The sequence below is a fragment of the Phocoena phocoena genome, chromosome 4 (genome assembly GCF_963924675.1).
Source record: "Phocoena phocoena chromosome 4, mPhoPho1.1, whole genome shotgun sequence".
In the NCBI taxonomy this organism is placed as follows: Eukaryota; Metazoa; Chordata; class Mammalia; order Artiodactyla; family Phocoenidae; genus Phocoena; species Phocoena phocoena.
The window spans coordinates 62,236,965-62,347,478 of NC_089222.1; the positions used below are offsets into that span (position 1 = coordinate 62,236,965).

Genomic DNA, 110,514 nt, shown 5'->3' on the forward strand with positions numbered 1-110,514 from the left:
TGTTCTGAGATAGACAACATGACAGAACCTACACTAACTTTGAAATTGGAAGACCTGGGTTTAGACTCTTGGTTTAGCTAACTTGTAATCTGACTGACCTGGGGCAAATCACTTAGTCGGTTTTCTCACCTGTAGAATGGGAGTAATAAAATCCAGTCACCAGGTCATTTGACGGTTAAAGGAATTGGTATACAAAAGTGCCCGGTATTGAATCTGGCATGGGACAGGTGTGTCTTGAATGTCAAGTATTATTCTTCTTTCCTCCTGAGGTAGGTCTCACAGACAGTCCTGGCTGGTCTCAAGTCCCAAAGCTGTGACTTCCAAGGAGCCGCCATGGGGAGCTGCGGTGAACCCCTGATGTATGCACAGCCTGTAACTCAAGCTCCGCTAGCTGCTTTAGAGGGACCGATGCGGGGGAGAGGGAGGAGGGCTCCCCGCGTGGCTCCGCCCTCCGCGCTCCCGCAGTCAGACCGACACAGCTCCAGGCACGATCCTCCGAATGTGGGTGTACGACTTCCTGATGGTGACACTGCCGTGGTGCGACACCCCCCGGGGCAGGACGCACTCCTCCGTCAGTTTCTGGGCCTCGGGGTCCCAGCACAACACCGTGGCGATGACCTCGTTCTTCTCGTCCCGCCCCCCAGTGATGTAGAGCCGGTTGTTGCAGGGCGCGATGCCGCAGCTGGCCCTCTCGTGGCTGAGCTGGGTCACCAGGCACCAGCTGTCCTCCAGAGGGCTGTAGGCGTACAGCGCTCGCATGGCCCCTCCTGAAGAGGAAAGGAAACACCGTGGGCATCTCACTGTTTTCTGGTTTTCTTCCCCATTAACCACTAAACTCCTACTCCTGGTTAGGTCAAGTCTACCATCTTGCCAATAGAAAGAGCAAATTCACGGCTCTGCTCTCCAGAAAGCCAGAATGGATAACTAGGGGCAGCAAGTCTCCTGCTGGAAACGCTTCATAGCCCTTTAAACTCTGCAGCCCGGTGCTAATCAGGTTCTGAAGGACGCCTGTCTTCACATGGCTGCCAAAATGTACCATAAAGACTGCTTCCTGGGAGAAATACCACCTGGTGCATCAGATAGGCCCGGCTCATAATCCCAGCTCTGCCACTTTTGGATCTGTAACCATGAGCACCAAGACCACGGTGGTGATAAGAAATCAGAAGGACCATGCACATAAAGCACCTGGCAGAAGGCCTGGTGCATAGGAGTCTTGCATTGTATTGATCTACATGGCAGTGACTAGAGGTGGTGGCATCTCTAGACTGAGCATGACCTGGGACACCAGCCCAAGTTACCCATCTTGAGATTAGACCTCTGGGGCAGAGTCACGAGTCTGACCATAAAGACACAGGAAACCTGAAGCAAGGGAGAGAAGGGGTTTTGCCTTAATCCGTTCCCATATTTTGCATTCAGGAAGCCTTCTCTGATTAGCTCTCATTTGCTGGAATTATTTATTTTTGGTATTTCCTTGATCAGTCATTCTCAATCCTGGCTGTACATTAAAATCACCTGCACATTAAAAACACCTGACACTGTGGCCAGCGTCCTCCTTCTCCTTCTGATATTATTGGTCTGCACAAGCCCCAGCTACCCATATTTTTGGGAAAAGCTCCATAGATGACTCTAATGAGTAGTCAGGGTTGAGATCCATCACCCTTAACAATTACATGCCAACTGTGGTCTGGCTAGTCAGGCTTTCCTTCCAGCTAAATGCAACTGTTCAGAGCCCCCAAAGCAAGTCGGAAGAATAAAATTCCCATGAACACAGAATAAGATATAAAGATAGCTACCATTTATTGGGCACTTATACGGTGCATATTTCAATTTCTGTGCATTGCTAACGCTTACAACAACACACTTTGCTCCCAAAGCAATTTCTTGCTCCTCCCCTGGGCACCGTTGTCCATCTGTCTTGTATGTCTCCTAAATGGGGGCTGTTTCTGTCTCCAGAACTGCAAGGTAAATTCCACCAAGGCCTGGACCAATCCCATCTTCTCTTCTTTTCAACCCCACCCACATCACCCAGGAACTCAAGAATTCCCAGGAGGGTCTCATGTGCTCTACCTGCAGGGCTGCAGGTGTAGGGGACCCTACACTTAAATAAGAAGCCATTTGCTCACTTACCAACCACATAGATACGGTCCCGGAAACTCACTGCATTGATGCATTTAGCCTCTACTGGCATGGTCGACTTTAAATTCCACTTATTGGTTGAAGGGTCGTAACACTGAGTCTTGTCCGTGGCCAGTTTCCCATTGGGCCCTCCCCCAATCACATAGAGCTTCTTCTTATGGCTGGTGGCTGCGAAGGAACTGACATGGATAAGGAGGGGTGCAGCCTGCAGAGACACAGGGCACCAGGAGAAGCTGTCAGTGACACTGCCCAGATTGCTGCAATGGCTCACAGGACACAGGCCAGGAGCCAGGGGACACAAGCCCGGGAATCCTTTGCCTGAAGTCACAAGGCCTGTGGGCCAAACTCCCCTGAGACATAGAGAGGATCAAAGCGTACATTTCCCACCCTCCCACCAGGCTCCAGATGTTTCTAGCCTGTTTCTCCCAGAGTTCAGTTCTCAGGGCAGGAGGGGTGTACAGGAATAAGTGTTTATACAGATGAAACCAGCCAATGTTGGAGGAAAATGCTTTCTCAGACATGCATATTCATATTTATTCATGTGCTCCTTCATTCAAAAAATATTTACTGAGTGCCTACTATGTGCCAGGCATTGTCGTTGGTGCTTATAGCTAGGAAGAAAAGCTGGTATAAGGGTTTCAGGTGGCCACAGGTAAGCATATTCTCCCACTCTGGGGCAACATACAGATCTGAGGGTTAAGCCAGACTTGTGTTTCCATCCTGTGAACCCCAGGGCACTAAAGGGGACTTTTAAGAGTCTCTTACCCATTAACATAACCCTCTTGGGTCATGGAGCAACTTTGTGATGGGACTTAAACTGAGAAGTTCTTGGGCACAGCCTTATAAATGTTAAGGGCTCCCTATAAAGTTCTTTTCGGGTTAACAGATCTTGGCTGGATGCCATAATGACCTGTCTACCTTTGCTTGTGCCTGTGATGACCACGTTTCACACACCCCAAAGCTGGAACATGTTCTGACATATAATCTGATAAGGAGAAAGAAAATTTGAAATTGGGAATAATCTGGAAGTACAGGAAGTGAGGTCACCTTACCTCTGTGTGTGTGTTGGGTGGGGGTAAGGATACTTAACATGAGATCTACCCTCTTAACACATTTTAAAGTGTAAAATACAGTATTGTTATCTATAGGCACAATGTTGTATGGCAGATCTCCAGAGCTGGTTCATCTTGCATAAACGGAAACTTTATGCCCATCGATGAGCAATGCTTTGCCTTTTCTTGAGTATGATATGTAACTGAGATTGCATTGCTAAAGTCTTGTTTGAAGGCACGCAAATGGTTCATCACTAATAGGTAAATAAATAAGGGCTGACTTCTAAATACTACCAAATGACTCTGGATTCAACAAACAGTGTAGTCAAGAGATCCTGGTATGCCCAGTGTGGAGAAGACAAGGGCAGATGGCATCGGAGGAGACAGAGACTCTAGGCCAAGACATGCAGACCAAGACAGGATCAAACCTCCCGTCTACATCTGGGGTTCTGGCCAGGATAGGACAGGTACCCACACAGAGCTCCCCCACCTGGAAGGAAATCATTTCCGTGACCTGATCAGCAATGCTGACTCGATGGCTCCTATGAGGAGGGAAGCTCAGAGCCACTGAAAATGTTCTCAGTGGGAGCAGGGAGATCAGAAAGCCGTATACCTACATTGGCAGATACCAATTTTTTCTTTTAAGCTTTGAAGCAATAACACAGAGTTACTCATAGAAATAATCTATACCTCTGACCAGCAGTTGTGGAAGGGGTCATAGGTCTCCACGTTGTTAATCCTCTGCAAGCCATCGAAACCTCCGATCACATAGACCTTGCCCCCGAGCACCACCATCTTATGCCTCCAGCGGCCTATGTTCAAATACTCAATTTGAATCCACTTGTTGATTGAAGAATTATATTTCCAAACATCATGCTGTGTTTCTTTGCCACCTAGGAGACATATAGAGCATTTAAGAAACCACTGATATGTCAGAAATGCAGCTTCTCCCATAATTCCCCACTGGCCCAGAGTGTTAAATCCCCAGACGAGCACCAACCCCCGCCCCATCCACCCAGACAAAAGAAATCATGAAGGTGCATGCAGTGTGGCTGCCAGGACAGAGCCTGCACAGGGTGACAGGGAGACACAGTGCAAGGCTGGGGTGGATCATGCACTGGGCTGTGCCATGTGTCACCTCTGTGCTGTGAGAATTCAGAGAAGAGGAGGCTCCGTGAGCTAGGTCCAGAGAAGGCTTCAGGGGAGTAGTACCCAAGTCTGCCTAGGCGAGTGGGGACCAACAGGAGCCTGGACTCCAGTGTTTGTGAGGCTCAGGGGCAGGAGGTCAGGCAGGACAGGTAAAGTTGGACGATTGCAGGTGGGGATAGTAGGGCCTTGACCAGCGGGCAAATGAGAAACCAGCTTAAGTTCTCTGTTTGCTTATTTATTCAAACAAATACAAACCTGGGAAAATCACCATGAAATCTTACAAAATTCTCTTGGTTCATAACTCTGATCTATATAAAAACATAAGGGAGGTTTGTCCTACTTTGAAACAATTTCTATTGGAACAGAATGAGATGCTCACACCAGATCATCTGAGAGTGAGCTGGTAAAACATTTTTTCAAGACAACTCAATAAATAGAAAATATGTAATTCAGTTAGGGAGAGAGACCAAGACAAAGGAGAGCTGACTTTTCTGGTGACTTTAATAAAATATTTTAATGACTTTGTGTTTCCATTTCCCCATCAGCACAGAGGACTACCAACTACCTAAAACAAAGGATGTACCTTTCAGACTAAAATGTGCACTAGTGTGGAAATGAATATCATTAATGATGCTCTGTGTCACGGGTAAGTGTTTCTCAAGGGTGGAGCCCAGAAGTGGGATTCCTAGGTCAATGGTGTGCCCACCTTGAATTTTTACAGGTGATACCAAAGAACCTTCCAAAGCTGTCCTGGTTGACTTTTCCCCATACCCCACCCACAGCGGATATTAGGAAGGTTTTTTTGGTTGGTTTGTTTTGTTTTACAGCCTGAGGGAGAAAAATGATGCCATAGTTTGGTTTCCCCTGGCTGCTAGGGAGACTGAGCTTCATCCTCTCCTGTTATCTTTTTGTTCATATAGTTTAACCATTCTGGGGGAGGGGTGTTGTATACCTCTTAGAGGTCTCTATTCAAAACACTGTGATATTGATCCCAGTCAGGTAGTGTCCAAAATTATAAAATAACTATACACTTTCCAAGAAATGTATGCAAACTTTATTAAAAAGGGAAAAAAATGACAGTTTTTTTTACTTCAGGATGTAAAAGAAGACCTGATTAACTGGGCAGGCATATCATGTGCACAGATGATAAGACAGGTTATTGCAAAGATGTCAACCCTCCCCAAGTTAACCTATATATTAGGTGCCTTCAGGGCTTTTCATGGATCTCAGGACATGAAGTGACCATTCTAAGCTTCATTTGGAAGAGTAGATTTGGGAACATTTCTAAGAAACTTTTGAAAAAGAAGGAGGAATGAGAGAGCTCTCCCTAGCAAAAATCAAAATATACTAAAAAGCTGTGATAATAAAAATAATGTGCTACTAGTATAAGACAAACTGATCAATTAAAAACAAGGTACAGAAACAGACTAAAAGATATAGAGATTATTAAATAAATGGCATTAGAACAATTGGCTATCTGTTTAGAGAAAAATTTAGATCCCTATTTCACACTATACTTAAAATTTAAATGTAAATGCTATAGAAGTAACTGGAGAATATATAGGAGAAGATGTTAATGATCTTGGGGTGGGGAGGGGCTTTCTAAGCATGACAAGAAACCTAGAACATATAGAAAAGAAAGTTACTATATAAAATATAAATCAAAGTTAAAAGACAACGCCACTGTCTGGGAGAAAGTATTTGTAATACAAATAGCAAAGGATATATAATAAGAACTCCAAAAAATTAATAAGGAAAAGACAACCAATAGAAAAACAAAGGGTAGGAACAGATCATTTTTAAAAAACAGATACATTTAGCTAATAAATATATGAAAATATATTCAACCTCATTAACGATCTAAGAGTGTAAATTTACACAATCAAGTCTATTAAAAATGTAATTGATAATAAAAAATGTTAACAAGGAGGTAGAAAATGGGCACTGACATTCATCATTGGTTGAACTGTAAATTGGTTACAAACTTTCTGGAGGACAATTTAGCAATATCTACAAAAACTCTAAATTTACACATCTTATGACCACATCCAGGAATCTCTCCATATATCAGCGCAAGTTCATAAATATATGTGTATGAAAATGCCTATTGCGGTATTTTTTTCAGTGGGAAAATAAAAGCTGAAAAAAATTATGATTCATCCATTCAGTAGACAGCCCTGAAGCTGGTGAAATGAGCAGTAATGACAACCCTCGCAGTAGTGATAATGACGACTAACACTGCTGAGCTCTCACCCCGTGCTCGGGATTGTGCTGTACTCTACATGTATTACCTTGCCTAACACATAGAGTAGATCAATTATACCAACATGTAATGATGTTCAGAACAGATTGTTAGTTGAGTACACATTTCTGTTGATTTAGTACAACAAGCATGCTTTCATGTGTCGCCTGTATCATTTTTATTTTTTAACATTTTTATTGGAGTATAATTGCTTTACGATGGTGTGTTAGTTTCTGCTCTATAACAAAGTGAGTCAGTTATACATATACATATATCCCCATATCTCTTCCCTCTTGTGTCTCCCTCCCTCCCACCCTCCCTATCCCACCCCTCTAGGTAGTCACAAAGCACCGAGCTGATCTCCCTGTGCTATGCGGCTGCTTCCCACTAGCTATCTATTTTACGTTTGGTAGTGTATATATGTCCATGCCACTCTCTCACTTCGTCCCAGCTTACCCTTCCCCCTCCCCATGTCCTCAAGTCCATTCTTTAGTAGGTCTGTGTCTTTATTCCCGTCTTGCCCCTAGGTTCTTCATGACCATTTTTTTTTTTTAGATTCCATATATATGCGTTAGCAGCCTATATCATTTTTTAAAAGACAACAACAAATTGAAGATGGACAAAAGACAAGTTGTAGAATAAAACACTATGTGTAGTGTATGAGGCAAAGACTGACCATGATTACCAAACCTGTCTTTTCCTCCTGGGCACACGGCTAAACTACATTTCCCAGCCCCACTGCAAGGGGGGCGGGGGTGCAGGGAGGGCATGCAGCTGGTTCTTGCCAATAGAATGTGAGCAGAACTGATGCCTCATGTCTAGGCCGAGGCTGTTGTGAGCAGGTGTGTCTTTTCAACTTGTTGGGTTTCTCTCTCTTCCCGAAATGCATCAAGCTTGAAGGTCACGTCTGGAAACAGCCTCATCATGAGATGGAAGGAGCCTAGGTCCCTGAATGACTGAGTGGAGCAGGTGCTCTCCCCCAACCCACACATACTTCTCTGGTGATTCATTGAGATTCAGGGTTTGTTACAGCAGCTGGCATTACTTACTCTAAGACAATATAAAACCATTTTTGTAAAAAAAAAAAATTAAAACATGTAGGATTGTGATGGCACAGAGAAACTGCCATATTTTACTTTACACTCCCTGTATTGCTTAAATCTTCTACAACAATTAAAAAATGTTTCTGTAAGACAAAAGAAAGCTAAACCCTAGTCTGTGGTATTAATAGACTCAAAGAAGAACTGACCTGCCCTTTATCTTGGAGGAGACCAGTTCTGGGAATAAGCTCTTTCCAAAACGAGTTCAGATTAAAGAAAACCGCCAAGAGAAGGGAAGGGATGTTTGTCTTTTCCCTTGGTGCTGCAAGAAGAGCTAGGTGGCTTTTAATGTCATGGGAGAGCATGAGACTCAGAGAACATGGATTGGAATCCTGCCTGACACTTACCAGTGTGTGACTTTAGGTAAGTTCCATACCTTTCTGAGCCTCGGTTTTCTCCATTTGTAATCCGGAGATTAAAATCACCTACCTTATAGAGTTGATGTGAGAGGCAATAATTAATTGCTACCAAAGAGTAAATTCATCTACTATGCTGTAAAGATGGTAGAGATTACATCATTTAATAAATATTTATTGAGCATTTACTATGGCCAGACACAGCGCTAGGTATTGGGAATACAGTGTTGATTCAGGGAATTTAAGGACTAATGGGAAACAGGCATAGAGCAGTTATAAACAATTAAGCAAACAACTTAGAAGTAAGAAATGAAAAAGTACTGGATGCTATTGGAGCATCTAAAAGTAAGACCTAATAAACTTGAGGGGAGAGGTCAGACTTGGGGGGAAGAGCAGACATATTTATTCATTACTGTATTTCCAGTGGCTAGCTCAGTGTCCTATGCCTATAGCAGACACCGAATAAACTCTAGTACCACTTTCCTTCTTCCTTTTCCATGAAGGAAGTCCTATCTGCCTGCTCCCCCAGTTCCTACTACAATACTGCTGAAGGATTAGGGTTCACTCAGTAATTATTCCCTCTCCACGATAAGACCATCTGAGTGCCTGGTTTCCATATCCTGACCCAGTTAGTGCTAGATCAGTGCCATCCACATTAATTCTCCTGGGATGGTTGCCTGTCTCTCACTCAGGAGAACATGTAGTGCCTTGGGGGCTGGCTTTGGCATCACGTGGCTTCTGCTTACCTGAGATGTAGACCTCATTTTTTAATGTCACGCATGCAAACTCCACCCACTTCTTATTCTCACTGTCCAGCTCGTGCTCTGTCATGGGGAGCTTGGCCACCTCCAGGCGGCTGCGCCTCAGGGGATCCAGGCAGGTTACCTCCGCCACAAACCGTTCATCCTTCGTGCAGCCACCGATGATCATGAACACCTCAGACTGGAACTCATGCATCCTGGGCTTGGTGCGCTCTGAAATGATCTGGAAAATCAATGGGAGTACAAAGAGGCAGAATGGCACAGTGGTTCAGAGCTCAGGCTATGGAGCCAGAGGAGCAGAGCCCAATTCCCAGCTCTGCCACTGTAGGACCATGTGACTTCACCTCCTTGGGCCTCAGGTTTTTCTTCTGTATAATGGAAATTTTAGTGGTAACAACCTCATAGGTTTGTCATGAGGATTAAATGAGATAATATATTTAGTGCGCTTGGCCCAGGGCCTGATGTATAGTAGGTACTCAATAAAGGTTATCGGGTGTAGATTTTGCTACTTTTTAAGAAGTTCAGGTCTGTCTACCATCAAATGCACTTTCCTGCCTCTTCCCTCTTGCTTGGTCAGAAGCACTGAATCCTGGAATTTCATTTCTGGCCACCTTCCACTCCCCACTGGTTTCAGTTTTTTGATGATATCCCAGACTTTGCTCGCTACCAGGCCTTTTCTGGAAGAGAAGTCCTGAGGGCACATAAGAGCATCCAGAGACTTAGGAGAAAAGAACCAAAAGGGAGCAAGGGTGTGTCCAAGGAGGTTGGGGAACTGGGTCCCAACATCAAGCATATGACCCTTCAGAGCCTTGAACAAGCAAAGATATCCATACCACAGATATTTGAACCCAGCTGAAAGAGCAGAGGTTTGGAGTCAAATACACCAGAGTTCCATCCTGGTTCCACCACCGATGGCCATGTGACCTTGGAGAAGCAACACAATCTCTGTAAATGCCTGTGATCATTCCTATGCTACCATGCCATTGTGAGCATCCATGAGGTTGTGATGTAGAGAGCTGAGAAGAGCACCTGGCACACGCGTGGCCCTCCATAGCTAGTCACGGCAGTAAGAGTGGTGGGAGATGTCATATTGATGTAATTAATGAAAAGGGAGAGCTGCCCTCCTCCTGGTTCCAGCCATCCCTGGGCTTGATGGGGAAGGTTCTACAGGGGTACTGACGGGAGACAGAGAGGCAGCAGCACCTATTTCCCACATGGCCAAAAGCAGCTACTCTTTCCTACAAGGTTAAGCTGACCTAATATGGATTATGGAACTTCAATCTTGCCCACAGATGGTGACAAACGGTTTACCTGAGTCCACAAGTGGTGAATCCAATCAATAGTCACATGTAATCAGATCAGCCAACATCCAATGTCTACTTTCCCAGAAGAGACTTTGTTTTTCTGTGCCAATAGTCAGATACAGTAAATTCTGCATCCTCAGTTATTGAGGCCAGACCATGGCCATAAAGTCTGTGGCAGGACTCTCCTTTATGGGTCAGCAGAAAGGAGTGGAGGTGTGTGGCAGTTTAAATCCTGGGCAATGGGCTGAGACTGAGGGCACTGACAGTGGAAAGGCCAGCTGGGATAAGGGTGGAAGGGGTGGTCCCGAGAACTTGGAGGCACTATGAGAATACCAAGCTGGTAGGAGAGGAATAAGCAATGAGTTGGCACCAAAGACAAATTGGCCAATCTGAGATTTCTCCCTCCAGCCTCTAAACCTTCCTTCCCACAGCTGAGGGACAACCTCTAGCACCAATCTGATCCTCTTGCAGGGAGGATTTAGGGATTATAGGGCGATGCTTAGAGGACAGCACTAGCTTCTCAGAACTGGTTCCCTGTGACCCTTACTCTGGTTCTGAGAGCCAAGCCTCAGCCTCCTCTCTGAAGCCCCCCCATCTTATTCACAGTGTCTGATCTCCTGCATCAACAGCCTGCTGACTAGCAGGGGACCAAACCAGCCATGATCTTACTCCTGACTCCCAGGGCTGGCATCCCGGTCCTGAGTCCTGGCCTGTGGAAGACTCTGCTCCCACTGACTGAAGCCTGCATTCCTGCCTGCTGTCTGCATCTCCCCATAATATCTGCCCTCGATTGCCCACACTACCTTCCCAACCACTTATCCTGTAAGCCACTTGACATTATTTTCAATGTCATTTTGTTCTTTCCTCCAGGAAGCCATTCTTGCCTTTCCACACCTGTTCCCACAGTCCTGAATTTCCCTATCACAGCGCTTTTCACCCTCGTGTAATTTATTCTAATGTCCCTGATGGCAGGGATAGCCCTTTTCTCCAATGGATCCTCAGCACCAAGAACAGTGCCTGGAGCTTGTGGGTTTCCATAAATGTTGGCTGAATGAGTGAATGAATGAATGGGCAAGTTAGTTAACCCAGGACCTGATAAAGACTTTTTTTTCCAGTCTAGATCATTGTGGTAACCAGCTTCCACAATGGCCCCCAGCAATCCCCACCTCCTGGTATTTACATCCTATGCTGTTCCCTCCACATTATTCCTGGGTTGATCTCTATGCCAATAGAATACAATAGTGTTGGTATACCACTTCTGAAATTAGGTTATGAAGGCACTACAGCTTCCATCTTGACAGCTCTCTCAGTCTTTCTTGGGTCATTTGCTCTAAAGAAAGACAGCTGCAATGCAGAAGCCCAAGTAGCAAGAAGCTGAGGCTTCCAGCCAACAGCCAGCAAGGAAGTGACTTCTGTCAACAATCCTGCGAGGGAACTTGCAAGTGGATCCTCCAGCCCCCTTTGAGCTTTGAGATGACTAACTGCAGCCCCAGCCAATAGATGGACTGCAACTTCAGAAGAGACCCTGCGCCAGAATCACCCAGCTGAATCACCCCCAGATTCCTGCAAACTGTGACATAATAAATGTTTGTTGTTTTAAACAGCTGTTTGGGGATAATTTGTTGCACAGCAATAGAAAACTAATACAATCATCTAGTTGATGGGACTGGCTGGGTATTGAGACCTGCCTTGTAACTCGGAACCACAGGACTGCCAGATGGTGGCACCATTACCAAATTGTAAGTTCAGCTACGTTTTGCAAAATATTAACCCCAAAGGCATGACAAACGCCAACCTGAAGTCAGAGATGGGCAAGTTTGTTGCAGACACACGGAAGTAAGTGTTTGCCAAAGAATCACACGCAACCATCAGGCCTACACAGTTTATTTTCAGATTGTTAGAAGTAGAGCAAAAAAGTTTCCCCTTACTGACTACTTATTGTCCAAAGAACCTATCTGAGAGCACCAAACAGAAGTGACCAAACTGCTTGGATAAAGCTCCTCAGGGTGAGCTTCTGCCCCGCTGCCCTCAGGAGTAGGTCCTCCTGACAGCACACATATCAGAGCAGCCTTTGGTATAGATCAAGTTGGTCCCTGGAGACTTAGGAGGCAATGAAATGAAGGGGTAACTTTCTCTGCCCCTAAAGACCTCTCCTAATGAAGGTACCAGCTACTACTCCTAAATCAAATGTAAGTTGACATTTGCTTTTAGGATTCTAAAACTTCCTTCTGTTACCACCTCCATGAGCTCAGAGGAGGGACAAGGTTAAAATGGAGAGATAATGATAGGACAAGCAGGGTTAAAGTTTGGGAAAGGAAGGTTAGGAGGAGAAATGTGTTCACAGAGTATCCTCCAGGCTTACCCTAGTGTCATTAGGAATAAAGCCAAGATCACACAAGCAGCGAGAAGGCTGGGAGTTTCAGGGAATCAACTAGCAATGAGACACAACTCAGATATCACAATGTTTGGTTGGTTCAGTTACCTAGACTATAAAATGAGGATGAGAAAATGCCCCGAGCAGGATTTGGGGCAATAAGGCAGAAAAAAACTAGGACACAATGAAAAGAGAGATTTTAGCCTCAGAGAAAGAAAATGCTTGATCGTGGGAGATAGAGTACCATAAAGAACTGAGTGAGAATAGGAACAGTCTTTATTTCTGGGGCACTTAACATATGCCAGACACTGTGCTAGCACATCTCATTCATTATCTTATCTCATTCTCAAAACAATGCTATCAGTTGGTAGATATTGTTTTTCCCATGTTGCAAGGGCTGAGCCTTACAGCAGCTAAGTAGCTTGCCCAAGGTCACACTAGGTAAATTGTGCAGGTCAAGATTAAAGCCCAGACCTGCCTGACCGGGAGCTCAAGTTCTTGACATTTTCTAGTTATCAGAATTCTCTCTCCTCCTGAATCCAAAGCTTATAATCCCACTCCCCCACCCCCACCCCATTGCAAATACAAAAGGCAGAGCAGATATTTCATGGCAGCAGTTTTGCAGAAGGCACAGCAGGGACATTTTATATAAGAGGAAAGCCTTTATCACCTGCATTTCAGGGAGTTAGGAAATGGGAAGCAGAAACAAAAATAGCAAGAATGTTGGAAGTACAGTTGATCAAGACCCTGTACTTTGGTTTTTTTTTTTTAAGTTTTTAAAAAAATTAATTTATTTTATTTACTTTTGGCTGTGTTGGGTCTTTGTTGCTGTGCATGGGCTTTCTCTAGTTGCAGTGAGCAGAGGCTACTCTTCGTTGTGGTGCGCAGGCTTCTTATTGCACTGGCTTCTCTTATTGCGGAGCATAAGCTCTAGACGCGCGGGATTCAGTCGTTGTGGCTTGCGGGGTCAGTAGATGTGGCGCATGGGCTTAGTTGCTCCACGGCATGTGGGATCTTCCCGGACCAGGGCTCGAACCCATGCCCCCTGCATTGGCAGGTGGATTCTTAACCACTGCGCCACCAGGGAAGCCCCAAGACTGTACTTTAAATGCTGAACTGAGAGCAGTTGCAGAGACTGATCTTGTATTCAGGAATATGAGGGCTTTCCTAGTGCTGAGCCAACTGCCAGCGACCCACATATCCAGCATAGGACCCTTGTGGTTATCTGGTCTTCCTCTATCAGTCTGCTTATCACCCTTCATTTGCTTACTGTCCTGTCTTCTCTGAAAGACCATAAGTTTAGTAAGGTAGAGACTGTTTTGTGGTGCTTGGTGCCATGTCTGGCATATAGTTGGTGCTCAGGATTTATTTGTGAAGAATGAAAGTATAGCATATGACATTATAGCACTAATGGCAATATTAGAAAAAAAATCTCAAATTAGTGACCTTTTTTCTACCCTAAAAAACTAGAAAAGGAAGAGAAAATTCAACCTGAAGTAAGCAGAAGAAAGTAGTCAAGATTAAGGTAGAAATAAATGGAATAGAAAATGTAAAGACTGTAGAGAAAGTCAAGTGAAACCAGAAGCTGGTTCTTTGAGAAAATCAATAAAATTGATAAACCTCTAACCAGACTGATCAGGAGAAAAAAGGAGACACAAATTACCAATATCTGGAATGAGAGCTATAACATCACTACAGATTCTACAGATATTACAAAGGATAATAAGGGACTACTGTGAACAACTTTATGCCAATAAATTCAGCAACTTCTATGAAATGGAAAATTCTTTGAAATATACAAACTACCAAAGCTCATTCTAGAAGAAATAGATAATGTGAATAGTCTCTTGTATCTATATAGCTATTAAAGAAATACAATTTGTAGTTTGAAGTTTAAAACCTTCTCACATACACAAAAAATTCCTCCTGGTTCTGATAGCATCACTGATAAATTCTACCAAATATTTAAGGATGTGTTTGCAGAGTGAATAAGTGACAATGGATCTGAGGACAACACAGAACTAGAAAAGGACAGACAGAAAAGAAGGGGCTCCCAAGGGGCCTCTGAAAGACAATTCCTAAACTATTTTGGCTAATATTTCTACCAATGGCCTAATGAAGAAGGCTTGGTAGCCAACCTCAGAACCATTGTACAGTGGTATACATGTGTGGCTGTTCATGTGTACAAACGTAACAAACTGCCCCTCTATCGTTACTTAATGATTATTTTGTTCCTCTCCACTAAGCCTATTCTTGTCTTTATAAAGTTCTGAATATAACATTTCTTCAGGAATTGTTAAGGAGAACCAGGTAGATACAAATGATATGTTTATTCACTATCTTGGTACGCATTTATTCATTCAACAAACATTAACCAATCCCTTGCTATATACCAAGGACTCTCCTAAGGTCTAGATGAAAAGTCCAATAAGACATATTTCCTACCATAACAACCTCCCTGTCTAGAGATATTTACAGATGAGGAATTCAATGGTTAACATGCAGTGGTTGGTGCTATAACAGAGCAATGCTCCAGTGCTATGAGACTGACAGAGGCCTCTGGAGAAGGTGATGCTTAAACTGAGTTTTGAAGCTGGAGCAGAAGTTAACTACATGAAGAAGAGGAAAAAGTCATTTGAGCAGCACCTGCATTAGCCTGAAGGCTGAAAAAGCGTGTCCGCTTTGGGGAATTACAAGCAGTGCACTCAGACTGTAGCAGGAGAGAGAGGTTGCAGATGACACTAGAGCAGCGAGCAAGAGACCAGGCTCAGAGAGTTTAGGCAGAAGTGTGGGCTTTATCCTGAAAGTGGTGGGGAGCCAGTGAAGAGGCTAAGACCAGGAGTGAAATGATGAGGCTTGAGTTTTAGATCATCCAGCTGATGAATGAATTGCAGGGTGGCCAGACTGGGGGCGGAAAGCTGAGTTTTGAGGAATTCTCAGAGGTTCAGGAAGGAAATAATGAGAGTCTGAACCTAGGTAATGTCAGGGGAGATATAAGAGTCTCAAGGTTTCCCCAGAGTGGACAAACTGGGAAAGCAGCAGCCCTGTGGAATGGTGACTGGACAGGGCACACTCCCTACATATGTGTGTCTCCCCTACCAAACTCCCGCCCTTACACAACCGGAAAGGGGAAGGATGTGCCAGGCATGGTGCTGGGTGATTTCCAGATCTCACCTAATTCTCTCAGTAGCTGTCTACCATGTAGTATTATCGGCATTTTACAGATCAGAAATCCAGGGCTTCTGGAACTGCCTGACTCAAACTATAAACATCTACAGCATCTACTTCTTGATACCCTAATGATTTGTGAGCCAGTCTCACCTGTATCTCTGGGAGGTCTGCTAATTCCTTCACTTTGCTGGTTATATACGGCATCTCTCATCATCAACTCACCTCATTGCCAGAAAGGTGGTACATCCTGGCTTCCTGTAGCAGCGGGAAGACCTCTGGGCATTGTCTGATGAGAGGATCCGCTTCCACCATCTCCACAAAGTACCATGGGTCCAGAAGCGGCAAGCGCACGTTCTCCAGGACATAGGGGAGCAAGCAGAGTCGTTCTGACTGTTTGTGCCTGACCCAGCTCATCACAGTCTCAAACACCTGAGACTCTTCTGTCACATAAAGGTCATCGCTCTTCAAGATGTGGTACAGGGTATCCACAGGAAGTTCAAGGAACTCTTCGGAGTTCAGAATCTGCACAAAGTTCTGGATGATGTAACTTTGAACCTGCTTCTTTAGACTGTCCAAGGAATGTGTGTCTGCCAGCCTCAGTATTCCAACACAGTTTTCTGGGTTCAAGGCTTCTGTGAGGAAGCTCGCACAGGCATCCACCATCCGCAGGAACTAAGAGAACAGAAGGGCGGCAAATCAGGCCAGAAAATGACTAGTCCACATGGAGGTTTATCAGTGAGTTGTGTGTAGTAGCAAAAATTTAGAAACAACCTAAGTGACCCACAATAGAGGACTAGCTAAATAAATGAAAATACATTCATATTTTTGACAGCTGTATGGTCATTAAGAAAGCATGTTGTAGAAGAATATTAAATGACATGGAAAATGTTCATAATGTATTGAGTTGAAAAATCCATTCACTGAATCTTGATCAAGTGTCTAGATTTAATCAGCAACGTACAGGAAACATAGGGGAAAGAGGAACATGTTAAATGACACCACGTGAATACAATTAGCAAAACCCAGACTGTGGGAAACTCTACAGAGCAACCAGTTTGGTTTCTTCAACAAATACATCAAAAGGGGAAAGAGAAAAAGGGGGGTGGGGCAGGGAGGGAGAGCCGACGCACAAAAAGAGATTTAAAAGATATATCAACCTACTACAAAGTATGCAGCTTATTTGGATCCCTGACTTAAACAAAATTTTAGAAGAGAAATGTTTACAGTGACCAACATTTGGTGATATGAAGCAATTATTATCAATTTTAAGTGTGGTAATCGTGTTGTGGTTATGCTTAAAGAAAACTCATCTTTTGGAGCTATATACTGAAATCTTTTCAGGTGAAATGAGAAGGCACTTCACAAAATCATACATACATTATGATCCTCTTTTTATAAAGAAAAATATATATTGAATGTAGGCATAAAAAAAGACTGAAGGATATAAACCAAAATATTAACAGTTGTTATCTCTGTGTATCAGGTATCTTGGGACAAATTATGCTGCAGTAACAAACAACCCTCAAATCTCACGGGCTCACAACAATAAATGTTATTTCTCACTCACATTACAGGGCTCACAGGGCTTCAGTCCAAGACCAAGGATGATGGAAAAGCTCTTGACATGCCAGTTTTGTGACAGAAGGGGAAAAAAGATGGCAAACCACACAAAGGCTCTTAAAACTTTTGCTGAGAGGTGGCACATGCCATTTCCACTCACACTTAACTGGCCAGAGTAAGTCACGGGGCAAAATTTGTTGTCAAGGCAACAATAATCCTCCCACAGAAACAGGTCCCATAGGAATAGATGGAATATACTGTATAAATAATACAAGGCACCACACTCTGTAATAACACTATGAGATTTTTTTTTCTTTTTTCCCTTTTTTCTTTTATTTATTTATTTGGCCGAGCAGTGCAGCATGCGGGATCTCAGTTCCCCGACCAGGGATTGAACCTGTGCCCCCTTCATTGGAAGCATGGAGTCTTAACCACTGGACTGCCAGGGAAGTTCCGAGATTTCTTTTTCTTATTTTGTTTATTTATATACTTTTTAAATCTTCTAAAATGAATAAGTAACACTTTTGTAATAAAAAAATTAATTTGTAAAATTGGCTTCCATGACTTAATTTTAAATTATCACCGTCTTCATAAGAATATGAGTCCCACATGCGTATCTAGCACTTTGCAGCTTACAAAGCCCTTCTGTATTCATCATATTATTTAATACTCATTTTACAGATGAGATGTCTCAAATGCACCTGTCCATTCTATTTGCTGCTCTCTGGAGCTCAGCTTTGAAAGAGTTTAACTTCCTACCTTCCCTCCTTGCCCACTGGGCCCTTTAGAGGGTCAAGTTGTCAATGTTCTTGGTTTGATCAGTTAGAAGAAGGATGCAAAGAGGGAGGCTGAGGGGACAGGGCCTGTTGGGGAGGGGTGGTCTGAAGACGGGGCCTACTGAGAGTACAGACGGGCAGGCCTGACCAAGTGGGAGGGTGCAGCCTGCAGAGGAGAAACTCTAATGACAGGAGCTGGGGGTGGTAGTGTTATGGGTCCTGAAGGGAGGGGACAGGACTGGTCTTAGGGTGGACCATATTGACTTAGGCTTTGTTCTTCACTCCAGAGCACTCTAGGGGGCACACGTCCCTAATATGGGGGGATCAATCCCAATTGCAAAATATTATCTTACCCTGTCAGACCACACTTTTCAACTGTCAATTCAGAAAACACTGACCTGATGGTCAATGTTGGAGAACACCTACATTCTGCTTCAGACCACCCTGTGAGCTGGCCCCAACGGCCTGCAGATCTGTTCCTTGCATGAGCAACTGAGGAAACAGTTGAGACTGAGAAATCTAACACCTGTTTAGTTGTTTGCAGATTTTCAGTTCAAAGAGTAAAAATATAAAACCGAGACCAAGGCTCGCTGAGCCCTCAGAAGCTGTAACCAGAGCCCTCTGCGGCTCTGCCCACAGAGACATCATGAGGGCTGAAAGGGAACTCACTTAGATGGCAGCCTCCAGAGCAGAACGGCAGGTACACCTTGCCAGCATTTGCCTGAGAAAAAGATGATATGAAAATCAAAGAGATTTTCTAAATATGTAGACTGTCCCTGGGAGGCCCCCTAAGAACCTGGTAACAAGGTTGCCTCTGGGAAATGGAACTGGTGGGCGGAGTGAGGGTAGACAGGGAGAATTACTTTTCACTGTTTACCTTTTTGTACCCCAATTGGGTGCCATGTGGAGGAATTATCTATTTAAAATAAATGACATTTCTCACAAGTAGAGAAAATACTAGAAGGGAATACATCAAAATGCTAATAGTGGTTATCTCAATAGAGTTTCGTAGATAAAGTTATTACAGTAATGTGTTTTTTAGACCTTGCTGTACAGACCAAGTTTTCTACACTGAGCAAGAAGTTGCTTTTAAAATCAGGAAAAAATAAAATAAATACTTTCTTGTGATTTTCAAGTACACAATGAGAAAATAAAATAAAATGTAAAAAAAAAAAAAAGAGCACATACTATGAGCCAGCCTAACCAGCTCATTTAATACAACAGCACTACAAAGTAGATATTTATTATCATTGCTGCTTTATAGATGAGGAACAGATTCAGAGAAGTGAGGTAATTTCCTCAGAGACTTACAATGAGAGGCAGAGCTAAAATTTGAAATAATCTTTCTCAGTCCAAAAATGCATGTTTTTACATTATTTCAAGTTGCCTCCGGTCAAATAGTGTGTGCACAGGACAAGGGCTTCGCAGATGCCGAGGGTCATTTGCACACTTCACTGGAAAACTCAGATGGTCTGATCTGTCCAGACCGAGGAAGGCCTGGCTGATAAGATGCCAGCTGCTACCCCTGTGTGATAAACACCAATGAGCAAAGAAGGGAACAAGGAAGGAGAATAAAATCAAGTACCAAAGCTCACACATGTGAACAACAGTGACCCAGACGTGTCTCTCCCCACTCAGAAACCATTCATCCACCTGTTCTTTTCCCTAATATGTATTGAACATTATTAGATCATAGGCCCTCAACCAGGGCTGGGGGTACAGAGGGGAGCAGAAAGAGACACAGTGCCTGTGCTCATCCGAGAAGGTAGACCAGTGCGGGAGGCAAGCAGGAATCAAATAATCACATGGAATGTGTAGAGTTACAGCTAGGATAAACACTATGTAACAGTTCAGTGATTCCACTGCCTGGACTGAGAAAGTCCACTCCTACCCCTCAAGCTGTGCCCAGTGTGGCTCTAAGTCAGCACTGGGACTCTCCCTGATGGAGTCACGCCTGTCTACTCACCTTCGCCAAATAGCCCTAAGCTCACCTGTCACAGTGCCTTTCTATGCTCACACCATTTCCTCAGCCAGGACCACCTTTGTCCCTCATTACTACCTGCTAAAATCTTGCTTTCCTCACCCAAGCAAGTCTGACTCTGGGGCCCCACTTTTAAAGAAAGGACTCAGGATAGCTTATCCTAATTGCAACTGAGAACTCCCCTTTTAAGTATACCTCAAAAGGAAGGAAGAGTGAGTACCATGGCCATCACTTTATCTACAGGGCTGTTTCCTTCATTCAGAGTTGTTAGATCTGGGACCAACGGATGCTCCAGAGAGTTTATGAACCTCTACATTGTATGCAAACATTTGTTTGCACATGTGACATTTTTCTGGGAATTGTGTTTGCAGGAGACACTGGGTGGCTCTTTGGTATCCAACCACCCAGAGGACAAAGCCAATACAAGAGGGAGAGCCAACCTGAAGGACCAGAAAGACACAGAGCCAGAGTCTTAATCAGACTGTGCTTTGAGCCTTCCCTGCCTCTGGACATTTAAAATTCTGGGTTGATACTTGGTTAAGAAGGAAGAAGGAGAATGGAAGAGAAGGGAAGGGAAAAGAAGTGGAGAAATCCTACCTATTCATGAAGTTCTTTCTGAAAAGCCATTTCCTCCTTCATGGTTTCTTCAACTGCCCAACATGGAATCAATTCCTCCCTCCTCTGGGCTCTACTAGGCAACTCACTTGCCCCTCTAGCAGAACACTGTACTGCCTTGTACTATGGTCAAGTATCTCAAGGGCAGGTTCTAGGTCATCTGTGTGTTTTTATTTCCAGCAGCACCTAGCACAAACTCTGGCAAAAGGAGAGAAAAAAGGGAAGGAGAGAGAGAGAAAGAAAATATTTTTCAGATACCTAGTAGGTACCAAGATCTGTACTAGAAAATTTCCCGTCCATTATTTTGTTTAACGAATAAATTTTATTTTTTAATGAATATATTTTATGTAGGTATTAATATTGCCATTTGTACAGAGGAGGAAATAGAGAATTCAGAGTTGAGTGTGTTGCCCAAGGTCACACTGGTAGGTGGTAGAAGTGATACTGGAGATCACCTGGCTAATTTTTCTCACTGAGCATCACCTTGCCTTTGTGACTGTTGCATTGTTGAGCTAACAAAATTCCAGGAGAGTCTGAAGAGGCCTTATGAGGAGAAGGGTGAGTGGGGGTTCTCCAAGTTGCCTACATTCCCTCCAAAATATGCTTCAAAAACACTTTTGAGTGTGAGGGTTGTGTAGGGCAGCATCACGGGATACCAACCAATGGCTGGGAAACTGCTGATGTGCAGGGCAGTCATGGGGACAAGAACTTGTTCTCTTTAAAAATATCTGGTTTTGGGCTTCCCTGGTGGCACAGTGGTTGGGAGTCCGCCTGCCGGTGCAGGGGACACGGGTTCGTGTCCCGGTCCGGGAAGATCCCACATGCCGCAGAGCGGCTGCGCCCGTGAGCCATGGCCGCTGAGCCTACGCGTCCGGAGCCTGTTGCTCCGCAACGGGAGAGACCACAGCAGTGAGAGGCCCGCGTATCGCAAAAAAAAAAAAAAAAAATCTGGTTTTGCTTCTTCATATTTAAGATTATTTAGGACTTTAGGGTAAGTTTTCTCTCTCAGCCTGTTCCAATGACACATGAACTTGTTTATTAAAGTTGAGTGATGATAGATAATGGCAACAGATAGTCAACTTCCTATTTGGGAGAACATGTGAGTAAAAATTTACACCCAGGCACCTGACTCTAACAGGGAGACTAAAAATACAATGAAAGAAACCACTTGAAACATGGCTGCAGTTCCCATGAGAAATGTCTGCCTCAAAGAGAGTGCACCCCTCCCTCCCCATCTCTACTGCTCCTCTTCTGCTTCCCTTTATGCTCCCCAAAACCAGGCGTCCTAAAGAACTTCACCACTGTAATTCCACATCTCACTAGAGATTCCTTCCGCTCCAGAATAACTGAAGTACTATTTTGGTCCAAATCAGGAATTCCATTGACCATAGTCCCTACGTGGCCTTGGAGTTCTTGCAAAGCATCTATAAAGACATTGATATTCTTACCTTCGAGTCCCAACAAATCAGTATACGTGAAGAGTGTGTTAGCTGTTGATGGGATGAATAAAATTCAAATTTATTTGAGAGTGTTTCTGAATTCATTGTGAACTTTCGTCACTATTTTTGTCTTCCCAGACAATAGATACTAAACGTAAAGCCATTCTCTTGTGAGGTCTGTATTGGTATTAAAGAGGGGTCTTCATACAAATTGTAAATTACCACTGATCCTAATCTTCCACCTTTGCCTCTCCCTCCCTCTCAAGCCAGACACCCGCCTCTGACTCTGTGGGAATACACTCTCCCACCCCTCGGATGGCCTCTGCTCCCTCCAGACTTGCAGTCCTTCCTCTAGACTTGACTGAAAGGTCTGCTAGATCCTGGAAGCTATACAGGGTGGGCAGGAAAGGAAGGAGCTAAGACCTGCGAAAGGCCCACTCACTAAGGGGGGCAGGTGCTGGGGGACTGGGGCACTTAGAGGTGCACCTACCTGAGAAGTGGAATCAGAGGGAAAGGGGAGGGGCAGTGCCCAAGGGTGTGGCAAGTTTGGTAGAGACTCAGCAACAGACAGCCCCTGAGTTCCCGGAGGACACAGCGGGGGCCCCAACAGGCTAGCAGGGTGCAACAGGGGACATATGTGGGCTACACTAACATTCAAGGGGATACATGTGGGTCACACTAAGATTCAAGGGGCAAGTCACAGCTGCAGCTTAGTGACTCACCCCAGGGAGAGGGTGAAGGCCAGGGAGGGACATCATTGTAAGGATTAAGTAGAATGATGGTGTCTGGGACGTGGTTGAGGCTCAGGATGTTGGGGAGTTGAGTATGTGTGCGTGTGTGTGTGTGTGTGTGTGTGTGGACACGTGTGTAGGGCACAGAAGAAAGTACCTAAGCAGGAGCCAAGTCCTGAGAAGCAGGTCTATGAATGCAGACAGCTGCAACAGGTGGGGTAGCAGGTAGAGAAGGTGAAACCTTAAGTCTTTGCTTACAAGTTCCTTCTGCCTGGAATACGTTTCTCCAAACTCAACTGCCACTTGTTGAAATCCTACCCATTCTATGAAGTCCACCTCCTTCAGAGCCAGAAATTTCTCAATTTCTACATTCTGCCTTGGGGTCTGGGAGCTCATTGGGAATCCTCGTTTTTGAGACTTCAAGGGTAGTAAATGGAGGCAGGTACAGGAGCCAGACGTTCTGGGCTTAGACCCCAGATCAAAGCTCCACCACTTGGTGAGCTGGACTCTCTCTGAGCCACAGTCTCCTCATCTGGAAAGTGTTGGGAATAATAAACCCACCTTACAGGCTCATTAGGAGGGTATTACCTGGCTTGCTCACTCGCAGAAATACTGTCAATATCAAATGGGATCATGCAGGGGAAAGAACATGATAAATTGCTACTTAAATGTGATCTATATTTACAATTTTTATCTTTATTTCCCCCTGATAGCGTCTCACAAAGTGCCTTGAACGTAGCAGATACTCAGTACTTTGTGGTAGTTAGGTAGCAGAAAAAGTCAGAATCTGGTAGCAACGTGATTGTATTACAGCTAAAATCCCACAGCCCACTTCCTTATTGCATGATCTATAAACAGCAACTAGGGCATTCCAGGCTTACTTGCTCAGGGAAGGGTGAAAGGGTAGATGAAAGAAGACAATTTTGGCTTTTGTGTTTCTAAATACACTTTTAGAACTTACACTAGAAAAATAGTTTTGAAACACCGATTAGTGGTAATAACTGGGCCCTTTGACCTTCAAAATCCAGAATCCTAAAGAGTGTGTGCAAAAGTTTATGCCAAAACAGTAGAAATAGGAGAATGGATGATAATATAAGAGTCAGCTTTTCCCACACTGGAGGAAATACCAATTCTCAGGCCTGAAAGAGAGAGGAGAAAGGGGGAGTCTAGTAATGGAGCGAGAAGCAGGTGTGGGTCCCTGGGATGATCCCTCTGTCTCAATGAAGGCCAGAACTCCAGAGTGAGGGGGATGCTGGAAGCCCTTAGAGGCTGTGGATATGAGAACAAAAGAACATGTACCCTGACTGCCGAGATGAAATCAGAAAAGCAGCAGGCCAGTAGAGCAGCAGCAGAAGAGAAACTGGAGTGTGTTGTTTCTAGACAAAGCGGGCCTAGGACAGTTGCTCCGAGTTCTCTACAGTTCCAGATTGGCACAGGAGAGGAAATGGATGCTTCTTGTGTTGCCCCTGAGAGGGACATGGAAATACTGAGAGGATTGGCAGACCTGAAGAGGCCTTGAAAACAGGACAGAGAAAATGCAAAATGACCAGCAAGGACTGATAGCCAGAACAAGGTGGGACTGGGGACTTTCAGTTGATGCCAGTGGGGAAGGGGTTGATGATCAAGAGAGAGACCGATGGGAATGTAGACACTCCAGGAGGTGCCAGCATGGACCCATGATGCAAATGACCACGGTAAGCCTGAGCCAGATGCCCCTTTCTACAATGTTCTGGCACTGTGTAAATGCACCCTTCAACTATATAAGCAACCCAAATCCTGAATTGATAAGGCTCTCCTGAAGTGGGTTGTCATTAAGTTGACTACAGCTTCTGCCACTGGTAGAATGGGAAGCTCAGAATAGAGATTAAGTTCGATGTTAGAAAAATGATAGGTTTAGAAAGACAAATATCATCTGATATCACTTATATGTGGAATCTAAAAAAATTATACAAATGACCTTATTTACAAAACAGAAATAGACTCATAGACATAGGAAACAAACTTATGGTTACCAAAGGGGATGGGGGGTGTGGGGAGAGATAAATTAGGAGTTTGGGATTAACATATACACACTTCTATATATAAAATAGGTGATCAACAAGGACCTACTGTATAGCACAGGGAACTATACTCAATATCTTGTAATAACCTATAATGGATAAGAATCTGAAAAAGAATATATAATATATAATATATATATATATACACACATATATATGTATAACTGAATCACTTTGCTGTACACTTGAAACTAACACACTATAAATTAACTGTATTTCAATAATAAATTAAAAAACACAAAAAAAGAAAAATAATAGGTTAATTCACACTTTTTTTTTTGCACACCTGAGTTTGTAGCCTAAGATTTAGACCCCTATACTAATTGGAATTCAAGAACAATATAAAATTTTAAAACAGGCAAAACTAATCCATGGTGGCATGGCTAGAGTAGTAGTTACCCCTGGGGAGGTACTTCCTGGGGAGGGCATGAGGGAGCATTTTGAGATGCCAGGAATGCCCTAGAGCTTGATCTGGGTGGTAGTTACAAGGTTCTATACATATATAAGAAAAATCATCAAGCTGTACACTTAAGATATGCACGTTTTACTGAACGTAAGTTATGCCTAAAAATTTAAAAGAGAAAACATTGAGATCAAACACAGAAATGCAAAGTTAAGAGAGATGCTCTGGGCAGCAGCAGGCTCACTGAGGAGACACCTGGTAACCCCAAGTGTCCAAGGTTCCCCAGAGGGAGTTGGGTGAAAGGGTTTGCAGCTGTGCTGGTCACAGACCACCATACTAAAGGCCCCAGCTGCCATCAGGATCATGGCTTGTTTCAGGCCTCGCTCTGAGGGGTGGATACAGTATGTGTGGTGAAGAACACACAGGCTATGCACAGGAGTTAACTCAGACTCCTCCTTTTCATTAGCCGTGAAACCCTGATCATTTCCTTAGCATTGTTGAATCTTATTTCCCTCGTCTATAAATTGGGGGTAAAAATACCTACCTCATTTTAAATGAGATAATACAGGTCAAATAGTTGTTCTGAAATACTCTGAAAATGGCAACCGTTACTGTCCTGTAGACCCAGGAAATTAACCCTGATTTCTTAACACTCACAGTAGCCACACAGTATCACTGATTGACAAGGGGAATGTGTGGGAGAGGGTGCATCAGACAGTCAACAGGTTGATTTTATCTGGATGGTGGTAAAGAAAGTGTTGGGTTGGTTTTCTTGCCTAGATCAACCGGCTATTCTGATGTTGAGTAGACATAATCTGTGGCTCCCTGTCAATAAGAACAGAAATTCATCTGTACCTTACAGTAATGGGACCTCCTTATACCTAGGTGCCTGGCTCTTAGTAGGTGCTTAAAAATGAACAAGTATCAGTATTAGCCTGTGGAATACTTCCTCCTCTACTAGCTCATGGCATTTCCAAGAGCCAGAATTGGGCTTCTTAGTGTCCTGTTATAGGAGGTCAGGCAAATATTGATGGCATCTTGAGCAGGTCCTCACATTCAGCTAGTGATGAACAAGAGCACCACATATTCACTGGCTCAACATGGTACATTTATGTACCATGTTCCAAGTACTGGGAAGCCAAGACGCCAACCCAGGCTATCAAGTCAGCCACCGACCACATGGCTACCTCATCATATAGGTCTCACCAGCATCCATCCTGTCATTAGCAAAAGATATAATAGGAAAATAAGCAATGCAAGGACTTTCACCAAAGTCCCCTCAGACTGCCACCATGATGAAAGTTACATCACCTCCCCATGGGGTGCTGTGAAGACACCACATGGGTCTTCTCAGGCTCAGCCCAGGTGATCAGGCTGCCACTCCAACATCCCTCTTTCTTTCCTCACTTCAGCCGTAGGGACTCAGCCTGACCTCCTTTTTCATCCAAGCCCCTTCTAACCAGCTGCTCTGTATCTCGGGGATCCTTCCATCTAAGACTAAATGCAGGGTGAGTATGGTCTCCCTGACCTCACATCTTCTTGCTGCCCTGAAGATAAGCTCACAAGCCCTTATTCTTTCATGAGGTTTTAATAATAAAAATGAAACTAACAGATAAGGCAAACTTCCCCAAACAAACATGGCAAAGTCCTCCAAGATTAAAAAATTGCCCAAGTTTTTATAGTCATTGTCCTCGATCTGTAGTTTCTGACCACCTGGCTTATGTAGAGCTCAGAAGCCTAGAAGTCCAGTTAAGGCAAGGGAGGGACATTTGCTTCTCTGGAGCCTCCACTGGGTGACAAGCATCTTAAAATCCCTGCCTCACATGTGAACAGGTTACTTGGGCCTTTTCTCTTAGGTGCTTCTCTTACTTTTACCTTCCCCAAAACTACTTAGAGAAAATATGTTCCTCACCAAAATTGGCTACTAAATTGTGGCCAGGTGGCAAATCTCCTCAAGTGGGCAGATCATGCAGTACCTAACACACCCAAAGTTCCTTCCAAAGAAACTGTCTGGCCCTATGCCATACCTCACTGGACGAATGCGCCCTTGACCCAAGGGCAATCAGTGTTAACAGGCTAGCCACTCGTGAAGTGGCCTCACGTGAAAACTCTTTTCAAAGAACCATAGTGGTGATTGGCTTGGTCAACTGAATTCTCCCTTCTGCCTTTCTGGACTGGGAAATCCTAAGAAGCAATCAGTGTTTAACAGGAAGAGATTAAGAGGAGGCCTGAGAAGAGAAGCAGAAAATGAGAGAGCAGCTGAGTCACATCAAAGGTGTGAAAATTAAGAAACCTTTACTACTGGATGTCACAGGGGAACCAAGATAATCTGATTCCCGCTGATTTCAGTTCCACAAAGGTGGTATTGGCTTCTGTGGAGGTTCTAAAATGACAAAATAAAATGCCAACTCTGGCACACTTTCCCTGAAAGGCAGGTATTATTGTCATCCTAATTTTACAAATGAGAAAGCTGAGTTTCAGAAAATTTAAGTAACTTGTCCACAGCTACACAGCAAATAAGTGACTGAACGGGGATATAAACCCAGGTTCTGCCTGACTCCAAAGCCCATGTTCTTTCTGTTCCACCACGCTGCCTTATAATAGACCATTACAGATAACTGTATATGTTTGACATCTAGAGAGACCCCAACGATATTATCCAGTATTGAAAAGAACAAGACAGGGCTTCCCTGGTGGTGCAGTGGTTGAGTCCACCTGCCGATGCAGGGGACACGGGTTCGTGCCCCTGTCTGGGAAGATCCCACATGCCGCGGAGCGGCTGGGCCCGTGAGCCATGGCCGCTGAGCCTGTGCTCCACAATGGGAGAGGCCACAACAGTGAGAGGCCCACATACCGCAAAAAAAAAAAAGAAGAAAAGAAAAGAACAGGACAGCTCTACACATGCTGACCTGTAACAACCTCCAAAACTTATCATGAAGCTAAATAAAGCAAGACATCAAAATAGAGTGTTTACTGTGCCAACATTTGTGTTTAAAAAATGGAGGCAATGAGTGAGTGATAGATGCACATATACACTGTACGTGCATAGAACAGGAAGGACAGCAAGACAGGAAAAAGGAAGCTAAGAGTGAAGATGGCAAATGTTTCACTGTATCTTCTTATATTTCTGAATTTAGAACGGGCATATGTCTTATCCATCCAAAAGAGTAAATAATATTTTAAAACCACAGAGTGATTTCAACAACCTACAAACATCTGTCCCTTATGGTGCCTTCAGGAATGAAAATATTCCCAGTTTTCTATGTCTGAGACTTCAAAGCAAGTAGTCCAGAAACAATATCAGTCAGAAAGCGAGTTAAACAGATGTCCAAAAGCTCACAGTACTCTTCTCTTATTTTCACAAGAATTAACACTCACAGGAAAATGAATAAAATAGCTTCAGAGAGAAACTATTTTTTGCCAAGAAAGTAAATAAGATTTGGAAAATTTTGAGGTTAGGGATTACCAGAATAGGAGAGTCAACAATAAACAAAGCTTGCTGTAGTTCTATCCTGTCTCCATCTTCCTCTTCAATCCCTCTCATTAAAGCTCATTAAACTCTCCACTGAAGCTCACCACTTGGAGAAAATGAAAAGAAGAAGAAGACGGAGAAGACAAAACCTTATGCCAAAATAATCTCCAGGTATATTAAAGATTTAGGTGTCAAATCTGTAGATGTAAAAAGATTAAATGAACTTATAAGTGAGTAAGTACATAATCAAGCAATGGGGAAGGTCTTTCTAAAAAGGCAAACCAAAGGCAAAAACCATCAAGGAAATGATCAATAAACCTGACTAAATACTAGTTTTAAGCTTTGTACATTAAAAAACTATAACTAACAATCATGAGTCATATTACCAATGGAAAATATTTGCAACAGTATTACCAAAGATTAGAGTCTTTACTCTCTAAACGGTTTTTCTAGGTCTCTTGAAAAATCACCCAAAACTGAAAGGAGAACAAGAAACAGAAACACAAACTCCATCCACAATGAAACCAAGAGACATCAGTAACCCCAAACCATACAATATAAAGACTGGTAAGTGACTTTGCTGAGAGGACAGAGGTCACACTAAGTTTTTCCCTCAGAATCCGAAAAAGTAGGAATATTAAAGTCCCCCCAAACCAGGAAGATCAGGGTAGGTGGGAGCTGACAGCAGGGAGTTGGTTTAAGAAGTTAAGCCTCCTGGTTCTCCTCCTTACTTCTTGCAGTCTAACAACTCCCACTTCCACTGGAAAAGACGATTTATCCTGTGGAGAAAGCAGACCAGAAAGGTTCTGGACTCAGGGACACCAGAAACTGAAGAAGACACATGAGGACATCTTACTTAAAATACAGGGGTTAAGCAAAGATTTGCACACACACCTACACCTATGTAACCGGCCCAAAATACATGCAGTTGACTTATAACCCCCGGCAAAAGACTGAATGATCTTTATCTGGAGAAACTAAACGGCCCTAGGAAAAGTTCAGCAACTACTGACATTTAAGGAGCCCAAATAAAAAACTGGCAGGCCACCTGATAACCCTAGTAAAACTCTCTAGTCTGCTCGCTTCCCATTCCACTCCATGTGCGCTGAGTTGAACCGAGTATATTAAGGCCTCAATATAAAATATGACTGGATAGCAAGGGGGTTTTTTTGTTTATTTTTTTTTGCGGTACGCGGGCCTCTCACTGTTGTGGCCTCTCCCGCTGGGGAGCACAGGCTCCGGACGCGCAGGCTCAGCGGCCATGGCTCACGGGCCCAGCCCCTCTGGGGCATGTGGGATCTTCCCGGACCGGGGCACGAACCCGTGTCCCCTGCATCGGCAGGCGGACTCTCAACCACTGCGCCACCAGGGAAGCCCAGCAAGGGTATTTGAAGAAACCCTCTGTAGTAGCTGAATGATGGCTCCCCAAAATATATGTCAACGTCTTAATCCCAAGAATCTGTGACCGTTACCTTATATGGCAAAAGAGTAAATGTTACTTTATATGGCACGAGGCATGACTAGGTCAAGTAGCATGAGAGGAGAAGCTTACCTGGTGGGCCCTACATGCAATCACATATATCTTTATAACACACAGGACACACAGAGGAGGAGGAGACAAGGTGACATGACTGCAGAGATTGGAGTGGAGTGAAGAGATGCCAAAAAGCCACCAGAAACTGGAAGAGGGCAAAGAACAGGTTCTCCGTTAGAGTCTCCACAGGGAGTATGGCCCTGCTGACACTTTGATTTTGGACTTCCGTCCTCCAGAACTGTGACAGAATAAATTTATGTTGCTTTGTGGTAATTTGTTATGGTTTGTGGTAATTTGTTATGGTAGCAGTTTGTGGTAATTTGTTATGGTAGCAGTCCTAGGAAACTGATACACCCTCTAAGATGAAAGTTGGAGACCTAAGCAAACACACAGAGTAAAGGAACTCAAAAGAAAGAGAAGGTAGAAGAAAACTTCAAACATATTATAATAGTCTCCAAGAAATAAGAATAGGAATCTATTAAAATAAATAGCAAGGATATGGTGGCAGAAATTAAAAACTCACAGAAGAGTTGAAATATACAGTTGAGGAAATCTCCTAGAAAGTAGAACAGAAAGGTCATTAGGAAAGAAAAGGTAAGAAAAAAATTAAATTAAATTCAGAAGGTGCGACACTTAACTAATAATAGCTCCAGAGCACAGAATAGATAAAAGAGTTGGAAGAAAAGTATCAAAGAGAAAATACAAGAAAAGTTCCCAGAATTGAAAGACATGAATCTCCCAATAGAAGAAACGAATATAATGAATGAAAAAAGACTCACAGCAATTGTAAGTGCTGTTGCAGAAATGAATCTATTGACATAAAAAAAAAATGATGATATACAACATGGATGAAATAGATGAAAAAACATGTGTCCAGTGGTAACCTATTCTTACAAAATATGTACATAATAGATAACAATATAGAGCACTGCCTTCAAAATGTCAAAGAAAATTATTTTCAACCTTGAATTTTATACCCAGGCAAAATATCAATCAAATATGAAGGGAAAACAAAAATATTTTTAGACATTTAAGTCTCAAAAAATTTCTCTCTTAAATACTCTTTCATTGTAAGATATTAAAGATTGTGATCCATAAAAATGTGGGAGTATACAAGAAAGATGATATGGGATCCAGGAAGAGAAAATCCAACTTAGAAAGGAGGTAAAAGGAACTCCCAGTATGACAGCAAAGGGAACTCCCAGGATAACAACTGTGCAACAGGCCTAGAGACTGACCAGTTAAAATTAGAGCAGGAGGAGAGAGGGAAAAGAAGTTATCTAAAACTGTTGCCTCAGAGAGGCAACAGTGTTATCAGAGAGATAACAGTGTACACAAATCATTTAGAAATCTGGAAGTAGATAAAAGAAGAAACATTTAAAAACATGTGAAAGTAATTGTTCCAGAAGAGTGAGCTGAAGGAGGGGGTGGGAATAGGAGATTACTTCTTCATTTTAAGACTTTTAGCTATAGTTTACTTTTTAAGCTTGTATTAGTTTCGTACGGCCGTCACAACAAATTACCACAAACTTGGCAATTTAACCTACCAGAAATTTATTCTCTCACAGTTTTGGTAGTCAGAGGTCTGAAATCAAGTTGTCAGTAGAGTTGGCTCTCTCTACAGGCTCTGAAGGAGATTCCTTTCCATGTCTGTCTCCTATCTTCTCTCTCCTTGGTATTCCCTGGTTTGGTTGTTTCACTGACAAGGAAACTGGAGCACAGCAAAATTATGAAATACACCCAAAGTCACACAGCCAATAAGTGGTGGAGCTGGTATTTAAATGCAGCAGTCTGGCTCCAAGCTGTGCTATTACCACCCTGCTAGATGTCTCTGTATAATCAATGCACAGAAAAGGACCCGGAAGTGTATATACTAAGGAAGCTGCCATATTGCCTCTGAATAGAAAGAGGCTGTAGGTAATTTTTATGTTCTTTTTGCTTGTATGGATTTCCAATTTTCTGAAATGAGTTTGTAATGTTATTACAATTTATAAATATTAAAACCTGCATTTTAAAAACAACATTATCTCCTCAGCCTATCATATAAGACCTACTTTCAGTTAGTGGGAAAAACAGGAGACCTTGTTACTAGATCCAACACTGTCACTCAAGGCACACAGTAAGTGCTCAATACAATTTGTATTCATTAAGCATCTACTCTGGTGTCAGACACTGTGCTTGAAGCAATAAATGCTATTACTATTATTATTGTCAGTGTTACCTGTCCATCTTTAGACAAGTCAACAACACTTTCTGGACCCCAGGAAAGGATATTAGCATGAAGGTAACAATGACAACTGTGGTTTGATTGAATTATGGTGAATGGGGTAATTCTGCTCAAGCTTATTGGTCCTTTGGGGGGAAGCAGTGAAGGGATACTTGTCTTGTAAGAGAAATTTCCCAAAAAGCTGAACTAGATAGAGTCCCTTCTGTAACACAAGGATTTCCCTGAAGTTAGACTGGTGGAATAGTGGGTAGAGGAGATGAGTTGGGGATGTTGAGCATGAGGTTGATGAGCTCCTCCCTCTACATAACAAAGGAAGTTTCCCTGCCAGTGAATAAGGCTGAGGGTTTAAGCAGATAAGGAGAGAGAAAGGACAAGGGGCTGGTTGAACAGGTGGTAACTGACTTGGCCACATTGCCAGGTAAGGCATGACCAGTCCTTTGGGAAGTAACTTGTTCTGTATCTTTAAAATGCCCTGAGGAAACTGAGACAAAATTGGCTAACACTGCAGAAACCCATTAGTCAGAATCATCAGTGCTCTTCCATGGTTGATTTTTCTCCCTCTTTACACTTTCCCTTCCTTGCTGGGCTTCCTAAATCCTGCCTAGACTCCAGCTTCACAAAGATAATCCAATTGCCCATGATCTTGACCCTAGACCCCTCTTTCCCCACCTTCCCAGACTTTGTTTTCTGTTCTTTTCAACTGCTGACCTACTGATGATCCAAGAGGATGCCAACTCCCAAACTCCCAAACCATGGACAAGATCTGATGCTTGTCTTCAGTCCCTGGGAATGACCTGGCCTGTCCCTGCACTCTGTTTATCATAAATCTCGACATCCTCAGTGGGTTAATCTCTGTCATAACCCAATGGAACTGAGCTCAAGGTGCAATCTTAGACCTAGCAAAGATGGTAACTCAAGCTGGATCTCCTGTGATAATTGTGGATGCAATTGATGTAATCTGTGGGTCTAATTATTTTATGAAGCTAACTATAATTATTATAATCAGACTGAAACACAGTTAAGTGCAAACAATAAAACTTAATTCTGAGGGTTCTCCATTCATCTTCCGTGACCCCCCTCATGAGAAGTGCTCTTCTTTCACACCCACCACAAACTGCTGAGCAGCGAAGTTCCTGCTTCCCCTGGAATCTAGACACTGCTCCCTGAGAGGCTGCATGGTATAGTGGCATACATGTGGCCCCTGGGCTCAGAAAGCCCAGGGTTCAAATCACAGCCTTGTGTCTTACTCTCTATGTGCCTTGCTTTCCCAACCCACAAAGTAGGGGAAAGTGACTATCTCCCTGGGTTGTGCTAAGGAGTAGAAGGTACATATATGAATTGGCGACTGCAGTCCCCACTCCAATTAGGCTTCTATAAATTGTAGTCATTGTTCCTGGAGTCAGGAACCAAGTGTAGGTTCTAGGCACCAAGCTCCCCTGGCTTCATCGCATTAAAGGGTCAGTGACTCAGCTCTCCACTCCCCGGGAAATTTCAAGTAAGCACAAGCCCAGCTAAGTGTGTATGTGTGTCCCAGGTACAGGCCTGGGAGCCAGGCCAGGCAGGTCTCCAGAGAATTGCTGATTTTTCTCTCCAGAGGAGAGCACTGGGCCTGTTTGTTCACACACCTGGAAAAGGTTAGCAGCTTCCAGGACCCGCTGGACGTTCTGCTTGGTGATCAGCGCCTTGCTGGTGTACGTGTAGTTCAGAAGAGTGTGCATGGTCTCCGCGTCGACCCCTTTGATGATGATCCTCTCCTCATACTTTTCCTTTAAATCATTGCAGAACATGGCCCTGGGAGAGAGACATGTGAATGTGAGTCCAACCGTGACCGTTGGTTCCAAATCTAAACAGACCCCCTTCAGACCTGTCTGCCCCCATGGGACAGTGAGGTTCCCAAGGTCGGGACCTGGGGCGATTGCTCTCCATCCTTCAGCACCCGGGACCCACCAGACGTTCCATGAGTGCTTACTGAACTAACGTGTCCTGCTCTGCTGGGCTCAAGTGTCATCCCCAAGGCAGTCCCAGATCTGAAGGGACACTAGGAGCCCTACTGGCACACCTGGTAGGATCTAGAGCTCCTTTATATTGGCCTAAAGTGTGGAATTCTTCCGGAGGCTTGTGACAGTGCCAAAGCCTTTTCCCAGAAACTGTGCTAACTGAGGCAGTATCCACCAGGGTGGAGTGCTGGTGACAGAGTGTACTTTCTAGAGCTGGGACTTCCACCCCAACACAAAAGGGATTACACCCCTAAATCCTGTTCCTACTCCCTTTGCCTCGCCACCTATTTATCTCTGGAAATCATTCCTCAGTTGCTTTCCCCTATTTCCTCATCTACAGAACAAAGGTAACTGCTATGGTTTTCCAGGAACAAACATCAAAAAGTCAGGAAGAAAGACATTGAGAAAAGAGAGAGAGAAAGAGAGGAAGAAATCATTTGACAAGCTGATTTTTTTTTTGTTTAATTTATTATTTTTGGCTGTGTTGGGTCTTTGTTGCTGTGCACAGGCTTTCTCTAGTTGGGGCGAGCGGGAGCTACTCTTCCTTGCGGTGCACAGGCTTCTCATTGAGGTGGCTTCTCTTGTTGCGGAGCACGGGCTCTAGCCGTGCGGGCTTCAGTAGCTGTGGCTCGTGGGCTCTAGAGCGCAGGCTCAGTAGTTGTGGCGCATGGGCTTCGTTGCTCTGCAGCATGTGGGATCTTCCCGGACCAGGGCTCGAACCTGTGTCTCCTGCATTGGCAGGCGGATTCTTAACCACTGCGCCACCAGGGAAGCCCCGACAAGCTGATGTTTGAACCTGTTGTTTTAGCCCATGAGATCTTCTCCCCTGGGTCTCCCTCTGTCCTTCTTCCTGTCTTTTTTTTTTTTTTTTTTTGCGGTACGCGGGCCTCTCACTGTTGTGGCCTCTCCTGTTGCGGAGCACAGGCTCCAGACGTGCAGGCTCAGCGGCCATGGCTCACGGGCCCAGCCGCTCCGCGGCATGTGGGATCTTCCCGGACCGGGGCACGAACCCGTGTCCCCTGCATCGGCAGGCGGACTCTCAACCACTGCGCCACCAGGGAAGACCCTTGTCTTTTTTTTAATCAATAATAATCTTCCTACCCTTCTCCCTCCTCTTCTCTCCTCTCTCAGCTGGCCTCTGCCCCCTCCCCAACAAGAATATGATAGCATGACACAGAGAGCAAATGTGAATTCTGCAAAGTTAACAAATGCCAGCCTGGAACCAGAGGAGCAGTGGTGTCATTTGGGCAGACGACTGATTTACAAGCCAGTTTTTTCAGCCATAAAATCTCTTGGCTAGAGGGGCACAGAGCCATCTGTGGAACCACACATGTAAAGTGAGGTCATGAAGCACTCACCTGGCTGCCTCCTGATTCCACAGCAAACCCTGCCATTACAGCAACCACACAATTTCTTCCCAGCTCAGCCTGTCTTCCTGGGAGGAGTCGGACAACCTCACTCCCTAAACCTCCCTTTGAGTCTCTAGAGCAGAGCTGCCCAATAGAAATATGATGCAAGCTGTATGTGTAATTTAAGATTTTCTAGTAACCATAATTTTTACATAAAAAATAAGAGATAAAATTAATTTTAATCGTTTATTTAACCTAATACATACAGAAATATTATCATGTCAACAGGTAGTAAATATTTTTGGTTATTAATGAGATAATTTACATTCTTTTTTTTCATACTAAGTCTTCAAAATCCCTCAGGTATACCTTACACTTAAAGCACATCTCGATCCAGACCAGCCATAATTCATACGCTCAATAGCCACATGTGGCTAGTGGCCACTGTAGTAGGCAGCGCAGCTCCAGAGCATCAGTCCTGAACTCTGCTGTTGGGTCACCCAGATCTGCAATCATCTCAGGGGGTAAAGTGAATGTTACCCACATGAATGTCGTGTACATGAATATATGAGTAACAGGACATTTAGCAGGAGAGGGTGGGCAGTGATGATGGGGTAAAATGAAGCTTCATGTAACTGAGGCAACATATCAGTGGAATCCTACCAAAGTGAAATTTAGAAGTACCCCTTCATCTAAAATGTGATTTTAAAATCAGTAAAAGGTGAATTTTGTTGAATCTGCATGATCTCAAACATTCTAATGAAAACTGAAAAAGTCTACTGTAGAGATGTTTTAATATTAAATGAGATAGGTATATAAATTGTCTCATTCAATGCCTTGCACTTCAAGGGGCTCTTCTGAAGCCTATGTATTTTGGGGGTCCCATGTGACATGATTATTGGGATCTCTGGGATCATTTGGACTCTTGATCAGGCTGTCACTGCTAGACAGCTTCTGAATTCTCTTGGAATCAGTCACTGAATAACATCCTGGCCCAGCTCAGCCAATACTTAACTGGGTGTCTGGAATCCCCTGAAGCCAACCCTCAATAGCTAGTGATGTGTTATAGGGGAATGGGGGAGCAAGATGAGGGAGGGGAGGAGGCCAAGCAAAACGAAGTCATACAGAAAGTCACTTTGGCCTAGTCCTGCAAGGGACCTCTGGAGAACACATTCCAGAATTGTCCCCAAAAGAGGCAAAGAAGCTGGGCTGTGATACTCCAGCACCTTGTGACAGTCTTAGTTACAGGCCACCCCAGAAGTAGGTAAATTCTCACGCCCTTCTGGGTTTTTTTTTTTTTTTCTGGCAATACGCGGGCCTCTCACTGTTGTGGCCTCTCCCGTTGCGGAGCACAGGCTCCAGACGCGCAGGCTCAGCGGCCATGGCTCACGGGCCCAGCCGCTCCGCGGCATGTGGGATCCTCCCAGACTGGGGCACGAACCCGCGTCCCCTGCAACGGCAGGCGGACTCCCAACCACTGCGCCACCAGGGAAGCCCACCTTCCGGGTTTTGATGTGTGTGGGTGTACATGTGCACAAGCAGCGTGATTCCAGGAGCCTAGAGGAGGGTGGGAAGAAGAGCTGCAGTGCTGGCTTTTGGAAGGTGGAGGGGCTGGGCTGTCTAGGCTCTGACGCTAACTCACCACGTGACTTTGTACAAGGGAGCAAACCTCAGTTTCCTCTTCTGTGGAATGATATAACAATGGTCCTGACCCCAGTGGGCTGCTGGGAAGAATAAGATAATTACCACTCACCAAGTGGCTGGAACAATAACCAGCACTCACTAAGGGAAGGCGTCTCAGACCAGGTCAGAAGAATCTCGGCAGGCTGTGGGAGATACTCGGAGCAGGCAGCCGACCGCACTCTGACTCACAAGCCGGGACCTGCCAGCATTGGGCTTGGTCCAGTCAGGTCCCTGCACGGCTGTGCACCACCCATTGAGCATAGAGTTAGGGCTAGGGCTGCTCACAAACTGACTTAGAGACATTAGCGTGGTGTGGGCACACAGTAGGAGCTCAGTAAATGTTCATGGGAGAGAGAGGAAAGGAAGTGCTCCAAAGACTGTCCTTCCTCTGGGGCTTTTTTGGCCTGGTTTGGGTCCCAAAGTCCCAGCATTTCTCTGCTTTCCTCTGAGACTTTTTCACTGATTTTCTGCCACCTAAATAAACTCTCCTGGGCCCCAGACACCATGCTGAACACAGATAACATGAAACTAAGGAGAAAACTACATATTTCTCATAGACCAAACTCCTAGGCCTCCTGCTGCTCTCCAGGAGATCCATGGATACACTTTAGCAAAGTTGGGACCCCCTGGGCAAAATGGGCCATCCCTAGGTTTCCACTTTAATAACAGTAATCACTCACATTTATGTGTATAGCCTTTGTAGGGCAAACAGCATCATCTCTTTTGATTATTATACCCATTTTATAGGTGATAGACTGAGGTAAAAGTTAAGTGAATTGCCTAGGACCCTACAGGTTGTCGGCAATAGAATGGGGACAAGAACCTAGGACTTTGGGCTCTTAATCTGGAGCTCACCAGTGCGCTAAAATCAAGAAAATCAGCAGTAATTCAAAGCCATTTTTAGGGGGTCAAACTAAGTGTCAGCACTGAGTGAACCAGACCACATTTTGCTCCCCAAGAGCACAGCTGGGTTAGTTACTAACCATTTCCCCCTTAGCTTTTACAGGAGGTAAATAAAATTTTTGTGTAATAACAATATTTTCTAGACAGACACTGACCAAGTCTCATGAGATTCTTGTAAAACAGAGGTGGCTATGAAGATCCTCTTTTTACAGTTAGAAATAATCTCAGAGTAGGGAGTCAGTTGCCCAATACTTCAGCAATGAGTCAGTGCCAATCCCAAAATAGAGCTCATCTCCCACAACAGCCATGAAGACAGTCATGGGCCCAATAGTCTCCTGGAATGAAGTCAGGCCACGGCCCCATCACTCTGCCTGGGCTTCGCTCCCCACCAAGCTCTGCCAACCTCACTCCCGACTTCATTCAGGTCTCTACTCAGACGTCCCCTCCTCAGGGTGACCATCCCTGACGCTCAGTCTAAGACAGTCACTCTCTAACATCATCTCTTTTGTTTTTCTTCATAACCCTGTAACAACCTGAAATTATATTACACATCTATTGTTAGCAAGTTTAATAATTGTCTCCCTGCTAGAATGTGAGCTGAGTGAGGGCAGGGGTTGTGCCACGTTCAATGCTATATCCCTGAGGCTAGAATAGTGCCTGGAACCTAGTAGAGACTCAGTAAATATCTGGAGAGAGAATGAATGAATGAGCTTGTGCTTCTAGCCCTCATATGTTTGCTTTTGACAGGAATCTGCACCTCCAAGAATTATCAAACACTCTCTGAAGGATGAGGCTGAAGAGGCTGCCCATAGAGAACCGAGTCTGGGGCCTGGAGCTTAAAGAGGACACACCCACACGAGAACTTTCCACTCACAAATTCAATGAGTTCTTGATGCTCCAACAGTTCCTAAATGTCGTCCACTCAGGATTTTTCAACAGCCCAGCTTCACTATGGCCCACCCTCCCTCCCGAGGCCTCCACACCTGCCACTGAACTTCCTGCTTCCTGAACCTCTAACCCCAATCACAGTCCTATAAACAAATATTCACCTCCACCACCCCCACTCTCTGATTCTTAGACCAGCTCCACCCATGCTGACCCCTGCTCTGTTCATCTTCTAATCCCTTCGCCATCCTGTTCATACCAGGAGCTAACTCTTCTGCATCAGTGAGGTATTCAGGGTTGGAAATAGCTCTAACACTGGTTGCAAACTGAGTTAAATTCTACTTAAGGTTATATGTCTATATGTCTACATTGGCTAAAAATATTTTTAAATTAGTAATCATGTGCTGCTCAATGAACATTATATTGTTAAGAAAGGATTATTGGATATAAACCCAACATGGCCAATCAAAGGGGTTTCCACTCCAAAGGAAGCAGGGAGTCAGCAGATGCAAGGGTGACCTAGCAAGGGATGACATCACTATAGTCCCCCAGCACCTCTAAGCTGAAGGCTCCAAACCTTCCACCTGCCATTTCCTAAACAAAGGATGTATGTAGGCATTTGGCTCAGCCAAGTTTCTGACCTCAAGCTGTTCCCTAAGCCCTACCATGTAGACCCTGTCCCAACACATGAGTCCTGCCCACATCCTTGGCCTGCAGACACTCCAACCTCAAGGACAGTGGGTCTCAAAGTATATTCCATGGGTAGCTTGCATAAGAATTCCTGGGGTGTTTGCTAAGAATGCAGAATTCTGAACCTCACCCACCCTAGACCTACCGAATCAAAATCTCTGGCAGTGGGAATATGAACGTTATCTGGCTCACCCGGCCCCGCCCATAATTGTTTTGCAAACCAAAGTTTAAGAACCAATGCCCTAGAGGGAGGTCACCTCACTTTCCAACCCAGCTCCCCTTGGCTCACCCTGAGAATGAGGAGATAGGACAAAGGTCCAGGTCGAGGAAACTGGCTGTGGTTCTGGGACAGATATGTCCTTGAAAGTCTTCCCTCCCTGTAGATGCTCATCTTCTGAGATCCAGCCCTCCTAGAATTCCATGAGGCCTAGGGCTGGCCCCCAAATTGGAAGTGGGAATGGGGGTAGTACTCCTCTTCCCCTTCCCAACCTGGTGGGGTTTTAGATGGAAGCAGGTCTTGTCCTGGCCTCTTAAGTCTTTCTCTAACTTAGCTGTTTATACAGAGCCCCTGCAGCTTATATTCAAGTAACACATCTCATCAGATCTAGTAGCTCTGAAACAGGATGTGGTGGCAAAACCATTAGTCACAAACAGTGCACAATTCCCTGTTCTTAATCTGCTGTGCACATGTAAATCTCACACACCTGGAGGGATGCCTTCAGGGGATTGGGAGGTTCATGGGCATCTCTCTTTCCACTCCAGAGACATGAGTAACAGCACTTTGTTGTCTCTCTCTGGGGCCTGGAGTCAGCTCCCTGAATTCACAGCTGCTGGCTCAGTATTTGTTCCAAGCTGACAGACGAGCTGGAACCCCAGAGCTGCCCCCACCTGACTCTAAACATCATCAGACCTCAAAAGAACTGCCTCTACTAAGCTCCTTGCCCAAGTTCACCATTCCTCAAGGATGCCGAACATGTACCCCTAGGGAACCAGAACGCCAGCCATGTTTCTATAGAATCAGAGTCCCTCTCAGCCCTACTGGACCATTGCTGAGGCCTCTGCATGCCATGGATGGCCTCAGCCCATCCAAATTTGTGACAGAAAGAAGGGCTTCTACTGACCTGCAAGGTCAGACAGGCTCAACATCAGTCACAGCAAATGCTTGCAGCCAGAATTCAGCAATGATTCAGCCACAAAGACATAACGGGAAGTTCTTGCTTTGGCTGCCCAACATCATTCCTAATCGCTTTAGGAGGAGGAACCAGATTTTCCTTTGGGGAACGACCCCTCCTGCAATACCAGTCTGGTAGGATGTCTCCCAAGCCACAGTGATTGGGTCACAGATGGGCCCAGGAAGAAGCCAGTCCAATTGAAACCAATTCCAGAACTTTCTCTGGAATTATTGGGAAAGAGAAGCTCTCTTCCCACTGCAGTTGCTGAGCTGAGAGAAATAAAAGTTCAGAGCTGCTGGAGACCTTCTTGCTTCCATGTGTGAAGACCCCCCTGAGAGAGACAGACCAACACAAAGGAGAGACAAGAGACAGACTGTGAAACTAAGCCCTGATGACATTATATGAGCACAATGGTCCAACTAACCCTGAAACCAATACCACTGGGCTTTTAAATCATGTGAGCAAATAAATTCTTTTTTTATATGCTTGAACCAATTGGAACTGAATATCTGCCATTTGCAATGCACAGTCCTGACCGACACAACTGGACAAGAGAAATCCTGAATAAAAACTGGGACCAAATGCTAAAGAAGACTAAATAAAAAGTGCCCAGAAAAAGAAACGTTAAAGTACTCTCAACATTGCTATACAAGGCTCTTCACAGTCTGATCTGTGCACCCACTTCCCCATCCCATGATGTATCAATAGCTAGCAGTTTCCAACATGTGCCTCTGTTTACATCAACACCTTTGGGCTGCAGACAGGACTCTCTATGTACACTCTGTAGGGCCTATTTTTAATGTGTCTTTTCCCTCTATTAGATTCATGAGGATCTTAATGGCAAGGGTTGGATTTTATTTCTCTCTCACTTCTTATTTACTGGCCCATAGTAGGCACTCAATATTTGTTGGATGGATGGATGGATGAAAAGGAAGCTACACGTGCATCTCAGCCCTATACTTGCTCCTGTAGGCCAGGTGGACTCCCCTTGTCTCCAAACCCACATTTCTCCTCTAACTGCCATGAGAATAAATAACAAGGACCTCCAAGACCAATTGATTGGAGCAAAGTGTGTGTGTGAAGAACTATATTTTCCAGTGATTTTCTAAATCAGAACCCCAAGCCCATGGTGTTTATCCTAAGCCTTCCTACCTGAGATTTTACATTACAAAACATGGTGGTTGTTCTTCACTTTAATTTGCTTTTGCACATCTTCCACTTCCTTGCCCAAAGGTGAAACCTGGCTTCTGCTAACGAAACACCGCTTCCCTCACAACCCCCTTCAATGAGGTCTGCTCTGATTCTCACTTCCCTTAGTCTGGGAGTCAACATTTGTGCCTACTATCCACTGTCACATCCTGACTAGGCTGTTGCCCTGGAGGCTCCTTGTCACTCTCTTTTTCCAAACATTTTCCATCTCAATACCCCCCCACCAAGTGCCCCACGTTGGTTTCCTTATGGCCTCCATGTCATGATCCGGAAATCAAGGATCAGCCTCTGCTTAGAGATTTTTCTGAGCATTCCCTGGCTCTGACCACTTAAAAACATGCGAACTGGTCCCAATCCTCACTCTAAGTTATTCAAATGTTGAGGCTTCCCCAGTCCTAAAAGTTATCCCTACTGTGACAGGGCAAAGATGATCATAAATGTGTTCCAGACTTCTCCCACCACCAGCTGCCACAGAGGAATCCGGACTGCCAGGCCTGTTCTTTGAGCTTTTATGATACAGAATCCAGAGGAAAGTGGGAGGGCGAAAGGAGATCTTCTAGCTGGGGATGGAGAGGAGTTTTGAAGCAAGAGGCAAAGGAGGAGTTACCTCAGGCTGGGCTACCCTCAGAGCTGCCCAGACGGGGCCAGAGTTGGGGCTGACATCCAATCTGCACTCACCAAGTCCTGAGCCCTGATGTGGACAGCAACAGTCCCCAGGGAAAGAAGCACATATTTCTAACTGGTCCACCCAGACAGAACTTTTTAAAATTCATACAAAGATATCCTAAAAGCCAGCAGCGATCAGAGATGTGGATAAGAGAGGGGAACAGATTTTAATAGCTGTGGTGTGTTCTCCCTCAAAGTGTTAAAAACACACACACATAAGTTCAGAGCTTGAGTTACTTTGAAATTACTTGTTCTGGGACTTCCCTGGTGGTCCAGTGGTAAAGAATCTGCCTTATAATGCAGGGGATGTGGGTTTGATCCCTGGTTGGGGAACTAAGGTCCCACATGCCTCGGGGCAACTAAGCCTGTGTGCCACAACTGCTGAGCCCATGCTCCTCAACTAGAGAGCCCACGTGCTCTGGAGCCCACGCCACAACTAGAGAGAGAAGAAACCCGCACGCCACAACTAGAGAGAAGCCCGCACACCACAACTACTGAACTCGCGTGCCTCAACTAGAGCCCAAGTGCCGCAAACTACAGAGCCCACATGCTCTGGAGCCCGCGCACCACAACTAGAGAGAGAAAACCTGCACACTGCAACTAGAGAGAAGCCCACGCACCACAACAAAGAGCCCACGCGCCGCAACGAAAGATCAGCATGCCTCAACGAAGATCCCGCGTGCCGCAACTAAGACCCACTGCAGCCAAAAAAATAAAGCAAATAAATAAATAAATAATAAACAAATCTTTAAAAAAGAAAGAAAGAAATTACTTGTTCTGTTTCCAGGTTTGGCTCTACAGTGGGGTGGCACGGGTGGGTGGAGGACTGATAAAATTACACTACCTTCTCTCTCTCTTTCCAGTCTTGAAGCTCAGAGAAGTATGGTTTGTCTTCTAGTCCCCCAGCCCTGCTTTCTTCCTCCCCTTCTCACCAGCCAGTGCTGCCCCCCTCCTTTCTGTCCGGCTCTCTGTTGTCTGGCTGCCTTGAGGGCCCTTAGAGAGGACTCAGAATGTCACTTGAGACTGTCTCCCCATCCCCACTGCCTCAGCCTTAATTCCGACCTCATTTCCTCTACCTGTAATTTCTGCAACCACCTGAGGGTCTCCCTAGATTATCAGGGCCTCCACATCACCGCCCAAAGGGTTAACAGAGAGGTTGGATCACTCTCATTAAAAACCCTTCCCCGTCTTCCCACTTCCTATAAGGTACATTTCACACTCTCCATCCTAATCCAACAAATTTTTCATGCTATCCTACCCTGCCCGTCTCTCTTGGCCTTCTTGGTCCACACATATTCTTTACTCCAACTTTCTGTGGTCCCTGTCCTTTACGCTGCATGATACTTTCCCAGATGTGGCTTTTTTTGGCCTGGAACACTGCTCCCTTTCTCCCCTTTTCTTGATCCCCTTGGCCCAATGCCTACTCATCATTTAAAACTCTGCTCAGATATCACCTCCTCCAGGAAGCCTTCGCTGGCTGCTTTTTCTCCAGTCTGACTTTGTCACTGGCAAAGCCCACTGGGGTCCCCAGGGAAAAATAAGATAGAATCTAGCTGATAAGATAAGGTCTAACGTCTTCTTTTGTGCTTAGTTTGCCTGTAGGGGGTCGTGTGCAGAGGCCTTGCACCTAACTCGTTGGATTAGAGTTCCCTGGGCAGAAGCACCGGGCTGGACACCTCAGCTCCCAGACTGTGAGCAGAAGCGCTGCGCTCAACACCGCAATTCAAGAGGTGGTGGGCCGTGTGCAGAGATGCTGTGCCCTGCACTGCAGTTCGGAGTGTGGGCAGCGCACCTGCGCCAGCCCAGTGAGAACTCGGTACCCTCCCCTCCGAGGAGAGCCTTATAAAAGCAGCCCCACCCACGGCCTCTCGGGAGAGTGTGTGCTCTAGAGTGACAGCTGGCACTTCTCCATTCTCTGATCAAAGAATAAACCTTTCCTTTGCTTCAGAACCAAACTCGGTCTCGTTCTATGGGCACGAGCGACACCAGGCAGGAGGACCCTTGTTGGGGCATGACTCTAAAGGGTCGGTAACAATTTCATGCCCCTTCCATAAGCAGAGCTCTATCATATCCCTTATTACCCAGTACTGAAACACTGATTTACCTGTCTCTCTCTTCCAACTTATTTCGAAGTCAAACAAGAACCATAACTCATTCATCTTTGTACACTCAGTGCCTGGCCTTGATAAATTTGTGCCAGTTGAATGAATACATGAATGGGTAAGTGGGTGGAATTTCACTAAACCCACTCAACACCATAGTACTGAAAGCTTAATATTTTGTGCCCCCAACCCCCAGATATTTGCACCTTAAGAGAGGTTATATGATCCGGTGTTCCTCAATTAAAGGCCTACAGATCACTAGTGGTACACGAAGAAGTGTGGGAGGAGTGCAGCTTTTCACAGCAATTACTAAGAATTCTCCCCCGCTCCTTCTTCGGGGTCATCTATAAAATGGACATCGTCTGCCAAGCCAACCTGCCATCCTGAGCTTTAAGGATACTGCCAGTCTTTTGAGAACTTTCCTTAATTTCCTGATCTCCATTCTCTTTGTCCTGTTTCTTTTGTGTGCTGTGTCCACCAACCTCACCTTCCTAGAATTATTCACCAGGCATCTGCTCCTCCCCTAATTCCCCCAACACCAGCCCCCTGCAAGCCTGAGCTCGCTCTTCATGATGTGATCTCTTGAATGCCAGTCAGCTCTTACTTGACCCAAGACCTGGGTCATTATATGCAAAGCTGCTGATCATTAATTTTTATAGATCCCTGAGTGTCTCCTCAGAAAAAGCTATGATGCAACTTTTGGTTTGATTGTGTGGTTTTTGTTGGTTTTTTCTTTTTTTTTGGCCGCATGGCATGCGGGATCTTAGCTTCCCAACAAGGACGGAACCCGTACCCCTGCAGTGGAAGCAAGGAGTCTTAACCACTGGACCGCCAGGGAAGTCCCTGACTGTGTCTTAAAGTCATCAACAGTGTCAGCGCTCCTGCAATTATTGTGGCCTTGAAGGTTTCCATAAAAGTTACATGTACTAAAAGAATAAAAGAATCCTTACAGCTGGCAGAGGACATACAGGTTGGCTAAATGATATTCTTTCATAGCAATGGGGATTTATCTTTATACAGAAATGGCTTCTCCAAAAGAACTTGAGACGGCTTATACTAAAGCAGCAGAGGTATTATAAAATAAAACAGTAACAACAGAAAAAAGATAAGAACTAAGGAATTAAAGCAGGAGGAGAATATATCACGGAAACCTAGGCTAAGGAAAGCTGACGCACTGAGCTTCCTGACAGCCAATGCAAATACAGAAGTATAACAAGTTGGCTAATTAAAAAGTAAGCCAGGATCTGTTATCTGTCTTTAATGGAAATTTATTTTTCCTTTTGTCCAGTACCCCTCCTCCTCTTTCTGGAAAATGCTCTTCTCCCCACCCAGGTCCCACTCAAACTATGTGGTTCAAGTAGGAGCTCTCACCTTTTTATAGACATCTCTCTTTCTCTCTGTGTCTCTCACACACACACACACACACACACTCACCTCTTCGTCCAACAGTAGACTCCTGAGCTAAGCTGGGCTGACCATTGTGCCCCATGTTCCTGACAGTGATTGGTCTAGGACTGGGTAATTGAATGGAGCTGAGCCAATCAGTCTTTCCTGGGGACTTTCAAACTGAAGCTAGCTTCTCAGTTTATCCCTAGAACAAAAGCTGGGAGAATTGAGTCTCAGAGCTGCCAACAGGCAAATTCCCCATCATGAGGCAGAAGTGCACCTGAGCAATCCTACCTGAGAGAGAAGCCAAATGGATGCGAAGAAATCTCCCTGACTGCATTCAAGGACTTTGTTCCTCTTCCTCCTGGGCTCTGCTACATTCCGGCCCTTCCTATGCTTTGGTTATGTGGCCAAATACCTTCCTCTTTTGCCTAAGCTGGTTTGACTCTGAGTTCCTATCCCTTGCAACCAAGAGAATGCTGACTAATACAGGAACATTGAGCAATGAGATGGATGGTGAGGTCCAAGGAGGTTTTACCAAAAACACAGATGTTCTGCATCTGGCCATCTCTTCTCAGGGACTGTTTGGCATTTACTATATTAGAATTTAGTTCTGTAAAGGCATTTTCATAAAGAGACTGTTACATATCCATGTACTTGATGCAGGGATAAAGCTCAGAACTTAAGATGTAAATGATGAAAGTATTTCTCTGTTGTGTTTTAGTTGAATGCTACACGGAACATTATTCAAAACTGGAGAAGAGAGATATGGGAACATATGTATATGTATAACTGATTCACTTTGTTATAAAGCAGAAACTAACACACCATTGTAAAGCAATTATACTCCAATAAAGATGTAAAAAAAAAACTGGAGAAGAATATTTTTTTCTGTTCTTGATTGAAAGAAGATCCACATGCCCTAGACACCAGGGTGGAGATGATAGAGCTTACATTTTATTGAAAATTCAAAGGACCTGATTGCACTTCTGCCCTAAGGCGGCAACCTCTGCCCAGCATCTTCCAATCCTAAGAAAGGTCTGCAGGAGTCACTTTGTAGGCATAGCACATCTGTGTCCAGATGGTCACATGAGTGACCTATTGAATCCACAACATTCTGAAGCATTTGGATGTTCTCACTGCTCCTTCTAATTTTTCCTATGGTGACCACACTTTATCATCCTTCCCTTTTCTAAAGTTGTGCAATGGCCTCCCAACTCTTTGAGGACTTCCTGCTCTGACCAGGATGCCACTTAGTGACAGAACCTGCAGGAGGAAGATCAAGTTTTTATTCATGTCAAACATTTACAGGGTGTGCTGAACGCCAGCTACTGCAGTGGTAGCTCACACTTTCAGCCTGATTCTAGTCCATATATGATGGATGATGCCATATACTCTCACAGGTATGCCCAGGGCTACCCACAATTTGGAGGGAGAGGAGGAAGGAAAGTGCAAGTAATTGTCCTCTTATCTTCTAGGATCTCAGAATCCTTATCTCTGATGCATACGTGACAAGAGCAGTGGAATTCCCTAATACTTGTTTATCTCATATTACTTTAAGCCCTATTCTGCCTCTGATGCAGGCCTGTCACATAGTCCCTGCATATAATGGACCCTTGGCAATTTTTGGTTGCCCAGCATCTGAAACCCTCCTGAGGTGTGGCAAATCTCCCTCCGAATGAGATGTAGTTTGTGGCAGAAGCCACTTCCCTATCTAGAAGCTGCGAAGTCCCATGCTCACTTTCCAGCTTGTCACAGTTAATACCCTAACATGTGTAACTCAGACTCGATCAATCAGCTAAACCAACACCAGGCTATGAACTGGGAGCTGGTGGTGCAAAGGCAGGAACAGAGGAAAACCTGTTCTGGTAGAGGCAACAGAAGCAGCAGCAGCCTCCAGTTTCCCGAGACTGCAGTGGCAGCAGTGCCAGGGGCCACAGCCGTGTCAGCATTGGCCTCCGAGGTCCTGCAGCAGCAAGGGAGTCCTCCCCACAAGGGTTCTAGATGGCTTTAGGTTGTGGTCCTGGCTACTGCCTGGCCTCCCTTGCTCCTGTCTGTTTTCTGAGTTTGGTACTCCAGCCTTCTGGAGGATTCTGTGAGTTACCTACCTACATCCCCTTCTCAAAAGAGCCAATTGATTTCTATTCCTTGGAACTAAGAAATATGACTTATTACCATGCATAAAATGTTTAGGCAAATAAATTTATGAGTGAATCTGTTTTATTATGTGTATTTCACAATAACTCACCAGGATAGGTAGACACAAATCATTAGCCTCACTGTACTGTTTTCCTGTTTGTTTGTTTTTTATATAAATTTATTTATTTATTTACTTATTTTTGTCTCTGTTGGGTCTTCATTGCTGCGCGCAGGCTCTCTCTAGTTGCAGCAAGCGGGGGCTACTCTTTGTTGCGGTTGTTACGGAGCTCGGGTTCTAGGTGTGCGGGCTCAGTAGTTGTGGCGCATGGGCTTAGTTGCAATGCAGCATGTGGGATCTTCCCGGACCAGGGCTCGAACCCGTGTCCCCTGCCTTGGCAGGTGGATTCTTAACCACTGCGCCAACAAGGAAGCCCAGCCTCACTGTATTGTTGATAATGATGCTGAGCCTCAGAGGAGCCAAACGATTCCTCCAACATTTGCGCAGCCAAGAAGGGGCAGGGTCTGGACTCAAATTCCAGTGACAGAACTTTAAGATCGTGTTCTTTCCACTATATCAACAGCTATTGGTTCCAGCCCCAATGATGTCCCACAGGTTTTTGAGATCCTATACTTTGAAAGCATACTGTCTCTTCACCTCACACCCTGACCTGCCTCCTGATTTCTCACTTAGCCCTTTGACCCAGGCCAGTATCCTAAGGCATGCTGGGTCTTTGCTACCAGCATCTGTCAGCTCAGCCCCCAGACACAAACTGGGTGAGTGTTCCTACTATATCCTGCCTGTGCATGTGCGTGCAAGCACACAGAGGCAATAATTTTTACATCTTCTCCTCATTTTCAGCTTATGTAGACCAAACTAGTGCACGGCAGGGAAGGGGAGTTAATGGTCTTGCACAGGAAATGTCCTAACAGCCATATTTCTGCCCAGTGGAGAGGTCTGTTTTCAGTTTGGATCCCAGTAGGGAAACCGTTCTTCCTAGCAAAGTGAATTCTCTGGAGGGTGAAATGAAGACAATGCTATCTACTTGTCGTTATTTAATTGCCAACATTGTAAAGATTAAATGAAATGAAAAAGAATCCAACCAAGTTCCTGGCATGCAATGAATGCTAAAAAAAATGTTAGCCTTTCCACTTTCCAAGCTGTGAAAAGTACTTAATACAAGGTGTTTAGTACTACGTACTTTATAAAAACAAAATTTTGGAAGCAACCTATATTCACGACGAAAGATTTTCTTATTATGCTTCTGTTAAAAATGGTAGCTATATAAATAAATAAATAGTAGTTATGAAAACTATGGAGCACTATGGGGGAAAGGTTATAAGAGAAAAGGGTGCAAAGCAAGATGCAAATTATACATAAACTATGTTTACAAGTATACTAAAATATGCAGATGAGAAAAGGTAGAAGAACAATACCAAAATGCAAATTAACTTTATCAGAAAGTTCCATAATCCCTTACCCTAAAATCTTACAGCTGGATGTGCTCTGGCATTCAGAATTGTTTGGCTATTACCGTATCATGAATACTACATAGTACCTCCAGCACTCCTTAATCGAACACGTTAGCACCTCAGCAGTGAGTATATGAATAGTTGTCCTAAGTGAAATAATAAAGACTCTAAGTAGCCTCCTCTCGGTTCAGAAGAGGAGATGAGTGGGGCTCCTGTTGGATTTGGCCATCTAATAAATTATGAAAAACTTTTCCGTTTTCAGCACTTTGGGGATTTTGAAACTGCAGATAAGAGATTATAGACCTATCTATAGTACTTAAATATTAACCACCATATTGGTTCTGCCAAAAGGACAATATTGAAGTGTAAAATACAGAACCCAGTGCCAATCAATGCCAAGTACGATCATCAGTCCATTTGAGTTCATCAGCAGTACCCACTGTGGCAGGAGCAATCCTCAATGTTTTTGCCATTAGCCAGATTTTCAAGCCAGACCCAGATGGCTGTAGCTCATCCTTGTTTATTCTATCACCTGCACTTACTGGCTCCTTTCTAGATATCTTACGTCGTTATGGAGAAAATGCAAAGGATTACATATAAACAGAAATTATGAGTAGCCTCTTGCCCCCCTTTCTGTCATCCAGTAATTGGTTAATATAGAATAATTATTCATAGGTTGTGCCCACAACACCCTTCCCATTCCTGGCCTTGTGCTTGATTTTTGTAGCTAGTGGTTAAAGTCCCCTTATCATAGCTTCAGGGAACAAGACCCAGAGACTGAGGAACTGAGGTGCAAGGCAGGGGCCAAGGAACAGCAACAAAGGAGCTTGATGTTGACAGCCTCAGCCTGGAAGCTTATATATTCATGGAGGAAGAGCCAGTCATCACGTAGGACTGAGTAGCCTGGTGACCCCTCCCTACATCAGCACTACCCCCCTCCCTCTGCCAACCCTGGGAATCACAGCATGGTTGCCCTCATGTGTCAACATCAGAATTTGCCATATTCTGCAGTGAGTTGCTCCCCTGCAAATGGACAGAACCACTGGCTTAAATGGAGATCATTTGGGAAGTGGGGCCCTGTATGCAGGATGCACAAGCCCTTCTAATGACTTTGATCTGGGGACCTGTCCAGAGACAAAACACAAATGGCAGCTTTGGAGCAATCTTATAAAAGACACTAGTAATCTTATACACTTTAAAAAAATATTATTATAAGTGTTAAATCTGTGCTTCCCTCGATTTTTCTAAGCTTTATTCCCCCTCACCCTTTTCTCAGCCTCAACTCTACGTGTTTTCCCAGATTCCTCATTCCATTGCAGGCTTTTAAATAGGCCCCCAAAGGGAACTACATTGTCTGAGTTACTAATATAGTTCCTATTTACAGCCACCATGGTTACATATGCAGCTAGCCAACAGCTGGGCGGCAGGTTCAGAGAAGCTGTATAGGGTAATGGAAGTGATAAGATAAAGAAGTGGTAGATCCTCTGATGCATTTGGACTACATGAAAGATCACTGTGGAGAGGCTGTGAGCAAAAGATACCCTGAAAACTAAGCAAATGGAAAAAAGAGTGAGTTATTAACTTCAGGAAAGACAAGAAGGTTTACAAAAAAGAAAATGTAATCATAAAACACAGTTTGGCTCAACAGGAAACAAGTTTTCATAGATATAATGTAAACTCTTAATCCAAATGTATGAAAAATGTGATAACATTATATTGAGAGAGGATAGGGAAGGGAAGGGAGTTAGGTATAAGTGCTAAATCCTTATCAGACCTACTAGAAAATTAATAAATGATGTCTAACCCTGAGAAATGAAGAAAGAGCAGTATAAGAGTATTTTGTAGAAATATAAATATAATACCAGAAGAAACAGAAACAGCTAAATTTTGAAAATGGTGGGCTCTAGTGACCAAGACTGAAGGGTGGAGGAAGTGAAGAGGAATTTTTGGTTTTCATTATAAGCCTTTAAATACTATTTGACTCTTTGTTAACTACTTGTACATAGTACTTTGATAAAAATTAATTTTGATTGAAAAAGATATAAATGAGGGGGCTTCCCTGGTGGCGCAGTGGTTGAGAGTCCGCCTGCCGATGCAGGGGACACGGGTTCGTGCCCCGGTCCGGGAAGATCCCACGTGCCGCGGAGCAGCTGGGCCCGTGAGCCATGGCTGCTGAGCCTGCGCGTCCGGAGCCTGTGCTCCGCAACGGGAGAGGCCACAACAGTGAGAGGCCCGCGTACCGCAAAAAAAAAAAGATATAAATAAAAGTTTGAAAGGCTATGAAATGAGAGTTCATAGAAATAGAACTGCAGATGACCCTTAAACATATGAAAAGATGTTTGACCTTATAAAAAATAAGAGAAATACAAATTAAAACTAACCTGAGATACTGTTTCTCATCTATCGGATTGGGAAAATCCCCAAAATTAGATGCCATCCTCTTTTGGCAAGGCCATGGGGATTGCAAAATTATTTAACCCCTATTAAGAAGAATCTGGCAATATCCATTAAAACAGCAGATACATTTCTCTTTGACGCAGCAAATCCTCTTCTAGAAATGCACCCCCAGACACTCCTGGATGCATATGAAATGACGTATAAGATTATTTATTATAACATTGTTTATAATAGCAAAAAATTCGAAACAATCCAAATGTCTATCAATAGAGGATTGGTTAAATAAACTATGGTTCACTTAGTGGAAAATATTTATGTTCTCAATGAATAAAGAAAAAAAACCCCACATAATTTTACAACCAGCTTCAGGCCCTCCAGAGCACAGAGGGCTATGTCAGAAGCTTCTCAGACAGAGCAGACTCTCTGCCCTTTCAAAGTCTGAGCATAAGAGGAACTTGGCTACCAACCCTTTTCAAAATCTTAGAAACAAAGCAAGACAGGCGGTGGGGCAACGTCAGACTTAATGTCAGTCCTAGGTCCAAATCCCACTTGGGCACTGCGTTAACTGAGACACTCCAAGTTTTGGTTCCTCATCTGGAAATGGGGAGAAAACTCCCCACCTCAGGGGGGTTGTCATGAGGATTAAGTGGGACAGTGTATGTGACACAGGCGGCACAGGGACTGGCCCACAATAAGTGTTCAACAACAGAAGTTATTTTTAATAGTAGTACCGGAAAAATGAATCCTGTCTCCAGGACTGTGGTCATTATAGGAGGACAGTCACCTTGGAAATACCAAAATAAGAATCAAAAGAGAATGGAAGGAATTTCCCTTCATAACCACGCAATTTGGGAAGAGACTCTTCACCCACAGGCAGACACGTGCACTGCATGGCCGCCTCCAACTTCTTATTGCTGGTTGCTGCCTCTGGGGCTGGCACACACTTTCCCTAAGCACCCTACATCAGCAGGGTTGGAAGGACCTGGGCCCAAACACCTTTTATTTAAACTGAGAAACCCCAGGACTGGAGAAAGCATTGATGTACTCAAGAGCACACAGCCAGCGGTCCTGTTTCATAGCCCGGTCAAGCAGCTAATGAAATCGCTAATCGGGTATGTATTTTATAATAGCAGTTTTCTAGTGACCCAAAACAAAAAGATTAAACCTGAAAGTGAGTGCTCAACACATCAGCTAAGTTGACTCTCATTCATTTCTGAAAGGGGCTGTGATCAATGTGAAATCATATGATCAATATTGGTAGAATGAATAATGTGTTTATCTATGTGAACCCAGTGTTATGGCCGTGCCTACACTTTACCTTTTATATACTTCTTGTGGAATAAAGCCTCCAATCTAGGGACAGTTTGTATTGCAATAAAAACAAAAATTTCTAGAATGTGCCCAATCCTTGCTCCAGCAATGACTAGATATGTAATGTTGGGTTTACATTTCCTCATCTGTAAAAGGGCGTATCAGCCACCTTCATCACGCTCTTGCAAAAATAAAATCAGATAACTGTCTGTCTGGCATATAGCAGGCCCTGCTTCCTACAAACCCATATATCCTCCTGCCTCATATGCATACGGTATCTAATCAGCCCCACAACAATCTGTCAGCCTTGCTTTTTGAATTCCAAAGATTTTCCCCTAAGCATATCAAAAAATGAAAAAAATAAAATACCTTCCATGATATTTACATAGGTAAATAGTTTTTAATTTCCTCAGCCAGAACAAAGAGTTAAGAAGAATCTTATTAAGAAGAATTACAAGAGTATTTCTTTTTCAAGTTCTCCAAGTACCCTTTTGCTTCCACATTTCCCTTGGGGACTGGTTCCCACCATGTCTACATCGATCTGGAGAACTCTGGATCCAGCGGAATCCAGAATCACTGGGTTCCTGATTCTCCCACATTCCTACCCCCAAGCTTTTGCCCAATACACAGCTCTTAGCTGAACTAAGCAGAATGAGGCGAAGAATTTCAAGAGATATACTGAGCATCTACGAGATGCTAGGCACTATGTGAGACTCTTTTCCCTCTCATATTTAATTATCACAATAATCCTAAGAGGTAAGCATTATTGTCCCCATCTTACAGATGACAAAACAGAAACTCAGAGCATTAAGTGATTTGCCTCAAGTCACAGGCTCAGGAAGGGGCAGAGTGGGATGGAACCCAGATCCCTTGAATTTGTTGTAACTAGTGGCCTCTCACTTCTAAAGCACCTTTGTAACTGCTTTCCCTTCCTACCCATTCACTGCGCTTAAACAGAAGCCCCTAATTTTCAGCAGATCATTGGATAACTTTGAGTCGCCACGTTGTTTTCTCTACATCTATTGGTGAACAAAGACAGCATTATGTTTCCAACACACTAGTCAGGTGGTGGGGGGAAAATCCCCATAACTTTGGTAATTTTCCACCCTCTGGAACAAAGACATATACACATTACGGTTCACCATAATGTATAAACATTACCCTTAAATGACGCAAGCTCTCTTAATATGACTTAAATTCTAAACTTTAAAGTTTAATAGCTTCCTTTTTGGAATCTTGAATAGACACACAAACAGAAATAAATATACAAACCGTAAATGCAACAGCCAACTAGTTACACTGGGCTCTCACATCAATACACATTTCCCTGATGACCTGCACCCAATTTGACTCTGGTCTAGGCGTGCTGACCTGAAATAGTTGCTGGCTGCGGCAAGCACCACGCGGTGGCAGGAGAATTCCTGAATGTCCACACACAAGATGACATCTGTCAGAGCATTTTCCACTCGGAGGGTCTCCAGGCCATTCTGCAGAATTAAGGAGAGTCCAGTGTCGTCAAATTTTACCTTATCCCCATTTAAGATTTCTACCAGGTCTCCCCTTTTCTGGGAGGGTTCATCTGTAGAATGTGCCAGGGGCCCTTCCAAACTCTTCTCTACCACGTTGTCCATGGTCCAGGTGCCCCTTTGTCCTGCCATCAACATCCAGACTGAAGAAGTGCCCAAGTTTCAGGCAGGTCACATTGCAGAAGCTGAGCGGATTTCCTGTGCAGGGCCCTCCACTTATCACCAGCTGTCACACACACATAACAGGAAGTCTTGCACTTTCTCATCCTGTTACTACAAATGCCAATAACTTCTATTCTTCTTCTTTCTGTAATCATCACAAGCTTAGAAATTACTTAGAAGGCTGTGTAGGAAGCCACTCCAGTGAAAAGGAGTGGCTTCTCAGAGTCTGCTATTAGTGCTGTGTGGCTATTTCAGTCCACCTCCCCCACCCCCCTCACATCCGTGAGCAGGAAGCCTCTGGTTCTGGTTATTACATTCATACTTCTGGTGCTTCTGTATCCCAAGGTGTCAATGATGGGATGGGCAGGGGACATTCCAAACCCTCCTCCTCCTTCCTCCCAGGAGTCTGAGACCCCATGATATGCCCCAGACCAGTCCCTTGGGAACCTTGGAAAACCCACTTAGCTCTGGCATTCTCATTTCTATCAGCTCTGCATGTCATCTGTCTTTGTCTTCCTCCCTGCTCAGGGGAAAACAATGTCATGGCAAATATTAATGTTCCCCTTCCCCCCAAAATGTCTATTGTTTTAGATATGCCTCTGGGGGCAGAGAAGAAATGGTCTCCGGAAACTCCACCCCCAGGGTCTTCTCTCTTAGAAGACCAATCAGGGTAGGTCGACACCAGATGGCCCTAGGAAGCCTCAAATTGGCCTGACCTCACCCAGCACCTATTGGTCATGCTTCTCGTAGTGGATCATGAAGTATTTTCATTGCCTCTGTAGGTCTCCATTAAATAGAAATAACTGTCTTTTATTAAACTCCTGCTATATCCTAGGAAATGTACAGGAGTTAAGGTATTTTTGAGCTTATAACAACCCAGTGGCACTAATATGACTTTCCTCATTTTATAGCTAAGGAAACTCATCAGCAGGAGCCCAATTGTCTGTCTTCGCCAGTGGTGACCGAAGCCTCTCCCAGAGTCCCAGTTCTGCCTCAGCTCTTCTTCTCTTCTACGCATGGATACTTACTCCTAAAATTGGGGCCTTTGATATTCTCCCCACACTTGTTCTTCATCCAGAGCTCTGTCAATCACGATGCTTTTGGCTTCTGGGAATTCCCTGGTGGTCCAGTGCTTAGGACTCTGCACTTCCACTGCTGGGGGCACGAGTTCAATCCTTGGTTGGGGAACTAAGATCTCACGAGCTGCGCGTGCATCCAAAAAAAAGATGCTTTTGGCTTCAATGACAGAATATCCCATCAAAAGTGGTTTAAACAATAAGAGTCTCACATTATAAGAAGCTAGCGGTGTGGAGTCCCAGGTTGATCCAGAAGCTCAGTGATGTCATCAAGGACAGAAGATTTTCCCATCTTTCACTCTGTCACCCTTGGTGTGATAAAGGTGTACCCTCATGGTCACATAATAGCTGGCACAGTACCAAACACCATGTCTTCACAGAACCCTGGTCCAAAATCGGGATGAAAAGGGGCAGGCCTCTTCTCTTCCATCTCTCTCTTTTTATCAGAGAGAAAATTATTTCCTAAAATCCCCATCACACTCTTCCTAGGTCACTTGGCCACCTCAGACCAAACACCAGGAAATATAAATTGAGTACCACAATTGCCTTGCACCAAACACGATTCATGCACTGGGACTAGTCCACCTCCCCCAAAATCAAGGAATAGCCATCTGATAGCTGAACACAATCAGGACCTGTTAACACAGAAGAGGGTGGTGGGCTGGTGTACAGTTATCCCCCTGTGCTTGCACAACCCGAACTCCTCCTGCAGGCCTGGGCAGGGAAGAGCTCAGAACTGCACCTCCGTGACTCTAACTATGCCCTCTAGTACAGCTGAGGACAACACATGACCCGATGCCTCTCATGGCATTTTGTCCTCTAGAACCTCTCAGATTATAAACAACATTGGCCATAATCCAACTCCATCCAACCACCCCCAAAACACCAAAATTAAGTATATCTCAATTCTTCATTCATGGTAGATCCTATTCACCAAGTTCCCTCATAGTGTTCCATATATTTACCTTGCAAGCCCACCCACCCCATCCCCTGACATAAGCCGATAACTGCTGTCTTCCCCCCAAACCCTCCATTTTCCTAGTAAGCAAGCACACACAGAGTTGTACCATGAGTGTGATAAGATCTATGATTAGATTTTAGCAGAAACGTTAAAAAACACAATCAGTGCATCTATGTCAACCTGGATATGTTCTGAGATTCAGCATGAACTTGTAAATATTCTCTACAGATACAAGCAAAATAAATCTGTTCTGTGGAAGCTTTAGTTTCCTACCAGGCAGCAAAATATACAAAGCACTGGCAAAAGCTTTACTACTGAGAAAACTGTCTATATCTTTCTAAGCTAGTTGGCTTTATGAAGTTTGTAAGGAACAGATTCTGTCCCCATACAAATGGGTAGCTGTACTCAAGGAAGATCTCTATTCCTAAGGCCAGGGATTGCCCTTTCTGACCCCAGTCAACCATCTTCCCTAACACAAATTATACTGATAGAAACAAGTCTTGAAGAATACTTTTTTTTTTAATTAATTTTATTTTTGGCCGCTTTGGGTCTTTGTTGCATGCAGGCTTTCTCTAGTTGTGGCGAGTGGGGGCTACTCTTCCTCGTGGTGCGCGGGCTTCTCATTACAGTGGCTTCTCGTTGCGGAGCACAGGCTCTAGGTGTGCGGGCTTCAGTAGTTGTGGCACATGGGCTTCAGCAGTTGTGGCTCGCCAGCTCTAGAACACAGTAGCTGTGGCACATGGGCTTAGTTGCTCTGCGGCATGTGAGAGCTTCCCAGCCAAGGGCTCAAACCCGTGTCCCCCGCATCGGCAGGCAGATTCTTAACCACTGTGCAACCAGGGAAGCCCTATGTGTCACTTTCTATATCTATGCTTTGTTTGACAATAAAAAAGTTAACAATAATAATAGTAACATAGTCACCATTTATTGAACACCTACCAGAAGCAAGGGCTTTGCCAACCATTATCTCTTTTAATGCTTACAGTAGTCCTCTGAAGTAGGTATTGTTGTTCCTCATCTTAAGCATGTGGAAACTGAGGCTAATAGAGGATTAATGGCTTGTTAAGAGCATACAGCTCCAGGGACTTCCCTCGTGGTGCAGTGGTTAAGAACCCGCCTGCCAGTGCGGGGGACACGGGTTCGAACCCTGGTCCGGGAAGATCCCATATGCCGCAGAGCAATTAAGCCCATGCGCCACAACTACTGAGCCTGTGCTCTAGAGCCCACGAGCCACAACTACTGAGCCTGAGTGCCACAACTACTGAAGCCTGCGCACCTAGAGCCTGTGCTCTGTAACAAGAGAAGCCACCCAATAAGAAGCCCGTGAACCGCAACGAAGAGTAGCCCCCGCTTGCCGCAACTAGAGAAAAGCCCACACGCAGAAACAAAGACCCAAGGCAGCCAAAAATAAAAATAAATTAATAAAGTTTAAAAAAGTTATTTTTAAAAAAAAGAGCATACAGCTCCTATCTCATCTTTCCTTCCCACTCACTCAGCCCCTTGACCCAAAGAGATGAAGTTAAGATTCCAATTGCATTTGCTCACTTCGAAGCCTGGGTTCTTAACCATTATGATGTATTCTGTCACTATGATTTTATAACTACATATTTTGTCTCTAAATATGCTTAGAGTTTTCTTGTCTTTTAGTTGTATTTATTCCCTTTGCCTAGACTGTCTTTCCCCTTCTCTGCCTGAAGAAATACAACACATTCAGATTAGAAAACTATACATAGATTTAGCATCACTTTTGTAAATTCAAACCAAAACCATATGTACATCCTAGGACAGAGTTCCCCAGTCATGGCACTACTAACATTTTGGACTGGATAATTCTTTGTTGGGGAAGAGGGAGCTGTCCTGTACTTTGTAGAATGTTTAGCAGCATCCCTAGCCACTATCCACTGGATGCAAGTAGCATCCTTCCACAGTTGTGAAAGTCAAAAAATGTCTGTATACACTGCCAAGTGTCGCCCCAAGTGGCAAAATCACCCTGGCTGAGACCAACTGTCCTAGATATATACCTATCAAAAATTTTAAATGAGATTATATCTTGGTGGTAAGATTGGTAATGCTTCTTATATCCTTTTTGCTTTATATTTATATTTGAAATCTACTTAAATTGTTTCTGGTTGAGGGAGATAGTGTTACTTTCTTTTTTTCTCATTACAGAAGTAAGGATGTTCACCGAAGATTTAGGAGCTACAAAGAGTCCAGAATATCATTTCCCAGAAACACCTACAATGTTTTTTGGGGTTTTTTTTAACATCTTTATTGGAGTATAATTGCTTTACAATGGTGTGTTAGTTTCTGCTTTACAACAAAATGAATCAGCTATATATATACATATGTTCCCATATCTCTGCCCTCTTGCGTCTCCCTCCCTCCCGCCCTCCCTATCCCACCCCTCCAGGTGGTCACAAAGCACCGAGCTGATCTCCCTGTGCTATGCGGCTGCTTTCCACTAGCTATCTATTTCACGTTTGGTACTGTATATATGTCCATGCCTCTCTCTCGCTTTGTCACGGCTTACCCTTCTCCCCCTCCCCATATCCTCAACTCCATTCTCTAGTAGGTCTGTGTCTTTATTCCTATTTTACCCCTAGGCTCTTCATGACCTTTTCTTTTTTCTTAAATTCCATATATATGTGTTAGCATATGGTATGTGTCTCTCTCTTTCTGAATTACTTCACTGTGTATGACAGACTCTAGGTCTATCCACCTCATTACAAATAGCTCAATTTCATTTCTCTTTATGGCTGAGTAATATTCCATTGTATATATGTGCCACAGCTTCTTTATCCATTCATCCGATGATGGACACTTAGGTTGTTTCCATCTCTGGGCTATTGTAAATAGAGTTGCAATAAACATTTTGGTACATGACTCTTTTTGAATTATAGTTTTCTCAGGGTATATGCTCAGTAGTGGGATTGCTGGGTCATATGGTAGCTCTATTTGTAGATTTTTAAGGAACCTCCATACTGTTCTCCACAGTGGCTGTATCAATTTACATTCCCACCAACAGTGCAAGAGGGTTCCCTTTTCTCCACACCCTCTCCAGCATGTATTGTTTCTAGATTTTTTGATGATGGCCATTCTGACTGGTGTGAGATGATATCTCATTGTAGTTTTGATTTGCATTTCTCTAATGATTAGTGATGTTGAGCATTCTTTCATGTGTTTGTTGGCAGTCTGTATATCTTCTTTGGAGAAATGTCTACTTAGGTTTTCTTCCCATTTCTGGATTGGGGTGTTTGTTTTTTTGTTATTAAGCTGCATGAGCTGCTTATAAATTTTGGAGATTAATCCTTTGTCAGTTGCTTCATTTGCAAATATTTTCTCCCATTCTGAGGGTTGTCTTTTGGTCTTGTTTATGGTTTCCTTTGCTGTGCAAAAGCTTTGAAGTTTCATTAGGTCCCATTTGTTTATTTTTGTTTTTATTTCCATTTCTCTAGGAGGTGGGTCAAAAAGGATCTTGCTGTGATTTATGTCATAGAGTGTTCTGCCTATGTTTTCCTCTAAGAGTTTGATAGTTTCTGGCCTTACATTTAGGTCTTTAATTCATTTTGAGCTTATTTTTCTATATGGTGTTAGGGAGTGATCTAAGCTCATACTTTTACATATACCTGTCCAGTTTTCTGAGCACCACTTATTGAAGGGGCTGTCCTTTCTCCACTGTACATTCCTGCCTCCTTTATCAAAGATAGGGTGACCATATGTGCGTGGGTTTATCTCTGGGTTTTCTATCCTGTTCCATTGAACTATCTTTCTGTTTTTGTGCCAGTACCATACTGTCTTGATTACTGTAGCTTTGTAGTATAATCTGAAGTCAGCAAGCCTGATTCCTCCAGCTCCGTTTTTCGTTCTCAAGATTGCTTTGGCTATTCGGGGTCTTTTGTGTCTCCATACAAATTGTGAAATTTTTTGTTCTACTTCTGTGAAAAATGCCAGTGGTAGTTTGATAGGGATTGCATTGAATCTGTAGATTGCTTTGGGTAGTAGAGTCATTTTCACAATGTTGATTCTTCCCATCCAAGAACATGGTATATCTCTCCATCTATTTGTATCATCTTTAATTTCTTTCATCAGTGTCTTATAATTTTCTGCATACAGGTCTTTTGTCTCCTTAGGTAGGTTTATTCCTAGATATTTTATTCTTTTTGTTGCAATGGTAAATGGGAGTGTTTTCTTGATTTCACGTTCAGATTTTTCATCATTAGTGTATAGGAATGCTAGAGATTTCTGTGCATTAATTTTGTATCCTGCTACTTTACCAAATTCATTGATTAGCTCTAGTAGTTTTTTGGTAGCATCTTTAGGATTCTCTATGTACAGTATCATGTCATCAGCAAACAGTGACAGCTTTACTTCTCTTCCAATTTGGATTCCTTTTATTTCCTTTTCTTCTCTGATTGCTGTGGCTAAAACTTCCAAAACTATGTTGAATAAGAGTGGTGAGAGTGGGCAACCTTGTCTTGTTCCTGATCTTAGTGGAAATGCTTTCAGACTTTCACCATTGAGGACGATGTTGGCTGTGGGTTTGTCATATATGGCCTTTATTATGTTGAGGAAAGTTTCCTCTATGCCTACTTTCTGCAGGGTTTTTATCATTAATGGGTTTTGAATTTTGTCAAAATCTTTCTCTGCATCTATTGAGATGATCATATGGTTTTTCTCCTTCAATTTTTTAATATGGTGTATCACGTTGATTGATTTGCGTATATTGAAGAATCCTTGCATTCCTGGAATAAACCCCACTTGATCATGGTGTATGATCCTTTTAATGTGCTGTTGGATTCTGTTTGCTAGTATTTTGTTGAGGATTTTTGCATCTTTGTTCATCAGTGATATTGGCCTGTAGTTTTCTTTCTTTGTGACATCCTTGTCTGGTTTTGGTATCAGGGTGATGGTGGCCTCATAGAATGAGTTTGGGAGTGTTCCTCCCTCTGCTATATTTTGGAAGAGTTCGAGAAGGATAGGTGCTAGCTCTTCTCTAAATGTTTAATAGAATTCGCCTGTGAAGCCATCTGGTCCTGGGCTTTTGTTTGTTGGAAGATTTTTAATCACAGTTTCAATTTCAGTGCTTGTGATTGGTCTGTTCATATTTTCTATTTCTTCATGATTCAGTCTTGGCAGGTTGTGCCTTTCTAAGAATTTGTCCATTTCTTCCAGGTTGTCCATTTTATTGGCATAGAGTTGCTTATAGTAATCTCTCATGATCTTTTGTATTTCTGCAGTGTCAGTTGTTACTTCTCCTTTTTCAGTTCTAATTCTATTGATTTGAGTCTTCTCCCTTTTTTTCTTGATGAGTCTGGCTAATGGTTTATCAATTTTGTTTATCTTCTCAAAGAACCAGCTTTTAGTTTTATTGATCTTTGCTATCGTTTCCTTCATTTCTTTTTCATTTATTTCTGATCTGATTTTTATGATTTCTTTCCTTCTGCTAACTTTGGGGGTTTTTTTCTTCTTCTTTCTCTAATTGCTTTAGGTGCAACGTTAGGATCTTTATTCGAGATTTTTCTTGTTTCTTAAGGTAGGATTGTATTGCTATAAACTTCCCTCTTAGAAGTGCTTTTGCTGCATCCCATAGATTTTGGGTCGTCCTGTCTCCATTGTCATTTGTTTCTAGGTATTTTTTTATTTCCTCTTTGATTTCTTCAGTGATCACTTAGTTATTAAGTACTATATTGTTTAGCCTCCATGTAGTTGTATTTTTTACAGATCTTTTCCTGTAATTGATATCTAGTCTCATAGCGTTGTGGTCGGAAAAGATACTTGATACAATTTCAATTTTCTTAAATTTACCAAGGCTTGATTTGTGACACAAGATATGATCTATCCTGAGAACGTTCCATGAGCACTAGAGAAAAATGTGTATTCTGTTGTTTTTGGATGGACTGTCCCATAAATATCAATTAAGTCCATCTTGTTTAATGTATCATTTAAAGCTTGTGTTTCCTTATTTATTTTCATTTTGGATGATCTGTCCATTGGTGAAAGTGGGGTGTTAAAGTCCCCTACTATGAATGTGTTACTGTCGATTTCCCCTTTTATGGCTGTTTGTTAATATTTGCCTTATGTATTGAGGTGCTCCTATGTTGGGTGCATAAATATTTACAATTGTTATATCTTCTTCTTGGATTCATCCCTTGATCATTATGTAGTGTCCTTCTTTGTCTCTTCTAATAGTCTTTATTTTAAAGTCTATTTTGTCTGATATTAGAATTGCTACTCCAGCTTTCTTTTGGTTTCCATTTGCATGACATATCTTTTTCCATCCCCTTACTTTCAGTCTGTATGTGTCTCTAGGTCTGAAGTGGGTCTCTTGTAGACAGCAAATATATAGGTTTTGTTTTTGTATCCATTCAGCCAATCTGTGTCTTTTGGTGGGAGCATTTAGTCTATTTACATTTAAGGTAATTATCGATATGTATGTTCCTATTCCCATTTTCTTAATTGTTTTAGGTTTGTTATTGTAGGCCTTTTCCTTCTCTTGTGTTTCTTGCCTAGAGAAGTTCCTTTGGCAGTTGTTGTAGAGCTGGTTTGGTGGTGCTGAACTCTCTCAGCTTTTGCTTGTCTGTAAAGGTTTTAATTTCTCCATCAAATCTGAATGAGATCCTTGCTGGGTAGAGTAATCTTGGTTGAAGGTTCTTCTCCTTCATCACTTTAAATATGTCCTGCCACTCCCTTCTGGCTTGCAGAGTTTCTGCTGAAAGATCAGCTGTTAACCTTATGCGGATTTCCTTGTGTGTTATTTGTTGTTTTTCCCTTGCTGCTTTTAATATGTTTTCTTTGTATTTAATTTTTGACAGTTTGATTAATATGTGCCTTGGTGTATTTCTCCTTGGATTTATCCTGTATGGGACTCTCTGTGCTTCCTGGACTTGATTAACTATTTCCTTTCCCATATTAGGGAAGTTTTCAACTATAATCTCTTCAAATATTTTCTCAGTCCCTTTCTTTTTCTCTTCTTCTTCTGGAACCCCTATAATTCGAATGTTGGTACATTTAATGTTGTCCCAGAAGTCTCTGAGACTGTCCTCAGTTCTTTTCATTCTTTTTTCTTTATTCTGCTCTGCAGTATTTCTACTATTTTATCTTCCGGGTCACTTATCCTTTCTTCTGCCTCAGTTATTCTGTTATTGATCCCATCTAGAGTATTTTTAATTTCATTTATTGTGTTGTTCATCATTGTTTGTTTGCTCTTTAGTTCTTCTAGGTCCTTGTTAAATGTTTCTTGCATTTTGTCTATCCTATTTCCATGATTTTGGATCATCTTTACTACCATTATTCTGAATTCTTTTTCAGGTAGACTGCCTATTCCCTCTTCACTTGTTAGGTCTGGTGGGTTTTTACCTTGCTCCTTCATCTGCTGTGTGTTTTTCTGTCTTCTCATTTTGCTTAACTTACTGTGTTTAGGGTCTCCTTTTTGCCGGCTGCAGGTTCATAGTTCCCTTATTTATTTATTTATTTATGGCTGTGTTGGGTCTTCATTTTTGTGCGAGGGCTTTCTCTAGTTGTGGCAAGTGGGGGCCACTCTTAATCGCAGTGCACAGGCCTCTCACTATTGCTGCCTCTCTTGTTCTCTGCAGAGCACAGTCTCCAGACGTGCAGGCTCAGTACTTGTGGCTCACGGGCCCAGTTGCTCCGCGGCACGTGGGATCTTCCCAGACCAGGGCTCGAACCTGTGTCCCCTACATTGGCAGGCAGACTCTCAACCACTGCACCACCAGGGAAGCCCATTCCCGTTGTTTTTGGTGTCTGTCCCCAGTGGCTAAGGTTGGTTCAGTGGGTTGTGTAGGCTTCCTGGTGGAGGGGACTAGTTCCTGTGTTCTGGTGGATGAGGCTGGATCTTGTCTTTCTGGTGGGAAGGTCCACGTCTGGTGGTGTGTTTTGGGGTGTCTGTGGACTTATTATGATTTGGGGCAGCCTCTCAGCTAATGGTTGGAGTTGTGTTCCTGTCTTGCTAGTTGTTTGGCATAGGATGTCCAGCACTGTAGCTTGCTGGTCATTGAGTGAAGCTGGGTGCTGGTGTTGAGATGGAGATCTCTGGGAGATTTTCGCCGTTTGATATTATGTGGAGCTGGGAGGTCTCTTGTGGACCAGTGTCCTGAAGTTGGCTCTCCCACCTCAGAGGCACAGCACTAACTCCTGGCTGCAGCACCAAGAGTCTTTCAGCCACACGGCTCAGAAGAAAAGGGAGAAAAAGCAGAAAGAAAGAATTAGTAGAAGAAGAAAGAAAAGAAAGAAGGGAGGGAGGAAGGAAGGAAGGAGGGAAGGAAGGAAAACAAGAAAGAAAGAAGATAAAGTAAAATAAATAAAGTTAACATAAAATATAATAAAGTTATTAAAATAAAAATATAATTATTAAGAGAAAAAACCAAAAAAACGGACGGATAGAACCCTGGGACAAATGGTGGAAGCAAAGCTATACAGACAAAATCTCACACAGAAGCATACACATACACACTCACAAAAAGAGGAAAGGGGGAAAAAATAATAAACCTTGCTCTCAAAGTCCACCTCCTTAATTTGGGATGATTCATTGTCTATTCAGGTATTCCACAGATGCAGGGCACATCAAGTTGATTGCGGAGCTTTAATCCGCTGCTTCTGAGGCTACGGGGAGAGATTTCCCTTTCTCTTCTTTGTTCTCACAGCTCCCAGAGGCTCAGCTTTGGATTTGGCCCCGCCTCTGCGTGTAGGTCGCCGGAGGGCGTCTGTTCTTCGCTCAGACAGGACGAGGTTAAAGGAGCCGCTGATTCGGGGGCCCTGGCTCACTCAGGCCGGGGGGAGGGAGGGGTACGGATGCGGGGCGAGCCTGCGGCGGCAGAGGCCAGCGTGACGTTGCACCAGCCTGAGGCGCACCGTGCGTTCTCTCGGGGAAGTTGTCCCTGAATCACGGGACCCCAGCAGTGGCGGGCTGCACAGGCTCCCCGGAAGGGGGGGGGGGGTTGTGGATAGTGACCTGTGCTCACACACAGGCTTCTTGGTGGTGGCAGCAGCAGCCTTAGCGTCTCATGCCTGTCTCTGGGGTCCGCGCTTTTAGCCGCGGTTCGTGCCTGTCTCTGGAGCTCCTTTAAGCAGCGTTCTCAATCCCCTCTCCTTGCGCACCAGGAAACAAAGAGGGAAGAAAAAGTCCCTTGCCTCTTCGGCAGGTCCAGACTTTTCCCCTGACTCCCTCCGGGCCAGCCATGGCGCACTAACCCCCTGCAGGCTGTGTTCACGCCGCCAACCCCGCTCCCTGCGCTCCTACTGAAGCCCGAGCCTCAGCTCCCAGCCCCGCCCGCCCTGGCAGGTGAGCAGAAAAGCCTCTCGGCCTGGTGAGTGCTGGTCGGCCCTGATCCTCTGTGCGGGAATCTCCCCGCTTTGCCCCCCGCACCCCTGTGGTTGCGCTCTCCTCCGCGGCTCCGAAGCTTTCCCCCTCCGCCACCCGCAGTCTCCGCCCGCGAAGGGGCTTCCTAGTGTGTGGAAGCATTTCCTCCTTCACAGCTCCCTCCCACTGGTGCAGGTCCCGTCCCTATCCTTTTGTCTCTGTTTATTCTTTTTTCTTTTTCCCTACCCAGGTACGTGAGGGGTTTCTTGCCTTTTGGGAGGTCTGAGGTCTTCTGCCAGCGTTCAGTAGGTGTTCTGTAGGAGTTGTTCCACGTGTAGATGTATTTCTGGTGTATCTGTGAGGAGGAAGGTGATTCCGCGTCTTACTCTTCGCCTTCTTCCCGGAAGTCTCCTTGGTTTTTTGTTTTTTGTTTTTTTTTTTTTTGTGGTACGCAGGCCTCTCGAGTTGCAGAGCACAGGCTCCGGATGCGCTGGCTTAGCGGCCATGGCTCACAGGCCCAGCCGCTCCGCGGCACGTGGGATCCTCCCGGACGATGCACGAACCCATGTCCCCTGCATGGCAGGCGGACCCCCAACCACTGCGCCACCAGGGAAGCCCAGTGTTGGGTTTAAAAAAAAAAAAATTATAGCCATCTTCAATGAAACTATCTCCATGAAGCCTTCCCTGATAGGTTCGGCTATATATTCTCTCTCATTTTCCTATATTTTTATTTCTCCTAAGACATGATTAAATATTTCTTGAGGATGTGGATCTGAGATCGTTTTCTAGATTATAAAATCCTTGAGAGCTGGGAGGTGTCTTCTGTTTGTAGGGTGACCAACTGTCCTGGTTTGCCTGGACTGAGGGATTTCTCAGGATACCAGACTTTCTAGTCTAAAACTGGGACAGTCCTGAGAAAACTGAATTTGGGGACTTCCCTGGTGGCACAGTGGTGAAGAATCTCTTGTCAATGCAGGGGACACGGGTTTGAGCTCTGGTCCGGCAAGATCCCACATGCTGCAGAGCAACTAAGCCCGTGAGCCACAACTACTGAGTCCGTGTGCCACAGCTACTGAAGCCCACGTGCCTAGAGCCCGTGCTCCGCAACAAGAGAAGCCACCACAATGAGAAGCCCACGCACCGCAACGAAGAGTAGCCCCTGCTCGCCGCAACTAGAGAAAGCCTGCACACAGCAACGAAGACCCAATGCAGCCAAAAAAAAGAAAAAGTAAAATAAAGCCTCCACATTAAAAACAAAACAAAACAGGGCTTCCCTGGTGGCGCAGTTGTTGAGAGTCCGCCTGCCGATGCAGGGGACGCAGGTTCATGCCCCGGTCCGGGAAGATCCCACATGCCGCGGAGCGGCTGGGCCTGTGAGCCATGGCTGCTGAATCTGCAGGTCCAGAGCCTGTGCTCCGCAACGGGAGAGGCCACAACAGTGAGAGGCCCGCGTAGCGCAAAAAACAAAAACAAACAAAACTCAATTTGGTCATCCTATTTCTATTCCCCCTCCAGCATGCCAAACACCTTGCCTATTATAGGCATTCAATAACATTTTCCCAATTAATGTTGGAAGAGAGAAAATAGTAATGTTTTCCTTTGATGGAAGTGAAAGTGGTCCCGTCTTAGTTTCTTGAGGAGCCTCCATACTGTTTTCCATAGTGGCTGCACCAATCTGTATTCTCACGACAGTGTACTAAGTTTCCCTTTTCTCCAAGTCCTCACCAACGTGGTGGTGAGGTCTTTTTGATGACAGCCATTCTGACAGGTATGAGGTAATATCTCATTTTGGTTTTGATTTGCATTTTTCTGATGATTAGTGATGTTGAGCATCTTTTCATTTGACTGTTGGCCATCTGTGTATCTTCTTTGGAAAAATGTCTATTTAGGTCTTCTGCACATTTTTTAACTGGGTTTTTTGTTTTTCTGACATTGAGTTTTATGAGCTACCTATATATTTTGGATATTAACCTCTTATATGTCATATCATTTGCAAATACTTTCTCCCACTCAGTAGGTTGTCTTTTAGTTTGGGCAATGGTTTCATTTGCTGTGCAAAAGCTTTTAAGTTTAATTAAGTCCCATTTCTTTATTTCTATTTCCTTCTTAAAAATAACTTTTGTTAGATGTTTTTCTGACTATAAAACAAAAATAAATCACCTTGTTGGAAACTTGGAAAATTTAGAAAAAAAAAGTTAAAATTTGGTGCCCTGGAATAGACTCACATTGATTCGGGAGATTGAATTGCACGCATTTCTTCCCAGCTTCAAGCTCAAAGACGACATATTGGTTGAAACTGGCCGTGACAGGAGTATTTACACAACAGAATGATAAATGCTATGAATCAGGGCTTTTTTTTTAACCAACACACAACTGATATACCGTCTTCCCCTTTACACAACTTAGGTCTCGAAGCCACCTTGAGACTGTAACACCCTCCAACCCCACTTAAGGCTGTACTATCGGATTGCAGGGGCGTTCTGCCTAAATCCCCCTTTTCTCAAAGTAACTGGATTGAGCCTCTGCTCCTTACATCTAAACAGGCTTCACTAGAACAGAGACAGAGCAGTATCAGGACACTCTTCCAGCTGACCCGTACCCTGGTCAGCACACCGCCCCTCCTCCTCGGACACTGTTGTCATCCCCACCTCCAAGTACTTGACATGGCAGCCACATCTACAGCCCAGCTTGGCACCTCCAAGCTTCTACACCTGCCCTGAAGGCAAATCCAGTTTTCCTATAAAGGGAATTTCTCAATAGACACTGATTTTTGAGCCATTTAGCCCATGTAACCTCTCACTCCTTATCCTATTATGACTTCATTGTCACAGTTTGCCGCTTAGCTAAGCTTGCTCAAGCTATTAAGGGGTTCTGTTTTTCTCTTTTTTGGCTGAAACTTCCAACTTCCAGTAATTTGCCAAAATGACCAACACAAAGGGAAAGAAGAGAGGCACCCACTATAAGTTCTCTAAGCCTTTTAGAAAACGGAATAGTTCCTTCAGCCACATCCATGTGAATTTACAACAAAGGTGATATTGTAGATGTCATGTTCAAAAAGGAATTCCCCACAAATGTTCCCAGGGAGAAACTGGGAGAGTCTAGTGTTACACAGCATGCTGTTGGCATTGCTGGAAACAAACAAGTTAAGGGCAAGATTCTTGCCAACAGAAGTAATGTACACACTGAGCATATTCAGTCCTCTAAGAGCTGAGATAGCTTCCTGAAATGTGTGAAGGAAAACGATCAGAAAAAAGAAGGAAGCCAAGAGAAAAGTGCTTGGTTTCAACTGAAGTGCCAGCCTGCTCGCCCGACAGAAGCACATTTTGTGAGAACCAGTGCAAAGGAGCCTGAGCTGCTGGAACCCATTCCCTATAATTCATAGAGTAATACGTGTAAAAAAAAAAAAAAAAAAAAAAAAGACCTCTGGGCTGTGAAAAAAAAAGTTATTAAGGGCTTTGGTGGCAGCCCTCAGGTTTGGAATTCATGGAAGAACACTGGCAGTGGGAAGAAAGAGGGTGCAAGGCGAGACTCCAGTCCTGGAACAATAGCAATACCAACCACGGCACTCAAAGGACTGAGGACTAGAGAGGGACATAAAGTCAAAGCAAGGTCAGCTGGTTATAGCTTATGGAAAGGATTTTAAGAAACACATCAGTGTCTCCGTTTCTTTTTCTGTAAATTGTAGATATCCACCTTGATGTGTTGTGAAGAGGGGGAAATGAGTTAATACATGTGAAGCCTTTAGCACAATGCCTGGCATATAGTAAGCACTATGTAAGCATTAACTATTACTATTCAAACATTTCTGTAGAAAAGAAATTGTGTGCATTTCATTCTAAATCTGGCTTCTGGCTCCAGACCAAAAAACTCCTTCAGTACAATAGCCTTTGTTAGTATCCACAGGCTGTTTATTGTCCCCATGTTATCTTGGATCATTTCCACATAGTACAGAGGGGCCAATAGACCACCATCTCCCTGGGGAAAAAAACATTCCCATCACTCCACCCTGTGCGTCAGAAATATTATTCTACCTAGAGTCACAATTTATAGAAGTATTTATCCATCTGAGAAATTCTTCCCAGAAGTAACCTGGATTAAAGAGGTAATTTGAAACTACATTATCCCATATCTCTCTCTATATATATATATCTCACATTATATGTATTATATTCATTTATAATATGAAAATATATTATTTTCAAAGAATATATTCAAGGATATAATATATTATGTATATTCATTATAAACATTAATATGTTATAGATGATACTATTACAATGAAGAGGTGTAATAGTACCTCTTACTAGTTGAGATGCTACTGGGTCAAGTGTTCTGTGTGTTTTATCTCATCTTATTTCCTTATATCCTGAGAATTTGATAAAATAGGTTGCTTTCCTCTTTTTACAGCTGAGGAAACCAAGGCTCAAAACTGAAGTTGGGTGTTTTGTTCCAGGTCACACAGGCTGTACTAGGTAAGTCAGTAATAGCGTCTGATTTGTCCATGCCCTATTCTACTGGAAAATTCCCAGCCCACCTCCTCTGTTGCCCAGGAAGCCATTTTTAGTACTACATGACTCCACTGCTTCCCCTTGTTACTAACTAGAGTGGATGCCCCCATCCAAAGACAGCCAAGTGTATATAGAGATTAGTTCAAGGACATGTACAACTGGCTCAACAAGATCAGATGGGACAGCAAGAGTCTCTCTCTCTATTTTGAAATAAGAAACACAGAGTTTGCCATTTGAGAGCAGAAAGGGGCGGCATAAAGGTGTATCAAGAGATGCCACAGATGGATTCAGAACCATGCCAAGTTACAGCCATTTGCAAGCCAAACTTCTGAAAAGCAAAAACTGTAAGTACGCAGAGGGACTTGGAAAGTTACAGAGGAGACTGAAGCTGACATGTAGAGAGTAGCCGAGACAGGTCACCCTGAGACTGGGTGGAGAGCCATGGGCTCCTGGTGCTCCTGAGGCTGCTCTGAATCTGGATCCACCTTCTAGCTCTAGTTACAGCTCTGCTCTTGGATTTCAGAGAGATTTCTGCCTAGATCCCACTTGTCTTGAAGTAGCTTGATAGAGACTTTGCTCATTATATTCAGCTGGGCCTCACTGGGACAGAAGCAGAGCAGTGCTGAGATGCTCATCTGTCTGACCCCCACATGCTAACCACTGCACTACCCTTCCTGCGTGAACCAGGGATGCTGCCAGGTGCTAAGATGGGCCTCGAGAAAAGATCAGAAACCATAGCTGCAGCCAGTGCTGATTCAGTTTTGCTATTTATACCCAACCCTACAGTGGACTTTCCAAATGAAAAGTCAAGGAGTAAATTGGAAACAGCAAAAATTCCAAAGAGTGGGTTTTGTCAATAAAAGCAGCCCCCAAATGTTTGCTTACTGCTAAGTACATGAGGAAAGCTACAAAATGGTAGGTACAAGGTGTTTCTATTTCTGCAAACATAATAGTGTATGAAAATAGATAAAAGACCAGAAGGAAAGGCATTCATTCATTCATCAGATGTTTCATGAGTATGTTCTAGGTGCTCAGGATACAAGGGTGAGCAAAAGGAGACACAGTTCCTACCCTCAAGGATATTTCAGTCTAGTGAAGGAGATCGACACACACACTGCAATCACTCTAAATGTTTGAGGGAAATGTACTTGGCGGAAAACTTTATCAGGGGCAATGTGACCCAGTCAGAGAAGTCAGCGAGGGCTTCTCTGATGACTGAGCTGTGATGGATGAGTATGCAGTACCCGCGTGAAGCGTTGTCCAGGCAGAGGCTATAGCACAGGCAAAGCACAGTGAGGAGGGACCACAGCAAGCATGGAGGAAGGCCATATGGTTGGAGTAAAAAAAGTAAAAAAGTTTGGGAGAGAATGGTGTGGGATGGAGCTGGAAAGGTAGGCAGGGCCAGATCATGTAAGGTCTTACAGGCCAGGTTAAGGAGTTTTGTCTTTACCTCTGAGAGATTTGGGGAGCCAGTGAGGATTGAGTGTGTAAGATGTAATCAGATTTGCACTTTGACAATAGCTGTCTCTGTATGGAAAACAAATTACTAGGAGCCAGCACGGATAAGCAGGAAGAAAAGGGGGCCAGTGTGGAGTCTACCACAGTAATCCAGATGGCATCCAGATGGGAGCTCATTATACTATTTTTTTATATTTTAAATTTGAAATGTTTGGAGGAGTGTTTAGGGAGCACATAATCTCCAGGGAGCACACAATCTCCAGCATGGATGGAGAACAAGGCTTGAAAGGTACAGCTAAGAACAGGCTCAGAATCACTCTGAAGGATCAGCCCGGTAAGGACACCACTTTCCTTATGCCCGAGTTAAGATGCTGTAGTCGGGACTTCCCTGGTGGTCCAGTGGTAAAGAATCTGCCTTACAATGCAGGGGACTCTGGTTCGATCCCTGGTTGGGGAACTAAGATCCCACATGCCTTGGGGCAACTAAGCCCGCGTGCCACAACTACTGAGCCCGTGCTCCTCAAGTAGAGAGCCCACATGCTCTGGAGCCTGCACCACAACTAGAGAGAGAAGAAACCCGCATGCCACAACTACTGAGCTCAGGTGCCTCAACTAGAGCCCGTGTGCCACAAACTACAGCACCCACGTGCCTTGGAGCCTGCGCACCACAACTAGAGAAGAGAAAACCCTCACGCCATAACTAGAGAGAAGCCACAACGAAAGATCCCACGTGCCTCAATGAAGACCTGACGCAGGCATAAATAAATAAAATAAATAAATAATAAATCTTAAAAAAACAAAACAAATGCTGCAGATTCCTCCACTGACACAGTACAGGGCAGGGATGCCACTGCCAGAGCCTCACCAGGGACTCAATCTTACAACAAGCTCCCAGCTGAGTAAATAAATCCAGCAGAGATGGTCACCTCTGGATGTACCCTTAGAATTAAAGTGTGGGGGCTTCCCTGGTGGCGCAGTGGTTGAGAGTCTGCCTGCCAATGCAGGGGACACGGGTTCAAGCCCTGGTCTGGGAAGATCCCACGTGTCACGGAGCAGCTGGGCCCGGGAGCCACAAATACTGAGCTCTGCGCGTCTGGAGCCTGTGCTCCGCAGCAAGAGAGGCCACGACAGTGAGAGGCCCGCGCACTGCGATGAAGAGTGGCCGCCGCTTGCCACAACTAGAGAAAGCCCTCGCACAGAAACGAAGACCCAACACAGCCAAAAATAAATAAATGAATAAATAAATTTATAAAAAAAAAAAAAAAAAGAATTAAAGTGTGAACCTGAACAGCTAAGGGTAAGACCGTAGCATAGTGTAGGGTATAAGAGTTGGGGGACGGGGACTTCCAATCAATCTCATTTTGAAACAGCCAGGTGGCCTTCTCACCCTTAAAACATTTCATCTAGGGTGAAAAAATGTGAGCAAGTCTGTTTGACATTTCAAGCTACAGAATTTCAATACATCTTTAGACGAGAGATGAAAAACAAGGAAAACATTGGGTCAATGAAGTCTACTTGTTCTATATCTCCATTTCAAGGGAAGCTTTCATGTATGTCTCTGGATATATCATCCACATTATCCAGAGATTCTCAAATTAATCTAAATTCTTTTAAACTTGATACAATAAATATTGTATTTATTGTATCTGATACAATAAATATGATACAATAAACCTGATACAATAAATATGATTCAGTAGCTCTGATCTTTTATGATTCTCAGAATATATGTAGAAACATTTTAACACATACCAAAAGCATTCAGGAAGGACTTTTAGATGATCCCCATTCCGGGTTAACAACACTTCTGCTCAGAATTGTGGATATAATAAGTGAGAAGATAAAATATTATTAAAGGGTACCATGTATAACCAACAGTCTATCCATCAACATACGTAGTCATCATGTTAATCCTCCAGGTACAAATATAGCAGGAAATATTGAGGGGGACAGCACTCAGAAGTAGAAGTTCATGCTCACTTTTGAATCTCAAACTGCCTTTTCGTAAATTGTCTCCTTCAGTATGGTGTGTGGAAAGGTGAAGTTATAGTAAACTAATTTAAACCGGGGACTGGAAAACTTAGCCATCACTTTCTCAGAGGGATAATTGGAACTAGAGTGCTTATACCTGGAGAGAGGATCCTAGTGTGGAGAGAGTCAGGAGATCTGTCACTCCATTCTAAGGGTCTGGGGGCTCTGCTTGAACAGGAAAGCAGAAGACCATTAGAAAGGACCAAACTGGAGTCAGAACAACCTGAATTTTAATTCCAGTTATTGCATTTCCCACAGTGTGGCCTTGACAATTTGCTTAACTTTGCAGATCCTCAGTTTCTTCATCTATAAAATGGGTTACCCATCTTATAGCATTGTCGTGGTTATCAAATGAGAGATGATTATGTAAAGCCCTTAGCACCAAACCTGACATACCATAGTGCTAAATAAATAACAACTATTATTAACTAACAAAAGTTTCAAACTCTAAGCAAAAAAGAGCAGAGACATAAATTCCCTCCAGACATGAGAACCTTTTGGGCCACTGCCTGACTGACTGACATGTAAATTATGTCTAGCTCTCTCAAAATAATCCACCTTAACGGAAAGTCATTTCTCTGTCTGAAGTCGACAAAATACACTCCTCTCGCTAGGCTGCCCCTTTCCCTGCAGGCTCTGTCCTGGATCATAGACAGGTCCAAGATGACACTGATGATGGGGAGTTGAAATGGGCCCTTTTCCAGAATTTAAGTTTAAGTTTAATCGATATGTATTAAATGCCAAGCATGGGCCAGCCACAGTGCTGGACACTAGGGGATACAGAGGGGACTAAATATCCTCCAGCTCTGCCTCAAGGACCTCCCAGCCTAATGAGGCCAACATGAGAACAGAAAATCTCTGACTAGTACGTGGAACATGCAGGCTACTATGAGAAAATAAGACACCCTAAATTATATGAAGTTTTAAATCCAATCTTCATATATTTTCAACATTTTATTCTGTTCCTCAGTTTAGTTCTTTTCCTTAATAAACACTCAGCAAATGGGCTTCAGTCCAACGTACGTTCAAATGAGGAAACAAAGTCTACCACTCTGTTTGCTTCAAAAGTTGCCGTCTTCGTCTCGAATGTGCTAAATTTGTGAGTTCTATGGTCCTTGTCCCTGGCATCAGAGGAGAGGTACCTAATACAGTCTGGAGAAGTCTATGCCAGAAAGGATCTTTACGTCACAGTCTCTGTGAGAGTCACATTGGGGATTAGGGCTTTCAATGTATGAATTTTGTGGAGATTCAGTCCACAGCATTCTGCCCCTGGCCCCCAAAATCCACGTCCTTATTGCATGGAAATTACCTTCACTCCATACCAACAGCTCCAAAAGTGTTAACTCATTCTAGCATCAGCTCTAAAGTCTAAAGTCCAAACTCTAAATATCTAAATCAGATCTAGGTGAGCCTAGAGGCATGACTCATCCTGAGGCAAACTCCTCTCCAGCTGTGAACCTGTGAAATCAGATAAGTTATGTGCTTCTCAATGGTGGGACAGGCATTTCCATTCCAAAAGGGAGAAATAGGAAAGAAGGAAGGGGTGATAAGTCCCGCAGGAAAGGCAAATTCCATTAGATCTTAAGTTTTGAGAATAACACTCTTTGGCTTGATGCCCACCCTTCCAGACCCCCTGGGGCAGCAGCCCCACCTCCGCAGCTCAGCGGGCCAGGGTCATGCCCACAAGGTTCCAGTACTTTTAATAGAGAATTTAATATAGAGAATGTTTAACTAGGTAGTGAAGAATTGTTAACTAAGCAACCGAAAAGGCAAAAGAAAAAAAAAAAAAAAACCACCACTAAGCTACCATAGAGGTAGCAAAAGCAGGCAGGAGTTCATAGCCCGGGGAAACCAAGGGAAGAGGTTGGAATTATTAAAACTTAGGGATCTGGAGGAGGGTACCAATGGATTGGGACCCAGACTTCTGAAGAAAGGGGGCCAGCCAGCAGTGATGGTATCTCTGCAGGGATGCCATGAGGTTGGCTTTGCAAGTTGGTAAAACCTCAAACTGGATTGAACTGTATGTTACTTGCTAGGGCGGCCAGAAAAAAGCACCACGAACTGGGTGACTTAACAGAAATTTATTGTCTCACATTCTGGAGACTAGAAGTCCAAAATCAAGGGGTCAGCAGGGTGGGTTCCTTCTGAAAGCTGTGAAGGAAGGATCTGTTCAAGGCCTCTGTCCTTGGCTTGTAGATGGTCTTCTCCCTCTGTTTCTTCACGTTGTTTTCCCTTTATGCATATCTCGGTGTCCAAATTTCCTCTTTTTATAAGGACATCAGTCATATTGGATTAGGGCCCACCCTCATGTTAACTTGATTACCTCTATAAAGACCCCCATCTCCAAATAGGGTCATATTCTGAGGTACTGAGAGTTAGGACTACAGCATATGAGTTTTAGGGGAACACAATTCAACCCATAACAAACTGCTTCTGGAATGAACTACCTCTGCCAGAGCGAAGGAGCAGCATTGCTGGATGCTGATGACAGGAACGGGGGCCAACCAGAAATAAACCAAAAGCAAAGAGGAAAAAGTCTCTTCTTCCTCATCTAGCCCTGCAATCTCCCTCCGACGTCCCTCATTGACAGAGCCTAAAAGAAAGCAGCTGGCCAAGGAAGAATGTTATTCGCAGAATCCCAGTCCCTGCATCACAAAGCAGAGTACAGAGGAGTGGGTTTGAAGCTGAGAGATGATAGTTTAATAACTGACACAGCGCTGAATAGTTTGTACTTATTAATCACTAGCATCAGAACTTTTCTTTTCATTTTCCACACATTTTATAATATAAAAGGAAAAATTGCAATAAAATATTTAATGGAACAGATATACTGGCTATGCTGTTAAAGCTGTACTGACGGCCGGCGGGCTGGAACATCACCATGCCTCAGCTCACGTTCTTCTGTCCACTGATATACAGCAGTGTATGGGTGGCCCTCAGAACTGAACTGCCGAAGGCCAACGTGTAATACGTAGGGCGTGTAAGAAAACAGAAACATTGGAAGTCAAGTCGTCAGCAAGTGTTGTCTCCATTTTGTAGCTCAGGAGGTGAGAGTTCAGAAGGGGAGGTCATTTGCCCAGTGTCACACAGCAAATAAGTGATAGAGCATGGATTTGAGCTGGGGCCTGATTCTCTGCACCTCATCTGCCAAACGAAGATGACAGTACTTACCCAGAAGAACTGTTCTGAGGATTAAATGAGTTAACATGTGTATTGTGCTTAAGACACATCCTGGCAAGTCACAAGAGTACAGCAAATGTTGGCCGAGTCTGGGGCTTTTTCTACCATCCCAGGCTGTCCCATTACACACAGTCGTCAAAACTTTGTGGCATTTGGAGGATAGAACTGCAAAGAATAGAGATGGGGTTGGGAACAAAATTCCTTTAAATTTTTTAGAAATCATAATATATTTTGCTATCCAATCTTTCTGCAGGGAGTCATCCCTTTTGGACTCCCAGGATCTAGTGACAAACATTGATGGAGCAACAGCCACATGGTAAACACTGAGACAGAGAGAGTCCCACCTTCAAGTGACAAGCAATGACAACACAGAAAAGGGCTGTGAGGGAGGACATTTAGTGTGGGAGCCTGTATCAGGGAAGCCTGACGTGGACTTGAGGAAGAGAAAGCTTTCATGGAGGAAGTCACCTTTAAGTTGAAATCTGAAGGACAAGTAGGAGATTGGTAAGCATTTCAAACATAGGTGAGAACTTGAGAAAAAGTCTAGAGGCAAGAGGGAGCAAGGAGTATTCAAAGAACTGAAGGAGGCTGACTGTGGCGTGCAAGTTGAGGTGGGCAACAGACAAAGCTGGCAAGATCCCCAGAGCCTGTTCCTGAAGGACTATGTGAGCCACAGGACCCTGGACATTATCTGGATGATGGTGTAGGACCACAGAAGGGTTTTAAGCAAGTGAGGGACCATTAGACATGCACTTTAAGAAGATCAGCTCTGGACGCAGCATGGGGGATGGTTTGGAGTGAGGTAAGAGGGGAGGTGGGGAAATCAGAAAAGCTGCTACCTGCCAGCAAAAGCCAGATGAGAATTGACAGAGGTCTGAGGTAGAGAAGTGTCTGGGATGGAGAAAAGCACATGGATTCAAGTAATATTTAAAAGGTAGAGCCCACAGCATTTGGGAGGTGATTAGAAGAAAGGAGTGAGGGGCAAGAGGAAGAAGAAAAGAGAGAAATAAAGGAAAACACCCAAGTTTCTACTTTGGGCGACTGGATAGATGGTGATATCCTTTACCAGGATAGGGGCACAGGAGGCAGAGCAGGTTTAAGGCAGAAGAAGAAGGGCTTAGGTTGAGGTTTAGGGGTTGAGTTTGAAATGTGAAAGGGTCATCCCGATGGAGATGATCCCTAGGTAGCTGGATTCTTTGTAAATCATCACATCTTATTTTCCCACTTCTACTGGTGACCAGTCCCACTTCTCCAAGCAGCTGAGCTCTCTATGAACCAACCAATAAGTGCCTTGAGTACCACCTGCTATCTAGAGTATTATTAGCCTCTCATTTTAATAACTGATACATTTAAATTTGTTCCCCTCCAAAATTCATCCTTAACGAGAACAGGATGTGGGTGTACCCCACATATAATTATATATGTATTGTGAACTCTATTTAAAATGAGACCATTGTTATTCAACTGTTAGATACTTTCTAAACCCATACCGATTTTGTGCTCTTTATTTTGCTACCACCAACTAGGATAGAGGGTCCCATTTTTTTTGTAATGTTGTCCTGTCTTATTATTCTTCACAAAAGTAAACACTAAGAAATGGAACACAAGTTATTTGAATTTTTATTCTTGAAAGGAAAATTCTAATCTTCACAACATCAAATCAGGTTTCTTAATCTGAGAATATGGCCAGCTTAGATTCAGAAAATGTAATGGCTAGAACATTTACGTAAGTGGATATTACTTTTAATTCAGCAATCCCTATGTACAAGGCTCTGTTTAACAAATTTTGGCCTGCTTTGGGGGAAAGATACCTAAGTGTAATTCTGGTCTCCTCCACAATGGGTCAAGTAGCAGCTGCAGTAGAGGAAGCGGTGAAGTTTTTTCAGGTGTAGGCTTCTCCCAGGTGGGAGCTGCTTTCCCCAGAAGGAGCGGTGGCCAAGCCCCAGGCAGAACATCCAGTGGGACTACACCTTTGAAGACTGAGAGAATAGGAAAGCCATAGCCCACCCAATCCAAAGGAATAATATATGTTGAGAGGGATTCAAAGAAGCCACTTCCTCCAGGAAGCCTTCCCTCATTCCATTCAACCCCATTTGCTCACATAGAACCCAAGTGCGATGGCACTTGACACCCATTATTGGAAACATGTGTTCTAGTGCCCATTCCTCCACTACACCAGTGTGCAGTGTGAGGGCAGACACTGTGCCTTGGACATTTGCATCTCCCTAGTGTCAGGCACAGTAGATAATAAAATCTGACAAATAAAACAGTGAATGCCCTCGACACATGTTTCTCAGGCAACTGTAACATCAATAAAGACACTCTGATGCTTAAATACATAAAAACATGTAATTTTATAAAATCTTATTAACTCAGCTCTACTACTAAGGCAAACCCCAGCTCCCTGTAAATTCCTTTTAAAGAAGGAATTGTTTTAGATGTGCTGCATATAAATGTGGTTTCACTTGATCAGCCACTATGTGAAGTTTACCTTTTCTCCTCTGCTCTGATCCACCTCCATGGGGCACCATTCATGCATCCTTCAATTCACGCGCATTTACTGACTGCATACTCTATGGCAAGCGTTGTGCTAAAGGCAGGATGCGCGGCACTGAACATAATAGAACCAGGTCCAGGCCCTCATGGAGCTTAGGCCTGGTATCCACTGGCACCTACCCACCTCCAGAACTCCAAAGACCCTGAGACTGTCACGTGGGCATATACATTTTTATCTTTAAGCTCTTGAAAATGTAATGTGTTGCTAAGGCAAGCCCGTGCTAATTCAGGAATATCTAGCGGTTTGCCATCCAGAGTTAAATAACAAGTCTGCTAAATATTTTAATTTTCCCAAGCCAACAGGGAACTGATCAATCCGAAGGGATTCATACTGAGGCACATCCAAGTTTCCTGTGGCCTCCCTCAGTGTGGGCACCTCCCCTGGGATATACACCCTGATTGCCGTCTTAGAATAGCCAAAGGGAGACAATGATGCCCACGTCATGCAGCGTCATTTGCTAAGGTCTTTCCATTGCCTGCTTACAGGCTGCCCTGGTGTGAATTCGGGAAAGGCGCCCCCTCTGGGCAGGCACTTGAGAAAAAGGCCTCCCTTCCTCCCTAGCAGATATAGCCCCACTCAGGGGCGCACAGCTGGGGGAGGGGAGGTCAGCCAGGATTTCAGTTCCAGCGTGCCCCCTCAGCACAGTCCCGCGCTGAAGCCCTGTTACCAACTCCCTGTTCCATGCACCGGGTACAAAATGCATTAGTGCATTTACATTACGTGTGTTTAAATTAACGTTCATAACTAAGGAAACCAGTTTTTCTGGGAAATTACTGAACTATATGGAAAGCCTTTCCTAAAATCCCAGCAGAAGCCACAGAAACTTTAAGCACAATTGAAACTCATTAAACTTTTTCCAAGACTACAACTCATTTCTGCTAAATAACTAACTCTTCAACACCTGTGACTTCACTGAGCTGTGAGCAATTCAGAAATGGAAAACGAACAGAGCCTCCCAGTTGTGCGTTTTGGGACTAAGGCCCGGCATCTCCCTGGACAAATATCAAGGTCCGTGTTTCCCACAACTCGCCAAAGTCACATCACTGAGGAAGTGCAGTCTGGTAGCCTTTGAGTCTCTCAGAGCTTGAACTCCCAGCAAGTCATTTTTCTCAAGCAGCAAGTCAATGAATCCCCTCATCCTAGCCACTCATTATATAAAAATAAGCCACTCGCTCTAGCCTTTGGGTTCAACCACTTCCGAATGCCCATAAACTGGTTATAGTTCAAGCACAGGCCTGAGGAAAATGCATAATTTTAATCTTCTTCTCCATCACACCATTCAATAAACCTCACTTGAAATGTGGCCCTAATGTCAGCTGGGGTAGCCCTGGCCCCTTTAAGATCTAGATAAGACAGACTCAAATCCCAATTCCAGGTCCTGTGGAAAGTCCAGGGCTCTCCTGAGATTTCTACAAATGGGGCAGGGTAGCCCTGATTCCCACCCTCCCCGGAATGGGCTCTCCGTTCTGTGCTCTAGGGTTGCTCCTTTATCCTGGCCCTAGTGCAATTCACCCAGGACCAGCCCCTTCACTTGTGACTCTGAGAAGCAACTGTGAAAATGAGGCTGCCATGGGGAGGGTAATGGTCCCTCAGACACCTGGCACTGGGCAGATCTCCCAACCCACTCCTAGTCCAGACCTCCTGGCCTTGCTTGTGCCTCTCCCTCCTCCTCTCCCCTCTTTCCAGTCACCACCACCCCCTGGTCCAAATTCTCCTCTCAGTTTGAGAGGAGCCATTCAGTCCCCCCTTTCCCAAGCCACCCCAGGCTCAACTTCCTAAAGCAAGCCCTTCAAGGGGCTCAGCTGAACAAATGGGCCATATGAGTGTTTCAACAGAGGCCTTGATTTTATAGGATTTTTCTTTAACAAAATTCACTGTCCCTGAAGACAGCTGTGGTTTCAGAGAGCCATCTTCTCTTTGCTTTTGTTTTTCTGATGAATGGCACAATGGAAATCAGGCGCTTGAACCTCCTTCTTCAGCTTGATTAAACAGTGGAAACCGTTTTTCTCTCCCAGACCAGGTGTCTGGTCTATGGTAAGTGCATTCAACTTTTCCAAGCTTAAAGTACTGAAATTGCAAATCAGCAAGTGGTTTAGACCTACTGGTTTAGAGTGCTAGCTACCTAGGGTTAAAGACAGAAAGAGTTTAGTTTAAAATCTCGGTTGGGCCAGGGCCCGAGACCTGGTGCCCTTTGGTTGATGAGCTCCGTGGGACACAGCCTGTCTCAGGAGGGCTGCTGCACAGTGGCTCCTGCCCACCTGGATGTTCGATGGGCTACACGTGGCAAAGGGCCAGCCTCGTTTACTCTTGTGGCTTCTTTGGGTGACAGTCATTTTGTTGTTTCCTCTGATCCTTCTCTGCCATCCCTGCTCACACATCAAAAGCAGAAAGGGGGCAGCTTCCAGGCTCAGCCTTCCATCTGTGTACCCTGTACAGCTACTTTAAGGCCTCACACCCACCCCCAGAATCACACAAGCCCCACGGGGAAGGGAGACTTCCGCATAAACTTGCTGTTCACATCCTTTGTTTTGAACAAGTCCATTCTGATGCTGCTGCTTGTTGCGGGATGATTTTCGATTCTCCACCCTGGCCATGTGGCCTCAGACTGCTTCAAGCAAAGAGCCTTCCCTACCTGACCTGCCGGGGATCCTCATGCCCTGGCCCCGCTCTTGTAAGTAGAACATTCTCCTGTCCTGAGAATGGCATCGGGCCACCATGAATCCACAGTCCCAGGCCCAGGAGTGCTTGCTCCTCCCTGGTTCCCTTGTCCCACCCCCTAAAACCCCCCAGCAATACCTCCCCCCAGGGCTGCTAACGCAGCCCTGAGCAGAGGCCTCAGCCACGTAGGCTGAGCACTGACAGCTGCGGCAGCACTGTCGCGGGGCCACTCCTTGCCCGGTTGCCGTTGCTGGAACATTTTCTGGCAAATGAATGCAGCTGCTTAATTTCTCCATGCAGTTTGTGCTTCCATGGCTGTGACTCTCGGCGGAGGCAGAATGAGTAGTGTTTTGGTTCCCTGCCTGATGAAAGTGATCCACATCCAAGGACACATTCCTTATGTGATATGTACTGCTTTTTCAACTATCTCTGGCAATGGTGAGCTCAAACAGCAGAAAACGCCACTGCTGATGGCAAGGATTACGAAAAAGAGACTCTGCGGCTCAAAGAGGTCATGCTGTCTGGGAAAACGCCCCCACAAAGACATGCAGAAATTTTCTTCCAGCCCTTTGGATGCCTGCAGTCGTGAAGCCAGCTGGAAGCCAGGCCCAGTTTGGGGCAGCGACAGGGAAGAAGGCAGCAGCTGTTACAGGGTAAAGTCAGACAAAATGCAGAGGGGGCCAAGAGGCTGGTGTGAGGTCAGGCAGGGTCAGGCAGGACATGGATCAGCTCAGGCCTGTAAAATGCCCGTGAGCTGCGGACTTACAGGAATGGCCCATCTAAGCACTGTCAAAGGTGAGAAAACTCACTGCAGGGATCTAACGAGACTTCCTTCATAGAACGCCACCACCAGATCCATTCTCTTACTCTCTGCTACTGCGGGCTCCTTCAGGGAGGTTGAAGAATCCCTGTTTCCTGTTATCAGGTGATTTTACTAACAGGAAACTCTTTTTCCTAGTTGGTGGCATATTGAATGAATGAATGGATGGATGGATGAATGAACGAATGAATAAGAAAGCAAGAAGTATGTGCAGGTGTATTTCGTAGATAGAACCAGTAGCAAGGATTGAGTTTAAGGCCAGGATTTATCATCCTCCCCAAACTATCTCTGAGGACCACACTGACTGTTGAGTTTCCAGTGAGGTTAGGGGTATGATTTCCATAGACCAGTACCACAGCAACAGTACTGATAATGTGATCAATTGTCGGAGAGCTGCTGCTATGTACCAAACATTGTGTCGTACGCTGTATTAAATAGGACTCTTGCGTGTTCTGTGCAAGCAACTTTGAGAAGAGTGTTATTTCAGGGAGTGGATGTGATAGCTGTTCTGTAATGCATTTAAAGAAGTACTTAGGGCTTCCCTGGTGGCACAGTGGTTGAGAGTCAGCCTGCCGATGCCGGGGACACGGGTTCGTGCCCCGGTCCGGGAAGATCCCACATGCCGCGGAGCAGCTAGGCCCGTGAGCCATGGCCGCTGAGCCTGCGCGTCCGGAGCCTGTGCTCCGAAGAAGTGCTTAAAAACACACATAATAAAGATGTTTAAAAGAATTGTACATGCAGGATACTTTGAGAAGAGTGCTATATCAAGGAATGAGAGTGATAGCTCTTCTGTAATGCGTTTAGAGAAGTGTTTATATAAACATTTGTAATAACTATGTTTATTAAAAACTGGTACCCACTTGGGACAAATAAACAAACAAAATCACTGTTTTATTTGTTTTAAAAATTATTTTTTTTATTTATTTATTTTTGGCTGTGTTGGATCTTCGTTGCTGCGCACGGGCTTTCTCTAGTTGCGGCGAGAGGGGGCTACTCTTCATTGTGGTGCGCGGGCTTCTCATTGCAGTGGCTTCTCTTGTTGAGGAGCACGGGCTCTAGGTGCGCGGGCTTCATAAGTTGTGGCTGGCGGGCTCAGTAGTTGTGGCTCGCGGGCTCTAGAGCACAGGCTCAGTAGTTGTGGCACACGGGCTTAGTTGCTCCGCGGCATGTGAGATCTTCCCGGACCAGGGCTCAAACCCGGGTCCCCTGCATTGGCAGGCAGATTCTTAACCACTGCACCACCAGGGAAGCCCAACAGTGTTTTTTTAAGTAAAAAAAAATAGGGCTTTTGTTGTTTCAAGTAACAAAACCCATCTCAAACTGACATAAGCATAAAAAAAGAAATTGTTACAGATACAAGGAAATCACTTTGAACCCATGACCAGGAATGCTCCTAGGCTTTCCCAGGGCAGGGAATGAACAAGTAGACGTTCTTTTCTCTTAACATCTGATTTATTATTTTTCTCAGACTGGCTCTTTTAACTTCTTTATCCATGGGTAGAAAACACGACTGCCTACCACCCACATTTATGTGCAATCATTTCATCTCTCATAGCAAACAATTACCCAGCGCTTGAGGGGGTATTTAAGATACATTCTTAAAGGGCTAGAAAACAGAGGCTTTGAAGAAACCGAATGACATGACAGGGTAATTAACATAGTCTCATGGCCTGTGGAAAATAGTTTTCCATTTGTCTAGGAAGAAATTGAACTGGCCTAGAATGCCATTCCCCTGTTTAAACTTAATCTCTTAAGTCATGATTCAGCCTGCCATCTCATAACCTGCTACTTCTTGGTAACCTCCTATCACTTGGAATTAGGTTTCTTTTCTTTCCAGCATGGATCACAGGTGCCACCAAGTCTTAAAATATAATAGTGATATGTTGGATGTCAACCGTGACCCAAATTCACTGGAAATCAACTTCTTTAAAGCATTCAGCTTCTCTAAAAGGCTCAGATCCTCCAAGGTTTGCAGAGATGTGTCAACAAAAAAATTAATCAATAGTGAAACTAAGAAAGAAATGGAGGGGGATTCCCTGGCTGTCCAGTGGTTGGGACTCTGCGCTTTCACTGCCAAGGGCCTGAGTTCAGTCCCTGGTCGGGGAACTAAGATTCCACAAGCCCCATGGCCTAAATAAATAAATAAATAAATAAATAAATACCAGGACTTCCCTGGTGGCACAGTGGTTAAGAAGCCACCTGCCAATGCAAGGGACACAGGTTCAAGCCCTGGTCTGGGAAGATCCCTCATGCCAAGCGCACCTAAGCCCGTGCACCACAACTACTGAATCCCACACGCCTACAGCCCATGCTCCACAACAAGAGAAGCCACCGCAATGAGAAGCCCACACACCGCAACGAAGAGTAGCCCCTGCTCGCTACAACTAGAGAAAGTCCACACTCAGCAGCGAAGACCCAACGCAGCCAATAAATAAATAAATAAATAAATGCCCAGTGTGATTAAAAAAAAAAAAAAGAAAGAAAGAAGTGGAAGTTTTATTCCAGCCAACCTGAGGATTATAACCCAGGAGACAGTCTTTCAGAAAGCTCTGAGGACTGTTCCGCCTTTTAGAGGTCAAAGCACAGTTATACAATTTTTTGAGACAAAGGGTTATACATCAAAGTAACATACTGACAGTTTACATAGTCCAACGAGGTGAGTAGTGGGTTACTGTGACCCCTTACAGGACTGAGAAAGGAAGGTTATCTCCTAAGGAGTTACCTTTCTTGGGCAAGGAGGAAATGGCTTTTCTTTTTCTTTTTTTTGGCAACTAGGCATTCCTGTGTCTTCTAAGGGGATCTAGTTAATGTATTATATAACACAAATGCACAATACACACTAAAGGGGAGGGGGTAGTGGCTCAAGAAGGCAGAGAGAGAATTTTACCTTTAAAATTTTTCTTGTCCTGCCTTAAAAATAATTTTATTTCATCAGATGGGAAGATAAAGGTAAGCCAGGCTTTGCATTTTATTATGTCTATGAAGCGTTTTAGCACAATGAGATAGAAATTGAAAATCTCCCACCATAATGACCATACCATCATTTGTCGGACCCTTCCCATGTATCAGACGCTTATACCCCAACAACTTTGCAAAGATAATTATTTCTTAGATAGAGAAATCAAGATTCAGAGAGATTAAGTGACTTGCCCAAGATCATTAAGCCAATAAGTGACATAGATAGAATTTGACCCCAGATGTCTCTGACCCCAAAGCCCATGAGTTTTCCACCATACCATGCTGATCAAACAGTCATTTTCATCTACTGCTATTTGCAATTTGAATTTGTTGTGGAGGAAAGAATGGAAGTTTTAAACATAGGGTAGTATCCCAGAATTTCTCATCACTTCTGTGATTCACCACACCCCACCCAAGTCACCTTGGATTTTCTACCAGTTGGGTGTACACGAGATATTTTCAGCCTTAGGAGGTCTTGAGGGCTCCAGTGTAAGCAAGTATCCTGTCCCCAAGGAGGGAGGTCTTCATCTGGGCCCTGAAGGACTGAGGGATTTGTCCTTCAGTCTGGCCGTTATAGGGAGGAATGCTTAAAGTGTTGCCCTTTTTGCCATTCTAACAAGATTTTCTTGGAGAGAGGCTGCCCAGGCCTTACGTAAGTTTCCTTCTCTGTCATATTCTGACTGCATAGAAGACAAAACTAATCACTATTAACATCTATCCTCCCCAGACCCTGAGGATCCTGTCCCCCTCTTCCTAGGTAAAATGTGGGGTGAGGCAGTGTCCCGCTCAGTTGGAGGAGACACCACCTTGAAGTGGCATCCTCCCCTCTGAACAAGTTTAGGGCCCTATAATTTCTCTCTGGGCTCTTCTAACTCGGGTCCATGTGGTTCCTCCAGAGGATGACTACTCACTCTTGGATGTTGCCCCTTTCATTCATTTATTCACTGTGTATTTACTGAGCACCTACTATCTGCCAGATACTATTTTAGGTGGCAAGAATACTGGTGTGAACAATTTGGGAATGCTTCTCGCTTCATGAAATTTACATTTTGGTAAAAGAAACAGAAAACAAAATAACTAAACAAAGAAGTAATAAGGTTCTTTAAATTTGTGATAAGTGCCATGGATTAAAAAAAAATAAGGCAATTAGATAAAGAGTAACGGAGGTCTCAGGAAGAGCTACTTTAGAAAACATACTCAGGAAAAGCCTTCTCAAGGAGGTGATATTAGAGCAGAGACCTGAAGACTGAGAAGGATGCAGCCTTAACAGAGTCAGTAAAAGAGCATTCCAGGCAGAGGGAACAGAAAGTGCAAAGTCCTTGAGGTAAGCAAGAGACTAGGTCATTCAAGGCAAAATGGTTGCAGCATAGTGAGTGAAAGAGAATGGACCATATGAACTTAAGAGGAAGACAGGGACTAGATCATTAAGGCTTTTGTATTTGATGGTAAGGAGTTTGGATTTTATTTTATATGAAATAGGAAAATAATAGATGATTTAAGCAGAGCATTGACATGATTAGATTTAAATGTTTAAAATTCACTCTGGTGATGTAGAAAACAGATTTAACATGGGAGGGGTGGAAAAAGGGAGACCAGATAAGAGAGCTTGTCAGTAGCCCAGGAAAAGTTCATGGTGCCTGGGAGTAGGGGATGACAGTAGAGATGGAAAGGAGAGGGTGGATTTGGGATATATTCTTCAGGTAGAACTGACAAGACTTGGTTATGGACTGGAAGTAAGGGATGAGAAAAGGGGAAAAGTCCAAAGTGACTCTTAGATTTTAGGTTTAAGCAACTGGTTGGAAGGGGATGCTTTTTATTATTATAGGAAAGAACTGAAGAAAAATAAATGGTGGAGAGGGGAAAATTTGGGGCATATTAAGATGCCTATTAGGCTGGCAATGAGTAGAATTGCCAGTACCAATTAGATTCTTAATTCTGGGGTTCAGAGAAAATGTTTGGGCTAAAGGTACACATTTAGAGGTCATCAGGATAAGGCGGGTCAAAATCATAAAATGGAAAGGGAGAGCATATCAAGAAAATGTAGGCAATGAAAGGAAGACCCAGGACTGGTCTTGGACACAATCTCATTTAGAGGTTGGATAGAAGATGAAAAATCCAGTCTTAACAATACATTGAGCAAGAATAATGCACTTGGAATAATCAGAAAAACACTTTATTCTTTTTCTCCACTACCTGTTCAGACCACCCCCTTGGAACTACTGCTCCTTGAACAAAATCAAGGACAATTTTGTGACTTTTTTAGACATTCTTAAGTAATAAAAAACCATCCAGTCACCTGTGGTCAGACACACACACAGAGTCTAATTTCAATCAGTAATATGAATGGTCCAAAGTAATTACCAAACCTTCCAAACACATGAGTTGAAGTTTCTCCCCCAGCTTAGGCGGGCTCCAACCTGGCTGTCTCTAGTGGGAGAAGAGGGTATAAGATGGATCTTTATTTCTCTCCCCTAAAATGTGCAGTCCCCTTCCCCCTCACTAGGCTGCTCCTTATTCCTCCAGGGGTGAAGCAGAGTGGGGAGGGTGAACTAAACAAAGATACCTGGGCTTGGCAGGTATTTAGAACTTATTCTTTTTCCCATGGGACAATTTATGGTTTTGTTTTGTTTTTTTTTTTAGAGACTCCACCATCTCAGGAAATCTTGCAGTGGCAGTCCCCTTCTGGAGGTAAATGCTTCTCCTAGGGCTGGTCACTTAAAATTCTTCCCTCACCACCTCAGAATTCAATAGTATATCTCCAGGGTTTGTTTGTGGTTTGTTTATTTTTCTCCAAGGAGCCCTCTTGGGCAGGATCTAAGAAAACCCCATGCCTGCTCTTTACGTGTGTACTACATCAGGTGCATGGGAAGCACTCAAGCCTCATTTGCCTAAAACTCTGGGAGAACAGCCACCCTCAACACAGCATCTCTTTGCCATCAGAGGAGCCACCAGCCATGGTCAGACTCCAGTCCTCTGTGCCCCACTCTCCAAGTGCTCCCCAGTAAAGCCCCTTTCACCAAGCTAGTGGGGAAGAGCAAGCACTCTCACTGCTTCCCTACTGTGAAGGAAAACTTACATTGCAGATCTCTCTAAAGTAATTTTCTCTCCAATTTCCTATGCACTTTGATATCTTCAACCTTTTTCATAAACTGAGGTATTTAATCAACTAAGGGACATAAAACCCACTCTTGGCTGGTCCTTTGCAAGTCCTAGCTAATTATCTCCGTGAATCATTTTCTAAGATTGTGTAAGGAAGACAAAGCTGAAGAAAAAATAGGACAAGTCCTGTTTTTCAATCATGTGTACCTAGAAATCTGAGAAAGGGTAACCAAAGGGAAAAGTAAAACCTGGAGAATATGATATAGCAGAAGCTCAAGGGAACCCAAGTAGTCACATGTTGCTAAAAGGTGGAAAAGATGAAGACAAAAAATGCTCACTGAATTTGGTGCCCTGTGCCACTGCATTTCAGTGTAGTGTTAGGGACAAAAGTTAAATTGATATGTTAGATACTTCCCCAGAACCTGTTCTCGCCTTCTTCCTTGCAAACAAACCCCCTACAGCCAGCTCCACTGTAAATCCTGGTAGGTCCAAGTCAACCACTACAACTACTTTCCTCTGGCAATGATTCCTTTAGGAATGTGCTTGTGATACAATTCTGGACAAGATGTGAGGGGAAATCTGTTGGAAGATTTCTTAGAGGTCTCTTTTTTCTTAAGAAGAGCCACAAGGAGAAGGCAGCTCCTCACTTACACTGGCTATTGTCATTTCTACATGTGACATTTAGTTCTGTAGAAACCATCTTGGTAAAAGCGTGAGGATAAAGTCAATGCCAAAGAGGAGGACAGAGCCAAGATAATTGCCCCAAAGCAGAGCCAGAGCCCATGCCCGGAGCCCACTCTACCTGTGGGGGGGTTCTTGTTTTTTAAACTCATAAATCTCCATTTTATTTGACACAGTTGACTCAGAGTTTTCTGTTATTTAATGCCAAAAGAATCCTGAAGATAAAGAGGAGGCTTAAGGGAGGTGAAGAATTGGAGACAGAGCATAGGTAATTCTTTTGAGATGTTTTTTCTGGAAAGAGAGACAGAGAAATGGTCTGACAGCTGGAAGGGGATGAAGAATCTAGTGAAGTCTTTTTTAAAGATGGGAGACACAATAGCCAGGTTGTGTGTGTGTGTGTGACACCTACTGATGGGAATGATCCAATAGAAAGGAGAGAAGGCGGAGCTGCAAGCATTTTCCTGCCACCTCACTTAAAGTGCACAGCCTTTCCTGGAGTCTCCCTCACTTATCTTGCTGATGCCCCCACAAAAAAAAGGGCCACCAGTTCTCATAGTATTGTTTCCACTGTCTGACTGCAACTGCTTGCAGGATCCCTCCCTAGTGGTCTGTTAGTGGAATCCCTCCAGCCATCTCTGAGCTTTTTCTTTGTCAGGAGTAAAAGCAACAGCTGATCTCTGCAGGGTGGGTCTCTCTAGGACAACCTCTGCTCAAGCAGGAGTCCAGCTTTTTATTTTCTTGAGGTTCTTCCCAAGGAGTTCCCAATCTTTCAAAGTTTTACTTCCCCTCACAGGGAAACACAGGCTACCAGCTTGCAGTTAATTGTTTATCCTCCAACCAGAGCCTGCCCCTAAGCCCCACTTCACCCAGGGCTGCAGGCAGCTCAACTTAATGAAGTTTGTTGTTACTTAACCCCCTTGTTCCATAACATTTTACTTTCCAGTTACAGTTGCACAAAAGGACATGCACTCGTGTCTGTTGGAGTATAGAGTCCCTCTCCTCCAAGGTGGAAAACCTGGTCTTCACGTCATCTGCTTTCTCCCCTCCCTAGCCTACTGAAGTCACATACAACTTAACTTAGGGTACCAGGTCTTTCCCCAGGGGAACAGAAAAGTTCAGTCCCAGCTGGCTCTTGAGCTACATTTGACTGCATATTTACTGAACAACGGTGATCCAAAAGGGCATTGCTGTAAAGCATTTCCAGTAAAAGTATAAAAACAATGCAAAGGACCAAGTGAAGAACAATGTTGATTTGCCTTTCTATTGCTTCCTGTCCAGAGTAATGATTTGTTCCACATTTCACTTCCCCTACTCATTTAACAGTAAAACAAGATATGTAGCCTAAAATGTTTAGCACACAGGCTATTAGGTACGATTATCTTCAGTCATATAGGAACACCTGGTAAAAGCCAGACAACTGAGTTTCATTTCCCTATAAAATTTTAACAATTCGTTAACCAAAATGTTACAATTAACCAAAATATTTTAAATATCTAAAACCAGCTCCCTTTGTTGATTAAATTCAAATTGATTTACTAGTTCTTGTTTTACCACATTTTCTTACTAATGTAATTTTGGCTAAACTATAGACCGTGTTTAAGTAAAGAGAAACAAACCAGCCAAATACTCACTTTCTAAAATCTTCACACTTACCTGTCATCACTAGGAATGATACTTCCCACTTAGAACAATAACTTCAACTAAGTCACACTTGAAATTTTTAATGATTTAGAGTAAAGAATTTTAATACTAAATTAATTTACTCTCCGGGTTTGTTATATTAAAATTTGCACCTGTGCATACTTTAAGATTTAGCTGTCTCATTTCCTTTTTTAGAATAGGGCAGTTATTAATTAATTAAATATTTTTGTGATGATCTTTCTCCAGATGATGAGTCCTTGCAATGAACATCAACAATATATGGCTGTGTGGAACTCTACTCAGTGCTCCGTGGTGACCTAAATGGGAAAGAAATCCAAAAAAGAGGGGTTATATGTATACATACAGCTGATTCACTTCACTGTACAGCAGAAACTAACACAACATAGTAAGGCAACTATACCCCAATTTAAAAAAAAGAATAATAATTTATGGTTGTAGGAGACTCCTTTTGGGATTCTCCCCTGAAAACTGCCCCTTCTCATGGGGGTAATTGCCATATACATGTTCTTGCTGATTTCACTTTCCTGGCCACATTTGATTGGCCCAGAGACAGACACCCAGCCAAGCTGGGCCAATCAGATTTTCTCTTATGGTAATTTGGAATTGTATATAGCCATTCTAGTCAGGCTTTATGGGTACTTACAAGGATCGATGGGACAGAGCAGACAAAAAAGCAAAGGAAAGAAAAGAATGAAGCACACTCTCAGAGAGAACAGAAATAAAAGACCATGGAGCCTCAAAAAGAGAGGTAAGGAAGGAGAGACAGCTTGGTTTCTGGTGGCTTTCCAGCACCTAATCTGGTACCTCAGAGGCTCTCTTTCATTTGGTTCTCTGAAATACCCTTGTAGACTTGTGTCTTTATTTAGTTTATGAAAGTTTAAGTGAGTTTCTGGAACTTTGAATTAAATCTTCTCTAAAATGACAATGAAGCCCTCAGGGCCTACTAAAGTATAGAAAGCAACAAGAACAATGCTAAATTTCAACAATACACTTTCTTGAGTTCCTGGGTCTGATCTTTGTTTCTTTGATATGTTAAGCACTTATATAGACTGACTAATGCTTTCAAAGTGTTTCTGACCACAACACACAGAGTGACATCATCAAAATGGTGAAATAGGGCTTCCCTGGTGGCACAGTGGTTGAGAGTCCGCCTGCCGATGCAGGGGACGCGGGTTCGAGCCCCGGTCTGGGAAGATTCCCCCATGCCGCGGAGCGGCTGGGCCCGTGAGCCATGGCTGCTGAGCCTGTGTGTCCGGAGCCTGTGCTCCGCAACGGGAGAGGGCGCAACAGTGAGAGGCCCGCGTACCAGAAAAAAAAAAAAAATGGTGAAATAGGAGTTTTCTACTATCTTACCCCCAAAGGTCACTGATTCTGACAATCACCCATGGACAAGAGTGCCTCTGTGGAATTCCAGGAGTCCAATGGGGAAGTTACAGAACACAGTTGGAGAAAAAAAAAATCTTATGTTGGACACATTGATGAGAGTAAGAGGAAACAGTTTCACTTTACCTGTGTCACCCCTCCCCCAAGGCAGCACAACTCAGTGCCAATAGAGACCTACTCAGCCCATGATTTCTCCCACAGGAGAAAGTGAGAGTGTGTACCTAGCTTCCCCAGCTGTGTAAGATGCTGCCAAAGAGACCCACTTCTTTCTCACCACATCTAGAATATTTCTGAGTGCTGCAGGACTTGGGGACAGAAAGTGGCCGATAGACCAGCAAACGGGGCTCTTGGAGGGTATCAAAGGGACAGAGGTCCTATTAACTGTGTCATGGACTCCACCAGGGATACCTCACCTGCAGATCCCCCAAATGGCCCACAGGAGCCCACAATGCTCCACATGCCTCACCCACACACACCCTACCCCGTTGCAGGCTCCCTGTGTGCACACCCTGGAGGGAAGGGAGAGTGAGCCTTTGCAGACAACTAGTGAGCACACACAGAGAGCCAGCCCAGCACTTCAGGACTGAGAGAAAGTAAACAAACTTGTGCTTTAAGCTCCACCCTAGGGGAAGCAAACAGGAGGCTAAAAGCATCCAGCCTGGTTCTGCATACAATCTTAAGAATTACCCCCACCACCCCTTCCTCCATGTGAGGACAGAGCGAGAAGACACCACCTATGAACCGGGAAGTGGGTCCTCACCAGACACCAAATCTGCCGGCCCCTTGATCTTGGACCTCCAGCCTCCAGAACTAGGTTGCTGCAAAAGAGGAGGAGGAGGAGAAGGAAAAGAATAAGAAGACCATCAGGATTACTGAGAACGTCTTGGCCTGGTGATGGGAGCATAACCAGGAAACCTAATGATGCTCAGACGGGAGCTGCAAAGTGATGGGCATTCACTGTCAAGAATAGTTTTAAATTTTAATGAAGTCCAGCCTATCAAGACTTTCTTTCATGAATTGTGCCTTTGGTGTTGTATCTAAAAAGTCATCCCCATACCCAAGGTCATCTAGGTTTTCTCCTATGTTAACTTCTAGGAGTTTTATGTTTAGGTCTATGATCCATTTTGATTTGATTTTTGTGAAGCATGTAAGGTTTGTGTCTAGATTCATTTTTTTTTTCTGTATGTGGGTGCCCAGCTGTTCCAGCATCATTTGTTGGAAAAGCTACATTTGCTCCATTATACTGCTCCTTTGTCAAAAACAGTTGACTGTATGTGTGAGCCTGGGCTTTCTATTTTGTTTCATTGATCTGTCTGTTATTTCACCAGTGCTGTACTGTCTTGATTACTGTGGCTTTCTAGTAAATCTTGAATTCAGGTAGCATCAGTCCTCAATTTTGTTCTTCTCCTTCAATATTGTGTTGATTCTTCTGGGTCTTTTGACTCTCCTTAAAAACTTCGGGATCAATTTGTCACAATCCACAAAATAGCTTGCTGGGATTTTGATGGGAGGTTGTGTGGAATCTATAGATCAAGTTAGAAAGAACTGACAAATTGACACTTTTGAGCCTTGCCATCCATGAATGTAGACTGTCTCTCAATTTATTTATTTATTTGATTTCATTCATCAGGATGTTGTAGCTTTCTCATATAAATCTTTAAGTCTTTTGTTAGATTTACACCTAAGTATTTTAGTAGGGAGGCTGTTAATGTAAATGGTATCGTGTTTTTAATTTCAAATTCCACTTGTTCATTGCCAGTATATTGGAAAGCGATTGACTTTTATTTATTAACCTTAGATGCTATAACTTTGCCATAATTGCTTATTAGTGTCAGGAGGGTTTTTTTGTTGATTTGTTGGGATATTGTTAATTTTTTGCAAATGTATTTAACTTCTTAGAACAACAAGATATTTGAATGAAAAGGATTATGAAATTTTCACCAATAGAGGTTAAATGACTGTCCCAAGCTCAAATTAATGTCATTTCATCAGTTTTCACAGTGCTTATTTTCCTAGTTTCTTTGATGCTCTAGGACACTATCATTGAGTTCTTTGTGTCACTGCCAGCAGTTCTTTATAAACAGGGTAATCGAACTTGTTCTGCATTTAGATGGTCATGCACTCAATGTGAGGGGTGTTGATGTCTTGGCTGAAGATCTCCTCCAGGGTGGAAATTAAGCTAATTGTATTGTATTGATCGTCACATTCACGTTGTGAACTGTTCTCTCAAGATTCACTTCCCATAACTTGCACTAGAAATAAAGAAAACTAAACTCCACCAAAAACAAAAAATAAAGAATTACCACCACCAAGAAAGAACAAGAAATGTGGAGTAGAGATATCCATAGAAAAAGTCTGAGAAAGTGTCAGAATCCCTAACGGGGCTGACAGAGGTAGTTCTATTTCTCTCCCAAGCCAGTCAACAAGGACTGAAGGAGGTGACTCCTTCTTCAGATGCAAAGATAACAATGCAAGACTTAAACATGAAAAATCAAGGAAACATGGCACTATCAAAAGAATACAATAATTTTCCAGTAACTGACCCCAAAGAATTGGAGAACTGTGATTTGCCCAATAAAGAGTTCAAAATAGTTGTTTTAAGGAAGTTCAGTGAACTACAAGGAAACACAGAAACACAATTCAACAACATCGGGAAAACAATACTTGAACAAAGTGGGAAGTTTAAAAGAGAGATAGGAATCATAAAAAAGAACCAAGTAGAAATTCTAGAGATGAAGAATGTAATGAATGAAATGCAAAACACAATAAAGAGCATCAACAGCAGATTGGATCAAGCAGAAAAAATCTGCAAAGTAGAAGACAGGTCATTTAAAATTATCCAGAGAACAAGGGAAAAATGAACGAAAAAGTGAAGAAAGTTTAGGTGATCTATGGAACACCATTAAGATAATATTCTAGGCATTAGTAGAGTCACAGAAGGAGAAGAGAAGGAGAAAGGAGGGGAAAGCTTATTTAAATAAATAATAACTGAGAACTTACTAAATCTGGGGAGAGATTTAGACATACAAGTTCATGAAAATCACAGGTCCCCAAAATAGTTCAACTCAAAACGATCTTATCCAAGATATAATAAAACATTCTAAATTCAAAGTTAAAAAAAAATTTTAAAGCAGCAAGAGAAAAAAATCCTCACATACAAGGGAACTCCCCTAAGACTATCAGTGGATTTCTCAGCAAAAACCTTGCAGGCAAGGAGAGACTGAGATGATATATTCAAAGTGCTGCGAGAAAAAAACTACCAGTCAATACTTTACCCATCAAAGTTGTCCTTTAGGGCTTCCCTGGTGGCACAGTGGTTGAGAATCCGCCTGCCGATGCAGGGGACACGGGTTCGTGCCCCGGTCCGGGAAGATCCCACATGCTGCGGAGCGGCTGGGCCCGTGAGCCATGGCCACTGAGCCTGTGCGTCCGGAGCCTGTGCTCCGCAACGGGAGAGGCCACAACAGTGAGAGGCCCGCGTACCACAAAAACAAAAACAAAGTTGTCCTTTAGAAATGAAGAAGACTTTTCCAGACAAGCAAAACCTGAGAGAGTTCATCACCACTAGAACTGCCTTACAAGAAATGCTGAAAGGAATTCTTCAAGTTGAAATGAAAGGATGCTGTTAGTAACATGAAAATATACAACATGCTAGTAAAGGTATGTATACTGTCAAATTCAGAATACTCTAATATTAGAATATGGTGCTGTGTTAATCACTTAACTCTAATATAAAGTTAAAGGCCAAAAGTATTAAAAAAAACATATCAAATAAATAAATAAACATATCTATAATAATTTGTTAATGGATACACAATATAAAAAGATGTTAAGTTGTGACATCAAAAACATAAAATGTGGGGGGAGAGTAAAAGGGTACCATTTTTATATATGATCAAAGTTAAATTGTTATCAGCATAAAACGGACTGTTATATCCATAGAATATTTTGTGTAAGCCTATGGTAGCCACAAATTAAAAACCTACAGTAGATACACAAAATATAAAGAGAAAGGAATCAAAGCACACCATTATGAAAACTCATCAATTCACAAAGGAAGACTGCAAGAGAGGAAAAAAGGAACAAGGGAACAAAACAGCCAGAAAGGAAGCAACATTTCATAAGGCTATAGCTGCCAGAGATAGTGAGTGATTCCTCGGATAGATCTGGGCAAAGTAAATTGAAAACCATCTGGAAAGGATTCTCCATTCTATGTTCCATTAAGAACATTCATGGTTCATGGGAAGAGGTCAAAATACCAATGTTAACAGGAGTTGGAAAGAAGTTGATTCCAGCCCTCATAGATGACTTTAAGGGGTTCAAGACTTCAGTGGAGGAAATATCTGTAGTGGTGGAAACAGCAAGAGAACTAGAATTAGAATTGGAGCCTAAAGATGTAAGTAACTGAATTGCTGCAATCTCATGATAAAACTTTTCAGGATTTTTTTTCTCTCTGTGCCTCATTTTGAATTTGAATTGCTATGGCTTCAGGTTCACTGATTTTTCTTTCTTTTATAGTATCTTATCTGCTGTTAATCTCATCTACTACTTTTTCATTTTACATATTGTATTTTTCATCTTTAGAAGTTCCATTTGGATCCATTTTGCATCTTCCATTTCTATCTCAGGTGTTCCTTTACCTTCTTAACCATATAGAATGTATTTATAAAAGCTGCTTTAACATTTTTGTCTTCTCATTCCATCATCTGTCATTTCTGGGTCTGTTACTATTGGTTGACTTTTCTCTTGCTTGTGGATCATATTTTCCCACTTCTTTGCATAGCTGATAATTTTTTTATTGGATGCCCGACACTGTGAATTTTATACTTGAGTGCTGGGTTTTGTTTAATTTCCTCAATTAGTGTTGGATTTTGTTCTGGTGTACAGTTAAGTTACCTAGAATCAGTTTGTTCTTTTCAAAGCTTTCTTTGAAGGCAGAGCAGCCTTTAGTCCAGGGAGAATTTAGTCTCACTACTAAGGAAATACCCCTCTGGCATCTCTAGCTGATGCTTTAGAAATTATGAGATCTTTCTACTCTGGCTGCTGGAACACAAACTATGCCCAGCTCTGTGTGAATTTCAGGAAGTGTTCAATTTACTGCTTTGTGGTGATCCTTTCCATGGCCTCAGTAGTTTCCTCTCACACATGTGCAGGTCACTCAGCCAAAGGCTTAAGGGAATCTCTCTGAAAATATCCAGAGCTCTTTCTTTGTGCATTTCTCTCCTCTCCAGTACTCTGCCCCCATGAGTTCTAGCTACATTAACCTCTCTGAAGTCCAGTTTACATTTTTAGCTCAGAGAGTTCCTTCTCCCTGCACTGAGTCCATCCAGGCAGCACACTGAGTCAATTGTAAAACTCACCTCATTTGTTTTCCTTCTCTCAGGGGCCGCAGATCTGTCCTATCTGCTGACCAAATTCCAAAAACTGTTGTTATGTACATTGTCCAGTGTTCTAGCTATTAAAGGCTAGAAGGTAAATCCAATCCCTATTATTTAATCATGTCTGGAAGCAAAGTCAGCTCACGGAAATCAGACAGGAATCACCCCTTTTATTTAAAATACCACTAATAATTATGGCAAATATTATTAGTCAGGACAAAAAAAAAAGAAAAAAACCAAGGTAACACTACTATGTATTTAGCAAATACAAACATACTACCTATATTGTGCCAAGACTATTTCTGGTCATGCGAGTCTTATGCAGTTCTTTGAGGGTTGTAATCAAGAAGAGTAAAATGTTCCAGTCCTCAACACACAGGAGATCTTGGGGAACCTATGTACAGAAACCAGTGAGATGATGGTTCACTCTTCTCTGCCTATTTTAATCAACACTTAATCATGAAGTTACAATCATTGCTGCCCTCTTCTTCTTCATTTCATTACCACTAAAGATCCTATATATCATATTTTTCTTATTTTTAAGTGTATAATGTTCCTGCATGTTCACTACAGAAAAAAATCAGAACATACAGATAAACTAAAATGGGAGGAACATTCACCCAAAGTTTAGATAGAGATTACAGGAGATAACAATTAAAATACCGTAAGAGGGCTTTCCTGGTGGCGCAGTGGTTGAGAGTCCGCCTGCCGATGCAGGGGACACAGGTTCGTGCCCCGGTCCGGGAAGATCCCACATGCCGTGGAGCGGCTGAGCCCGTGAGCCATGGCCGTTGAGCCTGCGTGTCCGGAGCCTGTGCTCCGCAACGGAAGAGGCCACAACAGTGAGAGGCCCGCGTACTGCAAAAAAACAAAAACAAAAACATAAGATATTATAAAAAACTAAAACTCCTTGGTGAAATTTAATAAAACAAAACTACCAAAAATATGAATGACCATTTAAATAAATGTAATCATAATTATGAAATCTGTTTGATATGGAGATAAAATTAGGGAAAAAATGACAAATGAAATTGAATCAAGAGCCAAGAACCCAGGGCTTCCCTGGTGGCGCAGTGGTTGAGAGTCCGCCTGCCAATGCAGGGGACGCGGGTTCGTGCCCTGGTCCGGGAAGATCCCACACGCCGAGGAGCGGCTGGGCCCGTGAGCCATGGCCGCTGAGCCTGTGCGTCTGGAGCCTGTGCTCTGCAACGGGAGAGGCCACAACAGTGAGAGACCCGCGTACAGCAAAAAAAAAAAAAGAAAGAGCCAAGAACCCAGAAATAGATTCAAAACACCAGACGTGAAGCACCTACTACACAAAATAAGTAACACATATGAAACATTAAATAAATATTGGCAAATGAATTAATATTGTCTTTAACACACACTGTTCACTATTTTAAGCTGCAGGTGTATTAAAGAACTAAATATTTTAATAAAATTTTTATTTTTGTGTATGATAGGTAAGTTTAAGATTATTAAAGAAAAATAAAATGCATTTATATTATAAGAGATATATTTTATACATAGATATATACCAAAACCTCAGTGCAATGAAATGGAATAGGACCCAACCACAAATATGCAGACTGGGGAAAAGTATACAAGGCAAATGTGACTGAAAAAGCTCATAAAAATTCTGAGAATTTGAACCTTACATAAAAGCAGGTCTCAGCAGCCACCACAAATGTAAACATTTTTAAAGTATCATTATTGCCCAGACTTTGGAAATAAATACACCTAGGTGTCACATTTGCATTTCAAATTGGTCCAATTTTTCTTAGCACCAACTGGCAGGCTACAAAGCTGTTTACACATTTGACCTAATTATTTCACTTCTAGGAATACAGCACGAAAGAAGTTTGCATTCTGGGAAAAAGCTTTTATGCTAGTACTGTTTTGAATAGTTTAGACAAACAAACCTTAGAAAACTGAGAAACTTCAAAAACTACAGCTACAGTAAGTATTTAATCAAACTAAGACACTTTAGTTTGATGGAATACTATACAAAACCATATTAACAATTTTAACCACCTATTGAGCACTTGCTATGTGTCAAGTACTGTGCTGGGTGTTTTAAATATCCTATTTTGTATTTTCATTTAATTGCTTAATAGTCTGTATCTTAGGTACATATTTACAGATGGAGAAATTAAGGCTCAGAGAGGTTATGTAACGGGCTCTGCAATTAATAATAGCAGACAGACAAATCAGGTCTGTGACTCCAATACCTTTCAAAAACTCTTTCCACTTTATCATGGAATTGCAGGATCCAGATAGGGCAAACCCCAAAGTTTGTAGAAAAAGTCAGAAGACATAAACCTTTGAGACCCAAAGGATGCGGTATTCAAAATAAAATTCTCTATTACTGGCTGCCTATAGAGATCTTCCCAGGAAGATTTGTAATTTTTTTCCTTAAATTTATCTATTTTATTTTTGGCTGTGTTGGGTCTTCGTTGCTATGTGCGGGCTTTCTCTAGTTGAGGTGAGCGGGGGCTACTCTTCGTTGTGCTGTGCAGGCTTCATTGTGGTGGCTTCTCTTGTTGTGGAGCACCGACTCTAGGCTCGTGGGCTTCAGTAGTTGTGGCACGTGGGCTCAGTAGTTGTGGCGCACGGGCTTAGTTGCTCTGAGCCATGTGGGATCTTCCCAGACCAGGGATCGAACCCATGTCCCCTGCATTGACAGGCGGCTTCTTAACCACTGTGCCACCAGGGAAGCCCCAAGATTTGTAATTGTGATTGCTATACAAATTTTCAACACTGTACTCTTTTTTAATCACCTAAATACCAGTGTTTTTGTTGATGTAATACCATTTTTAATCAAAAGCTTCATGCACCCTTCTTGGCCCTCTCTCCAAACCCTTTCTCTGTACTTTCTCTGCCTCTTTGACACCCTTGTCACAAATCCTCCCTCTTATTCAATCAATTCCTGCCAGTCGCCCCCCTCCCTGCCTCTTCCCATCACATCTACCCATCCCCCATGCCTCCCCACCAAAGAAGCAGATCTCTCTGCTGCGGAAGGGACCAAGCACATCTTTCAAGAGCTGGGAAAGAGAATTCAAAACTGCTGCGACAAGTGGTCCTGAAAGCTCACTCTTGAGAGCTGAGCAGGGTAGAAAGACACTGAAGCCGGTGGATCTGGCAACTCCAGGAGACCACTATGACCACAGCCCCCTTCTCCAGGCGAGGGAACTGAAGTCCAAGGGAACAGCCACACCAGCAGCGACCAGTGGGATGTTTAAAATTTTTTTCTATGTGAAATATAATAAATACGTAGTTTCAATGGTTTTATGTTATTTCACAAATTCTGAGATAAATACAGAAAGACCAATATTGCTATTATGCAATCATAACCTGTACATGCATTGTTGATGAATGTAATTGCTTCATCAGTTTCTGTGAAGGGACCCAGAATGCCTTTGATATGTCGAAGACATGAATTTAAAATGTAACTGGTTGGGGAGGAACTGTAGATATTTAAATGATCTGAGAATCATCAGGAAAACCTTCAGATACAGATTGATAATGAAAGAGGAGAGAAAGAAACTACCCGCATTTACCTAGGACTGTCCACAGGAGAGAGACAGGACTTAATGAATTCTAATCCCTACAAAAGTGCACCTTATAGTGGAGGAGAAATTCTCCATGCTCTGTCATAGCCAAGCTAATGCAATGAGTGCATGTGCGTACGGGTTCACACACACACACACACACACACACACACACACACACACACACACACACACTGGGCTGAACTCAAGAGGTACAAACAGGAAATGGCTTTATTTTTCTCCTAACACTGTCCTTTAACTTGCTTCACCGGATCTCTTTTTTTAGCCCCTGGACAGAATCTCAGGAAGATCTTAACGTTTTTCAGGCTCTTGTGGTTATAGGAATAGCCTCTACTGGGAACCTTAAAAAATTCCAGTCCATAGTTAAGTTAAAAAACTCACATCCAGTTCAATGCTTCTCTCCACCTCCCCCTGAGGCTTGACCAGTGGCTTGGGAATCAACACTGGGTAAGAATGCATGTGTGGTCTGCAATGTCAACCCTTGTTTCACCTCATCCACCTCATCTTCTGGCTCTGCTAGGACTGGGTTAGGGGAAAGGGAAGGGGAAGGGAAGGGAAAGGTCTTTTAACTCAGGCTGGTGCAGTCTGTGGTCTCTCTTGACTAACTTAGTTGGCTGAGGTTCACATACTAGGTCTTTAGAGGGGAAACATCTGTGGGTTCTTCAGAGGCCATCGTAGTATCTTTGTAGTGCATGGTTCCCTGATGTGGGTGATGTCCTGTTCTCTCTGGTTAATCTACTACAATCCACCCCTGCATCTCCTGACCTCTGGAGATAACCACCACTTCCTCATACTGCTGGAGTCCTGACAGGTAGCCCTCTGGGACAGGACCCCAGCAAGGCAACTGAAAGCCCACTGCCCACTTCAGCTTCCATTTGACCAGGGAACTCACCATCCTTACCCCACCAAACTATTGCCCTCTCTCTAACTACACCATCATAGTCTTCTCCAGCCTGCCTCCTACTTTCAGAATTCTTCAGGCTGGAAGAAAACACTGGTCCCTAACCTCACTCCCAGGGTCTGTATGTCAGGCTTCCCTCAAACTCTCTTAGCCCTAAGCTCTGGTTCTATGGAAGCATGAGGGCTGTAATCCCTTGTCAGTCCATCAGTTAACCACATCACTCCCTCCTAGGCAGACTCTCAAATGAGCCCCCTTTGAAATCCTAGTCTCCTATGAGGCTGGAGGTGGGTGACAGAGGCTGATAGTCACAGGACCATCTCTGCCATCTTTTAGGAGGCCCTAAAGGTATGTCTAACATTCTTTAGAAGGGGGAGAGATGTTTATCACTGGCTTTGAGAATTTAGCCAAAATTCTGAGACATCAGAAAAATCCCATTTCATACCCTTTTATAACAGCAATTCAGTTCTATTTCTTGACATGGTTATTGGTTACTCAAGTGTGTTCACACTAAGAAAAATTCATTGAACTGTGTGTTTATGCTTTGTGTATTTGTCTTTTTGTAGGTTATGCTTGCATAAAAGTTTACTTACAGGAAATGATTCTGAACCCATTGTGTGTTGGATTCTGTGTCAAGCATTTTACATATCTTATCTCATTTAATCAGGCTGACTACCATTCATTAAGCACCTACCGTATGTCAACACAATGCTATATTCTCTCTTTTAATTTTTATTGTGATATATAACATATACACAGAACATGTTCAGTTTAACAAGTAAAGTGAACACACATGTAACCACCACCCAGATAAAAAAAATATATTGCCAGCACCCCAGAAGCCCCTCATGTATCCTTTCTTGGTAACAACCCCCTGCAATATTCTTCATATGAATAATTTGATTTAATCCTTACAACAGTCCTGGGAAATTATCAGTGGTTGCAAGCTGGAAAATCCCCAGAGCTCACCTAGATCTAAGATACATTTGAGTTCTGATCAGGCAGAGTGCAGAAACCCCACTGAGCACCTGGGTCATTCAGTAAAGACCCCAGAAGGGGTTTAGGTCTTTCTCTGTCTGACTTATTTCATTTAACATAATGCCCTTGAGGTTCATCCATGGATCAAGCATCTTAATCAGAAACTGAGTCTTAAGTCCCTGTTCAGTTTCTATGATACTGGGTTCTGCCCTGCTTTCCATACCCAGAGGCTGGACTAAGCTCTTGAGGTCCAGTCCCTGGACCTATAGCTCCTGCAGTGTTCTGCTTATCTCCTTAGCACTGAATTCCTAGATGTGCCTGGACACTGGCCACTAGAACTTACTCCTTTACCTGCCCCACCCTCATGAGTCCCTAGGCTCTGGTTCCAATCACCCAGGGTCTGGCTCACTCATTCATTCAACAAGCATTTATTGAGCACCTACTATGTACCAGGCACTAAGCAAGGTCCTGTAGACACAGCCATGGACAGGACAGACAGAGTCATTTTTCCAAATACGTTGTAGTCTATTGGGGGATACAGAAAAGTCATAAGACAATTACAGAACATTGTCATAAGTCCTATGAGCAAGCAGGTCCTGGAAGCTTTGAAAGTATAGAGGGTGGATGCTTAATTTGGACTTCAGGTTTAAGAAAGACTTTTTAGAGGTAATAAAATCAAAGCTGAGACTTGAAGGATGAGTCGGAGTCAGCCAAAAGGATAGGAAGAGTAGTAGAATGTTCTAGGCCAGAGGTTCTCAAAATGTGTTTCCAGACCAGCAGCATCAGCATCAACTGGGAACTTGTTAGAAATGCAAGTTCCCAGACCCTCCCCCAGACTTACAGAATCAGAAATTCTACGTTTTGGGCCCATCAGTATTTGTGATTCTAATGCATAGTATAATTAAAGAATCATTGACCTAAATTGGGGAACAAAATGTACAAAAGCCTGGAGGGAATGTGGCTTCCTTCCCCTACAAATCATACCACAGTTATGAGAACGATGATTCCAGGGCCTCATCTGAGATGGCAACTCCAGGCCATCCCTGGATAACAGAAGAACAGAATAGGAAAGGACTACCATTTGTTAAATACACCTATGCTTCACATAGTTTCTTTTATCTACTTCTCACTACATGCCTATTATCATGCCCTTTTCACAGATTTGGAAACTGAGGTTCAGAGACAGTAAGGAGCTTTGCCTAACCTCACTCAGCCAGTAAGTCCCAGAACTGGGATTTGAACCCAAAGATTTTTCTACACCAGCCTACTGCTTCCAGGGAAGAGAGCTCAAGATTGAGAGATGAGGACAAGATCAGAACATGGGTTCAGCTCTGGGTGAGCCATACCAGATAGGGTGGGGAAAGGAAATCCAAGTCTCTCCCTGTGTTCCCTCCTCTCAAACTCCCACTCCCCAGAGAGGACATGACCAACAGGCAAGAGCAAGGAGGCCAAGCTCTTCCACTCAGGTCTGAAATGGAAGTAAGGAAACCAAGTCCAGGTTTTCTCAGTTGAAAAATCCTTGTTAAAGCTTAATCATTAAAAAAAAAAAAAAAAGCTTAATCAAAGTCTATGTTTGAGACCGAAAGCTTGTTGGAAATAAATGGTATAATTATCTGGAAAGCAACTTGATAATATGTAGTAAGAGCCTTAAGCTTTCAGATGCTAACATAATTGTATCTGTAAACAAAACATAACCATGAGAAGAGTTGTGATATATTATTAAGAAAAAAGGTGGAATAAAATTATTTATTCAGTATGATTCCAATCATGTTTAAAATGCCAAATAAAAAGACTAGAAGTGAACACACCAAAATGTTAAGATAGTTCTCCTCCCATCTAATACTCACAAAAGAGCTTAAATTTAAGAGAATGATTTATGTTCCAAGATGCTCTTTATAGTATTTTAACAGCAAACTAGAAGCAACCTAAATAGTCCACATAATCAAAAGGGATAAATAAATTACATTTTGATCATGTGATAGAATATAAAGCAATTATCAAAAGTGACAGTTGAAAAAAGTATTTTTGCCAAGTCCTTGGCTCCTGCCTGCACTCCTCTGCCCTGGAGGCAGGGTCCAGATACCCTCCAAAATGATGGTGAGAGGCAGGGCCACAGAGGGCAAGAATCAGCCACCTCTTCTGGGGCTTCCAGGAAATTTTCAGTTATGAGATAAGGTCCTCGCTTTCCTCTCTCAGAGAACTCATGCCACTGTGTTAGGTATTAAATATGGACCCAGGGAACCCCAGACTAAATGGGGCTTAAACAGATTTAGACAGAATGCAATCTGTTTAAATCTGGTCTCTTGCTGGTTTAACCCCCAGCACCCTACACATCTTAGATGGTGAGTTTCCTGTAAGTAGAAATGTGACCAGTTGACCTCTGAATCCCTGAGGAGGAGAGCATCATCATTTCCATTGTCAGCTGTGATTTTATCAGGGGCTGCCCCTTGTTCTGCACTGGGGCAGGCCAGGCATTGGACTCTCTACACCCAGAGTCATCCAGCTGCCGCCCACGACTAAATCTGACCCATCATCTGCTCTGTACGTAGTTTTACTGGAACATACATACACAGACACACACACACACACACACACACACACACACACACACATACACACACAGTATATTTGTGGCTATGAGAATAGCCATGATATTTATTTTTTATTTATTTATTTTTTAAACATCTTTATTGGGGTATAATTGCTTTACAATGGTGTGTTAGTTTCTGCTTTATAACAAAGTGAATCAGCTATACATATACATATGTTCCCATATGTCTTCCCTCTTGCATCTCCCTCCCTCCCACTCTCCCAATCCCACCCCTCCAGGCTGTCACAAAGCACCAAGCTAATATCCCTGTGCCTTGCTAGCCATGATATTTATTAAGGAACAAATGTGGGGAAAAAATTATATATACAGTGTGATTCCAATTTTAAAATGCTTAATGAAAAGAATAGGAGGAAACGCACCAAAATGTTAAAATAGCTTCTCCCTCATCTAATATGACAATCCATTATAGTAATTATGCCCACTCCACAGGTGCAGAAGCAGGGTGATTGCCTCTGAAGAGTGGAATTGTGGGCGGCTTATTCCTTTTCTTTACCCTGCTTTCTATATTTTCTATAATTCCACCACTTGTTCTTATCCCAAAAGATGGGAGGCTGAGTCCTGAAGGAATAATCCAAAGATGATCCCTTATCCTCAAATGAATCCCCTCTGCCCAAAGGTACAGCCTGCCATCTGTCATGGGCCTCTGGGGAAGTGAGGATGCAGGTGGGCATTGGGCTTCCCTGAGAGGTCTGGTCCCTGCAGGCCTAGAAAGACCATCCTGTGCATGTAGCTGTCTGTAAAATTTAATTAATTTTAAAATTAAATTTAAATGCAAAAACCTGAACCATCCCTGATTAATTAAACTTTATCCCATTTCTTTTTCTAAAAAAACCGGATCCAGGGCTTCCCTGGTGGTGCAGTGATTGAGAGTCCGCCTGTCGTTGCAGGGACACGGGTTCATGCCCCGGTCTGGGAAGATCCCACATGCCACGGAGCAGCTGGGCCCGTGAGCCATGGCCGCTGAGCCTGCGCGTCCAGAGCCTGTGCTCCGCAAAGGGAGAAAAACCTGATCCAAGGAGGGCTGTGCCCTCCTCTCAGGGAAATTTGGAAATTCCCTGGTGCTGTCTCCAGCCCTGCAGCCTCCATTTCTGCCATATCCACTCCTCTGGTTCAGAATCTTTTTGTAAATCAGAGAACCCAGCTTCCCTCTGAGGGTTTACTGATCTGATACCTCTTTATGCCCACAGCTCCCCCGGATCCTGTCTGAGCCCCTTGGTGACCCAGCCCTTGGCTTCTGCCAAGCCCCTGATTCCCTGCTCTGCCCCTGCTGGCTACCCACCCAGCCAGCACACTCACACCAGCTCTTGATCTTGTCTTCAGCACACAGATAGACACAACATTTTGTTAGTGAAGGTAGAGATGCAAAGGAGTCAGATTTTATTTCTGATGGTGACATCAGCAGGAGTTTGTTTAGCTCCTGGCTAGAGTTGACAGCACAGAAACTAGCTCAGGCAATTCGAGTGCTCTCCATTTTTGCTCTTTCTCTTTGTCTGCACTTTCCACTGCCTCTCTTTTCCCACCAAGCTTTGCTGTTACCGTTAGATGTTGTCTCAAATAGAAGTTCTCTGATTCTGAGCGGAGTCAGACCCATCAGCTGGACCTTGAGTCCTCCAGCTCCCAGTGGTTCTTTAATAAAGGTTGAGAACTTGTGAAATAAACAGAGGGAAAGGTCTCTAGCAGCACTGGCCAGCTCCCTGCTCTGTAGGGCTTTATACATTACCTCCCTCTAGGTTGCAAATTCACTTTACACTCTAGGGCAAATTTCATTCCTGGGAAGTCTGAGGTACCTGGACCAATAATTCAGGCCTCTGTAACCTCATCTTGTGGCCAGTTCCACTTTGAACCCACTAATGGAATGGGAATGGTTTATAACCAAGGCCCTGTCTTGAAACCTCAGATGACCTTGATCCCCTTCTTGGGTTCCCAAGTCCAAGCCAGGTTGGCATCCCAGGGATATGAAAGCAGTTACCCTACAGAAGAGCCATGTCCTTCTTAAGTACTGTCTCAGATGCCTTGACAGGTGCTGTTGTGAAGTGTTGTGAGCAGAGGTAAGAGGACCCACCCTGGGGTCTTGGCTTACCTCTGGCCTAAGGTAAATGGGATGGACCTTGGGTGGTAACAAAGGGGTGTCAGCCAGACCTCAATGGGACAGGAGCCTTAGAAACTGATCCCAAGACCACCAGCTGCTGGGGTTCTGCCCCGCCTCCTATTGGGCTCTGAGAGGGCTCCTAAATTATGTTGGGTTTAGCCAGCAGAGGATATCTATGACCACAGTTAGGAGTCGGTAAGGCAAACTCAGAGTCCTTTCCCCTCAGTAATAGTCTGGGCTCCCCAGAGAAACAGAAGCAATGGGATTTATTATAAGGAATTGGCTCACAAAATTATGGAGGCTGAGAAGCCCTAGGATCTGCCGTTGGTAAGTCGGAGAACAAAGATGAATGGTATAGCTCCAGCCCAAGTGACCCAACAGCAGGAGAAGACTGATGTCCCAGCTCAAAGACATCAGGCAGAAAGAGAATTCTCTCTTACTCCACCTTTTGTTCTATTCTGGTCTTCAACCAATTGGGTGAAGCCTACAAACATTGGGAAGGGCAATCTGCTTTATTCAGTCTACAAATTCAAACGTTAATCTCATCCAGAAACACCTTAACAGACACACCCAGAAATAATGTTTCACCAAATGTCTGGGCACCCCATGGCCCAATCAAGTTGACACTTAAAATTAACCATCACACCCTCACTGGGCCTCAGTTTCCTCAAGTACATTGAGGAGATTGGATCTGGTGATATTCAATCTTATTTCTGGTTCTATGAATGGGCCTAGGCCATTCTGTAATCAGACAGGATAATAATGTTATCTAAAAGGTATGTGTTGTGAGAAGCAAATTAGATATGTAGGAAAGTGCTCTATAAAATAGTGAGATTATTAATATTATTAAAGTGCAAAGTTTATGTGATTATTATTGCTATTAATTATCATGTCCTCTCCCTGGCTTTTAACCATATACCCTGTTAGTTAATGCTACTACTACTGTCAGTTACATCTTGCAGCCCTACTCTTCCCTTACATCGTCACAATGTTTCACCAACCATCATCTCAGTCATTGTTAACGTTAGTACCTGTTTTAAGATGTAGGTTTCATTATTATTCAAGTATAGTGAGGCCAGCACAGGAGGAGGTGACTGCCATTGAAAAGATAACTCATTATTCAGAGTTCCCAAAAGGTAGGGGCACATCA

The 110,514-nt window shown here is 43.6% G+C and overlaps 1 protein-coding gene across 1 annotated transcript; it reads right to left on the minus strand.

Moving 5' to 3' along the window:
- Positions 1-465: 465 nt before the first annotated feature.
- On the minus strand, positions 466-55,466 carry KLHL6 (kelch like family member 6). The gene is made up of 7 exons (XM_065876685.1): positions 55,174-55,466; positions 34,069-34,234; positions 15,868-16,317; positions 8,782-9,019; positions 3,879-4,081; positions 2,128-2,341; positions 466-767 (listed from the first exon to the last, which is right to left on the minus strand). The coding sequence occupies exons 1-7, from the start codon at positions 55,464-55,466 to the stop codon at positions 466-468; spliced, it is 1,866 nt and encodes a 621-aa protein (XP_065732757.1).
- Positions 55,467-110,514: the final 55,048 nt, after the last annotated feature.

Bases quoted from the DNA above. Each gene is read 5' to 3' on its own strand.
- KLHL6 (XM_065876685.1), bottom strand. From the start codon at position 55,466: ATGTTGATGGCAGGACAAAGGGGCACCTGGACCATGGACAACGTGGTA. The intron at 16,318-34,068 runs GTGTGTGAACAA...CTGTTCTCTTAG, and splicing joins AAGCTGCTAACCTTTTCCAG to TTCCTGCGGATGGTGGATGC. The intron at 768-2,127 runs GTAAGTGAGCAA...TTTCCTCTTCAG, and splicing joins GGACCGTATCTATGTGGTTG to GAGGGGCCATGCGAGCGCTG.